The 144,179-nt window shown below is 34.5% G+C and overlaps 2 protein-coding genes across 9 annotated transcripts; both read left to right on the top strand.

Annotated features, from left to right (window-relative positions):
• The first annotated feature begins 3,438 nt into the window (after window positions 1-3,438).
• LOC128236504 (uncharacterized) lies at window positions 3,439-57,812 on the top strand. Of its 2 annotated transcripts, none has more exons than XM_052951391.1 (11): window positions 3,439-3,897; window positions 21,765-21,952; window positions 41,003-41,106; window positions 43,468-43,557; window positions 45,284-45,419; window positions 46,095-46,168; window positions 46,360-46,547; window positions 51,027-51,133; window positions 51,709-51,850; window positions 52,783-54,048; window positions 54,683-57,812. In XM_052951391.1, the coding sequence occupies exons 1-11, from the start codon at window positions 3,833-3,835 to the stop codon at window positions 54,870-54,872; spliced, it is 2,550 nt and encodes an 849-aa protein (XP_052807351.1). In that variant the 5' UTR covers window positions 3,439-3,832; the 3' UTR covers window positions 54,873-57,812. The 2 variants fall into 2 exon arrangements, with proteins under 2 accessions (XP_052807351.1, XP_052807350.1); XM_052951390.1 differs by having other exon boundaries at window positions 21,765-21,961.
• Window positions 57,813-73,763: 15,951 nt separating this feature from the next.
• On the top strand, window positions 73,764-143,350 carry LOC128238522 (uncharacterized). Of its 7 annotated transcripts, none has more exons than XM_052954519.1 (15): window positions 73,764-73,793; window positions 91,053-91,121; window positions 97,454-97,542; window positions 113,832-113,894; window positions 133,949-134,079; window positions 135,552-135,650; window positions 135,877-135,975; window positions 136,298-136,396; window positions 136,783-136,881; window positions 137,527-137,625; window positions 138,034-138,132; window positions 138,448-138,525; window positions 139,203-139,352; window positions 139,852-140,019; window positions 140,196-143,350. In XM_052954519.1, exons 5-15 carry the CDS (start codon window positions 133,957-133,959, stop codon window positions 142,848-142,850), a joined length of 3,768 nt encoding a protein of 1,255 aa, XP_052810479.1. In that variant the 5' UTR covers window positions 73,764-73,793; window positions 91,053-91,121; window positions 97,454-97,542; window positions 113,832-113,894; window positions 133,949-133,956; the 3' UTR covers window positions 142,851-143,350. The 7 variants fall into 7 exon arrangements, with proteins under 7 accessions (XP_052810479.1, XP_052810478.1, XP_052810477.1 ...); XM_052954518.1 differs by lacking the exon at window positions 73,764-73,793 and adding an exon at window positions 95,912-95,962 and having other exon boundaries at window positions 91,078-91,121; XM_052954517.1 differs by lacking the exons at window positions 73,764-73,793; window positions 91,053-91,121; window positions 97,454-97,542 and adding an exon at window positions 97,608-98,361.
• Window positions 143,351-144,179: the final 829 nt, after the last annotated feature.

Raw genomic sequence — 144,179 nt, 5'->3', positions numbered from 1 at the left:
GCTTGTGCCAAGGATTACCAGGTATGCAGCTTGTGTCATGGTCTACCAACTATGCAGTTTGTGTCAATGTTTACCAACTATGCAGCTTGCGCCAAGGTCTACCAACTATGCAGCTTGTGCCAAGGACTACCAGGTGTGCAGCTTGTGTCAAGGACTACCAGGTATACAGCTTGTGTCAAGGACTACCAGGTATACAGCTTGTGTCAAGGACTACCAGGTATACAGCTTGTGTCAAGGACTACCAGGTATACAGCTTGTGTCAAGGACTACCAGGTATACAGCTTGTGTCAAGGTCTACCAGGTGTGCAGCTTGTGTCAAGGTCTACCAGGTATACAGCTTCAAAGTATCAACCACTTTGCTGGTATAAGTGTTTCATCCTATGAGATTGATATATGTCTATTTATAAAAAGCATTTTAGCTTTAGGAAGAGTATCTTCCTTAAAAGATAAAATTATAAGAACAAAGTGTATTTCGATATAAAGGTTGTTCTAATTTTTTTTGTGTTTTATAAATTTACAATACGGTCGAAAATTCTATCTCGTACTTTATCCCTGAGGATGGCCATATTTTGGCACTTTGGGTGGGGGGGGGGCATTCTTATCATCTCATATGACAGCTCCATAAACTATATGTAATTTTGAATATGGATGGAAATCTGAACTGATTAGTCGTCTTAAAATGATACTGCGATCTAGATGTAAAAGAAAATAACTACTTGTATGCTGTCTTAGAACGCAATACAATGATTATTTTTAAAACATAATTGTACTAAAACAAAGTTGGCTATCTGCAGTCTCATTGATTTTTAAGACTTGATGAACACTTTTTCATACTTCTTTGATTTTTATTGCAAATCATTTTATTGCCAAAGCATATGTCCACATCAATTAAATTCACAGGGAACAGGGAGGTGGGGAGAAAAATCAATATCTGCGTCCCCGAGGTGAAGGTCAAAGTGCGAGGTGATAATGCTGGGTGGTGTCCATACAAGGCCAAGCTGCTACAGCTAAATTAAAGGCAAGGTCAACCTTAAAACATTGTTTGTTTGCAGTTGCCAACAAAAAAAACAGGGCTTTGGGCATTTATATTTTTGATGAGGTCATAATTAATTAATAGTTTCTTTGTTGTTTGCGGGTAGGGTTTTTATTTGTTTTTTACTTCTTAAGAAGAAAATTTCATTTATATAAAATATGAAAAAACAACCATCAAGTCGGCTTAAAAAGTATATTTCTTAATTGTTGCCTGTCTGATTAAACAAGACAACAACAATAGTTTTTTTATATCATTTTTTTCGCCAAAAATACAAAATAATTTTGAGTTGATGCATTTTAAGTGTGTTGGTCAGACATTTTTTTAAGTATGGTCATAAGTGTTAACCTTATTTGGCATCACCGTCTTGTGCAAATATACTTTTTTTCTGGATGTACACAATTTTATATAGCTCTTTCATTACCAAAAATCATGTCGGTGCAATTCTTTCTTTTTTTATTTATTGTAGTTGAAGCTTTTTCAAAGCTGGAAAAATAGTGTTCAATATATAGAATAACATTGACTCCAGTGTTCAACAGAGGAATTTTCAGACAAATATAGAAGAAAAAAAATCACTGGCGTTTTAAATGAACTTGTTTATATTTATAGTTTACTTGAAATGAGTGGTAAACAATTTAATGAAAAATAAGCATTTTCGTTTGATTTGAAACAAATAAATCATTCAATGCATTAAGGATGAAGCTATCGACAATTATTTCTAAATATTTCTATTTTCCTTTTTCATATCAGTAAGTGGTATCTAGGATGACTGGCCTGTGAAATTAAGTGAAACTCGAAAGTGTGTTACTTTTAAGTCAGGCACACGCCGGTGTCAGAATAAACAGACAAGATCGCTGATAAAAAGACAGCAACCATATTTCGCAAAGACGTTAAATGGAAATGGCGTAGGGCGATCCGTTGAAGCATCGCGTCATAACGGCAACCTATAATTATTAGTACATTAAATGACACTGACTATGGCAGATCTTATCTGTAAAAATCGTAGAGGTGATTTTTCTGCGAATCAATATTTGTCTTTCTGTCATTATCGGGGACGATCATGGTCAAATGTTTCAATTTAATGTTTGGATTGTCACAATATGATCTCCCGTCTTTGTTTGTTTACATGTTACAGGCTCAATGAGGCTTGTAAAAAGGGAAAGCAGTTTTTGTTTAAATAGAGCATTAAATGGACAAATAAAACAAATATTATGAATGTTCTAGGAATGTACGCCATCTTGTCAATATTTTTCACCTTCTTCTATCTCCTAGTATGGAAACTTTTAAAAGTAATTTCTGCCATGTATTCAGTGCTTGAATTTAAGGACATCCATACTGTTTCTTTAAGTCAGTGTAAAAGTTGAAAAAAAAGCAATTTTCTGATCTCCATTTAATAGGGAAGGATAAAATACCTTATCTGTAATTCTTTCTTTTATGTATTTTTCAGCTGAATGTTTTCAGGCTGTATTTGGAAAACTTCAAAACAGCATCAATAACATACAATTACAATTTAAATCAGCAAATGTCAACCATATGTTTGATTCGCAGAAACATATTTTTCTGTGATATCAGTACAGTGTAATTGTTCGTTGATTCAGCGATTGTGAGAGACGCGTGCTTTCTCTACCCCGGGGCTATGATTTTACTGACTTTCACGTCAACTTTTAGATGTGATCCTGATTAAACCATTTACAACATTATCATCAGAATTTTCATGTGAAAATATTGCCAATATTATCTTCATCCCAAATTAGCTTTTCATTCATGTTAGGTTATATTTTTAATACATTTTAAGAGAAATTGTAATTTAAGTTTTATTCTATTTTCATTTCAGTGTGACTTAATTCATTTGATTGACCTCAAATAATTTTTTTAGTCAAGTAAGTAGAATAAAATGTACTAAATAGAAATCTGTAAAATTAATATAATATAGTACATAAATATATTTTTGGCAATCAAGTGTATTTCATTTTATAAAAAATAATTTCAACATAAATAATTGATTTTGTACAATAATTTATTCACATAAAACCTTATTTCATAGATAAAAGCTGTTAATCCAGACAAATGTGTATATAACTATCACCACAACTCTTTAATCAAATTAGCAGATCTATTAAATGACCGCACACTGACAATTTAATTTTGAAAACATCCCAGCAAGAGGGAGGCAAAACTACGCCTTCAGGCGACTATTGTCATCAGAAGCTCTCCGCTGACTGTCATTTGCTATCTGGCTTCTTAAATATTCGATAATGATACACTTCCACTGTGGTATCAAATAGCTGAGGGGCGGAGCTTAGCAGAATTGGGGGCGGGTTAGCCATCTTTACGTCTGTATTTTGCCTGAATGACGGATATTGTCGTGTGACCGAAGTTTGTTCCATGCTAAGTATATGTCCCCACGATATAGTCAGTGTTACATTCGTGTCTAGCTCGGACCCGATACTTGGTTTGCGTGTTCCGAGTCTTTTTCGTGGCAAACAGTTACATTAATTGCCTAGAAGTGGGAAATTTTACGATTTTACAATACAACTATACACGACACATGTATGAAACACTATGAAACAGTTCTATTTGAATATTTTCTGTTCTTTTAATACAAATAAACTAATTTATACTCAGATTCATTAAACACATTCTTTTTCGTGCATGGATGATGTAGTGAAATTTTATTCAAGGAATTAACAAACAGTTTGATTAAAGAAAGTGTTTCTGAAGATTTGAACATCCTGAAAAATGTTCTGAGTATGTGAATTTGGATATTTTTCTCTACAACGTGACGACAGGAAAGCCTGGTTCATGGTGGATACAATTCTTAGCTCAAAAATGTATGCAACCAAGCGGAGACGCCGCACTGTCAAAAGGTATACTTTCCAGAAAAAACTGCTGTCTATGGGGCTTTTAAATGCCCTATGACAACTGCCATGACATTTCTTGTTGCTAAATATTTAAATAACTATTATTGAAAATTTAAAAAATGTTCTGCAAATATGGATATATAATGAATGCTCGTTTTTATAATGAATGCCTGTTGCAAAATTTTAGAATTTATGATGATTGTTTTTCGTAATGATAGCAATTATATGTGGAAATGCATGATGATTTGTTTTAATATTATTAAATTCAAGTTTGATTATAGATTCTATATTTTATCATAATTGGAGACCACTTTGTAAACAAGTCGCTGATGTACCTTAATGTATTATTATTATTATTATTATTATTATTATTATTATTATTATTATTATTATAAATAATATTACATTATACAATATACTATGTACAAATATTGCCTGAACAATTAAAGAAGGTAAAAAGATTGGCTCTTGTAAAAGGGATATAAAATACTCATGGTTCATGATTTACAAGACTTTCTGCCTTAACTCATTCATATTCCATGAATTGCTCTGTCAATTTCTATGTATCCAAATATTATTTCATACGTTCTTTAAATGTCAATCAATAATTTATGTTATATATGCAATATAGTTTCTATTTATTCAATAGGTGCTTTAAAACTGTTTGTCTCAAATATTTTTAAAAATATTGTTTTTAAATACAGATAGCAAATCCAATAAAAATGTTTTTTTCATCAACAAAAATAGCAAAAAATTATATTTGCAATAATTTGCCGGAACTTGAAATTGGAAATATTTGAATACAACTGTTACTTTGGTCAGATTAACTAAAAGATATTCATTACATGAATAACAATATAGTGTAACATCAAATGTGTTTTAGTAATAAGGAAGTAGAACAAAACGCCAAGAATTTCCCTCTAAAATTAGTTAAATAGGATGGAAGCACACGGCATTGTAATCTCATGTAGTATAAAGTCGATCAATTGAAAAAATATTACTAATACAGCATTTTAATTCCCCCATATATGGCTACATTGTTTCAATGTTAGATGTCTAGATCTGTGGTAATTATTAATTGATTTAAACATTCCCAATAAGCCAGAACAAAGCCTCTTCCGTTGATCAATAGTTATCAAAATATGATCATAATTATCCTTATACTGTTACAAGAGCATTCTTGAACTATTGTCTTCAGTTGTTTTATTTTGAAATTCAGATTTTTTTATTTTACAATTATGGAACTTTCCGTTTGTGCATTTTTCTGAATCACTCATTTATTGAATATGTATTTAATCATAATCATTATTATGACTTTGACGTAGTTACTTAAGTTAGTGTTTATTTTTGGTCATCTCAACGATTAAGTTGGGAGGTTGTGCACAGCCCGGCACCTTCATAATTTGTTTAAAAGTACAAAAATAAATGCCAGTTTTCTAATGGTGCCAGTGGTGAGCACTAAATGCATCTATACTAGACAGTGTATGCATGCAAGATAAATAACCCACTTAATAAAACTAGTGAATGACTACGGTAATGGAAATTTGGTTGTTGTTTTCGTCAGACCGGTAACCCCATCGGTGGAGGCATAATTCTGAACACTAAATAAATTTATCTTAATCATTGTTTAAGTTTTTTTCAATATCATTTACAGCAACGGAATATATTTGTGTGCTTTCTTTAAGAAAGGATATTAAATTTCTTCAGGAAATATTTGACTCTTTAAGCATACTACATTTTGCACTAGATAAATATTATTATATGATAAAAGTATTTTAATACATATATTTTAAAATTGATACACATGATTGTGATTAAATCCACAAAGCACTTAAATAAAATATTATTTACAAACAAAAATACAAAGCTATTATATTTTTAAATGATAACACTTGTTTTTTTTTTGGTTTCACTTGATTCTATTTAAACCTAGAAATAAATGACTATGTAATCATTTAAGTTCAAACAGAGGCAGTCATGCTCAGTCATTATAATGTATACGGGTATGTGTTGTAAAAGAATTATGGTAGCTCATTTTAACGTATTTGAAAAATACTGGTTTTAGCTTTACTATTTTGTCCAATTAACTCTCTTAACAGTTTTCCCTTCTTTCTATGCAATGAAATCGCTGTTTTGCGTTTGAAATTAGAAAATTATTTCTTATAAATGCCCAGACCCCTTTATATGGAGAAAATGAATTAGTTTCTTTTCCTGTACGGTATGTGGTCGACATGATCAGACTCAATAATGAGCCCATTACATAACCAACAAGATAGGTCAAACTGTTAATTTATTATCGTTCATATTAAGAATTTTATGGAACATATCACGCCGCTCTCTATATAAGCTTGTGATATATATTCCATTACATTAAAAAATATGATAACTAATACATATACCCCGGACCATGTTCATGGTAAATTGGTAAGATAAATCTTTTAATCTTTTCAATTTAATGTCAGTACTTAATTGATATGGAAAGTACATAAGAGCAGAATTTACACTCGACTTGTAGCCGTAAAGACAATTAATATTTAGGATGGCGATTGTTTTTTCAAAGAGCACCGATCATCATTCAGATATATCGCTAAGAGATAACCTCATGACAGGAGATGCCTATGTAATTGACACAAACTCTTGTAATTTGAATTTTTTTCAAAGCAAATCATAATATCTTCAACCTCATTAAACCTGAGCATTATATTCCCTCCCTAATTTGCATACTCGCTACTAAATGTTGATTTACTGTCCTCCAACTTTGAATATTTATTTAAATTTCCATTACAAATTTCATCCTGTTATTGGACTGATTCTAATGAAGCCTTCGTTAATGACACTGTCACCCGTCTTTTATTTACCCGTCATTCCTGATTTAGATATCTCCCTGGAGTGGGGAAAGTTAATACACGACTGGGATAGCGCCCGGCCCAAAGTCATCAGCCTTTTTCAGTCCGTCTTTTCAGAAACAAAAGAGCGGTGTCTTCATTTTCTAATAAAGAGAAATTTTCTCATTTTCTTAAGGAAGTCCAAAAAAACCTCTTTTCCATAAATAATAACTACTTTATTCCAGCCAATGTTTTTATACATGTAATTACATGAGCTTGTTTAAGCTTTATGTGTTGGTTTTAATGGTCCAGGAAATGAAAGCAACAGAACTTTGAATCATAGAGAAAAAAAGAGTTTTATTTGATGGTGTCATTGATTTTCAATACAGAGTGATACCTGATGAGCAATCTGCAATTTTCTTGAGGTTAAAGCATCTTTGAGTTTTTTGTATCTCCTTTATTTTTTAACTCTGGCATGCGTTCCATTTGAAACCTAAACTATTTATTTTGTTCTTTCAATTTAAGTTTGTGCTCATTTCCAAGACAGACGTCATTTTGAACATTAAAACATTTTTTGACAGTATCATATGAGAAAAAATAAGAAAATAAATGTACATTTGTAATTGGTTTCTGAAAATTTAACAGTTTTTGTCAAGTTAAAATTAATTTTAACAGATTAAAATGATATATATTTCAGAGTTTTTTAGCAAGGGAACACTAGAAACTAAACATTACAATGATTTACACAGCAGATATACAGAAACTAAATCGTATAATAATTGCATGGAGCCCATTTCAACTCGGTCCATTTATGATTTGGCTGTCTAATTTCAGTTATATTTTGATTTTGAGGTAACTGGATATCCTAAAAGATAGCAAATTGATCAGTTTAGTATGGAATCCTTTAATTTATTGAAAACATTTGTACTTTTGAAGTTCTGTAATAGGAATAGTAGGGACAAGTTAAGATGATTAAGCCTGTAATTAGGAAGTTTATTGACATGATTTTGCATTTTTCCAATTCAGACTTGAAATCTGTATCAAGACTAACCAGGTCTTAAAGGGACACACTCATGTTTTTGGACCATTTTTTTTCATGGTAATGAATTTATTTTACTCTTTGATACCGAAAATGTAGAGAAAAAATACAATTTAAGTATAAAAAAACACGGTTTAAGTGGGGAGTTAATCATGGCTTGTTCTGTCAAGTATAAAAAATAGACAAAAAACTGACAACAAAACCGCTAACCCATGAGGACTCTTACCTAAACTGAGGGATTTTGTTGAAAAGTGTAACTAACGCTATGCAAAATCGTGGTCTTCAAATATAATATTTGAGTTTATATCAACATTTATTGAAGAGTTCCAGCCTTCAGTATCTTAGTTTCAACAATCCTTATGATTTGTGCATTTTACAAAACATAAGCCAGTCCCTTTAATAGAAATTATACCAGGTGTGCTTTTTGGGCATTGAAAACATAAATTAAGTCATTTTGGTTGGTAACAATGAATTATGAAGTCATTATATTAAAATTTTGCTTTCAAAGTGTATACAAACAAAAAATGATGAATGTTTGATAGATCATCAGGACTTCTTACTAATTATGTGAATAATTTAAAAAAAAACTTTCAAGATGTTGACATGAAATTTGGTAGACATGTTACCCGTGACAATATAGCAGTGTAGAAGAAGGTCCATAACTCTGACTTTAATCATTGTAGAGTGATGCCCCTTGATCAAATGAGAAAAACACGGACAAGCGTTAATATTCTTGCAGTGCTTGCGTTCGTGCTTGCAGACATTAGTAATAATTCCCTAAAAAGAATAATCAGTCTGGAATTATGTAAAACTTGTCATAAATATTTTTGGGTCTTGTGGATAAACATAAATAATGTCAAAGAATCTAAATATTACACATAACTGCCTTATTAATTAATTTATTTGACAATTAAGTGAAGAACTATTGAGTAACACTTTAATTCAGGTAATTTGGCCGCTTGATTTCATAAAAACATAAAGCTAATAGCAAAAAACTCTTACATGTGAAACTTGACTCTAAGACTTTTCAGACAGATATATGGAGATGATCTACAACATAGGTAACAAAATATGTCGTAAATCCATCAAAAATGAAAGTTCTTTGTTTTTGTGTATGCAAAATCATAACCTGTGCAAAATTTACTCAGTTCCGTTGTGATTAAACAGAAAGAAAGAACTTTTACACCTTGTTATTTTATAATGAAATCTTGTCAGGTAAATGACCCTTTCTAAAATATTGTCTTAAAGGTTAAATAGTTATAATTTGATTACCATGCACTGGTTTATAATATAGATCAGTGTTTTAGATAAGGTACATTGTCTATTGATAGCAGTTTCGTTACAGTTCTACCCAAATCCAAATATAGCGTTGAAGTTTTTTTTACCTCAAGACAAGCATAACAGTTTTCTTAAACAATTTGTAGACTTGCTGAAAGGAATTGTTCTACAGATTACTTCAGTTTTATTTTTAATCTTACAAATTAAATGCCAATACGAACCAATTAATTAAATAATTAAATCAAATCCAATCACATCTGCCCATTTTGTCATAACGGCCATGTAATCAATTAGTTCAACTTTTGACCATTGTCCACCATGGTCAATCCCTTCTCCGGCCACTGTCCAGCTGATCCCCCGAGGATTGACCACTGCATTGTGGCGTAATTATGGTCATCAAGATCGGCATAATGTAATGAACACCTAGTTAGCGCTTCTCCATCCTCCTACCCTCGGGCTACTTTACCAACTGACTCCACCTAGGTTAAGACTGCATCATGTGTCCCTTCTCTATTTCTGTTTCTTAAATATTATTTTTATTTATACTGAACATAAGATATGACAGAGTAAAGAATCTTTTTTTTTCTTTTTTTCATGGGGGGGGGGGGGTCTTTATAAATGAACAAATAACGTAGAATTGGTGATTTTGCACAGCATCGTTATTATCAGCATTGCTGAATTAATTATCTTCTAATCAGCATGAATATTTTTTGAACAAGTCAAACATTTTTATATATATATATATATATTAGCTTTGGTTAACTAAGGCCCTTGATGATTTTGAAATATGCAGACTTTGGGGTAAATTGTTTGAACCAGGTGCAAACATTACCGGCACCCTGTATTCATTGGTCAAGGAACTTTGAGTATGTTCAGCCCTGTAATTACGGTCCTCAGGACTGGTAATACTGACCATTGGTCATCTGTAGTGACCATTGTTGACATTGTATGGCCAGGATGCAGTGACTTATCGCGGTAGTGCACCTTGTCCAGTGGATAATAGGTCACACAAGTTAACAGACCAGTGCTAAAAGTCAGTTAAAGCCATTCGATGATGATGAAGATGTGAATGTTTGTGGCCCTGGACAATTAGCGGTGTTGATAAATGGCCATCTATGGGCCATCTCAGGGTGTTCAAAGGGTCCCAACAGATGTTCACACCGGCTTGTTAACTGTCCAGTAGCAGCTAGCTGATCCTTGTTGTCCTATGATAGTTTTACCCTTGTCCTTAGGCCCAACTCTTTTTGTATCTGTGGGTTAAAATAATTTACTGAGAGGCGTTTGCAGCAAACAGATTGGGGGATTCTTATCAGAAGCATTGTTGTTATAGCGCATTAGCTTTAGAGTTATAAGGAAGGGTTCTGCATTCCGTCCTGTTTTGGTAGCACCCCTCTGCCCTCATGAGACCAGCATGTCCAACCTTCTGCATTCTTTGAATTAAATGCTTAATTAAGATAATAAAATATTCCCTTTGATTTAAGATTTATAATAATATTATGATTAAAAATACATACATAGCGGCAGTTGAAACCTAAGAATTATAACTTCAATAAACACATTTAAATCATATTTTGCCAAATCCATAGTTTAGAAGTACTTCAATCCCGATACAATGTTCCCTTTTCGTCATTAGCTCCCTGCCCTTTTCTTCTGAGCACCCTGCCCTTTTCTTCTGAGCACCCTGCCCTTTTCTTCTGAGCACCCTGCCCTTTTCTTCTGAGCACCCTGCCCTTTTTAAAAGACCAGGCTCAAACCCTACAGTATAAAGATTAAGAATTTCAGTTAAATGTATTTTTAGTGTCACAAAGCAATTGAGATTCTTATTTGCAAAAAACAATTAAATTCTTACTTTCGAAATAAATTTAATAATGTAACTCAGAAATATTAATTAAAAAAACACGTACGATACGTGTGTTGATAGATGGCCACAGTGGCGATATTGTTTCTCAATATTGTTAACTCTAATGCCCTTTTAATGCTGTACATTTTTTGATCTTATGGTAATGCATAATCTTTCTAGTCATTATAAGATATGATAGTAATAATTTCCAAAAAAGGTGAGAACAGACCTTATATAGAAAAAAAAACTCATCTGTTTTTAAACAGTGGTTTAGGGTTTATTATTATGTATAAAGTGAAATTGTGTTGATACACATGTTTGGATCTGTTTGGAAAAGAATAAAAATATGTCAGTCTACAAAAAGGTTACAATTATCATATACTGTTATGGCAGAATTGTGCTTATGAACAGTTTTCTTTTCTGGTAAAAATAGTTGTTAGTATACAAAAAAATGAAAAAAGCCAAGGTTATTCATGTTTGTCATTCTAATGGGGTATACATTTACATCTTTTTCTTTGGATTGTAAAATAGGAAAATGTTTGTTGTCATAAAGCAGAAAAATAAGAGCAGTATCAGTTTCAATATAAACAGAAATATTTGCAAACAAAGTTACAAATTATCTTCAAATATGTGTAACTTATTGAAAAAAGCACAGACAGAGAGACAAAGACATTTGGCTTTATCTTCTACCAACATTGTGTCGATCTGTAACCAGGCATGGATTTCGGCTTGACTTTTCAACCCCCAAAATGGAACATCTTTTTTGTGTGGCAATTCATTCAAGTTTCGTATTATGTCTGAAACCCTAGTTTTGTCATTTGATAGGAAAGTTTTCAAAAATATATTCATATATACATGATAACTATCCCTAAAAACAATTATCCCTAAAATAAGAGGCAGATACTTATTTATTTTTTTGCCAGTCTTAATTTTCTTATGTCAAAAATGCTCATGTTATTTAATAATTGTCATATGTGGTGTGGGCGTTATGTTATGCATTTAGGTTATTTTGACGAAGAATATCAAGCCTATCTCTTTCAACCTAAAAGTACATGCCTCGACAGCTTATCTTCATAAATATTGCTGAAGAAAAAAACTTCTTCATGTTACACAACTTTCATGTATTTATGGTGAACTATTTCCCCTTTTCACAAAACATATGTTGTTTGGATGTGCCTTCAAACCTGTTGGCAGTGCTTTTATTATAAGAAAATGTCATTTGGGAAACTATTATTCATTTTTGTATTTGATTGCAGACTTGAAAAAATTGTAATAGACTGTTGTCAGTATGATCAGACATTCTGTGTTAATTTTACTTGTTAAATCTTCAACTTGAATTATGTTGGACATGGTGGTGCTGGTGATGGCGATGGTAATGGTGATGATATTAAGGATGATATTGAGGATGATATTAAGGATGATGGTATTGAAGATGATGAAAATAACAAGGTTTTAGAAATTACCAAAATTCATTCCATTGCATGATTTCTTGTCATATATGCCCTTAGAATATATATAAAACCAAAATTCAGCCTAGTTTTGGTATGTCAGTGTGTACCAAATCTCTTCTCTACCAAAATTCGGCCTGACGGAGCTTTTTTTGTCCATGCCAAACATATTTGCTTTCTAGATTTCCATTTCACATTATTAATAAAAGAGGGTTGTATCCCAACAGGGTCTTTTAAACATGTTTAATTCTCAAACATTGATTTATTTGGAAGCGAAACCTACAATTATCTTGTGTGTAATTATGGAAGTTCAACCGCAAAGGGGCAGCTACATTGTTGTAACCTCGGGGAAGAATCGCTGCAATTATATAAGGGAACTCAGACAGTAAAAAATCTGGCCCTTCATAGGGTTGGTAACATTTGGAAATGCCGGAAACATTTGCTTCTAGTACATTTGGACCACATGTCCCTAACACATCTCGGTATATGCTGGTAGAATTATATTTCTAGTCAAACAAATACCCTTCATCATGAAAGTCTGGGCATGAAAAATGAGCTGGTAGTTTTGGAAAATTTGCTTGATTGTGTATTGAAAAAATTTGCATGTTCTGACTGTTCTTCGCACATATATGACAAATTTAAAGGTTTTTGTGATGGATGATTTATAATCGCAAGTCTGAGATTGACTGGTAGAGCAGTTTCATAGGATTGTAGAGCCATATGTTTTATTTTGAACTTGCTTTCGCTATTAGTTTTGTGTTATGCTAGATTTTCTTTGACATCTGGTTGTTTATTGATGTATTTCTTTCTGTCACTAAAATATTTCTGAGTGTAGCAATGGCAAATTTCATCACAAGGTAATAGGGCGGTCCAAGTTTTTAATATAGCTAAAGAGTATGTATGCAACAAAATAAAAGAAATTTTAGATTTTGGTCCAATTTTAAACGCCCACTGTCTTCTTTTGTGATAGGTCATTCAGCAATCACTTGAAAGTTTATCGTCGATATCTGGTTTTATAGACTTTCTTCTACGTAAAATGTCTTTTATTAAAATCATTGACCTTATGGTCTGACACGCGTGGCAGAGCCTTAATTGTGCACTTGGTTTGAATGCTATCTTAAATATCTCTTTTAATATCTATCAGAGAATTATATAATGTATCAATATGTACTGATTCACTATTATAAAACATTTAAAAAAGTTTTTTTATATAAAAAAAGTTGTACAAGGCAGATTGGCCTTTTTTCTTGAACCAATCGTAAAATAAATTGGCACACATTGAAATTTGTAGTTAGTAGTTTGTGTTTTATCCCTCATGCTGTGGGCAATATTTTTTGAAGCCCAGTAACAAAAAAACAACATACTCGCTTAAAATAATTATTTTGGCTTTGGTGAACACTATAATTATTTGCCACATGAAGGGATCTTAAGTTGTTGACTTCTTGCTTTAAAAGACTTAAGGAGTACTAGGAATGTTTGTGCCAAAAAAATGTGTACCATCATTCACAGGGTCATGCATATTGGGCAAGGTCAATATTTTCCAGCTTCACAAGATAACCCCAAATACCCCCAAATAATTCTCTGTGGCCTTATGGTGTTGGTGTCAAAAAACTTTGGAATAAATATTGTCAGGTTTTTTTTGCCACTCCAAGTTCATTTATTTATTTTACATCAATTAATTGTGAAACAAGTCAATACAACATTATATAAATCAATCTCATTTCGCAATGCTCTCCTTTGCACAATGTTACATGAGAGTATGATCTTGTGTTGTGGGATAAACTGGATTACCCAGAGAAAACCAACTCGTCCAGCTTGGTGTCACATACTAAATTCACATGCGCTCAGAATCCAGAATGAAACCAGGACACCCTGATGAGAATCGAGTGCTTTAGCCACTTCCTGGTCCAGAATGACTTATTCCGATATATAGTTTCGCTTGTTCTAGATGACTACTGATATAACCCTCGATGTTTCATGTTCAACATTCATGACTATGGGTACTTCCATTGTTTTAGTCAGCTGTTTTGTCTCATCGACAAGATCTTCAATACGGACACCTGTTTGCCCTTATTCGGTTCGACCATTCACAATTCTCAAGTCAATTACTCTAAAATTTGGATTGTTTTGTTATAGAAGCAGAGCTATGAGTGGTTTAATATTTTGACACATTCTTTGATAATTGCGTGCTCAGTAATTTTGGTGTGGATTTCAGTAATTTGAAATTGTATTAGACCAATTGATTGTATGGTTTGGGTAGAAATCACTTGTTTAAATGGTTCAACTTCATTTGGTGTAGGTTGTTGGAATGCAGATTAATTTAATGAGATGAATCATACATAAACTCTGTCGGACAAAGCTACAATAATTCCTGGTGGTCAGAAATGTGGCCAAATATGTTCAACCAGTATAATTAATAGAAGAGAAGAAAATACAGGTACCCATATAATATATATAAAGTAACAAAATGATGTCATAGAGTTTTCTTTCAAGCAGTGAGTGCCTTACTCTCATTTTTCATAGTGAAACGAGCAAAATGTCTGAAACAATGGAAAGATATTTTGATAACTTTTGAGTACCAATTATTAGTGTTGGTGATGATTGTGCATAACATACCTTAAAATAGCAAAAACTCAAAAATCTTGCAAAAAAATCACAGAGAACTTAATATATGTACACATGTTACTTAGGTAACCAGTAAACAGTTGTATTTGAGTAGCAAGGACATAACTCTGGTTTTAATAATTCTAGAATTATGCCCCTTGAATGAGGAAAACAACAGGCCCCAATTTCTAGAAACTTCTTAAGTCTCTTATAACAGGATTAAGCTAATCTCACTATTTTTGTTGTTCTATAAAAGGTGTTATATTAACTTCTTCAAGAAATTTTAGAAATTATGTAAGAATAATTTGTATGATTATCAGAATAAACCATTTTTCAAAATCCATTTTTAGTGTGTACTTTTGGCTAATTGATATAAGCGACTTAAGCCTGTTAAGCTTAAGAAGTTTCGAGAAATTGGAGCCAGAGCATTAACAACTGCCTGCTGTGCTCTTGTATGGTGATGATCTTTTACAAGAAAATGCATCAGAATGTGTATATTATTTAACAACATTGACTTACATGAATGACGTCCTGTGATATTTAAAAATGAAGGGAATACTGATATTTATCATAATGCCTCTTTCCCCATGACTTTGTGTGGCATGAAACCCGGACATGTGTGATACACTTGTTGACACCTGGGAATCTCTGTCTATGATATGTTTAAAAATTACTTTTTTATCATATTTCAATATTCTATCATCTCAATTTAAACTATATAAATATTATCATTTAAATTTTATAATTTTAATACTTATTATTATCATCCTTCCAACTATCACTGCTAGGGAATCAAGTTACAATGATCATTTTTCTCTTATTATTAAAGTTGGGCCTTGTATCATTAAGATGGCAGTCGAGAATCTTCTTTTTAATTGATGATGTTGATAGAAGTGTTCAGTCACGCCCCTGGGAAATATACATGCAATTTATCAGCACTAAACACATACCAGTTAAAAACATTAAAGCATGTTGATAAAATCATCAATTTGTGTAAATATTTCTGTGGGCTCAAACCCCCCTAGGGTGTCAGTGACAGTCAGTCTGTGACTGGAATTGTTTCACCTTTGATTTTAGCCAATCAGAATTAAAATCATGACTGGATAAAAGTGAACATTTTATTGTTTTAAGTTTTTATGCACTGTAAAAGTAACTGCAATTTTCTTTTAATTCTTCTCTCAAAAATAGCGATGCATAAGGTTGCACTGAGAAACAGTCAATCAAGAATAAAAAAAAATAAAAAAATAAAAAATGCAGGAAGATTCTGACTTAAACATCTTTTGGGATGTTTAAAAAATTATTATCTCAAGTCATAAAATCTTGTGTTCTTATTATGAACATATTTATCACTTTGATGGCAAAAAAAGTCAAAAAACCAATGTTGTTGTCGACGGAAGACATTTCTCTCTTTGAAAAAATATTTCCTGTAAGACAATGGAGGATCAGATTGTCATTATATTTCAGCTTTATCATTAAACAGTGACAGTATTTTGACAGTTAAAATTTGTCGGGTCTTTTTCTCCATGAGCAAGCCGTTATATCTCCACAGGAAGTGCCCGATGACAACGGGGCTCTCTTTCTGTTGGAGCCCAGTGGACTGTGAGCCCATTTTGTTACTTACGACACCCGAGCTCATGTGCTCACTGGGGGAGTCGACCCTTGCTCCAGGACCATTGTAGCATGAGATCGTAGAAGAAAAAGATACATTTATAACAGTCTGAATGCCCCCGCTCTCTCAATCTGTCATGTTTTCATTGAGTTGCGGTGGCAAAAATTTAAAGGACCTAATTGTTTGTTAATTGCCATTGAATGCAAAATCTAACTGCACAGTTTTCCTTATTTCGATGAGCTTGCAGATACTTTGTCCCCAAAATTTGCAGTAGTTTTTGCTTGCATTTTTTTTCGAAGCTCTGTGAAACACCAATTTTGTAATGACTACTGACATATGCAATAGTTACTCCATCCACAATGTCAACCCCAGGTATTGAAGTTATCGAGAGCTTGAAGTGTGAGTTATGTACATGAGCTTGAAGTTTGAGTTATAACCATGAGGTTGAAGTTTGAGTTATATACATGAGTGCTTGAAGTGTGAGTTATATACATGAGATTGAAATGTGAGTTATATTCATGAGCTTGAAATGCGAGTTATATACAAGAGCTTGAAGTGTGAGTTATATACATGAGCTTGAAGTGTGAGTTATGTACATGAACTTGAGTGTGAGTTATGTACATGAGCTTGAAGTGTGAGCTATATACATGAGCTTGAAGTGTGAGTTTTATACATGAGCTTGAAGTGGGATATATGTACATGAGCTTGAAGTGTGAGCAATGTACAGTTTCAATCACAATGGTAGTGGTGTGCAATAAGTAAGCTGGATGTATTAAAATAGCATTGTTATTTATTCCCATGGTACTTGATCATTTCGCGGTACTACTTGTTACCGGTCGGATATGAAAGCTAGCGCATAATCAAAAACAAAGAAAACACTCCCCAATGTGGTACAAGGTACAATTAATGCAATTACAAAGTTTGAATAAAATACCCATTTAAGCACATGGAAAATATCTGAGATTCTTGATCGTCTTTCAATGCCTTGTTTAATGAGCTAGAGTTGTAATTCTATGTAAATGAGACAAATGGAGGTGTTAACTCCTCAAACCAGCCCGGATGAATGACATCTCCCAAGAGAACAACATACTTCTACCAGCATCCAAAAAAACAACCACAATTGTTTTTCTGTGGTCGCTTTTCGGCCTTTTATGGTCCAACTCTTGTAATTTATTCTTTGCCAATTAATTGAAAATCTGCCCATCTGATTGGAGGGTTTTACAGAAGTATATAGTCCTCAAGGATAAGCTGTTATTGTGGAAGGTGCTTAGAAAATACTTCATATTGATATTTAATACACTTGTTGCTTGAATATAAATTGCACACTGTACTTGAACATTGTGCATATATTGTATGAGGCACAAATATACCAGAAAATTAAACTAGATGTTGTTCATTATGTTTGTTTTTCATTTTAATCTCTTTTTTAAATCAGTTTTTGCTTCGGTAATATTTTTGTGTGTGTGTTTATGGCTAAAACAGAAACATTAGAAAATAAAGAAAAATTCTATCTGTGCCCTAGAATGTAGCTATAACACAGTATTCCAGGCTGGTTATAGTAAATATTACTAGAAAGCAGCATATTCATCATTCCGGACTTCCATTCTCGCTCAGACGTAGAAGACATTCACTTTACATGATAGATGGCGCCATTGCATGTCTAAAGGCCATTCCTGGCCGGCGTTGCTACATGATGTAAAAGCAGGGGTATTTTCTAGCCAAGGTTTATTTCACTTTGTACTCTTGCTTCCATACATGACAACCTTAAAATATTCCGCCAGTTTCGTGTTTCTAGACCAATGTTATTTTTGTCTTAAACAGCGTTTACAGCGTTTCATGGACACCTTTTGTTTCTCTTTCTTGTCCTATTCCACTTTTGTATTTGTACATATGCTGCCAACTGTTAATACTGCATTCTCATTTTAGTTCAAAGAACAGAAAAAGCATAAACAAATTTTAACCTTTATAAGAAATTATGATAATGCATTATACTTAAAATAAAAACTAAAATGACAATGACAAAAGATAAAAAGGGACAACAGATCGAGAAGGATTGGATACATATACTTCCATATAGTCAAACCTACTGTAATCATAACCTGGCTAAATGAATTATTCGTTCATTGTTGTTATTTCATTTCCGAAAAACCAATGTTCTTTTTCTTCCTAATTATTCTTGATTTTATTCTTATTTTCAGTTTTTTTTATTAACCTCCAATTGTTAATAACAATAATTTTTGTAACTCCTATCTTTAAAATGTACAAGTAAACAAAGTGAAAAAATATCATCTTTTCAAATATTGTTATTTTGTTATATGTACATGGTGAGGTAATTCAATACTATACCAATATATCTATGTAAAAAAAAATATTTGAAAAACATGGCATTCTTGAAAAGGTTCAAGCGTTCTGTGTTATCATTCAGTTTCATCATGTAACCTTCATAAATTGTCATTCAACCAATGCGTTTGTTTTTTTCTTCTCATATTCCAACCAATGCTTTTGTTTGTTTCTTCGCGTATTCAAGTACAATTCATCTTGCATGTTTTTTAAAAAGGAATCTATTTTCTGCAGGGAAAAGCTGATATCTCTAAGTGCAGTTGATTTATTTTATTACAAATTTCTTTAAAAGATAATAATTCTACAAACAGAAAACTTGTCACAAAGGTACTGTAATTGTTGGGCTAGACTTCTTTTTTACGACCTCCGCAACCTGTTATAAAGTGAGTTTGCTGAAGGTCCCACGTGTCATGAAAACATGAGTATGCACCGAGCATATGACCTTTCCTATGTAACCCGACACAGCCCTTGTTTCATCAAACATCTTGTTTGAAATATGGTAGCGGTTGTATTTGTACCTTACAAGTCCAACATTTGGGTTGTTTTGACAGGCCTTGTCCCCTCCCCCTGTAGTTATCCAGGATTTTATTGTCAAATAATTACACAGCAAATCTGCGTTCATGTGGCTGCTCTGTGTCACTGAGGAGGAAGCAAGCACCTCCTGACCTAGACCAACCTTAAAGGAAATACTCCATTTTAGGTACCCTGAGTGTTGAAGTAACAGTAATGCACGTTAAGGGAATCTTTTTAACGTTTGGACATTCATTATGTTCATTATTCAATTGTCGACGCTTCTGAAGCAGCTCTATATATAGACTACCAGTGATGAAACAAACATTTTAATGAACTGTTCAGTGCCCAAGAGTATTGTATTTATAGTTATAAAGTAGGTAAAAATTCAAATTTGACACCATAGATAGATAAATATTTGAAAAGTTAAACAGTAGTAGGTGTTGTTTAATCTTCTAAAACTTGGGGCACTAAATTGTGGGACTGCATTTCTGTCTGCCAGAACTGTCGAGGCCCGCAATCATTTATATCCTTGGCATTGCTATGACACCTTTAAAATCAAGACTTTCTCAGAACTTTGGTTGTGAAGAATTTTGTATCGTCTGAAGGTGTTCTGTTCTACTTTCTTTATTGCTTGTACTAACACAAATTGACCAATATTTTATTATTGCCATCAAATAAAATGAAAGCTATGAATATTTAAATTAGTTAATATTTTAATATGGACAGCGTCCTTGCAGATGGCTGCTCCCCGTGTTATTTCCTGGATGGAAAATTTCAAAGGACCTTGGTGGTTGTAACAATTAACTAGCACAATTACCATGTGACAGTTACAGTAAATGATCGTCCTTTTAATTATTCACATTTCATTGAAGAAATAGTAAATTTTACTGAGAAATCAATGGGAATTGTAGCATTGATTTCAGATGTATTGAAATTGGAGGCTTGTGATGGCCGCTTTCAAAGATCTAGTTTCTTAGATAGCTGTAAAAGTACAGTGTTGAAATGCAAATGACAGGTTTTAAATTCACTTTCACTTTTTGTAAACCTTGCAAGGAAACATTTAATGCTACCTGACACTTTTCAATTCACTTTTATGTTACTGATCGATGTAACATAGTGAAAACTGAAGTGCATATTCAACTCTTTTAGCAACTCGAATAAATTCTTTAAAAAGTATAAAAAATAGAGAAATCAAAAGATTTATAGATCCCCTATAAAAAAATGATCTTGAGGAAGAGTTAACATAAAAAGATAGGAAAATCATATTCGTTTGAGGAATTTTCCTTGAAGTTTAAAGATAGGATACTTTTGTAATATGGCCCCTGAAACTTAGCTGAGTAGGAAGGAAACCCAAGTTAATATAACTTCATGGCAACAAGAACACAGTGATACATGATACCAGTGAAAAATACACAGTTTCATATTTCATAATTCCTGATTATATTGTGGATGGAATGATGGACAATGACTTCAAGCATGGTCACAACACATTTATTGTCAATGATAACATTTAATTTCCAAACTTCGAGCCACTGTGACCAAGAACAGCCCATCTGTCTCCCCATTGCCTGTCCCTTGCCTCACAAGGAGCCCCAGGAAAGGCCCAACCCTCAATAGGTGTGAAGAGCCCTTCAGGCAATCACTCACCATTGAGAGGCCCATCTTGAATTCCTAAGTGCCCATCTTGGATTCCTGAGTGCTCTTGTATGCTGTAACTTGAGAGCCCACTCTTGAATTCCTGAGTACTCTTGTATGCTGTAATGTCAAGTGCTCCTGATTTCATTTCTCTCTAATACACTTGTAATTTGAAGTGCTCATGTTTTCCTTTCTCTGCCAACTGTTATAATATTCCAGCAATTACAAGTTATGCTTCCAATAAAAGGGGTGTACCTAGCATACTCCAGTGCGCCCAGCTACAAATCAATTGTGTTACCTCAGAATGTATAAATCTCAAGATCAAGAATGAGAAATAGAAGGCTAAGGGGATATTTATACATGTAACTTTTAGTGGTTAGATTTAGTAATATTTTAATGAACGTTGGTGTTAAGAATGGTTCTTTCCTATCTATTTCAAGTTATATAGCTATCAGGCTAAGAAACCCATTTGAAATCATAATTGCAATGTTACAACTCAAATTATCAACATCCTCGAGAAGACCCTCCGAAGATCATGTAGAACAAATATTCGACATTGGAAACACCTCAATGTATTTATTATATACTTAAAAGAAGTGGTTAACAAACAGAACAATAATTTTGTTTTGTGTGAAACCTCCAACAAAAGACTGTCAGAAAAGCATATTATGAACAACATCAGGAACTTGAAACAAACTATTACAAAACTTGAATTAAATTAAGTTTCTTTCCCCCTTTTCAGTGTAAAAACTCCGACAAAGGACCCTCCCAAAAGCAACCCGAGCAAGCGTCATCGGGAACGCCTAAACGGGGAGCTGGATCATCTAGCATCACTCCTGCCGTTCGAACAGAGCGTCATCTCCAAGCTTGATAAGCTGTCCATATTGCGTCTTGGCGTTAGTTACCTACGAGCCAAAAGTTACTTTCAAGGTAATAAAAGTAAGTTGATCAATCAGAGTACAAAACATGTTTTACTTTTCCGTAACATATTAAAATTCATCTTTTACCTCTAGCCAACAAATAAAGAAAATTTTACTATGTAGAAAAAAAATAATTAAGATTTTAGCAAACAAGGGATTTTAGTGAAAACATTCATAGGTATCCGCTAATTTACTGTAAAAAAAACCCAAATGGTTGCATTATCCAATGGGTTAGCTGTAAAAGCCTCCTTAGTCAACCTCTACATCTGAATCCGAAACGGCTATTATTTTGTTTCAACAATTTAATTGAAGTTAAGAGTTACAAAATACCAAATTTTCATTAACAGTATTGAAAGAAAAAAATTGGCTCACAAAAATTGTCGCAAATTATCTGCAAAATTAAGAATAATTATGAATTGACGTTGTTGGGTAAGAAAAGTAATGCATCTTGTCCAAAGTCGTGTGCCCAATGAAATCCAACCTTTTATGTTGGGAAGAGCCATTCATTTTACGTAGAATTACAGAAATTAAAACATTTAACCCCTAAAACAGATGCTTCAATCCCATCGGAGGATGCAGAGAAAATTGCTTTGATGTCATAGTAATGTAAATATTTGATACTTTGTAATTATATTTAATTTTGATCTTCCCCATTTTATCTTTTGTCAGCGTATTGTATTTAAATAATTGCTCCGTATTTATTCTTAATCGGCTTATATCTGTATATTCAAAAAAAGAATTTCATTTGAAAAAAAAATTAGAATATAAATAAGACAATTTCTAACCTTTGAAAATAAAAGAAAAATATATGAAATATGTTCATGGGTCTGTTATATGCAAATCGAATAAACAAATAATTACTTTGAAGATAACTGAGGTGCTAAAGTTTTAACATAATGGACGTCAAACAATTAGATAGAACTCTAGGGAATTTCACTAATTTGTATAAATGTTTTTAATATCAATGTGAGAAATTAAAAACGGAATAAAGCAAATTACCTTTATTAGTAGAGTGATAGGGAGGCTATTGATGTGGGAGGCCAAGTTACAGATAACCTTTCACTGAAAGTGGATTATACGCCCTTATCTTATTTTGTAAATTGTATTGAACACCTTGGTTTCATTCAATAAAGTGTGATGGCGATTGTAAAAGTGTGCTGGCACATTGAGTTGCAAACATACAGGCATTTAACATACACATTAGCTTTGAGCCTGAACCCAGATCTTAATCACTCAAACTCCACACAGTGCTTACTTCCCTTGCATTATAAAACACCAAGGGAGATCACTGCATAGGCGTTCAATTGATTTAAGTTGATTTTACACCGGTAAAGCAGCCATCTTTGATTTGGTCAAAATGTTGGTTACAAAATTGTCATAAATTGACCATGTTAAAGGCAGGCTCTTGTAACAAACGAATGCATACTGATGCAAACAGATGTAAGATTATTATCGGCGCTCAACCCATATTTAGTACCATTACAACCCTTAACTGTAGTGCTGAAGAGGAAAAGTAATTCCATGTTTAGAAAGACGCTTTTTGTAATTTCTGAAACATATTTTTCACTGTATCGTATTTATATATCATTCTATGTATTAAGAATTAAAAAATTATAACATGCAAAATAGACAATGTTTTTATTTCTCTTTGCTTTAGGGCTGGGAAAAGATTCAAATGAATTTTCCCTTGGATATGGTTATTGCTACATGTATACTTCAGATTGAAACATGTGCTGTATACATATACCTATGTATTAGTGCGTTTTTAATTGTGAAACTGAAAGTAACAATTTAAAGGTTTGAAATTATTTAAACAAAAAATATTCATATTTCAAAATACCAAAATGAGAGAAATATACCACCATTAAATTTAGAAAAGAGATCTCAAAAATATTTTTCTAACTTCTATCTCAATCATATAATAATGGGGACAATCTTTGAAAAACATCTAATGGTAGCGGTTACAAATATTGCTGGTCCCTTATGTGACAGCTATTTTCTAATTCAACTATGATTTGTCACCTTGCGCATGGTGATAAAATAATTACAGGTCCAAAGGTCTTGTCTTGTAACAATGTGATTCCCTTCCCCGATTTTCTCCAACAAAAAGTGAACATTTTGTTTCATTATTCTTGTTTCAATAGCCGCCTTTATAGCCCTAGACTGTTAAACAAGATTTCCAAATTTGATCAAAGTTTATTTCTTTATTACCAAAAATCAATCCATAATTCATCATTTATGGAAAAAAGGTATTCTCCTGCTGATCGTAATTGCTTAATTAGCTGGGTGAATTTTGTTATCACTTCTGAAATAAACACAAGTATTGACAGTTATAAAGCTGCCTGGGATGCCAAAGACAACCAACTTAATATAGTTAAAGTAATTCTTGCTGATTTCGCCTCTGATGTTCGGTTGGAGTTTTGAGGAAGACTTCCAACATCTGCATATCCTTATTGCCATCTTGATGCCCTTTATGATGTGGGTTTATGGGGAATTTATAGGTGTGAGCGATTATGAATTAAATTATTATCAGTTATTTTAAAATTACATTGAGAGAAGAAAGCATAATGCAGATTCAATATTTGACTTTAAGTAATGCACATGTTTATCAACAAGTATACATTGAATGTTGACCAGTTCTACCACACTTGAAATAACCTACGAAACTAGCTCTTGACTGTGTCCTGAAGTGCATACAGTCCCCCGCTACAGCGCAAAAGGACTCCGGATCTATTACTCCCGCTGGCATAACATTTCGTGTAAAAAAAATAAATGTCATTATTTTTATAAAATTTATAACTTATCACATTGATATTTTCGTCAACATTTCTAGATATATTTACATTTGATTACATCAAAACTGCAGCTAATGGGTCATTATAATGAGCTTTAATTTTCCTGCAATAACCAATAAAACTATTTGTAGCAAAGCATATATCATTACCATCAAAAATAACAACACCAATACTCTTTTTGTTGAGATGCGGCCGAGAATCATTCAGAATATTAAAGTGAAATATTATATTCATTTATTGCACATCTTTGTGAAGAAATTGGTGCATTTATATTAATTGAAGAATAAAATTGTTTGTACTTCAAATTTATAAAGTAAAATAATTACACCACATGTGCACCACTTGTTAAATAAAATTGCACTACAATTCGCAGACACACGATCTATTTTCAGATTTCAAATAACTATAGGTAAACAGTTAAAAAATGACTGCTGAACAATTTTATCTTTTTGGAAGAATTAGTTAAAAGAAAAAAAATTATAATGAACTTTTTAATTAATTTTAAGTTAAGTAAATGGAAATACACAAAAAAGCAAATAAAATAAATTAAACAAAACGTTAACAAATTAATGAACAAACTAGTGAATTATTAAATGAAATGAATTAATTTTAGATTATATGCAATAAGATTGTCAACATGATGTATGGTATATTACCAATAATTCTTATTAAAAAAAAATCTTTGTTTCTTTTTAATTTTCTGGGGATTGGATGTGAAAAAATATCTTCATTAACATCACACATGATAATTAACTGTACCAATTTTGCTAATTATGGTCGAAGTGTGCGCTGTATAAACACAAACGACAGCCAAGTGTGATCGACTTTTACAATTCTTGTATTTGATTACCAATTTACAAAAGTCCCCTATCGGCAGACATGTGCCATCCCTGCTTAAAATGATCCTTTTGACAATAATAATGTTAGTCACAAATTTTGGTCTATTTTTTGCTACGTTTGTTGAAATTGATATTTTTAATGGTGATCGGTGCCTCTCTTTTGTAATTGTGTAAAATGTTTATTTGTTGTTAAAAATGTGAAATGTAATACATGTTTTTCGGATTTAATTGAGTGAAATTTGTTTTAATGGGGGAATTTAGTAATTTACATAATTGACGAAATGTGTGCTGTTTGCAATTCAATATTTTTTCAACTCATATTAATTGAAAAATAACAGACTTTCACTGAAAACAATAGCATCATTTTATGTAATTTTCTACTTTTGCACAATATCTTATTTAACGCAGATTGTAAATCAGATCATCTTCACAATCTTTCTTTTGTTAATCTGAAATGCTTTATGTCCAAAAAAATAAATAAAAAAATACTGTCACAAAATTTTAAATATGTAAACAGTGGTATTTAAAAATATATATTTATTGATAATTTTTTATGATCAGTCAACATTGTATAAACAGTGCAATGTGATTGCATTTAAAAATATATCAATTGTGGATAAATTTTTATGTTCAATACTCGTTCAGATACAAGCCTTTGATAATGATATTACTTTGCAAATAATTTTCTCAAAATTGATAAAATAAAAATCACCAGAATTTGTTACTATAGTTAGTTAATCAATGACCAGTGTTATAATTGACAATTTTGCATGTTAAGGTATCATTCCGTGTTCCAACTGTGAAAACTGGGTCAAAGTTATTCGCCATAGCATGTATCATGCAAGACTACAGTTAGCGAAACACAAAAACGAACACCCACAATCGTTCAAATAATACAACACAAAAATAACACGCCAGGAGTAAAGATGTTATATTTAGGTCACACAATGTTCGTGACAGTTATGTGTTTTACATGATTGGCTTTGCGTCAAAACAAACATTGCATGGAGCTGTCCCATTCGTGAGCAGATGAATTGTAAAAATTATTGTAGGCACGAAATCAATGAATTCCACAATAATGGACAAGATAGTAAAATCGTCATGCTACACCAGTACGAGAAAGAGACCACTTTACATTTAAAATTTTATCTTTTTTGGAGCCTTTACTTATATTTTCGTCTTTTTTCTTAATACATGAACATTAAAATTGGTATTGAAGGGTTGCAGATTACAACTTGTATGGGTATGCATACTTGTGGACATCCTTTTGTGCACGATGTCATCCAAGTATGCGTATATTATACAAATTAAGAACGGCATGTACAATAGCATGTTGAGACTAAAGACATATTCACAAGTTTTAAACTCAACTGGGAGTTTTACATGCATGTGTAGCTACAGTCAGATTAGTACACTTATGTGTTGTGATGCACAATCTCTCTATTTATAACTACCATAAGCAGCTCCAGTGTGTGTGTGTGTGTGTGCGTGTGTGTGTGTGTGTGTGTCTGTGGGGGGGGGAATAAAATATCTTGGGTAAAAAAACAAAAAAAAACAAAGCCTGTCATATTTTTATAAAAAATAAATCATAAATATGTTGTTGATTTTTTTGAAAAATAAAAACACAATAATTATTGCAGAAATACTTTAAAATATGTAAAAAAAAATATTTTTTTTTAAATAAAATCATTTTATCTTTTCTGTAGACACTATTCTGTAAGGTAATTGGGAAATAAGATTTTTTTTTTAAAAAGTCTTATTTTTTAAGAAAAAAGTTTTAATCTGGCCAAACAGGAAAATGGGGCTTCCATGAGACTACATATATATGCATTTCGTTTTATTTATTTATTTTATTTTCTACCATTATCGTTATTCTAAATTATACATAAGATTAATCTCAAAGTACTAATTAATCAGTACAGTAAGAAAATAATCAAATAATTATGTGAAATCATTTCCAATCACGATTATTGGGACTAGATGAAGATAACGGTAGAAATATATTGAACAATTACAATGAATAATTGATGAAATGTATCTAAAAATTTCACCACTTGTAAACTTCAAAGGTCCCAGACAATAAAGGCGCCAAGAATAATGGCGATTGGCCTTATCGAAATATTTTGATAGCTCCGAATATAGCACCAGTGGCTAATTAAAATTTAAAATTAAAAGTAATTAATTTTAGTTTTTGGTTTAGATTTTTTCATTTGGTTGATCCGATGCCAGTTTTTGTCTGATGGATGTTTATTGAAAGATACAGTTACTATGACACATTTTATTTATGTATATTCATTTAGCTATGCATTATTGAATGTGTGGATTTTAACATCTCAGTATCAAAAACAGACAATTGAATTCTCTCAAATTTTACAAACTGGTAGCATTTAGGAGCCCGAAAACCTGACCTTGTCATATAAAGTTTTGACAAGGACATATCAAATTTAAATCAAATTGTAAACAATACCCCTTCCTATAAAATCATATAAAACAATGACGCTGGATAGCTGCCCAAGCATTGTTCCGAAGTAATGGAGCCCATCCCTGTACAGTCTTTTTCCCCCGGTCTGCTGTTACATGGAACAATAGTGTCGACTTATGCTTGAGTTCAGCTCGTTCATTTTACCTTTTTTGCTGTGGATCTGCGGTATGCAAAAATTGGTCATCTACAATCCCATACTCCATGTTTGTACAATATATTTTCATTTTACCATCTAATTGTTGTGGCCATAGGTCCCACAACCACAGGTGTACATTACGCACTGAAATAAATCACTAGCTGATTATCCTTTAAATACTTATAAAATGTTTGTACAATCAAAATTGTAACTTTGAATCCACAATTTTCCTGAAATGCAGACCAAAATTGATTGAATTAATACATGACGATTCGGGAAGAAAATATCTTTACCTAAATCGGCCCAACTCTGGTACAATGATCAGTAAAATGGACAATAATATTGACTGAATGAAATTGACAATATCTCTTTGCCACCAACTGGGCAATCATTTAACTTAATATTCTGATTCATTTATACTCTGACACCTATTGTATAGTAGCAGGATTATTGTCAATTAATTGATCATGGATGCATCGCTCAATAGTACTGTAGTAGAGTGCCCTTGGTGTCAAAAACACCCCAAAAAGGGAAAAAATGCACAGAAAAGATTTTTGTGGTATCGTGTTAAAAACTTGTCCCTGAAATCTAGTTTGGCACACTTGAATCAGTCTAGATTATCTGCATGTCAAAAACAAATATAAGGTGACATGAATCCATAAAAAATTATTTATGTGCATTGCATATCCCCATATTTCTTTTCTCTTTTCTCTATTTTACAAGTCACACAAAACTCAGTGGCAAGAAAACCTTGCCTATAAAGTTTTTTTTTTTTTACCAATCCACAATAAAATTAATAATAGCGTTGTCAATATAAGACATTAACAATAATGTAGAAGGGCAATATTGAAGACATTATCAATATATTGATGAAATCAGAAAGCGCACATATTTATTGACAAATTGTCAATATAATCTAATAAGTATCCTACAGTCCTATTTATATGGAATGGTTATGGAGTAAAAATAAATTAAAAGTTTTTGGTAAAATGAAAGTTGGTGGCCAGAAAATATTTTTATTTTATAAATTTTATTGAGGTTATAATTTGGTGTCATTTTATTGATCCTAGATGAGGGACGTTATAAGAACATATGATCATAAAGGAAGACCACATTCAAACTGGGAGAATGACTTAATTTAAACTGGAAGTGCACACACACACGCACACTGGGGATCCAGGCTGGAGAAAGTGAAGCTGAACATCCTCTTATTGATATCAATAAGTGTTGGACAGTATATGTTTGATCAAGATGTTCAGCTTAATGCCAAGAGAGTGCCAAATGATGAATTGCAATTTCAGCTTGCAATTTCAAACAAATATGCTGTAGCTCTTTTATTCAAACTATCAGTTTTGAAATAATTATCTGAATGCAATGATGAAGTATATAAAGGTATTTCATGATATGTTTGTTAATAAATATGATGGAGCTGTAGTTATGAGTGTATGAACATCTATGGACTCTGAGGCCATAACCTTATTGGTTTACATTTCATTCTACTTAAATTTCCTCTTGTTTATCATCAACTGCTAGAATCTTACCACAGTTCTGCAAGTAATCCCATAATGCATCATTGAATGATTGACCCAGAGATTGGATTAGTAGTTAATCAAAAGTCAATTAGACCACAAAGGGCTGATATGGATGTCTTTGGCGGGGCAATTTGACAGGTGCCCCTGCTAATTAATTGGAAATACCTGTTAAGAAATTGAACTGTGTAGTGGGGTCTCTGAGGAATTGAAATGTATGAAAATGATAGATTTGTTGATTTGTGTTCATTCATTACAGTGGTATGGAGCATATTGGCCAGACTGGTCTTGTTTTCTTTCTTGCACTAGGGTTTTTGTTTGACATTTCATATTTGTAAGACTGGAAGTAATAGGGCTGATGAAATGAGTTTTATTATTATTAAGGAGATGGCAGCGTTATTTGGCTTGCAAACCTGATTGATACCTCTTTTTTTTTTAGCACTATAATGGGCTTAACTTGCAACACGATTGTGACCTTGAGACCCCCCCCCCCCTGCGCCCCCCACACACACAGGATTATAATAAGGGACAATCTAAAACCGTGCTTGATTAATAATTTTAAATTTCCCCATACTTGAGGTATTGGGGTCAAACATGCTGATTTTACTTGGTTTAAAATTGCTTTTATGATTTTTAGACTGATATTCATTGCTCTGAAAGTGCCCTTAGTTTACAGTTGCTTTTATGATTTTAAGACTGGTATTCATTGCTCTGAAAGTGCCCTTAGTTTACAGTTGCTCTTATGATTTTTAGACTGATATTCATTGCTCTGAAAGTGCCCTTAGTTTACAGTTGCTCTTATGAATTTTAGACTGATATTCATTGCTCTGAAAGTGCCCTTAGTTTACAGTTGCTCTTATGATTTTAAGACTGATATTCATTGCTCAGAAAGTGCCCTTGGTTTACAGTTGCTCTTATGATTTTAAGACTGATATTCATTGCCCAGAAAGTGCCCTTAGTTTACAGTTGCTCTTATGATTTTTAGACTGATATTCATTGCTCAGAAAGTGCCCTTAGTTTACAGTTGCTCTTATGATTTTTAGACTGATATTCATTGCTCAGAAAGTGCCCTTAGTTTACAGTTGCTCTTATGATTTTAAGACTGGTATTCATTGCTCTGAAAGTGCCCTTAGTTTACAGTTGCTCTTATGATTTTAAGACTGATATTCATTGCCCAGAAAGTGCCCTTAGTTTACAGTTGCTCTTATGATTTTAAGACTGATATTCATTGCTCAGAAAGTGCCCTTAGTTTACAGTTGCTCTTATGATTTTTAGACTGATATTCATTGCTCTGAAAGTGCCCTTAGTTTACAGTTGCTCTTATGATTTTAAGACTGGTATTCATTGCTCTGAAAGTGCCCTTAGTTTACAGTTGCTCTTATGATTTTAAGACTGATATTCATTGCACAGAAAGTGCCCTTAGTTTACAGTTGCTCTTATGCTTTTAAGACTGATATTCATTGCTCTGAAAGTGCCCTTAATTTACAGTTGCTCTTTTGATTTTAGACAGATATTCATTGCCCAGAAAGTGCTCTTAGATTACAGTTGCTCTTATGATTTTTAGACTGATATTCATTGCCCAGAAAGTGCCCTTAGTTTACAGTTGCTCTTATGATTTTTAGACTGATATTCATTACCCAGAAAGTGCTCTTAGATTACAGTTGCTCTTATGATTTTTAGACTGATATTCATTTCTCAGAAAGTGCCCTTAGTTTACAGTTGCTCTTATGATTTTAAGACTGATATTCATTGCTCAGAAAGTGCCCTTAGTTTACAGTTGCTCTTATGATTTTAAGACTGATATTCATTGCTAAGGAAATGCCCTTAGTTTACAGTTGCTCTTATGATTTTAAGACTGATATTCATTGCTCTGAAAGTGCTCTTAATTTACAGTTGCTCTGATGATTTTAAGACTGATATTCATTGCTCAGAAAGTGCCCTTAGTTTACAGGTGCTCTTATGATTTTTAGACTGATATTCATTGCTCAGAAAGTGCTCTTAGATTACAGTTGCTCTTATGATTTTTAGACTGATATTCATTGCCCAGAAAGTGCCCTTAGTTTACAGTTGCTCTGATGATTTTAAGACTGATATTCATTGCTCAGAAAGTGCCCTTAGTTTACAGTTGCTCTTATGATTTTTAGACTGATATTCATTGCCCAGAAAGTGCTCTTAGATTACAGTTGCTCTTATGATTTTTAGACTGATATTCATTGCCCAGAAAGTGCCCTTAGTTTACAGTTGCTCTTATGATTTTAAGACTGATATTCGTTGCTCTGAAAGTGCCCTTAAAAAGTACAGTTGCTCTTATGATTTTAAGACTGATATTCATTGCCCAGAAAGTGCTCTTAATTTACAGTTGCTCTGATGATTTTAAGACTGATATTCATTGCTCAGAAAGTGCCCTTAGTTTACAGTTGCTCTTATGATTTTAAGACTGATATTCATTGCTCAGAAAGTGCTCTTAGTTTACAGTTGCTCTTATGATTTTAAGACTGATATTCATTGCTCAGAAAGTGCCCTATTGTAATGAACTCCCCCTTTTCAGCCTTTTCCTTAATGCAAGCTTCAGACCTGGTACTCTGATGTTGATTGGGAACTATGGAAAGTAACTTGTTCCACTAATTCTATGCTGTCTCAGAATTCCATTAGGACTGCCGAAGCCAGACAGTAGTCAATGTCAAAAAATGGTGAATTCGGAGATCTTTCTTGATTGCTTTTTCTGGGAACATTCTTAATTCTTTCCCTGTTCAGTCTATGGAATGGCTTTTTTATGGGACAGGAATGAAATTGTTTTACAAAATGTGAAGATGTCTTCAATTAATGGTGTTATTTTGCTATGGAGTAAAATCAATTAAAGTTAATTTTATGTCTTGTTTAAAAAGGACAGCTTTAACATTAAAACTTTGACTTCATGTCAAATATATTTTGCTTTGAGCAAATAATTGTTAAAATTTGCGTTTGTATTTTCAATGTCATCAAATTACTGAAAGTCAATTTCCTTTTCATTAATGATTGAGTGCACACTACACAAAAAAGTATTGCCGCTACTGCAAATGTTTTCGCAACAGTGCAATAAGTGGGGCAAGAACCCCCCTCCAGAGAACAGGATTGTGACCTCCTCTCCTTTTGCTTACCAAGTTTATTTTCTACACAAATTCTGCTTAAAGCTTTAAACTACAATGTATTTTGCTAGTTTGCAAATCCAATAATAAAAAATATTTTTTGATTTTTTGCACACAGGGTATCACCCTCTCGAATCCTGAGTAATCCTGAGAAAAATCTGTAAAATTCAGGTGGGGGTAGGGAGCCTCAAGAATCAAAAGTCAAATGACAAAACAAACAAATAAACATGCATACTCGAAATGTGGCTTGCCATGGCATATTTAAACACTATTTCACAGTGATGCAACCAAATGTATCTCTTTCACGTAGATGCAATAGGGAATGTTCAATTTTTTCATACTGTACTAAGGCACCCATGATGTACACCGGAAACTCTGGTTCATGTTTTCACCACATGTACAGGGCCCACTCCCACACCAATGCAATATTCATACAGACCTTTGCTGCTATGAAGGATTATACCCATATATGGATATTGTCTGGAGTATCTCTTCAGTTTTGACATGCGGTTTGAGATAAACCTGAGATGTGTACTCCATGTCATAACAAAAATTCCCGTTTTTTTTACTGAAAAAATTGGAAATTCAGTCATTGCCTTTAAGGTGTCACCAACAGCGATGGCAGAGTCATGCTGTATCCTTTGGCTATGACTGGTGAAAATTCACATGATATTTATATGAAATTGAGTTCACAAAATAATATTGACATTATGCATGTGGAGCAAGGCCATGACTCTGACTTTGATAATTGATGACCAAATAGGAAAAACAGTTGAGAATTTGTATAATTTAAATGCACGAGTGTGTCTTGAGGGGTGAGAGAAACGTCTACCACAATTCTGGAACTGCTCCTTTCTCTTCCCAAACACCTTGACTCAGGCCCTGGCAACAGCTCCACCTGGTTTTACTGCCTGGCAACAGACTGGAGCTTAGTCTTCTTTAATTACTCTGCCATCTTTTTATTTGTTTTATATCCGCTCTCCTCATTTTATCACTTCATCATTCCAGGCTATTGATTCTGTCATTTTGCTGAAATTCCACACCAAACTGCACACTTTCTGGACCAAGTCATTTTTGATCCTCCATTTGGAGAGCTTTACATCTTTATCTCCACATTGAAGAGCTATTCATTATTATTAGCTCCCATTTTATGTTCAGTTTTTATGGCCTTTCAGTGCTGGAGATGGGCTGATACACTGCCTAACATGCTGTCTGTAGAATCAACTCTTCCCTCCGCTCCTTGGGCCATGCTCTCATGCTTGATTAAATAGCTAATTAATGACATTTTATAACTGTTAACTCATTTTGTAATGGATAATGCATAAACAAAATTAATATCCCATCAATCACCAACACATGAAGCAATGGAGGTTCACATTGAGTACAGTCAGATAATACTGGGTGTTCCTGTGTTAAAGATGAATTCAATATTGGGTGTTCAAATTCGATTTTTAAAGGAAAAAAATGTTGAGGTATTTTTTATAGCCTTTGTCTTCGTATTGACATTGTTGTTTTAAAACTTTAACCCTGGCCTTAACTCAAAATCCATTTAAGATCTTCACATGAAACTTAGTACATGTGACACCAGTATATTATGCGCATGTGTAGCAAAGCCCATAACATTGGTTGTAAAAACTTTTTTGAGTTATGCCCCTTTTTCAACTGTGAGGGGGAAAAAAACAGACAAGCCTTAGCACCGCTTGCAGATCTCATGTTCTGATTTGTAACAGATAAATATTCATTCTTTTGCTCATCAAATACAGTAGTTTTTATTAAGTTGAAAATGTTTTCTTTTCAATAATGGAGCTTAAAACAATAATACCAACACATGTACCGCTGTGATCAAAAGATTGCCTTTTTCAGCTGTTCTTTGACAAAAACATGATTGTGAAAACAAGACTTTTTCTTCCTCCTCATAATCAATAGAAAGTGATAGAAAAACACAGCATTGTCCTAGTTATGCAGTTCTTAAATTACAGCAAATTGTTCAAATATTGATATTCCTGGGAAGAAAATGAAAATATTTTGTCATGGAAAATGTATTCAAGTCCCCTGGTAGGGCATTAGGCAATTTAGGAAGTCCTGGGCATCATTATGGCTCGAATAGTTAGTGGCCGATGGTTGATGGATGGGTGGAGCGAAGTTGTTTGTGGTGCTCAAGCAAATGTTGTACTAGAAGGTGTTAGAGGCTTTAACATTGGTGTTGGTTGTGAGTACCTTTTACGAACAAAAACTATGATAGTGTAGGCTGAATTTTATTCCCAACCTATTCCCAACCTAAATGCAAGAACACACAGCAAAAAGCCTTGTCTGAAAATGTGACTGTGTTAGGGAAAGTAAGTAAATGCCTTGCGCAGTCAGTCAGGAATGCGCAACACCAATGCATTGCATTGCAAAAAGATGTGATAATTAACTTGAAAGAGATACTGCACTTGTGGCTATTTATGGTCTTTTAATCTGCAAATAAGTACCTTACTTTGAAAATGGCAGACTTTAATTAAAGTTCTTCCAAGTCAATAAGCAACATAGTTTTGCTGTGAACCAGCAAAGGCTGTCAATAGTGCTATGTTCTTGTCACTGGACAGCCATATGTTCTATTCGCTGGACAGCCATATCTTCTACTTGCTGGAAAACCTTTAGTTTGAGCTGATTGACAATCCTATGTTTTAGTCGCTGGACAACCATATGATCTAGTCCCTGGACAACCTTATGATCTAGTCACTGGACAACCTTATGTTCTAGTCACTGGACAACCATTTGTTCTAGTCGTTGGAAAACCTTATGATCTAGTCGCTGGACAACCTTATGTTCTAGTCACTGGACAGCCATATGTTCTAGTCGCTGGACAACCTTATGATCTAGTCGCTGGACAACCTTATGTTCTAGTCACTGGACAACCATATGATCTAGTCGCTGGACAACCTTATGTTCTAGTCACTGGACAGCCATATGTTCTAGTCGCTGGACAACCTTATGATCTAGTCGCTGGACAACCTTATGTTCTAGTCACTGGACAACCATATGATCTAGTCGCTGGACAACCTTATGTTCTAGTCACTGGACAGCCATATGTTCTAGTTGCTGGAAAACCTTTAGTTTGAGTCGACTGACAATCCTATGTTCTAGTCAATGAACAACCCCATGTTCTAGCTTTTGTTTATTTCAAATACAACAAAAACTAAAGGGACAAGCTCAGTAGTCAAAATTTCAAAAATAAAGCCTGTTTACAGGCACATGACAAGAACTAGAGCAACAATGAACTATAGCAACAATGAACTAGAGCAACAATGAACTAGAGCAACAATGAACTAGAGCAACAATGAACTAGAGCAACAATGAACTAGAGCAACAATGAACTAGAGCAACAATGAACTAGAGCAACAATGAACTAGAGCAACAATGAACTAGAGCAACAATGAACTAGAACAACAATGAACTAGAGCAACAATGAACTAGAATCTAGTTCTGAATCTAGAAATTGCAAACCATTGTAAGGCTTTTGTTTTATTTTTGAATTTAGAAACTGCAGTTGTAACCTTCCTTTTCAAAGTTGGAGTACAAATAGCTTCCCCTGTTCCTGTTTTATTTTGTATCTCAAAAGTGAACTTACAGTTGCTATATTTATGGATAATTTCATTTCTGTTGTCATCTTTTCTACAATATGTCTTCCCTCCATTAGTTTCGTATGATTTTAATAGAAATCCTGACTTTATCTTTCTTTTGTTTGTGAGAGTTTTGTAATGTGAAATGAAATGATGCATTGTTGATTTCATTCTTATTTCTGAGAAAAAATCACCTTGGTTGTCAATTATTTTAGGAAGGAAATTCACAGTAATGAAATGTCAGAACTGGGAAAAGTCATTTCTTGAAATGCCTTGACACTGAAAAGGATTATATGGGGCTTAGCTTTTGCTAGTGGATTAGGTCTGGAGGAAACGAAGACTGCTTGCAAATTAATTTCACAAAAGTCGTTGAATTTGTCAATAACTGTACCATTATGCATCCACAAGTATTAGCAGAGAAAAGTAGATTAGAAAATAATGAATTTAATATGCTTTATTCTTTATGCTAAATGACAAATTGAATCTAATTGGGAGACATTTAGTACCCTGTATGGGATTGGAGGGAGGTGGGGGGCTTTATTTGGCTTGGTGAGGTTAACCAGTTTGGTTTCTTAAAAAAATGGAAAACTTTGTAAACAGAAAAGCAGAATGGAGTTCTACAAATTTTACATAAATTGACTCCATTTTGTATTTTTGAAACATTTTGAAAAAAAAACACCTATCAATTTCCATGGTATTGTAATCGCAATTGATATTTAACATTGTTAATAACAATCATCAAAATTAAAACATTTTTCATCCACTTAGCTTTGAATACCAGTAAAATGATCATTTAAAGATGACTTTTATCTGATTTCAATTTCAAATTTATTTATGCTGATAATGTACGTTTTTTTTTATACTTTGCGATTATTTTATGCAAATGTTGCCCATTAATAACTAATACGATTCCAACTAACAATCATCAGTTAACAAGAGTACTCCCGAAGCAATTGTATCGCAGATCTGATTTTGATGCACTCTTGTATAATTACAAGTGTTGATTTGTTAATGAATTTATTAATTGACTTTTACATGAAATTAGAATCATAGCCCTTGGTAACAATTACTGAATCACATCAGATGTAGGGGGATATCGCGTCAAACTCGTTGTAACTCCGATCCCTTTCTGCTTGTTAGATACAGCTGCTTGCTAATAAATGCTATTAACAGTTTCGTTTACAAATACAACAAATATTTATTGGAGCTGTTTAATTAATTGATAAAATTAAAAGTAAAAACTGGGAGTTTTATCATTAGCTTTTAAAGCTTGTTACCATAACAGATATTAAATAAGACTTCCTGTCTGTTTAATTAGTCATGCAATCTTAAATATTGGGTAAATTATTTCTCGAACACATAAATTTCATTTTTATTAAATAATAAGATTTAAGTTTTGCCATATTTTATACCAGTAAATGAGTTCATTAATTTCATTGACATAGAAAAATTGTTTCATAATATTTTAAAAACAACTTTGCAAAATGTTTCCTTAATATAGGGCATCCCACTGTTTTATGGATGGTGTTTACCTGGCCAGGTAATTACCTGGCTAATGTGTGCTGGCTGTTTCTGGGGAGAGGGGAAATTGCTCTGCTAATGGCCACCGCAGCCTGCCCAGGAAATGTACGCCCTTTTTACCTGGTGGAGTCTCGCACACCGCACTTAGTTCACTTCCTGTTGCGTTCCCGCTCTGGTCTTGTTAACGTTCCTTCAGCGCCACTATAGGAGAAAAAGTTTGGTCTTAATTGTTCTCCATGCTCTCTCTCAGATGGATTGTCTTTCTATGCAAAGAGTGTTTGCTTGCAAAGAAATGGAAAATGGTGCTAATAATTTTGGTCACACAATCGTTTGATAAATGGTACTATTAAATCTTTTGTTAAGAGCTGAAAGAAGAATGAAAGTTAATAGTTCTATTTGTGTTGTTGGGTTTGTTTTAACGACTGTAGTCAGAAAAAAAAATGACGGAACTAGAAGGTGCATCACGATTTTATCTAGTTTGTTACTCATTTGGTTATGGAATGCTTGATTTGAATCAGGTCATGGTACCAGGCTTGACTTGAAGCAGATTATGTTACCAGGCTTGACTTGAAGTAGGCTATGGTACCAGGCTTGACTTGAAGCAGGCTATGGTACCAGGCTTGACTTGAAGCAGGCTATGGTACCAGGCTTGACTTGAAGTAGGCTATGGTACCAGGCTTGACTTGAAGCAGGCTATGGTACCAGGCTTGACTTGAAGCAGGCTATGGTACCAGGCTTGACTTGAAGCAGGCTATGGTACCAGGCTTGACTTGAAGCAGGCTATGGTACCAGGCTTGACTTGAAGCAGATTATGTTACCAGGCTTGACTTGAAGCAGATTATGTTACCAGGCTTGACTTGAAGCAGGCTATGGTACCAGGCTTGACTTGAAGCAGGCTATGGTACCAGGCTTGACTAGGAGCAGATTATGTTACCAGGCTTGACTTGAAGCAGGCTATGGTACCAGGCTTGACTTGAAGCAGGCTATGTTACCAGGCTTGACTTGAAGCAGATTATGTTACCAGGCTTGACTTGAAGCAGGCTATGGTACCAGGCTTGACTTGAAGCAGGCTATGGTACCAGGCTTGACTTGAAGCAGGCTATGGTACCAGGCTTGACTTGAAGCAGGCTATGGTACCAGGCTTGACTTGAAGCAGATTATGTTACCAGGCTTGACTTGAAGCAGGCTATGGTACCAGGCTTGACTTGAAGCAGGCTATGGTACCAGGTTTGACTTTCAGCTGGTTATGGTACCAGGCTTGACTTGAAACAGGTTATGGTACCAGGCTTGACTTGAAGCAGGCTATGGTACCAGGCTTGACTTGAAACAGGCTATGGTACCAGGCTTGACTTGAAACAGGTTATGGTACCAGGCTTGACTTGAAGCAGGCTATGGTACCAGGCTTGACTTGAAGCAGGCTATGTGGTACCAGGCTTGACTTGAAGCAGGCTATAGTACCAGGCTTGACTTGAAGCAGGCTATGGTACCAGGCTTGACTTGAAGCAGGTTATGGTACCAGGCTTGACTTGAAGCAGGCTATGGTACCAGGCTTGACTTGAAGCAGGTTATGGTACCAGGCTTGACTTGAAGCAGGCTATGGTACCAGGCTTGACTTGAAGCTGACTATGGTACCAGGCTTGACTAGGAGGAGGTTATGGTACCAGGCTTGACTAGGAGCAGGTTATGGTACCAGGCTTGACTAGGAGCAGGTTATGGTACCAGGCTTCATTTGAAGCAGGTTATGGTACCAGGCTTGACTTGAAACTAAATATGGTACCTGGCATGACTTGAAGCAGGTTATGGTACCTGGCATGACTTGTAGAAGGTTATGGTACCAGGCTCTACTTGAAGCTCAGGTTATGGTTCCAGTACTGATGTTTATGCATGATACAGAATAGAGCTGTTAACAATGTGTTTCAACCAGTTACTCAGAGGGCCACACATCAAGAGTCATAATGTAGATCTCAAGACTATAAAGCATCTAACAGGTGAAGATGAAAGTCATGGTGGTCCAGAGTCTTGCAATGCATTTATTGTCCAAGATCATGGTTGTCATTTTTTATCTCCACTTATGTAATACAATCCAGCCACCTGATCTCAACCTATTGAACAATTGAAGAAAGTCCGCTGTTTTCTTGGTCACTGAATTTGAACAGTCATCAGCCTCTTTTGCACGCAACCCTCTAAAACTTTTGCTGCAGTAACTGCTGTGCAAATTGGGTCAGTAAAATATTCATTTGCTGACTCATAAGATACTGTTTTATGTCCTCCAAATCTTGCCTTTGTAGGAGACTCGTTCTCTTTGAAGGGTTATCCTAATTTGGTCCACTTTTAACTATATCCAAATGTACATGTTTCAGCATTACCGTTTTGGAATAATGTCAGACTAAAGTTTTGGGAACAATCAAAATCTATTGGCTTTGGAACCACCCCTTGATATACCTTTACCTGTATTCTTAATTTCTTACAGACATTTAATTGATCTCTATTGGTGATAGGTGAAATCTACCACTTTGGAGATCCCCAACACCTACATGTATACCGCTCTGCTGACAAAATCTACCGCTTTATAAACAAAAAATAGCCTTAAAATTTCATTTTAAAACCCACAAATTCTTTCAACCATTCTAAAATACCACTTAATCTGTCACTTTAAAGAAAACAACATTTTACAAGACTCTGAACCATGATGTATTTTAAATGTACTTCTAATAATCTAAAAATAGTAACAACCATCATGTGTTTGTTTACACTGTATCCATCATTGTCTTTGAGTCAAAATTCAAGGGATTTAGAAATTCTACCACTTTTAAACCCAAAAGACCGCCTTGGAGACCCAAATCTACCTCTCTGACATTGCCAGAGGTTCATATGTCTGATTCTTATGCTTCAGCTGTGGTGCTGGGTTGTCAATAATGGCTGGAGTACAGACAGATGGTTACCGTTGGACACGTGGTGTAGCCCGGGAGGAATTTAGGAACTGTCTCCCTAAGTTGATGGTTAACTTAAAAGATTCTTTTCAATGTTTCAGCGGTGTTGCCGGGGAGCCGTTACAGCTTGGACGGTCACCACTTGCTGGGGAGGAGCCACCTGTTCTCAGATCCGGGGTTCTCAGAAGGCGACAGTATACTACAAGTAAATATACTAGGCTTCCTACTCACCTGCCTATGTTTGACCTCATGTGAGAAGGTGCAGATTGGGTAGGGGGGTATGAGGATGGGGGTGTGGGGGATATGGGGTGGAAGGCAGTAGTGGAAAAAGAGACCATATTATACTGCCATAAATTTTCATTGGTAGTTTTGCAGGGTTTTGATCTACTCCATGGAACACACACATATCAGAGCTGTTGAATTCGCTTTGCTTTGAAAACTGCAGTTTATCTTAATCTCCTGAGTATGCCCTGTTAGAGTTAAGACATCATTTTAGGTATCTACTGACATATGAACAGTTGAAATATCAGCATCAAGTTTCATGTGTAATTATTCATAACAAAATGCAATGTCAAGTACAAATTAAAGTCCAATTTATAGAAAAAGCATGGGTAAATTGATACATAGGCAAATGACTGGTCCCTGGACCACCTCAGTTTGAGGGAGGGGTTATTAGTCCCGCCACGCTGGGACACGACAATACTGTAGAAAGCTCTAACTTGACGGAGGATTTATTTTTGCAAATAATTGTGAATTTACCACATCTAACAGTGAAAACATTGCTCAATGAAAATCATATAGGAGAGCTTTATCTTCTATATGGCAACAATTTTTATCACCATGTCAATGTGAAAACTTAACGGTTTCATCAAAACACAAAAAAACATGAAAAACCTCAAGAATTCAGAACTACAGTAGTACAAACTTCAAACCATTGTCCGCACAGTAGTCTTGTTGGGCGCTGATTTATGTCTTCAAGGTCTACATTAAAGCCAGCGGTGACAATGTAAATGTTTGTTGCCCATTTTGTGTACTTGTACCTTTTGTAGAAGCTTGGGTTGGGAAGTTTTCAGCATGAGTTATTACTTAAACATCATTAAGAACTGAATACAATGGGCAACATGATACTGTGAACGTCATTTATATAAAGAGTTTTATTGGTTTATTCATTTCATTTTGTCAGAGAGAATTATCGCAAAATGTGGAAAATGTTTACCAAAATATTGAATTTCACAACATTTTCCTTACTCTTTTACTTTGAGAATATAATTATAGGGTACATTAGAAAAGAAAACAGCTACCACATGTATCAACATGTAGAGTTCTTTTTTTCAGCATGTCTTTGTTTTACATTTTGGTCAAGCATAGTCAAATTTAATTGAAGGTAACAATATATCAGGTTGGAGTCATGGTTTACAACTAAGCAAGCAGATGTACAAGTCTCATTGTCAACATCACACTGCGTAAAAGTAAAAACATACAAAGACGCAGTTGGAGCTTTAACTTCATGAGCTTCACTAATTGTATACATGTCATCATTAACCCAATGCAGTTGGAGTTTTAGCTTCACGGGCCTACAATGGTTTTAAACATGTCATTGTAAACCAGCAGTGACAAGGTTCTGCCCATCCCGAGCTGGTCTCGGTGTAACTGAGAGTATAATTGGGCAGGCTTGGGTCGGAACGGGGAGGGGGGATAATATGTCAATATTACAGTAGGGTTTATGTTTTGATGATTGACTGTAAAATCAGTTAAGGGACATCCACAGTGCAAAAAAAAATTTGAAGGATCAATACATAAAATATTTAAATATTTAATTTTTTATTTAGTTTTGAGGTTCAATATTTAGCAAGCATTATACATGCATCCATTGCAACATATGTATACATGTGTAATTGGGAAATGAGCAAATTTTACGAAAGAAGATATTTTATCATATTTCCAATCAAAAAGCATTTGCATTTTTTTCGGAAATGTTTTTTATACAAAATAGGTATGTTTTGTGTCAAATAAGACATCACTTGTGATCCAGTTAACAATGTCTTGTGGCTTTGTGGTGATTGCAGCTATTTTAACTTAAAAAAGAAAGATATTTGCATTTTTGTACTCAGGAAATGAACTTAATCCACTATTTTTCATGTTTATATCAGATTTCTTTCATATTTGAAAACAAGAAACCTCAAGACATTTTTGATTGGGTAGTCTCGGGCATTTTGACAGAAAAACATACTTATAATTATTGTCGACAGACTTTTCCGAAAAAAATGCAAATTCATTTTGATTTAAAATCTCATCAAATCTTCTTTCGTTAAATTTGGTAGACTCCTTATAACCCCATGACATGTTGCAAGAGATGTATATTTTACTCCTGAAATATATTTTTCTTCAAAATTTTATAAGACATGAACTTTTGAAATCATTTTAATTTTTGGCCTTTCTTTACCCACTTTGGGACTGTGGAAGGCCCTTAAAATTCATTCCTTAGTATTTTTGTAATTCCAAAACAATTCTGCTTTAAGTGTATGAAAATTTATATATAAAATGTACAATATTGTCTATTTTTCAGGCTTTATATGGGTTCCTGTTTGTTGTGACGTGTGATAGTGAGGTTTTCTACGCCTCCCGCACCGTTGAACAATACCTTGGCTTTCACCAGGTAAAACTGACTAACACACTATTCAAATATGCCCAGTAAGTAACCAACATGAATGAACATCTTGCATCTCGACCCGAGCCTGTTCCCGCTTGGGATCAAACCCTCGACCAATAACTATGAATTGAAATTAAATGTCTTTACTTCAAGGCATGGCTTTTGTTTCTAGTCTCAATATGTTTTGAATTACATTTTATTTTTATTTTTAGAATGGCAACTCTAATATAAAAAAAGTTTTGAAAATAATTGCAACATTTTAAACACCTCCCTCCAGTTGTATCAAAATTGAGAAAAAAATATAATTAGACTAGCTCATACTTAAATTTTATTTCTAAAGCCGTTTTTCTTCACATAATGATGGTGCAGCAAGCAGAACATTTAACCCCTGCCAGACTTCATGTTCCAAATTTCTATTAATCTTAAAAGCTATGGATTAGAGAAGATTGTATTTCATGTAAAAACTCCCGACTACTGTTATTATTTGACCAGCAACATTCAATTTTCCTTTTACTGTTGTCGTTTTACAGCGGTTTTATCCGCTTGAATTATCGGTTATAAGTTTTGGGAGACCCTTAAATGGTATTGGATATGGTAATGATATTTAGGGGAAGGCAAAAGATTGCTTTTATTCATTGAAAAGTTTGCTTTACGACAACCAAGATAATGGCTTTAAAATTTAGGCAAAATTTCTCTTTTATTGAATCAGTAGTTGGTGTGTGTGCTCCTTGTGACAACAACCATATTATTATAGTTTGAAATGTCTTAAGGTGAGACCTTGTTTGATGATGCTTAAAGAAACAGATTTATTTAAAACCTTTTAAATGAGTTTGAATTATGTATCCAGTTCCAATAAGCTCAGGCTTTACATTAAAAATTTACATTGTAATGTCTGTATTTCCAATATATCATGTTAAAAATGCACTAAGACACTTTTTATATTTCCGAATGAAAACGAAATTACCATGTCTTCGTTGATAATCAAATGCCAATTTTGTGTGCAAATGATTGTTCTAATGGAATTCGTATCAGTTTTAATGGAATTCATCTCAATAGAAAATACATTTGCATTGCATAAATGTGTAATTGTGTTCACCCAAGTAGGTACAAATAAAGCTTATATGGGTAAACTGCATCTAATGTTTCGGCAATGCATCTCATATGCATGCATAATTTCACAATCAGTCGGTTCAAATAGAGTAAATGTTTTTTTTTATGAAGAGTTTTGAAGTGAAAAAAGTATCTGGGATGTTTTCTGTGGAATAATGGTAAAAGATGTGACAGAACTGGTTTTGTAATTATTGAGGACAATAATGTCAGCTAGAGAAAAGCAAATGACTTTCCAGGAAAAAACTCAAGTATTAATATTTTTTGTCTCAAAGAAATGACAAGAGATGACCTTTAGAATTTGGAATTTTGAAAAAAAAAATATGGACAAGATGACAAATTTTATCCATATTTGTTCATCTTTGTTTATCTCAGAATAATTTCATTTATTCTGTAGCTTGAAATAAAATGTCAGATATGACTTAAGAAATAATTTCATTTCATTTGGACATAATCTACCACATGGGTTAGTTCTAGCTGATAAACCCATCTAAGTTATAGACTTTTGTGAGCACCAAAGTGTGATCCACTCAGAGGATAGGATGAGTCCAAGCACCAACTTACTTGGTATTCCATGCTTGCCATAGATAAAACCCAAGCTAAGACATGACTGTTTCTGTTCCAGTCTGACATTATCCACCAAAGTGTGATGGAGTTGATCCATTCGGAGGATAGAGATGAATTCAAGCGCCAACTCACCTGGAATGCCATGCTTCCTGCCGATAAAGCAAATCTCACTTTACATGAGGTTATGATGCCAGGTATGAAAAGAAGTTCACTTTTTTGTTTCACTTGTATCATATGGGCAGGTGGAAACGTATTCTCAATGTTTTGACATACTACAAAGTCTAGATTGAAAATCTTGTTTTGAATCAGATTTACCTCCTCTGCCTCGTCTATGTCCTCCTCATTTCTCCTTATTCTGTTTCTTATTTCTCCTCATTCTCTTTCTTTTTCTCCTCCTCTTCCTCCTCCTTCTCTTCCTCCGCTTCATCCTACACCACTTTCTATTCCTCCTCATTCTCTACTTTCAATTTCTCCACCTCTTCCACTTTGTTCTTCCTCTTTTCCCTCTTCCTCCTCCTCTTTCTTCCTCCTCAATCCCTTTTTCTTATATCTCATTTTCTCTGACCTTCCTAAACCTCTTCATCCTCCATCTTCTCTTCTTTCTTCATTATCCTCATTTTTCTCCATTCTTCCTCTTCCTTCTTCCCCTCCTTTTTCACATGCTACTCCTCAACATTCTTCCTCCTCCCCCTCCTCCTCATAATCAACATCATTATCATCATCAGCAGCAGCAGCATCATAATATTATAAAACATCATTCCATTCTTTTTTTGCTTCCTGATTGTTTCATTGTTCTTGATAATCAATGTCTTCATCATCATTGTGAAAAGAACAAGACCTTCACTAAATGTTACAATTTTATTTTTCAGAAAACTACCACTACCTTCACCGATCTTTCACTGTCAGGTTTCGCTGTCTCCTTGACAACACCTCAGGATTCATTGTAAGTATTATAAGAGGCTTGCTTCTGAAATAACATGTGTAAAAATCAGTTTTATAATGTTTGGGCTGTTTTTAATATAAACCAGAGTTCCTAGTCACATTGTTAATAATCTGTGAGATATGAACTTAAATAATGTTTAGCATACATCATAAAGTAATTACATATTGTACATTCTATTTACCTATTTTCAGACCCTGGAGATCAGTGGTTGGATCCGAGTGATGCATGGTCAACCTAACCGGAGTGAAGAGCCCCATCTAGCCCTGTTTGCCACCTGCTGCCCTTTTGGGCCCCTGTCCCTAATGGATCTGCCATCAAGGGAGCTAACATTCAAGTCAAAACACAAGATGGATTTCTCTCCCCTCTCAATGGACAACAGGTAATAATAGTCACTTAAGTCACATCTAACTCATGCATAATATAATTTCAGCAAAATTCAAATGACAGAAGCATCACTCAGGTGTAAGTCTGTTTCCTAGGTGTCTAGAACTAACTATCTAACAAGAGCATCTGATGACTAGATTTAGTGAGAAACTGACCACTAAAACTAGCTATTCACCAAGTGCCTGTCAGGGATTCCAGGAAGCTATTCACCATGGATATGTTTTGACTAGAACTAGCTATTCATCATGGATATGTTTTGACTAGAACTAGCTATTCACCATGGATATGTTTTGACTAGAACTAGCTATTCATCATGGATATGTTTTGACTAGAACTAGCTATTCACCATGGATATGTTTTGACTAGAACTAGCTATTCACCATGGATGTGTTTTGACTAGAAGTAGCTATTCACCATGGATATGTTTTGACTAGAACTAGCTATTCATCATGGATATGTTTTGACAAGAACTAGCTATTCGCCATGGATGTGTTTTGACTAGAAGTAGCTATTCACAATGGATATGTTTTGACTAGAACTAGCTATTCACCATGGATATGTTTTGGCTTGAACTAGCTATTCACCATGGATATGTTTTGACTGGAACTAGCTATTCACCATGGATATGTTTTGACTAGAACTAGCTATTCATCATGGATGTGTTTTGACAAGAACTAGCTATTCGCCATGGATGTGTTTTGACTAGAAGTAGCTATTCACAATGGATATGTTTTGACTAGAACTAGCTATTCACCATGGATATGTTTTGGCTTGAACTAGCTATTCACCATGGATATGTTTTGACTAGAACTAGCTATTCACCATGGATATGTTTTAAATAGAACTAGCTATTAACCATGGATATGTTTTAAATAGAACTAGCTATTCACCATGGAAATGTTTTGACTAGAACTAGCTTTTCACCATGGACATGTGTGTGACCTGTGTTCCCATTATGAATGAAAAACAGACCAGATGCAAATAGCTATTACAAAAAAAACACACTGAGTTTCTTTCTGGAACTGTCATGCATGGATCAGAAATGCTTTGATTGAATCATGTAAAAACATTTCTTAGATGCAGATGTACAAACGAGAAATTTATATGAAACTTGCATGACAGTGTACAATATCCTGGTGTTTGCCCATTTTGACTGAACATCGAGATGCATCAGGTCCGCTTGAAAATAATGGCATATTCAGACTCCTGACGTGACCAAACCTATTTCAGTCACCCTTCACTGTCCGATGTAACTGGATTTACTTCATATTTCTCAATAAATTGAGACCCCCGAGGTATCAAGCCAATTTTTTGAAATGGTGACAATTTGGCCATAATCTCTACAGACCAAATTTTGTTATATCATTTCTTGTATCGTCAGTGTCTCGGATCAACTTCTCGGATATATTTCTTGATGAGTTTTCAGTTTCTTTGTGAGTCGCACAAGTGAAATTGTTGGCTGGCACACAATCGTTAGTTTGGATATGTCAGAATACAAAAATAATGTTTTACATCATGCGATTTGATCTTACATTTGGACCACCTTGGATAAATCAAGTTGTAGGATAATACAACAAAAATATATTTGTGTCTCATGGTAATTGTTGAAATTTGACAAAAAAATAGTTCAGTTAATAATATTTTAATTCTAAATACAAACTAATCAACATAAAATTTCATAAGTTTTAATTAAAGTAATTGTTTTTTTCTTGAAACTATCATTACCTAAAAATCTGTGCACAGAGTATTGAATTTTCCATGTATTTTATTTTAGTCCTTGATTAAGTGGAAAAGAATGTCGGAAGACAGAAATTAAGAAAAAATAATTGCATATAACCTTTGATCATAATAAATATGTGCTGTGATAATATATCCATCACTTTTCCGACTCTTTGACCCAGATAGTCATTAAGCACACTTAAAACTCTGCCGTAATTTTCTGCACTATGACCCTCATTATGGTGCATTAGGAGAATTTCTTACTGCAACTTAATGGTTTGTCGTTTGATTAACAATGTCTCAATGCTGCACTATATGAAGAAAGTTGTGAAGCCCACATTCGGTGTCGGGTGACGTGAGGATTTTCGCTTCAAATACGCTTAATATGATTTTAATTTGACAAATTAGATTTTTTGAAGCAAAGGCCATAAGGGCTGTGGCACTGTGTGCTTTTAAATACAGCTTTAAGAAAATGGTGCAACAAGCTAAAAAGGAATGGTATATGTTACATAATGATCCTAGCATTGGGGATGTGGGCTTCATTGTTCAATTAATTGTTCTATTATTGGTTCCTCTGTACAAAATGGGCATCCTTCGTCATCTTGATAAACCTTGGCATAAACCTGGATTTTAAAACATGTTTGGGCTTAAGTCAAAGTTTTAATACATATTTTATCAGTTTCTCCATTTTTTCCTAAAATGCTCATATTTGGATAGCTCCTTTAATAAATTTTCTTTTCCATCTCATTTTTTGTCAAGATTTCAAATTCTTCAGTTCATATACTATTTCATATACTTATATTTTTTTTGTTTTAAGTAGAAGATACTTGTCCCTGGTTATCAATTATTTTGAAATTTAATATTTTCTAGCATCGTATTTCTATTTATGATCCTAGTCAGTTTGTAAGAGATCCTCTAGGGTAATAGTACCACTTAGAATCATTATACATTCAAATATTTGGTAAATATGTAACTTTATATTCCATAAATAAGTACAGTCAACTGCGGCTGTGATTATGTGGAGGAATTAAAGACAATATTTAACAGTTATAACAAAGATGAGATGGCATTCTGTATCATTAGAGCGGGAGTCATGCTAGGCATACAGCTTTTTTTGTGTCGCCTGCGAAGTATGGCAGGCACATAAGAATAAATTTGTCCGGCATCTGCGTCATTGTCTTGCATCATAAGCAGCTTCATATTTCTGTTTGTGAAAATAACTTTTGAACGATTTAATGTTAAGTCTTTAAACTTGTTATGCATTTTGATCATGATCTGTAGATGATCATATTGATTTTAGGGTCAATAGGTCAAGGTTATGGTGACCTTAAAAAATGATTGGTGCTCCAGACAGGCTAGATATCCAAGTCTTAAAACATTTTAAATTCTTCAATTTTTAATATACATCTTGGAATGCAGATATTGCGAAAATAAAAAAAGACAATCAGCCAATCTCCTGTCATTTCCTGTACTATTTTAAGGCAGCACTGTTTGAATTTTTTTATTTTTTTAAAAAAAAACAGTAAAAAAATTCAAATTGATGATGCTGAATTTTTTTTTCATGTTAGTATTACAGAAATATTTTGATATGTTAACATGTCGTTTCAAACCATGTCCCAGATGATTTGTTTTTTTAAATTATGTCTAAAAGCACATTAAGCATAATGGAGCATTACATAATGAAGCATTACAGAATGTACCGGCTGAGTGCCCCTTTAAAATCCAAGATGACAATGACACCACAACAAGACAGTGACACCATCACTTTGTGACCATACTGGCGCCACCAGGACATCCAATCCCCTGTTAGCCATTGTATAGTACCTCTCCTACGACATAAATATACCCTGTCATGGCTCAGTTTCCCCCTTGATCCGCTCGAGTTCTGTATCAGTATTTGCTACTTCCGCCCCAACTCCGTACATACGCCTTTTAGCTCATTTTACTCTTTATATAAGTAAGTAAGGTAACACTAAATTGATAGTAAAGGACCTATCAGGCTACTTGCTCGTAACTTTTAGCCAATGAAAAATTTCTGATTTGGTCATGTGATATGTTGATTATGATGCTGATGATGTTAGCTGATCCAAACACGTGTATCACCTATGACAATTGTCAACAAATGGTGATTTGATGGTTGATTTAATTGTCCATTCCCCCCAAATTTGGTAATAAAAATAATTATCTCGTTATATAACAATTTTTCATTTATATATATTTTGACCAGATTTATAAAGATTTGTAAGTTATATATCATTGTAATGGATAAAAAATACTGCTAGTTCTGAAAAGCTATTTTTATTTGGCCCTGTGCTAAATATTAATTACATTTCACAGTAATATATATTCATCACAATATAGTTATTTTGTATTACACAGTCAAAATACAGTTACTATATATAGATGTATTACACAGTCATGTCCAAAATAATTAGTCTGTCAAATAAAGCTGGATAAGTGCCACATAAGAGCCAACATTTGGCATTGATTCATTAACTTTGATTCATGAATTTAATTCTAATCTGATGTAATACTAGAAGTACAAACTTATCAACATGAAATAAATACTAAATAGCTATAGAATGATGGTGAATGTTCTTTTCATTCCATCTGGGGGCGGAATCAGACCTTCAGTTTTGAGGGACTGGGACCTTAACAGCAGTCTGGGCTATGATCACATCCAATCTCTGTATTGTATTTCATTTTTTGTTTTAAATAAAGAAATCAGGTTTATTGCAATAATTATTTCTTGCAGGGGTCGTATGATGTTTGGGTATGGTGACCGCGACCTTGCCACCAGATCAGGATATGATCTCATCCACCCTGACGATCTCAACTACTTCGCTGCAGCTCATGGAGAATGTACGTATTGGCCAAGTTACATGTATATAGACACGGAATTACTGAATTTCCTTAGTAATGCGGATAGATATTTTTTAAGGGATAAATTATAGATTTTTTCGAAATATTTCCTAAAAATGTTTTTTCGGAATATAACTTAAAAGGATCTTATTGTTTTTGCTTTATACCAAAGGAAATTATTTTAAGGGTAAAATATAATTTAAAATAAATATCAAGATGCTTCTGTTATACGACCCGTTGTATATATCCTAGAATAGAGATAAACAATTTGTGGTAAATACTTTCATAACTACATTGCCACAGTTGATTTTTTAAACAGTACAGCAAATAGATTGACAATTGTGAAGTAAATATGATTCACAACTTTTAAACATCATTTGATTGACATCACAATTGCCAAAAATGCAAGAAGGCTTTATTTAAAAAAAATGACTGGTAATCATGTTTATGATGTTATTTTTATTTATGGTCAGGTGATTTTTAGGGATCAATACATGAAGTGCTGGCCTGTTAGTGTATCATATATTGACCAAATATCTACGTAGAGTGAGCTGTACATTTAATTCCGCTTTTAGTGATCAAGACGGGCAGTGCCGGCCTTATAGCGTATCGTTGGTTGACCAAGGATCTTCAGTGGATCTGGCTGCAATCCAGTTGTAAAGTCATCTACAAGAATAGCAAGCCAGACTTTGTCATAGCAACGCATAGGCAACTCACGTATGTAAATTGGCAGGGCTTGATAATACATTGGTGGGGCTTGATAATACATTGGTGGGGCTTGATAATACATAGGTGGGGCTTGATAATACATTGGTGGGGCCAGATAATACATAGGTGGGGCTTGATAATACATTGGTGGGGCTTGATAATACATAGGTGGGGCTTGATAATACATTGGTGGGGCTTGATAATACATTGGTGGGGCCAGATAATACATTGGTGGGGCTTGATAATACATTGGTGGGGCTTGATAATACATTGGTGGGGCTAGATAATACATTGGTGGGGCTTGATGATACATTGGTGGGGCTAGATAATACATTGGTGGGGCTAGATAATACATTGGTGGGGCTAGATAATACATTGGTGGGGCTTGATAATACATTGGTGGGGCTAGATAATACATTGGTGGGGCTAGATAATACATTGGTGGGGCTTGATAATACATTGGTGGGGCTAGATAATACATTGGTGGGGCTTGATAATACATTGGTGGGGCTTGATAATACATTGGTGGGGCTAGATAATACATTGATGGGGCTTGATAATAAATTTGTTGAATTTCCAAAAAAAGGGTTATAGTTATGCAAGAGTTTATTGAAATGTGAAAGTAAATTGCACAATTGATTTTTTTTATATTTTATTGTCGGCTTTCATTTATAAAGCTGTTCTGTTTTTCACTTGCTTAATGTAATGGTCCTTTAAAACACTTTAATGTGTAATTAAAAAATGTACAGATTTAGCTGAAATGTTTAAATTTTGCATTTGTAGCTTTTGTGCAATCATTGAAGAAATATTTACTTTCCTTTGTACATGTATACATATCTCTTTCTGTTTTAACCAAAATAATGAAATAAACAAATTAAAAATATACTAGTGCTGATTAGATATGTCTGTATATTAAATAAAAATATATTGCCTTATAACAGGGAGGATGAGGGTCAGGACCTGTTTCACAAGCGAGGTAACGAGTTTAAGCTGCCCTACCCGCTGCTTGACCTCGACATGTGCACAGGCTTCGACTTCCCGAGTGACGACCTTGTCTCCAAAATGAAGGGCAACAGGAGCAAGAAACAGAAAACCCAGGTCCGCGATTTTCTACAGAATAACCGGAAACGGAAAAACGGCAAGGAGCCAGTGAATGGACTGTATGGGGCATATCCTGCGATAAATGGTTACGAAAACAGTGAATATAAACCCGAGTTCTTGTACCATTACCCAAGTAATAACATAGCGGGCTTAGAGTCTGATTTGTTGTATAATCGCACTCCAGGCTATGGGGCATTAGGGAGTTCAATGTACCCAGGAACTGACCCCTATAGGATTGATGTTGAGAAACATGGCTACACAAATGGATATTATCTTGACACACACAGACAGTACCAGCATACACTGTCATACCATGGCAACAGTTATGCAGATTTAGTGACGCAAGGATCTAAGTATGCAGGCTATGGCTTGGATACTTACAGTCTAGATTTAGCAAAAAAAGTGCACTACAATGAAGATTTTAGTCGACTTGACAATGACTACAAAAAGTATGGATATGACTATAGACAAGAATGGTTGTCTCAAAGATTAAATGGTGGAATGGAGCCGGTTGACCTTCGGTCTCCGGCCATGTATCCCGGGGGTCTAGATCCGAGTACTAGTTCCACATCTTCTCTTAACCCTTCAAACTTGTTTAAAACTGATTCTTGCCAGAGTTATCACCCTTCTAAAGACTCCAAGGGAATAAACTCCCCTGATGTGCTAAATACTGTGAACAGTGCTGGTTTACAATCAATGAACCATAGTTCAGTTATCAAAAACATGTCTAGTCCGCGGCCAGTGGTTCAAAACCGCTGTTCTAGTGTTGAGAACTTAAACAGTCCCAATACAAACAATTACCAACAACAACAGCAGCAGCAACAACAACAGCAACAACAACAACAGATGCGAGGCAATGTTATTCACAATGGATCTACATGGTCTCAGTGTGTTAAAACTGGACAGTCTCTAAACCCAAGCCCGATAAGCAACACTCACTCAGAGAGCGGGAGTAGCCCTAAACATGGGCTTGAAATGGGCATACGAGACATCAACCGGAACCATCTGGATAAAGGTGACATGGTGGGCACAGAGAGCCCAATGTCGGGCTCCACGCCCGCCTCCGTCATTCACTCCTCTATGTCTTACAAGAGCTTACATGACAGGTAGGTCATATTATAGATAGTGTTTGATAATTGGAAAAGAATTATAATCAATAATCACATTTAAATGGACAAACATGACCAATCATCAAATCAGTATAACTGAGAGTATTTAAACACAAATTATGGCTATTCAAATAACATTAATGTTTATTTTAACAACTTTTATGGCATATATTGATATTTTAAAAAAGAATTATTTATCGCACATATTTGGATATAGTATAATGTTGTGGTTCAACATATGATATTTTACACGTGTTTGTTAAATAAAGTAATAAAGTAAGATGAAAATCAAATTTTGATGAACATAATCAATCATCACTAATGTGAGGCAACCATTGAAATTATACTGGATCATTGCATAATCCCAATTTGTAGTGTCATACAATGGGAGATATTTTTTCTTATCTTATTCAATTAGTGCAAACTTTATGAATAAACAAATCTTAAATTCAGGATAATCATTGCTTATCAATATCAAAACTCAATAGTCTTGATCATAATAAATCAAAAGTTATTAAAGTATAATTTTACTATTTGATGAGTGATATGTAATCCATGATATATGTTATTTTTTTTATTTCGTGTTAGATTTTGGAGATTCACACCTATAATCATTGTCCACCTTTTGTAGATCCTGTGAGAAGCAGCCGCTGGTTGGGGGAATTCCCGTCCCGGTGGTGAAATCCCCTTGGATGACCCAGTTCCCCGCGTCACATAATGCATACCCTGAATACAAGGACCCATGGCCCGTCCCAACCAACGACATGTATGCATACCAGAGATCATCACTTACACATCCACCGAAGATCGCCATACCTTGACCACAGCTACAAGTGTCTAGTCATGACGTTTATATAAAAATGCAAACAATTTAAAGGGCTTACTTTAGCCAATGTGCAAGAATTACACCTTTGGTACACAAGCTTTGGTACACTTTAAATATTTTCATCATGTTCATGATACCAATGTGACAACGTACATGTGGACTGGCTTGAAGTGATATGTCATCTAGGTAGCGATACCTGAAGTTGTTATAATGTTGAATAAAAAAAATGTCTAAGCAATAAAAAAATTGTAAATATCATTTTTATTCAAGCCTTAGGAATTTTATGAGAGTCTGGAGGAAATGACTTAGATGTATAGGCAAATGCTTGGCTTTTTGCCAGTGTTTTGTTAAAATATCCATTGAAAAAACACAACGTTTTTACCTTAATATCAGCAAATAAACCAGAATAAACCGGAATTTAGTTGATAACATTTCTTTTTGAACGTCATGTACATGTAATCAAATAGCCAAACATTTAAAATTAATTCTTAGAAAAGTGCTGAATTGTGATCAAGGTTGAAATAACTCTGTAATAAGAAAACGGAATCATTGTATGGACACATATTCTGTATCAGTATGTATTGTTGTTCACAATTTTCACAACTGAACACTATGTTTGATATTGTTCTATCACACAAGGCCAAGGATAGGAGTTCAGTTATCAATGCCAAGGGATGAGAGTGGTCTAGTGGTATAGATGTCCGCCTCTCACCCAAGAGGTCATGGGTTCGGTTCCTTGTTTCTGTCAAGGAAACAGACTCGAGAGTGATTCTATCAGCTCAGCTTTCGTCACAAGCTAAAATAAATTAGTATATAACAACGCCAAAGACATTTCGTAAAGAACAAAACAGTTTTTGTTAGTTCTTGGCTTAGTTCTCTAACATTTTTTTTGAAAATTGTTAAACTTGCATGGTAAATTAATTTTATTTTTTTAATAAATGATAAGTGTTGAAGTTATTTTATAACCTTATCTTTGACAAGTTACTGTAATAAAAGCACTACACATGTATTGCCAAAATATGTTAAATTCTTGCCATGAAAACCATACGTACTTCCAACAGAGAACATATTTATATCAATATTGTTCCTTTGAATGTTTTATTGTGTTATTTTGTATAATAAACATTATAATTAATTATCTGTTTCACAGTAAATGCATTGCATGATTCGTCGAAAATCATTGCACGAAAAAGTAAATTAAAATAACAATTAAAGACATTTTGAACCGTTTGCCACCATGTTATCAACGAATGCATCATACTATCGCTATATTTATAATAAATAATAAACATTTGAACCGAAAGTTAATCAAGTTGTTAACATTCGTGTTGTTAACTTTCAATCTTTACTGCTCTGGAAGGTTCATGAATACACTTGATTTCTGCAGCATTTCTAACGAGACTTGATTCAAGTGTTTCAACTGTACGTATTTAATTTATTGTATGAGTGCATTATCAGATAGTTCATGTTTAAAAGTTAACAACTATTTCATTTATCATGTTGTTAACTTTAATAGAGGTCTGAACAATAGGCCCAATATCTATTTCGATAATATAAGTTTGATAAGTCAGTTAAGACAAAGTTTATTTGATATAGGCAGTAAAACAATGAATTAATTTGTAGTTTCAATTTAATAATTAGTGAAATTTATTAATCTTACAATATTTTGTTGTTCATTCAGTGGTAAAAGAGCCCCTTTGGGAGAATAAGGAGTAAGAAACAATATAAATGCGTTGTCTAACTGTATTTCATGCCCATGAGTTTTAAAAGTAGTTGTACATATACCCACAGACATATGTCGTTATAAATCATGAGTTCTTTACGTAGGGGCAGATTGAATGCTTAACTCTTGTGCAATATTGTCACATGTATATACCATTGCCAAAATATTTGTATAAATTGTCAAATATTGTATAATTTTGTTAATATGTGTATATCGCATTTGTTCATTTTTTGTGATAAATATTTTGTAAGCAATGTTTGTTTTTTCAACTACTAAATTATTTGCAATCATCATTTCATCACTTACAATTTAGCTCGTTTTTAAGAAAAAAGGTCTTGGAAAAAACTGCTTTTGTGATTGCCTTGGTGTCATTGCAAAAAATGTGGGGCATTTTTTAACCTAAGCCATAACTCAAAAACCATTCCATATATTCAAATCAAACTTGGTACACATGTTGCCAGAGACAATTTACCCATGTATTGCAAGATGCATAACTTTGGCTTTAACAATTATTAAGTTATGCCCCTTGTTCAACTGAAAAACTAGTAACAGAGGAGCACAAGCGGCTCTTGTTTCATGCTGCAATGAGGATGTTAGTTTTCTGATGTTTATTTGAGCATGTATGTTTTTCGAAAAAGAAGAAACAACCATTGTCTTCATTAATGTTTCCTTGGTAATGGCGATGTCAGGAATAATATTTTGGCCATTTCTTAAAAAATGTACGCAATATGCACATGAAACTAAGCAAGGCTTTCAATTGCATCATTAGTTAGTGCCCTACTGATATGGGTGTCAAGGCCCATAACTTAAGCTTTGATAATGGTTAAATTATTCCCCTTGGTCAAATAAGAAAAACGAACAAGTGCTGCATCCAGTTGTGGTGATGGTGATACTGATGGTGCAGTTCCTTTTCAAAGCTATCAAACACTAGGCAAAACTATGGCTGAAACATACCTTCAGACTACTGATAAGTTGCATTTCTTTGAGTCATTACTGCCATTTGCATATATACTATACCTAGCTTCGAGATTAATATAGTTTTGTAAATACTAGTTGGCTTAGGTTATGTGGTTGCACATGTATGCCATGTATGCGATGTTGATTCACGCATCTTTGTAAATGTCACATTCGACCATTGTTATTGTAAGAACATTATGTCCATAATCTAAACATCTGTTAAAATAAATTCAAATAAAATTCAATCAACAATGAGTTGCTTTGGTTTAAGTTTCATCCCCTTTGAACATTTTGTTGCCAGTGACTTTGTTCCTTGTCAAGTATACTGTCTGTAAAATACTGATAATAAGGAAACATGTAGCGTAATCTAGTGGTAAGTCTTCAAGGAGAGACGTTTAACTGGGCTCCCATGGGTCTAGTACTGGTGCACGTTAAACTAACCAGGGTAACATCATTATTATGTTTGTGTACTATATGGCACACAACCAAACAAAACTAACATTATCACTGGGTCCAACAATGTACTGCCAGAGAAAAAAGACCATCAAGGACAATGGTGAAACTGGATTTCAGCAACGCGCAAACCGGGCAAACACGTTTATTTTAAGTGGTGTATTTGTATGTATTATATACATATTCCTTTAACCATATTGTCACAAGTTAATGTGGAACATTTGAAAAAAAAATGTGTGAGGGATGTATTCTCTAGAAAATAATGTAAGACTGACACACAACATCGGAACTGTATGCCGTGTTCATGTTTGGTCGATTGGAAGAAGGCTCAATTGTACATTTAAAATTCATAAATACAGCTAAACGGAGTGTGATTGCTTCAGAATTATGGCATTCTGAACGTTTAGTGCACCATTTTGATATGAAACAGTTCAATCAGACATAAACATCGTATGAAGCACTTCAGCTTTCTCTAGTTTAAATATATATATATATATATATATATATATATATATATATATATATATATATATATATATATATATATATATATATATATATATATATATATATATATATATATATATATTACATCGATTGCGATGAAAGTTATGGTTACTTATACTAAGTCACTCTCGTTGGCACGATGTTGCGCGAGAGTTTGATCTTGTTGGAAAACCGGAGTACCCGTAGAAAACCCACCTGTCCGGCTTGGTGACCACTAACCAAACTTGCATGCGCCAAGGGGTCGCCTTGGTGAGAAGCGAATGCGCTAAACAGACAACCATTCAGTCTTCTGTAGTAACAGTTTGCCAGGAATTCGTCAACACAGTTTCATGTATCTTACATTTTGTATACAATCTATAACATTTTCCTTCCAATATTTTGTTTACTTGTGTCGAATATTTAATATTAACACACGTCAAAATGTGAATAGTTCCGGGAGCAAACCAGCTGTTGCGTTCAAATGACACTGGAATAAAGTAGTGAGATCAAAAGTTTGAGTAAATTTAGTCTGAATTGTGACATACAACAACGTCAAACTTTCGAGATACTAAGTCAGAATTTCGAGATACTAAGTCAGCATTTCGACATTCCTGCTTGCGTTTGACATGGAATTTGCCGACAACTCATACCTTTGTTCCGAAATTGTTTACCCAGATACTAATGAGCATTACACTTGTGAGCCGAAACACATGGTAATCACTGGAGGAGGGGCGCAGCCGGCGTGTGCCACAGGCGCCCCTTCCCCACCCCCACTAACATCGCCCAATTTTACTTTTATTCAGTCAATATAGAAGAAAAAGAGTATAAAGAAATACGCCCATTATGCACTATTTCGGACTAGAATTGTTAAAAATTTCTTGGAGGGCATCCTCATCCCCCTCCCCTCTCAACATTTTAAACCAGATTAATTTTGGTTCTGATGGAGAGGCGTAAGTCAAAAGGTTAGGCCTCTAAGTCACGCCCCCTCTAACATCGAATCCTGGATCCGCCCTGGTTATATCTGTCTTCCCTACCATGTCATTCTCTATGAATTTAAACTAACAAAAAAATAAACGAACAAAAAAAGAAACATGTTGGTTGTCATCATGTAATGCTATCCCGGGTTTTTAGACTTAAAAACAGAAATACGTCAATTGTACTGACGTCGTCTGTTTATATAATTGCCCAATGCTGATTTAATTTAAATAAAATTCCGTCTTTATTTCTTCTATAAGAATGATGAATATCTTATAAATATTCCACACGTGCATGCCATATTCGACTGCATTCAATGTTCCAAGTACCTTATAATTGAACATTAAAATAATATAAACACAGGGAATGCCAGGAAAACGTCAATCGATATTGACTTAATATAATAATAATAAAAGATGGAAATGTTGAGAAAAATTCACTAAAAAAAGTGCTTGACCTAATAGAAAGTCTGTTCAGGAGAGAGAGAGAGAGAGAGAGAGAGAGAGAGAGAGAGAGAGAGATATTAAAAATCATAAGCGTAACTTGTCTAACTAAACTTTTTGTATGATTTTGTTTGTTCGAACACGCCTTCTTCCCATTTTTCAGGTGAGCGATCCGGGGCCATCTGGGACCTCTTGTCCACGGTTCGAACACGCCTCCTTCCCATTTCTCAGGTGAGCGATCCGGGGCCATCTGTGACCTCTTGTCCACGGTTCGAACACGCCTCCTTCCCATTTCTCAGGTGAGCGATCCGTGGCCATCTGTGACCTCTTGTCCACTGTTCGAACACGCCTCCTTCCCGTTTCACAGGTGAGCGACCCGAGGCCATCTGGGACCTCTTGTCCACGGTTCGAACACACCTCCTTTTCTCAGTTGAGCGATCCTGGGTCCACTGGTATTTTTGTCTACGGTTCGTGCACGCTTCTTTCTCTTTTCTCAGTTGAGCGATTCATGACACTCTTAGTCTCTTGTCCGCGTTTCAAGGACACTTCCTCCGCATTTCTCAGGTGAGCGGTTCATGGCACTATTGGTCCTCTTGCCCGCGTGTCAAGGACACTTCCTCCGCATTTCTCAGGTGAGCGGTTCATGGCACTATTGGTCCTCTTGCCCGCGTTTCAAGGACACTTCCTCCGCATTTCTCAGGTGAGCGGTTCATGGCACTATTGGTCCTCTTGTCCGCGTTTCAAGGACACTTCCTCCGCATTTCTCAGGTGAGCGGTTCATGGCACTATTGGTCCTCTTGCCCGCGTTTCAAGGACACTTCCTCCGCATTTCTCAGGTGAGCGGTTCATGGCACTATTGGTCCTCTTGCCCGCGTTTCAAGGACACTTCCTCCGCATTTCTCAGGTGAGCGCTTCATGGTACTATTGGTCCTCTTGTCCGCGTTTCAAGGACACTTCCTCCGCATTTCTCAGGTGAGCGCTTCATGGTACTATTGGTCCTCTTGTCCGCGTTTCAAGGACACTTCCTCCGCATTTCTCAGGTGAGCGGCTCATGGCACTATTGGTCCTCTTGTCCGCGTTTCAAGGACACTTCATCCGCATTTCTCAGGTGAGCGGCTCATGGCACTATTGGTCCTCTTGTCCGCGTTTCAAGGACACTTCCTCCGCATTTCTCAGGTGAGCGATTCATGACACTATGGTCCTCTTGTCCGCGTTTCAAGGACACTTCCTCCGCATTTCTCAGGTGAGCGGCTCATGGCACTATTGGTCCTCTTGCCTGCGGCGGTTATACTCTTTTTAGTCACTTAACACAATTCTTTGTGACATTTGATAATGTACTCTTTTAGTGAATTGTGACTTCTTGCTTTGTCATCCAAGGGAAAAACAATATGCGTTAACATACATTTTCCCTTCAACATTGTCTAATTACTGCTTTTTGGTATCAATATAAATATGGTCTTTCATCCTGGTTGATTGCTAATTACAATTTATTAGTTTTCCTACCGATTCATTAATTATTCAAACTATTATTATATCCACTATACCGTACTTGTCCTAAGAAACTGAAAAAAATAATCATATAATTAAACTGAAGTAAGCCATAGAATGGTATAAATGCGTTGGAAGCAGACTATTGGATTGATCTGGGAATAAAATCAGTAGTATTGTAGTTCCAGGACTGATAGATGAATCAACACTTTTAATGAAATTACTTAAAACACGTGTATGAGAATATTATATACAATTTGTATGTGTTTATAGTTTTTAATTTGCAAAAATAATAATATTTTAAATAGGCAAATCTCCTTTGTTTATTTTACATAACCACTCATTATAACTACGTCACTGATTGTTTCTGCCTGTTCTGTGTATCTACGCCTCTGGTTGTAATGCTTGTTGTATCTACGCCACTGATTGTTTATGCTTGTTGTATCTACGCCACTGATTGATTCTCCTTGTTGTATCTATGCCACTGATTATTTCTACTTGTAATATATCTATATATACTGCGTGGTATGCTTGTTCTGTCTGTATACGCCACTGATTGTTTCTATTTGTTCTATTTAGGTCACGGGTTTTATTTCTGCTTGCTCTATCTAAGCCACTTATTATTTCTGCTTGATATATCTACGCCACTGATTGTTTCTGCTTATTCAATCTACGCCATTGATTGTTTCTGCTTGTTACATCTACGCCACTGATTGTTTCTGTTTGCTGTATCTACGGCATTGATTGTTTCTGCTTGATGTATCTACGCCACTGATTGTTGCTGCTTGCTATATCTTCGCCACTGATTGTTTCTGCTTGTTATATCCACGCCTCTGATTGTTTCTGCTTGTTGTATCTACGCCACTGCTTGTTTCTGCTTTTTATATATACACCACTGCTTGTTTTATCTAAGTAACTGATTGTTTCTGATTGTTATATCTACGCCACTGATTCTAATGCTTGTTATATATACGCCACTGATTGTTTCTGCTTGTTGTATATACGCCACTGCTTAATTCTGCTTGTTATATCTACTCCACTGCTTGCTGTATCTACGTCACTGATTGTTTCTGCTTGTTGTATCTACGCCTCTGGTTGTAATGCTTGTTATATCTACGCTACTGATTGTTTCTGTTTTTTGTATCTGCGTCACCGATTGTTCATGCTTGTTATATTTACGCCACTGATTGTAATGTTTGTCATATCTACGCCACTGGTTGTTTCTGCTTGTCATATGTACGCCACTGATTGTAATGCTTTTTATATGTACGCCACTGATTGTAATGCTTGTCATATCTACGCCACTGATTGTTTCAGATTGTTATATCTACGCCACTGATTGTTTCTGCTTGTCATATCTACGCCACTGTTTGTTTCTGCTTGTTTTATATTTGCCACTGATTGTAATGCTTGTTGTACCTACGTCACTGAGTGGTATGCTTGCTATATCTTCGCCACTGATTGTTTCTTCTTGTTTTATCTATGCCGCTGATTGTTTCTACTTGTAATATCTACGCCACTGATTGTTTCTACTTGTTCTATTTACGCCACTGATTGTAATGCTTGCTATATCTACGCCACTGATTTTTTCTGCTTGCTATATCTACGCCACTGATTGTTTCTACTAGTTATGGCTCATCACTAAGTGTTTCTTCTTGTTATATCTACGCCACTGATTGTTTCTACTTGTTGTTTCTACGCCACTGATTGTTATGCTTGTTGTATCTATGCCACTGATTGTTATGCTTGTTGTATCTACGCCACTGATTGTTATGCTTGTTGTTTCTACGCCACTGATTGCTATGCTTGTTATATCTACGCCACTGATTGTTTCTACTTGTTGTATCTACGCCACTGATTGTTATGCTTGTTGTATCTACGCCACTGATTGTTATGCTTGATGTATCTACGTCACTGATTGTTATGCTTGTTGTATCTACGCCACTGATTGCTATGCTTGTTGTTTCTACGCCACTGATTGTTTCTACGTGTTGTATCTACGCCACTGATTGTTATGCTTGTTGTATCTACGCCACTGATGGTTTCTACTTGTTGTATCCACGCCACTGATTGTTTCTACTTGTTATATCTACGCCACTGATTGTTATGCTTGTTGTATCTACGCCACTGATTGCTATGCTTGTTGTATCTACTTAACTGATTGTTTCTACTTGTTGTATCTACGACACTGATTGTTATGCTTGTTGTATCTACGCCACTGATTGTTATGCTTGTTGTATCTACGCCACTGATTGTTTCTACTTGTTGTATCTACGCCACTGATTGTTATGATTGTTGTATCTACGTGATTGATCGTTATGCTTGTTCTGTTCGTATACGTCACTGATTGTTTCTGCTTGTTTTATCTACGCCACTGAGTGTTTCTGCTTGTTTTATCTACGCCACTGATTGTTTCTGCTTGTTGTATCTACGCCACTGATTGTTTCTGCTTGTTATATCTACGCCACTGAGTGTTTCTACTTGTAATATCTACGCCACTGATTGCTATGCTTGTTCTATCTGTATACCCCACTGATTGTTTCTGGTTGTTATATCTACGTCACTGGTTGTTTTTTTCTGCTTGTTCTACGCCACTGATTGTTTCTGCTTGTTCTGTCTGTATACGCCACTGAATGTTATGCTTGTTCAATTTGCGTCACGTGTTGTTTTTCTGCTCCCTCTATCTACGTCACTGTTTCTATCTACGATCTGTTTCTTCTATCTACGACACGGATTGATCTCTGCTTGTTCTATCTTAGTTTGTTCTCGCTGCAGTTTCAATAGTTCATGTGCGTATGAGTATATGTATGGAGTGTCTTGTGACATTAGACATCCATCAGCTTCTGACGGAAATATGTTCGCTAAATGCCATCAACGAAAAGCTTTTAACAAGCTGAACCACCAGTGACGCCCACCACCACCATAATGGAAACTTTACTTGACTATGTACGGTACATGGGTCCATTTATCTCGGGTCTGGCAATTCCCAGGTAATTGTCTTGTCCCTAAATGAAGTGATCCATAGTTTGTAATTTCTCCATCACCACGTCACTGTTTGATCTACGCCTCTTTTATCTAGCGATCTGTACTCCATGTACCAAACCGGAAGTTGACGGCCATTTTGAAAACAGTGTGTTCATGTTTTCTGGTCCCCACAGGAAGGCGAAAGCTTGTTTCGATGTTCTGTTTATAATTTATAGGGTTTTATGTCTGCTAATTATGGAAAGTTTCCTAGTGCCTGTTCGCTCGTCTTTGATAAATATTGCCATGTTTCTTCTTTGTCGTTTGGTGCCAAGAAAATGACTTCCGGTTAAATATGTGTCTGCTCGTCGACCTAACATGGCCAATGTTGTATTCCCCGTTTGACATAATAATGTGAATGGTTTTAAACAATAAAGCAGCAAACTAATGGAGTACACTTGACAGGAACAACGTTTACTTGAAGTACCCTACACACACGCAATTCTAAGAACAATAAACAACTAATATAGATACGAATAATATAGATAACAACACAACGAAATATCGGGCCGTTAGTTGTGGCATTACTACACGACCCCCATCATACACTGAATGATCCTCGTAAGTTCAAATAAGCTAAGCTGACTTGTTTATAGATGAGCATAATTTGGTTTGCTTCTCCAATTTCGTTGTTTGTTGGTATTCCCCTTTTTCCCTACATTTATTGTAGAAATATCCTTATTTCTTCTTAAATATTTTTGATGCACACATACGTTTTCTAAAGTCATCCTGTCCTTGACGCACGTTCGGTGTCCGTTTTTTATTCGGATAATCTTCGCACAAAGCCTCCTTGTAAACAGATCGTGTCTCAGACAAGGCGGCACGGTTCGCCTGTCTAGGTGCCGTAAACCGGGCACGAGCCGTACTAAAACAAACATAAAAGGCAATATTAGTCATAAAATGATCAAAATCTTGATAATAAATGGTTCTGAGAGACAAGGGGACTTTGAATTCGACAAATAAAGCAACAGTTACACCTTTTGGTGGGACGATAGACGTCATTCTGCAAGCTAAAGACATTGTTATATCCAACTTTTAAGACAAACAATTTCACCTATATGTAATAGTTACGCGAACAGTTTTGTATCATGTTGCCATGGACAAGTGAATTACGTTTTAATTAATGCGCATGATATATATTGCACGGTTAAACTCCGCCTACTTGTTACCGTTAATGTATAGACGAAACCGTGGAAAACACTCTCCGACATGGTCGAACATGAGTGCACTAAGTCTTCTCTTCAAATACGTATACATGTACAATGTCATCAAAGCGAATGTATAACAGTTCCGACATATTATCTAAGAATGTACATGTGTACGGTACAGTAATAACGATTTTGTATTGCCATACTGTTTCATTTTGATGCCTCAGCCCCATATGGTAATAGGATCTAGCTGCTCAATATTAAATGTAACATGAATGTCAAAAATACATTGTAATGTAAATTGAATGGCCACAATATGTTTCAATTTAAACTGCATATTAAATTGAATTGTCAAAATACGTTGCAATGTAAAATGAATGGTCAGATAAACGTTGCAATGTAAAATGAATGGTCAGATAAACGTTGCAATGTTAAATGAATGGTCAGATAAACTTTGCAATGTAAAATGAATGGTCAGATAAACTTTGCAATGTAAAATGAATGGTCAGATAAACGTTGCAATGTAAAATGAATGGTCAGATATACGTTGCAATGTAAAATATAACGAATGGTAAAATATACTATGCAATGTCAAATGAATGGTTAACTATACGTTGCAGTGAAAATTTAATGGTCAGATAAACGTTACAAAAGGTATTTCGAAAGGTATATATCCTAGTTCTTCAATTCAATGGACTATCCGGTTTGTAAAATGTTCGCAGCTCAACAGCTAGAAGGTGACTTTTTCCGCGTCAAACTCAGTGATGGCCAATTTTTATTTAACCTTGTTTGCGTGAATGATTTGTGGTGGAAGGATTCCATCTCATTTGGGCGGCAATGAAGTTAGAAAGTCCGTGGAGTACAGAGGCTTGCAAGTTGGTCAAAGTCACGCAAACGTTTGGAGCGGCAGCAAAATTCCAACATCGTTGCACGCGAACGCTAATATGCTTATAATAATTTGTAATAAAGTATCATGACAGAGGCGGTCTCTCGAGCTTTCTTGGAGCGATCTTAAAATCGCACAAAATCACATCAGAATGGAGTCATTAGGATTTTACCCGGCACGCTAATAAGACCAACAATGCCGCCATTGTGAGCTTAAATGGCGGAGCAAGTCCCACGTACGCCCCAAGTTTGGGAAAGCTCAGCGGGACGTCTTTTTAGTCTGAATTGGTTTCATTCCACTCATAGAGCGAAGACAAATTATTTCATCAATTTTTGGTTAACTAAAGGGGAAAATATGGAAATAAATTCAGCGTTAAATTGACAAAATTGAGCGTTAAGATGTTCCTATGAAGTTTTGACAAATGCCATACAGTTTGCACAACCGTTATTGATGTCCATTTCCTTGGATTCTACCAAAGGTTCGTTCAACGGCGAATCCATGCAAGAATTGATTATTGAATACATTGCATTTCATGAGTTCTAATATGTTATGGGTATGTGTCCCGGCCATTTTGTATTTATCATTTTGTATATATTCGTTGTGGCCGCTGAACTATTACTTGGTAGACTGTGGCTATTGGGATTGTCTGATAAGCTCAGGTGTTTAAGAAACTGTACGTTTTTACGGCATTTCCTTGATAAACAGCAATTTGAGATGAGCGCCGGCAACATCTGATAATAAAATTATAATCTTACCGAAAACAGATAAATATTTGAAGCAAGTCAAACTGAAAACACTGGCGTCATATATGTACTTTAGGTAATAAGACCCTAATGGGCATCTTTTTGAACCAGTATTCTTAATGTGAATCATTTCCTGAATTTAAAAACAAAATAAAAACAACTGAAATTTTTACGGTCAAATTTATTTTTTATTTATACTTAATTTACCATATCCCATCCCCATTTCAGACTTATTTAATAAAACGGCATCACCCGAGAGGCAAGAAAATCCTTTATTTAATTTATTTTACAACGTCTTGGTAATAATTTGGTATGAGAGTAACACGGAATATATTTGCTTTCAGAAATGATACATTATTGAACACATCATCAACAAATATAATCAAACTGTTATGTTTGGGTTTTTTTTTTTTTTCAAACGAGTGTCCATGGACACGATATGTTGTGATCAAGGTTTGGGCATTTCGTTCATAGCATCTACGTATACATACAATGGAAGCTATGTCAGACAGTATGATGTCAGACGTGGTTTCCATGCCGACAGCCATCTAGATCCGAACTGTCCGCTTGCTCTAGCCATCCATTCCCGACGACACGCTACATGATAGAACGGTCCTGCCGCCGACATGGTAATTCCAAGAAACACGCGAATGTGGCCTCTATTGAGTCGCTCCGTAATGAATAGACTAGAAATGAGGGCTTGATTGTAAAATCAATTTATTCCTACTATTATTGTCAGACTCATTTTATTTGGCGAGATGAACGCAACTTGATACTTTTTTCTATTTCAAAAGAAAGTGGATTTCTTCAAAACTGATATAGCGGTTCAACCCCGGCATCATTTATAGATACGGGCTTTTATTAGAATAAAACAAACGTTAGAACTTAATGATTTTGCACTGACGTTAGAAATATAATACTTGTTACAGTATGTTAGTTCTTTCGAAGTTTTTTTTTTGTTATTTTCAAAGCCTCAGACCTCAATAAGAATCCGCTGGATGGAGGGAGTTCTGGGAGACCCCGATATATTCAGAATTTGCCTTTTCTGGAATACAATCCGTTCCTTTTACGTTCTTAAGTGGTGTTATAACCCAGTGGCAATCTTGTCAAAGCTGAGTGTCACACAGCCATTTATGTTGGGCCAAAATCCTCCAGTTTACTTCTTTAGGCAGTATAAGTTGACGTTTCTGTGTTCCAAAGTTCCGACGTTTGTCACTTCTCCGCTAGGTGGAGCTATTTATCACAGAAGCGGTTTTCAAGCGCCTGGTAACTCCATCTCTAAGGGTGCTGCACTCCTGACATTTACCGGAAATGGACTACAAAATGAAACAGAGACGCCAAGAAAAGCAGGGAATAATTCACAATTTTATGTCAAAATCATTTTCACAAAATTTGGGTATAACGAAGCACATTGTTTCATCATACGGAAGTATGTCGTTGCTCAAGAGATCGCCTCTCATGGGTTTCATGTTGGCGAGAATGTTTTAAAAAATATTCAAATGTAGATCTGTATCATTCACACAATGGCTGAATGGGCTGAAACATACACATTATTAGAGTAAGAAAAAAGAAGACTTTGGTAAGAAGGTTATATTAAGGCCGCGGTTAAAAATGTGTGCTCTCGGGCAGTGGGCCATTTCGGGGGCGTTACGTTTCGTGATGTCGTGAAGTCATAGATAGAGCCGAACCAGGCACGCACGATTGCATGTTACATAACCTTGAAACGGTGTTGCGTTTCCATAGACGTGCGTGCATCCAGGTCATCGAGGCGCTTGACCTCGAAACATGAAACGCTCTCAGCCGCCTGTGTAAGAAAGAGTTCCGGTTGCGTGCACGAAATGTGCGACCAGTCCATCAACACGCGATTCATTCATAGTTGTTTTATATTCTTCATTTCAAACGATTCTCTTAATTAAATACGTTTGCTAGCATTGACAAACGTGAGAAAATGGCGGCACGGTTGTTGGAAATAGGCACGGTCATGCAACAACTTTAACGTATACTATTATTGAATGGGAGAGTACTAGAAATTTTCCCGGAACGTTAACCATATTCAGATCCTCGCAGATAAGGTCTAAAAATAATAGTTATTATTGGGTGTTTATACCGCAAAGAACGAATGTAAATGAGAAGTAATATCAAGAGGTTTAAGTCATACCGATGTCCAATGCATGAATTGTCATAATATCTAACGTAGGAAAACGGATATACGTGTGTACAAACATTTAAGAACATTTAAACTTTTGTATGTATTATATTATAAATAAAGGTTAGGAAAATGCTGGAAATTTAAAAATAATCCCCGCCATATTGCTAGTACGGCAGCCCGTGTCCTCGGGAGGCGTGGAGGGGCGGCCTTGGCGTCTGAGCGGCTGCCTGCTGCCAAGCTAGCCCTCTGTGTGCCGCCGACCAATAACAGACGACCAATGGCAGAGCGCAGGAACTGCATGCGGTGTATCGGGATTTCATTCGTTTCACACAAATGGGCGCAAAGAAGATTCTAGCACTGTATGTTTAACTATGTCAGTGTTCAGCACAATCGCCGTACGGTTTAAGATTCAAAGGACGATTATGAAGGTAAATATTCGTTACTTTCCCTCAAAATAAGACCTCTTCGCCAGGGGGATCCCAGTGTCTTAGTTAGGTAATGCCTAAGGTATCGTTCTTGGACTTTGTTTTACCAAGGCAATTTTAAAGTAATTCAGTGGCGTAGCTACATATAGGCCTTGTAGGCCAGGGCCTACAACTTTTTTTGAAAAAATGACAAAATTTAATTAACTCAAAAATGCAATAAAAACTAATAGCTTCTCAAAAACGTCGACCCTCAAACATTTGTTTTATTTTAACCAAAGTTTGGTGTTTATTTAAACTACGCGCAGGGTCTATTGCTTGATTTTTGTTGTAATCATTGCAAATATGATTAAGTGTGTGTAATGCACATAACAAAGTCCCCAAGCACACATAGGACCATCGGGTCTACACGTTTTTTAGACCTAGCTACGCCCCTTAGTTACTTATAATAACATAATTTCATCTGTCCAGTATTTACGGTGGTTCGCACTCGGTGATGTGGGTTCAACCCTTGTGCTATATTTTACAAAATGGAATCACTGTAGATCGCTTGCATTATTTTCACCCAACACCAGACTCGCCCAAAATATGTTTTATCGATATAGGCTGCAATGGAGCCTCCAGTATGATTCTTAAATCATATTCGTATATCCTGGAGTGGAAACACTAGTACAAATGGTGTGTTACTGCTTATGGAAGTTGACTTTCAATATTATTCATAAGAAGTGACTTGGGTGTATGTTTTGATTAGAGAAACCACGACCTTTAGATATGTTTTGTTTTTAAAGTGACACTCTTCTTCAAACTATTTGCGTCACATGTATGGCAAAGACAAATTTTAAGTGGCAAACCTTTTTCTACTACCTGAATAATGCGTTTATGAAAAATATTAATTACTGATAACTAGATTGTATTTAATAGCTGAAAGCACAAACATATTAAATGACCATTGGTCAGTGCAAAAAGATTTTCTATGATCTACTATTGTCCCATAAGGTAGAAATACTGTGTTTTCTGCACCTGTCTTTCAACTTAAACTCGGTATCCTTCATAAGAACCATTGTTTTGACATCTGTCCATCCTTTTTAGTATATTAAAATAAGTGTATAAACTGTGGTAAATCGTATTTAGGAGTAAGAGTGCATCTTTAAGATGAATATTGTTTTATGCTCACAATGCAGATTTTATTGACTTGAAAATAATAAGGCTCCTGATGAATGACTGCACTCACTTATCCGAAACAAGACACTGCGGAGCATATTGATTGGTTATTAGCAGTCACGTGCGCCCCACCCCCGCGCACGGCCGACTAATAGAGGTCAGCTGGGACCGGGGAGTTTCCAGGGTGATTAATGTCCGAGTTCCATTCAATGTTCCATCCTACCACGCCCGGCCACGTTTAATGCTCAAACATGATGGACACAAAGGTGAGTCAGCGAGTTCGATAGAAAAAAAGACTCCCGACAGAACATTAGAACAGAACATTTTTATTTGCCAAACCATTGAGTTATATTACAGGAAACATATGTTGGAGTATTTCACCTTATAACGCTGCCATATACAGTTTACAATCTAAATTATCGGATCGAATTAAATCTTATAACGAAAAAAATTTCTTCACAGTCAAACAACGATTACATGTTCTATGCCTTCCTGAGACACTTGATTCTTAAGAAATAAACCCACACACATTTATGGATGGTAGTTTTATTACCAAGTTCTTCGACCATGGCACCAGCCAGCACGCGGAATAGTTCCCTAACCTAGCTCCGTTAGGTGTAATAATACCACCACAAAACGACAATAAACCATTTATGGAACCATTATCTGTGTAATTGCCAATTTGGGTCTCTCTGTTTGATTTATGTTACTGTCAAAAGAGTGCACCTCTCCCATACTTGATAATAAGGCGCGTCAACAGGGATCGCAAAAAAACGGCGAACTTTCCCCAAAGTTTCCGTCACTTGCAGATATTTGCATAATATACGATCGTTTCCTCTTCCAGAAGTGACGATCCTGTACTAATACGCTGGCTGGAGGGTCCCGGGTGAATGCACGTGATTGGTCCACGAGAAACGGGAGAATATTTCATTGACCACGTGGGATCAAAGTGTCAATAGATTGTCGCACAGTGTCAAGAATAGAGATGCTCGTATATTTAACCTTCATTTTCCTCAACGGGCCACGGCACAATTTACTTTCTTGGCCCAGAATTACTGAACTCTGTGATATTGTGTTCAATGTGCTATTTAAATTGTTTTTTTTTATGGCATAATATCTTCCCATTCAGTGTCGGAGACAACTTGACACCCAGAATAAGACAGAGAAAATGACCCACCTACGCCACCAGGCACAACCCCAGTTCGTGTGGCATGTTATTTCATTTCTGTTCGAGTTGAAAAAGTCTTATTTTTTGTTGACGATTTTTTGAAAAAGAATGCTGGCAGAGGCGTAGCTAGGGTCTAAAAGACTTGAAGGCCCGATGATTCTATGTGAGTTTGTGGACTTTTATATGCATATTACACACACTCAATTATACATTACAATTGCAATGATTACAATAAAACCAAGAAACACCCTGCACGTAGTTTAAAAATAAGAGCACCAAAATTGATTTCGTTAAACTAAAGCAGACTTTGTTCAAAATGTTTGAGTAGTTTTTGATGCATTTTTGAGTTATTCAAATTTTTCAAAAAAACGCTGTAGGCCCGGGCCTACAAGGCCTATATGTAGCTACGCAACTGACTGGCTATAAAAATATTGCACCTCGACGGTTTTGCGAATAAAAGTGATATGCTTATAACTTAGGAAGATCCTTCGTCGGATTACTCAACTACAGTTTACACAAGTCTTTATTTGGAAGCAAAATGCATTAAATCGTCCGGGTTGGCTCTTATCTCAACTGCTTGAAAGGGTCGTAGCAAATCGTAGCAGATCAACGACAGTTTCGAACAGTTCGAAGGTGTTGTGACTTTCCCTGATTCACCAGAATCACCGAAGACTCACCACGATTCATGCAGGCTTCTGTTATGAATGTATTCACGATCTAAATCGTCATCCAAATCATGACAGAGAGTTTATAATAATGTGTTTTATATAAAAATGAAACATATGACTGAACTAACATGGGTCAACTATTACAGCATAATAATTTATTTTATGTACATTTTTTTCTATTTCAATATAATTATTTTATGAACAAAATTTAAACAAATTTAATCTCTGACCCTACTTACTATTAACAAACTTAATCTTTATTGATATATCTTTTTAACACAAAACTCATTAAAATGTGTTAAGAAAGTTTAATGGACCAAGGGAGATAACAAATATAGCCTTAATGTGTAAATGAGTTCCATATTACCGATCTTATACCACAAATGCTCTTATAAAACAACGCTTGCACGATTTGTGGAGGGTGGGGTTCTTTTGTCACCAAGGAACAAGCGTACCAGTCTAACAAGAGCATGTTGCGTGGTGGAATTTTCATGTAATATGATATAAAAGTCCAAGTATCAAAGATCGAGAAATATTAAAAAGAGAACGGGACTTTTACCCATACTCGTAATCTTGAACATGTACACATCACGGACGTGAAAAGAACGTGAGCGTCAATTTATTTAATTGATGTTTGTGCAATTTATAATATGGAAAACCAACGTGATCGATTATAAACTGATTAAAAATACATGTAGTTAGAGTTTACTTCTTTGCAGCAAGAAATGGATGAACACAACAACATTCGCAGCAGACCGTTTTAATCCACAAATGACCTGTGTGCATTACAGAGTGGATTGACAAACAAACAGACAGACAAATTATCAGAAACACAAAACGCTATATCTTTCAGGATGGTGTATACATTATCTCCGCGGAAACTTTCAGGGGAGGTCACTGCGCAGGATATTAGTACTAATAGTAGTCTGTAACCTATTGTAAGCATGGACCAAGGTTTTCCGATTTTCTATTGCGGGAGAGTTAAACGTAATTGTTAGGAAATATCTTATAATAATTTTAAAAGGGTAAGGAAAAACAAAATACACTCATTCCATGTCAATATATGATAAGCAGATGTTTTTAAGTTAAAAATTATGATGGTTTCAATAGCATTTTCCGTGTTTTTTTTAAAGTTTGTTACAAAAACATGGCGGAGCAGACAACACTCAACAGTTTTCTGTTTTTGACATTTGATGAGATTTGACGTAAAATATGACCATTGGTAGGTTCTTGAAAATGTCATTTGCACACATCACATTTCAGTTTTTAACATCATGTCATAATTTACCCCAAACCTTCAATTGCCAGGCCATTAGTAAGGAGAACACATTAGTGGGCAGTGCTTCTTGCTTGTCAGATTTTATTTTCAGCCAATCAGCGTTAAATGACGATAAGGATTAATTGATGTACATGGAGAAGATTAATGTTTTAACAATTTAAAATATAAATTCTTGTAACAAACATATTGTCCCAGTGCTTCTTTATTTAATGGCCGTATCTTGTACAATGTGCTAACAATTTATGGGTAGATCCAATAAATAATTATGCAAATACCCATTAGCACAATCAAAGTTAAACAAGAACCTCATTTTAGTCCGAATACTTTTCATGAAAATGAAACATTTTTTTTGTTTTTCAAAATATTATATTTTATTTAAAAAACCCAGTTATTATTTTAAAAAACCCAGTTATTATATTTTGTTTTATGATAATGAAAAAGCACTCGGCAATACGAATGCAACTGTTATCTGCAAGTCTACATATCTCAGTGCTCCAGCCAGGATTTGAAAAGGGCAGGGTGGAGTTTTGAAAAGGGCAAGCTACATGAGTCGTGTAGAGGTTGGGGTGGTTGTGTGTGTGTGGGGGGGGGGGTCTCCCCCTAGAATTTGTTTTGTTTTTATACTCAATTTAAATCATTTTCCATGATTTTCAGACTTATACAAAATGGTGTTGTTGTTTTTTCTCAAAATTTAGAAGGGTGTGTTTTAATATCAAAATTAAAATTTGTCTTTTTGTCTGTGGTAGTATGATTGTACTTGTTTGGCATCTTCTTTAGTGCAATGTCACATATTTCTTTTAAAAGTTTGTAAGATGAAGACAAAAACAAACAGTTAAACATCAAATAAATAGATACACACAAAAAATAAATGTAGGGGACGAATCTTAGTTTGGTACGATCGGGTTTGGGTACGAATGTTACATTCAGCCTGTTTGTTATTTAATTGTCTTTGGTAAAATAATGTTTAATATGCTGATGTTTTAGAATAAAATGACAATAAAAATCACTACCCTGGTTTAAAAAATCACTTATTAAACATAGAACATTGATAAAATAACTCCGAAAATCGTTCTGATAAAATGGCGGTTTCGGCGAATTTTGACAAGATCGTGGACATGAGAAGTAAATACTAAATAAAGCATCAACATAATTTTGTGGATTACAAAGAAATTTTCATCATGAATATTTTATAAATAAACTTTCAAAACATTTACTGAAAAGGTGATGTATTTGATTGTATTAGCGCCACCTTTCTTATGTTTACATATCGGCAGTGCCGTCTGCTTCAAATCAACAATGTTGAAAATGGCAAGTCTCGTCTGTACAATACAATACACAATTATTTTAAAAGATTTAATTGTGCTTCACAACATTTTTCACCATCCCTTCGCATTTTCTATCGCATTTTACGAACTTTCATCATTGGTTGAACGAGTTCTCAATGTTTATTCTGATTGGCTGACATTCAATAGGCACGCCTCCTGTCGATGTTTCCCTATTTGGCTCTTCCTAATTATCGGATTAGTAGATGACCGATTATGAATACACAGGTCGTCTGCTCACTACACAAATACACAATTAGCTGTCATATGACTTGGTCAAGGCACATGGAAAGATGAAAGGGCAGTACGGCATATTTTAAGCAATCAATGGGGGCATGGTGACACCTAGCGGGAACACTATTATCATAAGTATTACGTAATTTGTCTGAAATTATGACAGCGGATTAAGGGCTGTCAATCTTTTATAATGATTTCAACAGTAAAAAGGGCACTAACGGGATAATTGGGGCTAATAGAGCATTTGTGAAAAGGGCACTACCCAAAAAGGGGGCAGGGCGGTAAGAAAAGGGGCACGGGCGCTGCGCCATTGAAAAACGGGCTAGCTGGAGCACTGTATCTGAAATACACAAATAAATGTACATGAGTCTATGACTGTTAATCTTAACCTATATAACTATATCAATGTTTACCATGTGATAAATTGCGTCATAAATGCTTTGTAAAAAGGCAATATTTTGCTTCGAAAGAAGACTTTAAACAAAGATTACTTTACTATTTCTTCAACATTTTAAATAAAACATAATGCAGTCTTCACCTCTTACAGGGCCCGCCTTTGTTCTTTTACCAGAGTTTGATTGAGAGTTTAGTTTCTTAAAATATATCGACAAACCTTTTCACAAAATGACTGCCTGATGGAGCACTGTCAAAACCTTATTTTGAAAACAGGTTTGTGAAAGAGTTTGAGGAAACTAGTCACGTAATCAAACGCCGGAAATAAAACAAAGATGGGATTCTTCAAAGGGCATAGACTATTGTTTGTTTCATTTAAATGGTAAAGAAAAACTTGTTTTTATTTTTTATTCGAAGCAAAATGTTGACTTCCAATGTAGCATTCATGTTGTAATTAATCACGTGTAGATGCACTAAAGAAAAGGTTACATAATTATTTTAAATATATGGACCAGACGGAAACACTACTAATGTCAGGTGAAAATTTAGTGGACATGACACTTTAATAGCAATTTTCACAACTGTTTTGAAGTATATTGGATATTTATTATGACATAATGTCAAGAATTTTTAAGAAAAAAGTATAAAAATAATAATTTTGATACTAGAGTAAAGATAACAGGTAAGGTATTCATAACAAACTATTAGTATTGAAAGGCATTACAACACATACACATTAAGAATTGAATATTGGTCCCTGCAAGTGCCCCATTAACACGGCCTCTAAACGCCAGCTCCACCACTTTACGGTGGTGCAAAGAAAAAGAGCTGTCGACACTTCCGTGGTGGAGCTGTGCCCTATGTTTACATGAACAAACGTGAGTATGATTGATATTTTATTTGATTATTTCATTTAACGGACATATTTTGAAAATCGGAGAATGTGGTACCATGTAAGAGCACTTCTACTGTGGCTGGTTACTATTTCGTTTCAATATTGTGCATGATAGATACTTATAGTTCTATGGTAAAATTAATAGCACCTAGCATTTTGTTTTCGAAATAGTTTTCAGTAAGGGTAAGGTAGTTCGCAGAGTTTTGTTTCCGCAAGTAGTATGCATAACCAGCATAACAATGAATAATGAACATAGCAACTTTTGTATTCATTCCAAAAGCTTTTTATATTACTTCAAGGGCAAAACATACCCGACAGCGCCACCACTACTCGACAGCGCCACCACTAGGGCAACAGCGCCACCACTTTTATAAATATGTGCATATTTCATTTTTAAGAAGTGCTTTTTAGTTTTGTTGTGTTCCGGCATAGGTACTATACATAACAGTTATATTTGCATGCCTCAAAATGTTTTTACGGGGCGTGTAAGCACCGAAGTGTACTTGCTATGCAATCAGATATCAAAATATGCACAAGTCCGATTCGGGAGAAAAGCTCCTGACACCACAGTTTGCACAATATTGAAACGAAATAGTAACCAGCCTGCAGTATAATTGTTCTTACACGGTACCACATTCTCCGATTTTCGAAATATGCTCGTTAAATGAAATTATCAAATAAAATATCAATCATACTCACGTGTGTTGATGTAAACATAGGGCACAGCTCCACCACGGAAGTGTCGACAGCTCTTTTTCTTTGCACCACCGTAAAGTGGTGGAGCTGGCGTTTAGAGGCCGTGATTAAGGCTAACAATGCAGTGGTGTAGAAATTAATTTAAGTAGCAGGGAATATCCCAAAAGTATCTGGGGGGCGGGGGGAACATCCCCTGTGGGGTGAATTTAAGCCTTTTTTCAACCAAAATTACTAGTCTTTTGGTGCATTTTTATTTTGTAACAGGGAACCTTAACATAAATGTACTTAAATATGATGTACTAACCCCCCCCCCCCCCCCCCCCTCCCCAGGTGAGGGCTCACTGATGAACCAAATAACGGTCAAATTCAGATTCAGGATAATATAATAACATTCCAGACCACATGCCTTGCCATTTGCTAGCAATTCCCTCCTTATAATATATGTAATTTCTTCTCTACCAATGATACTTTCAGCCACTGAACCTCTGAAAAATAAACATCTAGCTTCATTTTCTGTGGCTCTAGATATTTCACCTGCATCTAACTTATTCTGTTTTAACAACCAAAAGAAATATCTGGACACTTTTTGACGTTTTAAGCGTACTAAATTTCACCCAACGTACATGTAAAATTCATCAAAATAATGGATTATTTTTAACAGTGATATCACCACAAGCTTGTTTCAATTTGTTTACATCTGGGTAACACGCGTATACAAAAAGGAATGTTGCGTAAATGGTAATAGGACTAACAGAAGGCCAGTCACGCTCATGTTTCAAACTTACTACGCTATTTTGTGTCTGGAAAAAAATAAAATCTTTTTTTCACCCTCCATAGTTTCGCAAATCATTAACTTTAAAAAAACACATCCCCAGTGCCCAGTGGGGGATGCGACTAATGAGGTCATGTATCGAGCTAATGTTGTTTTGTATTGGGAACACTGGAAAACCCAAACCAAGAACTTGAAAACATCCCAGAGGGGATGCGACTAATGACGTCACGAATCGAGCTAATGCTGTATTGTAGTTGGAACGCGGGGAAACCAAAATAAACAATGCCAACAATCGGGTTTTTAAACAGATGTAAACATAACCCGCCCATTTCTTCACCCCTGTTCAATGCCCATCAAAAATTGTGCTCTTTCTGACCTAGCCCTTTTAAAATCCTGGCTTGAGCACCTGAAACTGATAAATAACGAAAACCAAATATATAAATTTTCAAAGATAATACAGAACAATGCTCACAGAATTCGGAAGAAACAAAAAGCAACTGTTTTTTCCGAGTCTCTCTCCTGGGTTTTTAAGCAGGCTCTGTTTCTTCTGGGACTGTGAAATTTGTATTTTCTAGATGTTCTCTTATACCATCATCACATGATGACCCCTTAGTTTAACCACTTTTCATCAGATTTCATCAATTTGATGGCAATGTTTATTACCATAATATCTTTATTCTTAAAAATATAAGTTTTCAGTAAATCTTGAGTAAAATAAATTTGATATCTATTTCCTTCTCTGGTCTGTAATCTATTCCAGTGTGCAGATAACTTCTTTGCTAGGTTATATTGCTCCGCCCTGCTGTGCTCTTGTTAATGCTATTTGAAAAAGATTGAAATTGTGCTTTAAGTAGTTTTAACATTCGAGTCGTCCTAGGCACCCCAGCGTATCATAACAGGGTCTCAAAAAGTTTCGGTTGAACCGTCTCAAATAGTAAAGTAAACGACCAGCTTCTACTTATTCTACTGAAAATTCATTTAGTTTTCCAAATTTGAACCGCCCCTATTGCCATTTGAAATGTCCATTTTGGCTGGCAGTCGGTTCTTATTGAGAACACTGATCATAATCTATAATTTTTATGATACCCTTCGTAAATATTCATAAGCATTTTCTGACCAATGAAATAGCCGATAACAAAAAGGAAAGAATCACCTTTGTGAAGAGCCATATTTAACAATATCCTGCCTAAAACGATTTGTAAGCCGTGATCTCATTGGATTATTTCGAACCAAGATTACATTCCTAACTTCTCGACCATTTTCGCACCGCATGAGGTGTGTCTCATGCGACCAATCAAGCAGCTGGATTTTACCTTATTAATTATGCATATGAGTACGAGATTTTTACAGCTGATTTGCCCAGGGTATCATATAGGTTATGGGTGCTTTTCAAAATAATGAGGCTTTTTCTTTTATCTCTCCTAACTTTTATTCCTTTCACTTTTGGAAAGTGTTTGCAAGCACATTATGGGCCAATCAATCTTGTCAAGAAAATTGTTGAGTTTCAAATGGATTGCTCAATCAGGAAAAAAGTTGTGTCAGAATATGTTGCTCAATTTGTCCCCTATGCACCCAAAAAAGTGTGACATTTTACATGAAGACCTTAATTCAAATGTGTTTTATTTTTTTAAACTGAATGAAATAGTATTTTGTTATTGTTTTTTATGTAACATAACCCTTTCTCATTTTAAAAAAACATACTTCAATTAAAAAATATGTATTATCTTAACCAAATTTTAATGTCATATGACGGACCCCAATTCATTTAAAAAAGAAGAAAGAATATTCAATTCACATTGAGAACACTACCATTCCATTTAAGCACTATTTATATTAAACTACTATGTTATTTCAATAACTTTAACCTGCCAGCTTTATATAAATAACATTGTTTTATTATATAATACATTATTTTGTCCGTAACTCAGATGCATACTTATTACCCCAAAATGTCCCTGTGCACCTTTTCGGTTGTTTGTTGTCAGATTTCTTTAATTTCTTCAATAAAATGATATTCTGCTGTATTTCCCAGAAAAGAAAGTTACAACAGATGCAAAAACAGTTTTCAGCCTCTCACATACAGAGATTTGAAGCATCTGCATGGTTTAAAGCAATGTCCCCTGTTTTAGCAGATTTCAATAAAATGTCATAAACTAACAGATAAGGTGCTATTTCCACATTCTGAGAAGTGTGTTTGTTATATTTAGGCATCACTTGATAGTTTAGCAACTTGATGGTAAGTGTGTTATAAATACTTTTAATTTATTATTTAATTATAAATCCATTAAATGTTTACTCTTAAAGGTTTATTGAATTAATTTAAATACAGTTTCAGTATTGAGGCACATAAGATAACATATTTTGTTTAAATATTCTATTTTGATTTTATCATGACAATTAAAAAAACATCAAATCAAATTGAAATTATTCATGTAATGCTTTTATATGTTCAAGGTATATGCTTCAATTAAGTGCACAGGGGACAATTTTTTTATATGGATAGCAAATATACCAGATTATAATTTTGTATGTAGGAAATAAGTACCCTAGTTGAAAAGCTTGTAGTTAAGCTTCCTTTTCCAAAGAGATCACATAGAAAATGTGAAAACAAATAAAGAAATGACTGTTGAAAATATTAACAAAAGAAGTCTAGGAAGCGCAAGAAAGAATGACTTAGGAAAGATCAAAAGTTACAGAAAATGTATGACAGAGATTGAGATACTGACAAAAAGAGCAGAATTTGTCAGGTATTGCTCAAACGCTAAGAAAGAGAACAAATAGATCCTAATATATGATTTACAAATAAAAGAAAAGGACAAACTTAAGAAGCAGAGGCAGAAGCGAAATGAGGAAACAACAAAAGTCTAGAAAATGACAGACAGAATAAAAGAAAAAAGGTTAAAATGAGAAGGTATGAACACACACAGTTAAGGTAGCATCAGTTCAGAAAAAGCACAACACGCATATTGTCGGGCTTTCCTGATTTGACCATTTTTGAAAGAGTTATTGCCCTTTGCTTATTTTACATTTAAAATTGGTTTCTTCGCAACTCCTTTTACGTTTTTCATGCGATTTCTACCAAACTTTCACAGATTGATGGTCATAAAGTGAAGCAGCGCATATTGTCGGGCTTTCCTAATTTGACCTTTTTTGAAAGAGTTATTGCCCTTTGCTTATTTTACATTTAAAATTGGTTTCTTCGCAACTCCTCTTACGTTTTTCATGCAATTTCTACCAAACTTTTACAGATTGATGATCATAAAGTGAAGCAGCACATATTGTCGGGCTTTTGTGATTTGACCATTTTTGAAAGAGTTATTGCCCTTTGCTTATTTTACATTTAAAATTGGTTTCTTCGCAACTCCTCTTACGTTTTTCATGCAATTTCTACCAAACTTTGACAGATTGATGATCATAAAGTGAAGCAGCACATATTGTCTGGCTTTTGTGATTTGACCATTTTTGAAAGAGTTATTGCCCTTTGCTTATTTTACTTTTAAAATTGGTTTCATCGCAAATCCTCTTACGTTTTTCATGTGATTTCTACCAAACTTTCACAGATTGATGACTATATAGTGATGCAGCGCATGTTGTCGGGCTTTCCTGATTCGGCCATTTTTGAAGGAGATATTGCCATTTTTTTTACATTTGCAATTGGTTTCTTCGCAACTCCTCATACATTTTTCATGCAATTTCTACCAAACTCTCACAGATTGATGACTATATAGTGACGCAGGGCATATTATCGGGCTTTCGCGATTCAAACATTTTTGAAAGTTATTGCCCTTTCTTTATTTTACGCATTTCTTATGTTCCTGAGAAACTACCCTTATCATTGATTGGCTTTTGTTACAAAAAATGTCCCCATGAGGCGGGGAATATAGCTGTCTGTGACCGCTCTTGTTTTATTTGTATTTCCTGATACTTTCTCAAAGCTATTTCTGTGCAATTTAAAGTGTTTCCTTTCATGTAAAATAGGTGACAATCATGAAAACTGGGTTTGAATTTTCAACCCCTATGTCACACTTTTGCCTCATTATTTTAAAGCACCCTTATGATACGCTGGGGTGCCTAGGATGCATTCCGGTAAGATTAGAATACTTATCAAAGCTCTTGTTAAGTTGTATACATGTATGTATAATCTTAACCAATCAACTTTTATCTTCAATGCAGCTAGATTTACATTTGTTGATATTATACCATATGTCATTTGCAGTCGGTTTGAAAGGCTTATTTGAGTTTGTTTTCTGTATATGTCTTGCTGACTTTTAATAAATCTTATCATACACATTTGTCATATATTTGTGACTTATATAAAATTACTTTTTATTGCAAAAAATTGTAGGTGGCTGTTTAGAACAGATATGTTAAACAGTGTTTCTTTCCAAAATCTGTGGCAGAAACTGCCAAATATGGAAAAAATGGGCTACATGTATTTTGTTGCTTTTGCAATAAGAAAGTGTTACAAGTATTAATAATGTGTGAGGCATATGTTAACATAAGAAATTTGAAATAAGGTAAAATTTTAACCACATAACCCCTCACTTATTTATTGATTGTTTGAGATAAAGAAAATTAAATAGGACAGAAAAATAGTTTTTAGAAAATACGGTATGTAGCATATGCCCAAGCCCCATTTTGTTTTGCGGTTTTTCTTAAAAAGGGAGACAAATATGTATTGTATATTTCTTATGTTGAATTGGGGTTAGCAATCATTAATTCTTTTTTAAAATAAAAGTAATAATAAATTCATAGCAATGATCAGATGTGTATATGTATGGCAATCATCATGCTTATTAGTTATTTCAATGTCAGGGCATAGTATAAATCAATTTGATCAATGAAATTATATTTTTCAGTTAAATAATATTGTGCCTCACGAATTTGACCAATTCAGTCAGAATCCAGTTGTAAAACTCAGTGTCATGGAGCTCATAGTTTTAATTTCGATGCCCATTCAAAGATGGAGAGGCTTAAAGTGTCAGACTCTATTAACTGGGCACAAAGTTAAAGAATAAGTGTCAAATACGCCAGTATGATTAGCATTGCTGGCAGATAGCGTGAAACCCTCACCTTTAATGCTCCTTAATGATTTTTGGCATGACATGTGTGGGTAATTGGTTTCTTAAATTTCGCTTGAAATTGCGCAAAATTGACGCTTGAAAATTCAAAATTGACTTTTATATTTTCAGCATGAAGGAAATTAATGTGTCTTAAATGTCATTATGTATGCCTTATCTTTCCTTTCAAGAGTTACACCTATGGCCTTGTGTTCTCAATTTAATTTTTGATACATCAGGTATAATTTTCCCCATCAGAAATTCAAAAAAAAATACTTTTTTTAAATCATCAATTTCATCTTTTTGATTTGATCATTGTTTCATTAATATATGATAAGATATGCCAACTTATTCAAAAATAAAATATTTTTGATAAAACACAATGTACACTCGATAACATCTAAAATTTACAACCATAATAAGCACACATGGTAAGATAATAAATGCACAAAGCAGGGGGTCAAATTGTATAGTGAAGTGGTCTTTAACCAAATCCATTCCCATCATTTCTTCACCTCCCTGTCAAATGATAGAAAATACTCCTTTGATTTTTCTAATTCTTTTAATAAATATCTTCAATGCGTATTTGACTCTTGAAGATGCTTTAAAGATTCAATAAATGGTATTACTTAATGCAAGACGATAGAACGGGGAAGAAAAATGTCATGTAAAAATTAATATGATTATTTCTCCCACAATAAGTATGCAGAAAAGTCTTTGTAACTAAGGCCTTTTGCTGAAGTTTGTCTTATTTCAGTTTCGTAAAGCGTAGGGTGTCTGGCTTAGATCCTATAAATAAGATTTACATTCATTTGGTCTGTTGGTTTTGTCTGGACGATAAATCATGAAAGGTTCGACAGATTTGTTTACCGTAATTATTGATACACATGTTAAACGTCATAAAATAAAGTTAATGTTGTACTCTGGCCACAAACTGCTACATGTAATTATTGACAGAGTTATGGCACCTTTTCATTTTTGACTTGCCGAAAATACAATAACTGGAGAATAACTCTTGAAAGATTTGACAAATTGAAATGATTTTTGTTACACAATTGTTAACACTATAAAATACAGGTCAGAATTGACTTCGGATTACTGGCAATTTTTTATTGACAGAGTTATATCCCCTTATCAACTTGGAACAATAACTTACGACAAGTACAATGGATTTAAATAAGTTTTGGTATACAGGTTTAATACTATTGTAAGTACAGGTTTAGTTCTACTTTGGTTAAAATGTACTTATGTTTGACAGAGTTATAGCCCCTTTTTAAATTATGTTTGGTGCATGGGTTTGGTACATGGGTTTAACACCATAAAGTACAGGTCGTATCATTCCTGTTCTTTGACAGCTCTAGTTATGGTATATGCAGACTTTCAAGCGGCCCTTCTTTTCCCTACTTTTATGTTAGGCTCCTACTTTTCCCTACTTTTTCTTGAAAAAAGCCCTACTATCCCTACTTTTTTGTAAAAATAGTTCGAGAAAATATAGAAAAGTTTTAATTAAATGCATTAATTGAAATAATCTATATCTTGATTTTGATAAGAAGCCATTTCTTGAATGTTTGAAAGATATGTTTGATGCAGTAGGTCTCCAGTGCTGTAAGAGAGGTTCTATGATGAAAATAAGTGTTGCATGTTGACAAGTCAGAGACACCAATTCCAGGTTCATCTCCTCATCCTGTGGCTGAATCCCTCTTGAATCACTGGTTTCTAAGCAAAGATAACTACATGTACATTACAATTGATGAATAGGTTTAGAAGTCGTTTATTTGGTTCCAAAGGTGTAAGCAAAGAGACCTACTATCCCTTCTTTTTGCTCTTAATGTCCCTATTTTTCCCTTCTTTTTCAAAAATATCCTACTTTTATCCCTACTTTTTTGTTATTAGTCACTTGAAAGCCTGTTTATGTCCTAATATAACAACATGTCTGTTTGTTTTTTTTTAAGAAATACAGTAGAGCTATTGTGATAGACTTCGTGTCATCGTCGTCAACACTGTTGACAGCATGCAAAAATTGCTCAAGATATTTATGAAACTTGGCACACATGTTACCAGTGATATTCGCAAGTTGACCAAGTCATTTAACTCCAGCCTTTATAATTGTTTGGACCTTTAAAAACACAACAGCATATGAGGCTTGGTTACTCTTTGGTCCCTCAGGTTCTTTGTAACACTGACTGCACTTGTTATTTTAAAAGAAGAAAATGTAGGATTTCTGACTATGTATTTGAAAAGTTCAACATTCTTGTAGATATTTCATTTCTCCTCAAATTGTATTGAGTGTTATGTCCTTGTCCAAATTCTGTTATGTCAAATTTGGTGCTTAATTATTCATACCCCCTTTGATAACATTGAAGATTTAAGGTAAGCGATATTGATATTAGTGGGAGATAGATTTCAGGAAAATTGGACCAAATTATGAACAATTTTGCTGTTCAAATATTATAAATGTCGATGAGCTAGTCTTTTAGTTAAGGGTATATGGCTCATTTTGCGCAAGGTCATACTACAGAGATAGACTGTTTGCATTACTCCCTAAATACAAATCTAAATACAAGTCTGATATTATTATACAGGTTAAAATATTTAAAAGTTTGCATAGGGTTTCTTAGTGAACTGGAAATGAATTTTTGAAAGTGTGCTTGAAAATTCAAATTGAACTTCAGAAGTCTAGTCGAGATATTTTCATACACATGTAGCTATAGTATTTTTTTGGTCATGTTATCAAAACATGTTTTGTAAGATCAAAATTTCAAATTGTTAATTTTGAGTAGTTAAAATATTGTTTTTGAAACTAATAGTTAATACAGTAAGTATGTTTAGGCAATATTTATTTGATATTTGAAAGTCCAACCTTCAATTTAGTTTCACAGTCCATTACCAGTTTACTCTTTGCAGAGTGATGCAATCACTGGAACTGTTCTGGTAAAGCTCTTTGTAATTAGTTGTATAAAAACATTTAGTCATGTTAACTATACCAATATAGCTTGATTACTTTTTATGCAAGTAGCTTATTGAATCACTTTTAAGGTATTAGCCGCGTAATACACACTTTTATAAAAGCTTTAACCGACAACATAGTTCTCATATAATCATGGTACATTATGGGACTTTTATCCAAATTTTGAAGATTTTTTACCGTGAATTAAAAAAGTCATTTATGTTTCATTACACCCACCCCCAAACTCCAAGGGCTACAAAGAGCGACAAGTAAATATTCTTTCTATTTTTTTTTTTTTCTCATTATCAGAGATTATGATATAAACACAACAGTTTCTGATTAAATAAACTTCAGTTAACAGAAAACTAAAGTTCAAACGAACACATTATTGATACACATGAAAAATAAATTATTTTGATTGATCTTGTGAGTCTTCGGAAAAGAGCAGTTTTTCGATGTTTGAAAATATATAGCAGTTTTATAAAATTCATAGAAAAAATGTTAATTATAAGGCAAGCTGCTGAAATCATTTTAAATATTATCTATGATGTCTATTGAACAATTTAAAAGACAATTTATGATAGTTTACCGTCCAGTTCTGAAGAAAATATACATAATGTCATGTAACCATACATTTTTATAGCTAATAAAATGCTTAAAAATCAACATTTTTCTTGTGAAAATGTATAAAGCTTAATTGGACTTATTCATAAAATGTACTCTCTCAAATAAATGAATTTTACTTATAATTCTAACTCAGAATACAGAGTTAAAAAGAATGCGTGTACTTTTAAACTAAAATATGTGAAGAAACAAGAATACTAAGCAGGCGGAAATGCCCATGCAAAATGTCAGAGTGAAAGTTCTCAACTAATGTTATTTTAATATTATAACATATAAACACTCTCTGTGGGTAAATCGATGTCTATCTGTTTTATTTTGTCATTGGTATTCTAACATTTAGATTTTTTCACAATAATTCTTCACTCTCCAACATTTGAAGTTTGGTCTGTTCCCATGCATTTGTACTTGTAGTGCGTGCACAGATGATAACTACTCAATGCTGAGTCAATGCTGATTTGGTTTTCATGCCCCTTCAGGTACTTTACCCATCTAGAATGTTAGGTGCTGTAAAGGAAAAAAGTTTAAAGCCTTTCTAACTAATTAGTATAGATAATTATACTGCCATACATATACAAAATAAAATATAAACAGTTTAATATTTCTCGACATTATTAAAAAACAACAACAACAAGCTGGTACATACATGTATATATAAAGAAAAATATTAAATTTATCAATCTTAGTCATCATCATCATCACCACCACCATCATCATCATCATCATCATCATCATCATCATCATCATCATCATCATCATCATCATCATCATCATCATCATCATCACAACCACCACCACCACCACCACTTGATTATTGAATACAGTGTGTTAATAAAAACAAAAACCAAGTCAAATATGTTTTATATGAAATACTCACATCATCTCTATCAGATGCAACTGCCTTGTGGATAGACATGGCTGTCAAATCCGCTCTCAATGATCCAACATAGTATTTAATGCAGCCTGGAATTCTTCATAACCCAGTGTTGTTGACTTAGTAATATTCAGTCATTTTCCTGTCTGAAAGAAATTATACTTCTGATTATCAACCAGCAGAAACTACAACAGTAAAATACAAATGCACATGTATTAATTTTATATTCTGCACTAATATCCGTTTTAGCCAAGAGTAAGGGTTGGTAGGAACAAATGTGTAGTTGTTGTGCATATGGTTAAAAATGATTCACGACTGTCTGGGGTTTTAACGAGACCTACACCAAGCAAATTAATGAATGTCGCTAGTGTCCAAGCAGTCGTGGCCTCAAGCCCCAAAACACGTACAAATTTTTCTCACAGGTTCATTTTGAAAATCTGCATTTTGTAAACAAATAACGGGTATGTACATGTATTAATTATGGTATGTTAAAATTGGGCACGTACCAAAACACATCATTTTTACACACAATTTTAAGTCTAATATTTTTCTAAGATAAAACAATCAAATTAAAGATAACATTCTCATATCATATACATAAATAATGTACATAAGTACATTTAAAAATATGTAACATGTACATAAGTACATGTAAATTTTATATTTTAAAAATATGTAACATGTACATAAGTACATGTAAAAATATGAACATGTTGTCTTAACATTTAGCTAATAAAAATGATTTAAGAATTCCAAAGATAAATTAAAAAACAAACGTTTTTGAACACATCAACGTACAAAACTGCTCAAGGATACTTACATTCATAGCCCTTTGATACGAATATCTGGATATCCCAGTTTCATGCTGATTGTTGACAGTTCGTTTTTTCGACAGAAAATCTTCTCTTACGCGTATAATTCACTTCTAATCCATGTTTTACTGTAATGACTCAAATTGTTAGATGTATTGTAATCAACTGTCAGCGTGCACTTTTAGTGTTTATTTATTTTAAACGTATATTCATGAGAAAACATCACCGAGTTTCCAAAAACTACAATGTAGAATTTCCATTATTGACCTATGAATAGCGGGGAAATACCTTCTGTTTCTAAAAATAGCAATATCTTGTACAGGCCGAATACGCCCGATGTTCGTCATGATCTGTTACGGCGAGTGGCGATATATGTCGATGTTACGCAATGTTTCCGGAGGTGTATTACATGGCTAATACTTTAAACCTATAATCACAGGCAGTACTGGTGTCCATAATGATAAGCCATGACTTCGTTTTGGGGCTAGAATCTGTGACCTATACCACTATGGAGTTTTCAGAGTTGTCCAAAACCGATCTGGCCCCCAAGTCCCACTGGCCCATCAGCTCTGTCTGTCTGTTCCACCAGCCAAGTCTAGTAAAATTGCCAATTTTACTGAAGACAAAGAAATTAAGAAAGGAAAGCAAGGCATATGAGTTTGTGGTCTGGTCAAAGCTGGATGGCTTTCTCACAATAACAACTTTTCTTTTTGATGCATTCCCTGTCCAGGTTCTGTACAGACAAAATGGGCACATGCACAGTACAATTATGTTTGATTTTTAGTGTTTAAACAAAACCTCTGCTGATAGTATTTTTTATTTTAATCCATAATTTATGACCGATTTTCTAAATTCAAGCAGCAAAACTTACAGGACAGAAGTCTGTATTAAACCATACCAATAATATAATATTTCTTATAGTTATTATTTTGTACTTGTTATATTTATTTTTTTCAAGCGAGACTGCATAATGCACCAGTTAATTTTAAACACGGCCCCACCGGGTCCAGGGGTATACTGGAGATAGCGGGGGCAATGGGCCGTGTTTTTACCATCCATGTGGCCCCACAGTTCGGATTAAATGCGGTGGTTTTGTTTTAAGGTATCCAGGGGTGCAGGGGCAGTTGGCCGGGAATTTTACCAGCAGTTTGTCTCCGCAGGACGGGAATTTTACCTGAGATTTGCTGGACCGAAAGTCAAAGTTCCCGCTATTCCCCGGACCTGGGCCAGCCGTGGTTACATTTGACTGGTGCATAATGCTAAAAAATAGCCATGTTTGGAGCATGTTTGAATGCATATCTTAAGAATGGGTAATACTAACCTCTTGAAATATTCCGAAAAGTGAGATAGGTAACTGCAAGTCTAGTTAATCTTTAAAATTAGTTCCTATTTTGCATATATTTTCTGTGCCATTGATATACGGGCAACATAAAAAAACCTGATCAGCACCAATACCATGTTTTAGCCGAATTCTTTAATATTTTGTGCTCATGACTGTATTGTATATATTTAATTAAGGAATTTATTGAATTGTCTCTAATCAAATCTGTTGCCTTTTATAATCGTACCTGCCTCTAACTGATACACCATTAGCAGAGCCTGGTGAAATTATTTTAATGAATAGTGAAATGTTATGCCATCCCATCATATATCCATTGACAAATATGTAAAACCGTTTGATTTTAATCATGACAGAAAACCGTGAAGTCGTGTGCTGGTATATTATTGGAACTACATTGTATGTATCCAGTTTAAACTTATTTATATTATGATAATTGAAAAGAGAGCTAACTGCAAATTGCCAGGTGCAAAAAAAAATCTGTTGACATCCATAATTGGAGACAATTTTATGAACAATATTTAATTCAAAAGTATTTGTATGGGAAAGCATACAAAAGATTAATTTATGGTGACATCTTTATAATATCACTGTGGTACCGTGTTCATCCCTAATCTTCATTGAATGACCTCTATTGTGTTGCATTTGAAAAAAACAACCAGAAATACATGGTATACCCCACCCACTCCCACCCAAAAGTAAACACCCTTGAGGAATGAACATTTCTTAAACAAAATGTTTTAATATTCTTATCTTCAAAACAGGGAAAGGAAGTCACTAAAAATTATCAAGTTAGGCGTAATATTTAAAAAGTTGTAGTCCAAATGTTGAATTGTGGCTGTGAAGTTTGCATAGATTTTAATGTTAACTTTTTACTTTCATATCAGGAGGGTAAGGGGATATTTCAGAATAGGTAGTTGAGTGGTGAGGAGTTGGACAGGGTTGTGTCTGCGGAGTATGGTAATGATAATATTCATTTAATGTTTGATGATGTTGATGTAGACATATAAATATATCAAATATTTTTTCTCTTTCAGACAATCACAGTTCCAGTATGAACCACTTGAAAATATGTAGATGGTGACCAATCTTGCAAACTTCATGAGGTAACATATTTTTAAGCTCATCTATTTATCAAATGAAAGAAAGTCAAGGTATTTGGATAGCTTTGGTGTTGCCTTAGTAGGTTTCATGCAAAATCATTAACATTGTCTGCAACTCAAACCATGCAGAATGTAGTGTCATAACATTGGTGTCATTGTGGGGGTCTTCAAGGCAACATACATTATAAGCCAACATATAAGCCAACATACATCATAAGCCAAAAAACATTATAAGCCAACATACATCATAAGCCAACATACATCATAAGTCAAAAACATGATAAGCCAACACACATAAGCCAACATACATCATAAGCCAATACGCATCAGCCAACATACATCATAAGCCAACACGCATAAGCCAACATACATCATAAGCCAATACGCATCAGCCAACATACATCATAAGCCAATACGCATCAGCCAACATACATCATAGGCCAATACGCATAAGCCAACATACATCATAAGCCAATACGCATCAGCCAACATACATCATAAGCCAACACACATAAGCCAATATACATCATAAGCCAATACGCATCAGCCAACATACATCATAAGCCAACACACATAAGCCAACATACATCATAAGCCAATATGCATCACCCAACATACATCATAAGCCAACACACATAAGCCAACATACATCATAAGCCAATACGCATAAGCCAACATACATCATAAGCCAATACACATCAGCCAACATACATCATAAGCCAACACGCATAAGCCAGCATACATCATAAGCCAACACACATAAGCCAACATACATGATAAGTCAAAAACATGATAAGCCAACACACATAAGCCAACATACATCATAGACGACACACATAAGCCAACATACATCATAAGCCAACATACATCATAAGCCATCATACAACATAAGGCAATGTTAATGATAAACCAACATGCATCATAAGCCAACGTACATAATATACCAACATGCATCATAAACCAAGGTACACCATTAATTAACCTACATTATAAGCCAATTTGCATCATAAGAGAACACACATCATAGATCAACATACATTATAAACCAACACAAACCATAAACCAACACACATCATAAGCCAACACACATCATAAACCAACACACATCATAAACCAACACACTTCATAAACCAACACTCATAAACCAACAAACATCATAAACCAACACACACCATAAACCAACAAACATCATAAACCAACACACACCATAAACCAACACACATCATAAACCAACACACTTCATAAACCAACACTCATAAACCAACAAACATCATAGACAACACACATCATAAACCAACACACATCATAAACCAACACACATCATAAACCAACACACACCATAAACCAACACACATCATAAACCAACACACATCATAAACCAACACACATCATAAACCAACACACATCATTAACCAACATACACCATAAGCCAACATACGTCATAAACCAACACACATCATAAACCAACACACATCATAAACCAACACACACCATAAACCAACACACATCATAAACCAACACACATCATAAACCAACACACATCATAAACCAACACACATCATTGACCAACATACACCATAAGCCAACATACGTCATAAACCAACACACATCATAAACCAACACAAACCATAAACCAACACACATCATAAACCAATACACATCATAAACCAACACAAACCATAAACCAACACACATCATAAACCAATACACATCATAAACCAACACAAACCATAAACCAACACACATCATAAACCAATACACATCATAAACCAACATACACCATAAACCAACACACATTATAAACCAACACACATCATAAACCAACACACATCATAAACCAACACACATCATAAACCAACACACACCATAAACCAACACACATCATAAACCAACACACATCATAAACCAACACACATCATTAACCAACATACACCATAAGCCAACATACGTCATAAACCAACACACATCATAAACCAACACAAACCATAAACCAACACACATCATAAACCAACACAAACCATAAACCAACACACATCATAAACCAACACACATCATAAACCAATACACATCATAAACCAACACAAACCATAAACCAACACACATCATAAACCAACACACATCATAAACCAACACACACCATAAACCAACACACATCATAAACCAACACACATCATAAACCAACACACATCATAAACCAACACAAACCATAAACCAACACACATCATAAACCAACACACACAATAAACCAACATACACCATAAACCAACACACATCATAAACCAACACACATAAGCCAACATACATCATAAGTCATAAACATGGTAAGCCAACACACGTAATCCAACATACATCATAAGTCAAAAACATGATAAGCCAACACACATTAGCCAACATACATCATAAAACCAACATACATCACAAGCCAACACACATAAGCAACATACATCATAAGCCAAAAACATGATAAGCCAACACACATCATAAGCCTACATACCTCATAAGCCAAAAACATGATAAGCCAACACACATAAACCAACACACATCATAAACCAACACACACAATAAGCCAACACACATCATAAACCAACACATACCATAAACCAACACACACCATACACCAACACACTTCATAAACCAACACTCATAAACCAACACACATAAGCCAACAAACATCATAGACAACAGACATCATAAACCAACACACATCATAAACCAACACACACCATAAACCAACACACATCATAAACCAACACACACCATAAACCAACACACATCATAAACCAACACACACCATAAACCAACACACATTATAAACCAACACACACAATAAACCAACACACATCATAAACCAACACACTTCATAAACCAACACACTTCATAAACCAACACACATCATAAACCAACACACACAATAAACCAACATACACCATAAACCAACACACATCATAAACCAACACACACCATAAACCAACACACATTATAAACCAACACACACAATAAACCAACATACATCATAAACCAACACACTTCATAAACCAACACACTTCATAAACCAACACACATCATAAACCAACACACACAATAAACCAACATACACCATAAACCAACACACATCATAAACCAACACACTTCATAAACCAACACACATCATAAACCAACACACATCATAAACCAACACACACAATAAACCAACACACACCATAAACCAACACACATCATAAACCAACACACACCATAAACCAACACACATCATAAACCAACACACACAATAAACCAACACACACCATAAACCAACACACATCATAAACCAACACACACAATAAACCAACACACATCATAAACCAACACACATTATAAACCAACACACATCATTAACCAACATACATTATAAACCAACATACACCATAAACCAACATACATTATAAACCAACACACATCATAAACCAACACACATCATAAACCAACACACATTATAAACCAACACACATTATAAGCCAACACACACCATAAACCAACACACATCATAAACCAACTCACATTATAAACCAACACACATCATAAACCAACATACACCATAAACCAACACACATTATAAACCAACACACTTCATAAACCAACACTCATAAACCAACACACACAATAAACCAACACACATTATAAACCAACACACTTCATAAACCAACACTCATAAACCAACACACATCATAAACCAACACACATTATAAACCAACACACATCATAAACCAACACACATCATAAACCAACACACATCACAAGCCAACACACATAATAAACCAACATACGTCATAAACCAGCACACATCATAAACCAACACACATAATAAACCAACACACATCATAAACCAACACACATCATAAACCAACACACACAATAAACCAACACACATTATAAACCAACACACACCATAAACCAACACACATCATAAACCAACACACACCATAAACCAACACACATCATAAACCAACACACACAATAAACCAACACACACCATAAACCAACACACATCATAAACCAACACACACAATAAACCAACACACATCATAAACCAACACACATTATAAACCAACACACATCATTAACCAACATACATTATAAACCAACATACACCATAAACCAACACACATCATAAACCAACACACATCATAAACCAACACACACCATAAACCAACACACATAATAAACCAACACACTTCATAAACCAACACTCATAAACCAACACACTTCATAAACCAACACACATCATAAACCAACACACATCATAAACCAACACACACAATAAACCAACACACATCATAAACCAACACACACCATAAACCAACACACACAATAAACCAACACACATTATAAACCAACACACTTCATAAACCAACACACATGATAAACCAACACATATGATGAACCAACATACATCATAAACAAACACCTCAAGCCATCATACATCATAAGCCAAATATATTATAAGGCACTGTACATCATAAGTAAAATGTACATCATAAGCCAATGTACATCATAAGCCAATGTATGTCATTAGCCCATGATTCTGACAATCACCACAAAGCAATTGTACTGGTGAATTTATGTCAGCTCTAGTATTTCAGGCATATATCTACGTCATATAAAGCATATAATGTTTGTAAAATTGAAAAGTCAAAAACATTTTTACATTAGAAGGCTGATCTATTTTAGTTCAAATAAGACCATTTCTCTTCTATCTACAAAATTAAATGTTGTATTAAGTTATTAAAACGGTTAAGATAGCGTTATTGTTTCAGAAGTCCTGGTGATCAGCTACCCAGCAAGTTCTTCTAGTTAGCAAAAAAGTGGTAATTCTTCTAAATGTATGAGTGGACAAATTAATTTTGTTTTTGTACTACTTACAGTGTGTGTATACCACATGATAAATTACATCATAAAAGCTATGTTGGAAGGCAACATTTTGCTTTAAATGAAGACTTAAAACAAAGATAACTTTTCTTTTACTACACCATTTAAAATGAAACAAAGGGCAGTCTATGCCGCTTAAAGAGCCCTGCCCTCTTTTATTACCGGAGTTTGATAAGGTGATTAGTTTCAACAAACACTTTGACAAACCTGTTTTCAAACTTATGTTTTGACAGTGCTCTGTCAGACAGAGGTTTTGTGAAAAGGTTTGTCGAAGTGTTTTAGGAAACTGAAAACTCAATCAAACTCTGGTTAAAGACCGAAGGCAGGGCTCCGTACGCGGCGTAGACTGCGCTATGTTTCATTTAAAATAGTGAAGAAATAGTGTAGTCATTTTTGTTTAAAGTGTTCATTCGAAGCAAAATGTTGCCTTCCGACATAGCATATATGACGCAATTTGTCGCATGGTAAACACACACTGACTAAAAAAAAACCAGAAGTGTGGAGGCCATGATGTTAAACCAACTTCCTTGGTGTGAAGACATATAAATTGATATTATTAAAAATGATTACTTAACCTTAAAATGGGCCGTATTATTTCTCTTTAAGAGTCTAATAAAGAATTGTACCAGTTAAGACCTTCTACTAATTTGTTGTGAATTCCTAAAGAGGTGAATAATGAACTTAAATTGATCTTTTTAAAAATTATAACAAAATCTCATTTTTCAAACTCACCTCTTTTCAATAAAGATATATTTTCCCCGCAAGTTGAAACTTTAATGACAATAATGTTTCCTACAATTAATTGAAAATGGTGCCATCAAATACCTTTAATTCAATTTACGCAATTCAATTTGAAAGCAACTTACAAACATTAAAATGGCAATTTTCAATTGTCCATTGAATAAATGTTAAGCTTTTTAGACGATAGCAATTTAGCCAAGTTGTAATGAGTGTTAGGACGATTGCTTTTAAACTACTGTGCTTCAATTTTTATGCTCTGTTGAAAAATAGTCATTTGGTGTTAAATATGGCTCTAACAATTTCTTAAATCAAGATTTTGAATTTACAAGGGCAAAACCGTAAAAGACTGCCAAATTTCTCTTCGGTCTTACAGGTTTTAGTAAAATAATTAAAATGTAAATTTAAAGTGATGCAAATTTACTATTGTATTCGCTGAAAATAAAGAACAGCCTGTTTGTTCTAATATTCAACATGTACCGAGTTTAATGCCACCTATCAAACTCAATTTTGATTATTCTAATGATAACATCATCCAGCAGTTCACTGTAAATTAAAGATGAATAGATCCAGAAATTGCAGTCATATGATAAATTCACAATTTTAAGAGGGGCTTATTATTAATATACCATATATCACTTACCATAAATGTTTTATCAGGTGTGTTAATATATTATAGCTAATAATTTCAGGTCCAATTTCAAGCATGGTGTCATCGTAAAGAGATTGAATGAGGAGGCGCAATGATAAAATTGCCAAGCAGACAATGATGTGAAATCAGGTAGTTCTATTTATTGCGTCTCTGTCATTATTGAACAGCCCGCGTCTGTGACATGCAGCGTCTATACAGAACGATCCATGCTGTGTCAATATAGAGCGGCCCTGTGGTGACAAAACTGTGGACTTTACAGTAGTTGTAAAATATCTGAAAACAGAAAATATTGGCTCATTCTCCGTATTAGCATTTGGGGTGCATATCACACGCTGGTTACTGGTTTACAGTGGGAGCTAGTTTTCACGTGGTATACCTGGGTTAATTTTTGATTTAATACATAAAAATATTGTGGTTTTGAAATTGAGAAGTTTAATAATGAACTGTGTATAATAGTTAACAAAAACTTTTCTTGAAAACAAACTTTTTGTGGATAATACTGAATTTGGAAGGCTTTGTTGGTATAAAGTGTATTTTGGATAAAATATCAAGATGGAATTAATTTTACATTTAATGTTTTGCGGTGCACTGTGAAAGACGTTTTATATGGCTTGGATTATAGAAATTGAAATTTCAAAAGGAAAATTTAATTCCTAGTGTAAACTGTGTAAATTGATTCAGTTACAATATTTAGTTAACATCTTCAAGTGTATCAATTGAAAATTATTTGAATTTCAAGTTTTATTTGCGATTATTAGAATACTGAAACACCTTCTCAAGCGAGCTTTGTGAAAGTGATACAAGTCTTTGTGACTTTGAGACAAGTGGCTGTTTCTATTTGTTCAAAATATTTGGATTAAATTCACTTTTGAGCTTACGACGAAGTTACGTTATAACAGTATATTTGCGTACAAGTTAAGGATATTTACGCATCAGCCATTGTAACATGTAAGTTATCTTCTTTTTACGTATTTGTGGATAATAATACTCTGAGGGGCGGGGCTGGAATAATTTAGGCATTATATCATTTAATAGGTTTATGTAAAAGATTTCATTAGTATTGAAGTTCACAGTTATATTTAGTCAAAATACATCAAAATACCATCAACAATGAACAAATTTAAAATGAAAATTATGATAATGTTGTACCACTGTTATAAAGGTTTCATGTATGAATAAATGTATTGATAATGATGGTATTACAAAGAATACGAAAAAAAGAAAGAAAAGCTTTCACCCTTAAGTTCTTGAAACACTTCATTCAGAATATGAATTATTAATTCTTAAGAGCCGTAAATGGAATCAGAGCTATATTTATCAGCGTAACCATACAAAAATGTCATACTGTCACTGTTTACCATAAACGTTCATTTCAGGCAAACATATTGAATTTTTTCACCATAAATCAACCCGAAGCCATGCCTTACATCTTGTCATAAGAGCGTTTGAACTGTCAGGATAATAGTTATGAAATTACTGGCACAGTCTAAGATAACTCCAGCAACCATTATTGTTAATTAATGCATATGTAATTTGATTATTAATTTTCAAGTCCCTACAGAAAATCTTTGGAGAATTTGTCTTATCTGCGATCATTTGACTCACAGTGTTCAGTTATGAAAATTATCTATAGGTAGGGAGATAATCATAAGTTATTATTAATATAAGAATAATATTTTGTAATGATTCAATACTCAGGAATTAATCACAGTAAATACAACTATTTTCAGACAATATTGAATGTTATATGATGGCATATCTGATATTGGTTAAAGGAATACCCGTAGTTTACAGGGCTTCCGTCAAAGTAAGATTGGAAGTATATTACTCCCTTAAAATGTTGAAAACTTCCAAAATTGAGTCCTTGGAAATACTACAACTTCCAAAAGTGAAGGCTTGGAAGTCTCAGGATATCAAAACCTTCTCAAGCGATCTTTGTGACTTTATGGCCATATTTTAAATAAGTCTTTAATTGGATTCTTGCACTTGACGGCCAAATTTGGTCGTAATGGAAGTAATGAAATTGTAAGACTTACCTTGTTTGGGAGGTATATTACTTGTTGGCAAATGTAAATTTATTGCTTCTAGATCTTGCCAGTGTGTACTTTTCTGCTAAACAACTTCTAAGTTCCTGGTACAATTATGTCACAAGCGTATGTATTCTACAAATATGTTACAAGTTCCTGGTACAATTATGTTACAAGTTTCTGGTACAATTATGTTACACCTTTCTAGTAGAATCATGTTACAATTTGCTGGTACAATTATGTCACAAGATTCTGGTAAAAATATGTCACAAGATTCTGGTACAACTATGTCACAATATTCTGGTACAATTATGTTACTAGATTCTGGTACAATCATGTTACTAGATTCTGGTACAATTATGTCACAAGATTCTGGTTCAATTATGTCACAAGTTTCTGGTTCAATTATGTCACAATATTCTGGTACAATTATGTCACAAGTTTCTGGTTCAATTATGTCACAAGTTTCTGGTACAATTATGTCACAAGATTCTGTTACATTATGTTACAAGTTTCTGTTACATTATGTTACAAGTTTCTGGTACATTATGTTACAAGTTTCTGGTACATTATGTTACAAGATTCTGGTACAAGTAGGTTACAAGTTTCTGGTTTTCTTTACAATTATATAGTCATCACCACATACAGTTATGGTGTTCCATCGTTATGTTGTACCATCATTATGTTGTGCCATCATTATGTTACCATTATTATGTTGTACCAGTGCTCCATCGTTATGTTGCTCCAACCATAATTTGTACCATTGTTATGTTGTACCATCGTTATGTTGTATCATCATTATGTTGTACCATCGTTACATATTACCATTGTTACATAGTACCAATGTTATGTTGTACCATTATACCATCAGTATGTTGTACCATCATTATGTTGTACCATCAGTATGTTGTACCATCATTATGTTGTACCATCAGTATTTTGTACCATCAGTATGTTGTACCATCATTATGTTGTACCATCATTATGTTGTACCATCATTATGTTGTACCATCAGTATGTTGTACCATCAGTATGTTGTACCATCATTATGTTGTTCCATTGTTATGTTGTACCATTATAATATTATACCATCAGTATGTTGTACCATCAGTATGTTGTACCATCAGTATGTTGTACCATCATTATGTTGTTCCATTGTTATGTTGTACCATTATAATATTATACCATCAGTATGTTGTACCATCATTATGTTGTACCATTGTTATATTGTACCATTGTTTGTATGAAATATTGTGGTCATGTTGCAAAGGCCATTTAGTGCATTTATTTTATTGCTACACTTTTTGTAAGTTTTTAAAGTTTTGAATTTGGAAGTTTTGCCTTAATTTATTCAAACATATGGATCCCCTTACAAACACTAACATCAAATTTATCAAGTGCATATTGTGAAAAAATGAAATACAAACCGTTTTCAGTGCAATTTTTATTCCACAAAAGCATTTTTTCTGTCAAATTTGATTGTATTAAAACTTAATTTTGAATGATAAATGGGCGATAAGTTTCTATGATTTTGTTCCTTTTATAAAGAGATCGTCTTTGAACAAGAACTTCATTTATAAATATTTTTTCCAAAGCGAGACAAGATCAGAATGTGAACACGTATCATTTGCGGTGATAATGGAAGTGTCAGACATGTAAATTTTATCATACACGGTGATTGTGTTGTAATTATTTTCCGCTCTCCGACTCTTGAATTTCACTTAAATGTATTGAAATCGTGAAGTTTCCCATAAATGGTGATAGTATTGTGGTATCTTTGCTCTTATTTATCTAAATTTACATGTTTCAAAGACGTAGCCCCTTTTTATAGCGAGATAATGCTAGATATTTTCACATGAAAAGAGTCAATTACTTCAAATCAAGTTGAATCTAAGATTCTATTATCAGCCCAAATTGGAAAATTGGAGAAAGACTATCTCTTATAGGCAAATTAAGGTGACAGATGCTGTATATTCAGGTTATTATATTGTTATTAAGAATTATGATTATTTGTGCGTGTAAATTGTTAAATTGAACAGATTTGATTCGTAATTACCAATCAAGATGTTGCATTTAATTATGTAAGAAGTTCTGAACTCTGTTTTCACCATGTTTTAAATGTTAATGTATAGAACAGGATCTAAGGTCAGATATTTGTAAGTTTCGATCCATTTTCAAATTCTTGTGTTGGGTACGTTAATGTTATTAAAACTTAAATGTACGGATATCTCCGCGGAGATAAGGCCTGAAAAAACTTATCTCATATATCTCTCTTTGCCTGTCAAATGATAACCCTGATGAAAAAAAGTTTAAAGAAACATGACCAAAATCGGTCCGTAATCCTCGTAAATTACAATCCAATAAATTTGCTTTCCTAATGAAGGAATATTTACATTGAACGTGTCCTCTGTTTAATGTCGGTTTATCTAGACATGTGTACTTTGGTATCATTCTCACTCCTTTTAAATATATAAAAGAATGTATAAACTTGTGAGAAATATGCCATCGGGGACATTAAGCAATTTAAAGACCATTGAAACTGCATTTGTTACCAATTGTTTACCAGTTTTTGACCTTAAGACATATTGATATACAGACTTGCCTTATAAATATCCTTTTAATTAATAGATTTTGTCATTTCAAAATGTTGAAATTTATATCTTGAAATTTTGTTATCAGGTCCTTTCAAGATGTTTTACAAAACTCGCACTCATGCACAAATGAAGAAAAAACACCAGCATTTGTTCTCAAGATACTTGATAGAGGTAGCCTAGACAGACTTCTGTTTTGCATGTAATTTCTTATCACTACCTTAAAGGCAAATATCCAGTTGTTTATATAATTTATATTAGGACAGTAACATGGATTAGGTGCGTTTCACGCATCAGTGATACCAATTTGTTGAGTTCCTCATTATGGTGTTATACACATATCTTTTTATTAATCCATGGACAGAGCTTATTGCCTGTGACTTTCAAACAAGTTATTATCTTCCATTGAAAACCAGGTAAACCCTGTTTTCATTATATATAAATTGGGTTGTTCAGTTGACACATTGGTTAGTGCCATCGCTTCTCACCTAGGCGACCTGGGTTCAATTCCCAGCCTGGGTGCATGTGAGTTTGGTTTGTGGTCACCAAGATGGACAAGTGGGTTTTCTCAGGGAACTCCGGTTTCCCCCACAACATAAGACCACACTCCTGCGTAACATTGTGCAATTTAGAGTGATAAATATAAGCTGCAACAACTTGTTTCACAATCCTTGTAAAAATAAATAAATTTAAACAAAAATGAACATCGATCTTTTGGATTTTGCCTTTCACAGCTAGAAAAGCATCATCAATGTTTCAAACTTGATTTTGAAAAGTTGTGGAAGTTCATACATGAACCCAGGTAGCATTGATTTTCTGCCCCTATTGTTTGGCCCTCTTGTTGCCATATCAATAATGCAACAGTCTCTGTTCTGCTCACATGCTTATTAAGTAGCTCGGGTTGGATGAGGTTTGTCATTAATTACATGGTGAAAATTTCATTAATGGATGTAGTTAATATTGACTAAACGTATTATGTACCCAGGATGACTTCACCTTTGCAATATTTCCCACAATTATAGGTATATATCTATAATTTTATTCTTCATGTACCTTAGTTCTGCTCTTGAAAGAGATCATTAGTTTAGGACCTACATCCTGTCGTGTCCTGAGTGGTTGCATCATAAGGAGTTTCCCAGATGGCCTCTCTTCAGTATAGGTCCACTACATACCAAGTGAAATTATGTACTGTTGTTATTTTGCCATTTGTTCATCCTTGAATCATGTCTTATTATTTTGTTATTTGTTCATCCTTAGATCATGTCTTGTTTTGCCATTCATTCATCTTTGAATCATGTCTTATTATTTTGTCATTTGTTCATCCTTGAATAAATGTCATATTGTTTTGCCATTTGTTCACCCTTGAATTATGTCTAATTGTTTTGCCATTTGTTCTTCCTCGAATTATGTCTAATTGTTTTGCCATTTGTTCATCCTTGAATTATGTCTAATTATTTTGCCATTTGTTCACCCTTGAATTATGTCTAATTGTTTTGCCATTTGTTCACCCTTGAATTATGTCTAATTGTTTTGCCATTTGTTCATCCTTGAATTTGTTCATTCTTGAATCATGTCTTACTGCTTTGCCATTTTTCAACTTCATCATTATTTATGTGTTGTTTGGAAAGTCTCAGGGAATCATTCATGAATATTTACAGGCTTTCATTGGCAAAGCCTTTGTGTTTCTTTGGTTTATCATTAAAGCCAAAGTCCCTGAGATTTGGTTTCCTTCCACATGTATATCTAATGTGGATGTTTGATGCACTGAAGTCCATGATCATAAGTGCAGCACACTTTTTTTTGCCCTGTGAGGGCCTCAAATATTTGGACCAGTGATGGATGAAACACAGCTAATTCATGAGACAGTCCTCATATCTTGTTACACCAGGGATATTTACCTTAAAGATGCACTCTTATTACTCCCAAATAAGATGTACCACAATTAATATAATAGTTTTAATTTACCAAAAGGATGAACAAATATTGAAAACAATGGTTCGTGTAAAGGATAATGTGTTTAATTTGAAAGAAAGGTGCAGAAAACGCGGTATTTCTACCTTATGAGACAATAGTTGATCACTGTAAATCTTTTAGGACCCACCAGTTATTTGATATTAGTGTGTTTTCAGCTAACATAGACAGTTACAATCTTGTTATCAGAAATTTATTTTTTCCATAAATGCATTATAAGTAAGTAGTTATAAAGGTTTAATACTCAAAATTTATGTTTGTTTTGTATCACATGTGTATGTAATGATTTTAAATTACGATTATCACTTTAAGCATTTAGGGCTGTATTTGAAATCATTACTTGCCATATTTCTTGGAATTCATACAAAACATTGTTTTATACCTGAACTGTATACATGATATTGTCAGATTGCCTTTGATTTGTTTTTCTTGCTTGAAGACTGTGTTTGTGCAGTCTTATTCCATACTTGAAGTGTTCTCTGTTTTATGCCAATCCCTTTGACACCCACCTGCTATTCCCACAATTTATCAAACTCAGGTTTGTTATTAGTTCTAATATCTATATTTTGTCACGGAGGCCATATCAGCGCACAGATGATTCCTTTATCTTGTTTCTTGCACTTGACGGCCAAATTCGGTTGTAATGGAAGTAATGAAATCGTTAGACTTACGTTGTATGGGAGGTATATTACTTGTTGACAAACATAAATTTATTGCTTCTAAATCTTGCCAGTGTGTACTTTTCTGCTAAACAACTGATAACATTGAATTTGACACAACTTTCTGAAATCCTGATACTATTGGATATAAAACAATCATGATGTCTGGTAATGTTATTTTTCTGGATTTATTTTTAAATTAGCTAAATATATGACTTTCGATTTTGCAACAGATGGATAATGGTTGCATTTTCTTTCAAACTTAAACGAAATGAGGTTTTAAATTTCTCTTTGTATGTGAAAGGTTGTCGGATTTATTACAATAACAAGGAATAAAATTTATATTATCACAGATTTAATGCTCAATATTCCTTATCAAGATTATTTTTTTTCGTTTTATTTTTGGAAAGAACTGCCAAGTGTTGTATATCATTGTAAGGGTAATTTATTGTGCTTATCAAAAATGCACACTCAATGCATTTCAGATCTCTATCTTTTTGAAATAGAAAACAGGGATCAAAGTAGCTAAACTGGATTTTGGGCCTGTCCGGATATTGGGTTTGTCCAAACCACTCCTTCGTCCATGGTACAGCTAGCTATTTTTGTCCCCGATTTATGGGGAGACAAATCTTTTTGCTCAGTCCATTCAGTCTGTCAGTTCCATCCTCACACTTCTGCTCAATAACTATTGAACACTTATGCCCAGGAACTTCATACTTGGTTTGCAGGTTGGTCATGACCAGTAGATGGCCCATATTGATTTTGAGATCAGTAGGTCAAAAGTCAAGCTAGTCGTGACTTTGAGGTGAAAAAAACATTTCCGATCAATAACATAAGAGCGTTTGGGCCGAGGAACTTCATCATACTTGGTATGCAAGTTGGTCATGATTAGTAGATGACCCCTATTGATTTTAAGGTAAGTAGGTAAAAGGTCATGGAATTAAAAAAAAACTGTACAACAGTTTTTGGGTTTCCACTCAATAACTGTAGATCCTTTGGGTCCAGGAACTTCAATTTTGGTATGCCAGTTGGTCATGACTAGTATATGACCTCTTTTGATTTTGTGATCAGTAGGTCAAGTTCAAGGCTTGATATTCATATATAAGGATCACTGATCTTAATGCAGTAGATGTTCACTATTGAATACAGGTGAACAGGTCAAACTTCAAGGTCTCACAAGGTTTGCCTCCAGTCCAAAAGTACAAATTTCATGGCCATCATTGATTATTTCTCAGGTAAAACCATACAATGGGGGAGACGAGCACTTTTTCAAAAAAGCAATCTCTTGTTACCAAATGTTATCCCAAATTGTATAAGTATTTGGTTCCAAGTGACTTTCGAAACATTATTTCTGACTGGACAATGAGACAAATTATTGTGGTAGTTATAGAAAAGCTTTAAGGGTGAATAAATGTTTTTATCACCAAATACTTCCAAGCAGAAGAAAATAATATCAAGCATAAAATACTGCTGAAAAATGACTTCACACTATTAAACAAAAAACAGTCTAAAGGTATACAAGAGAAATTGAGTGCTTCATCCAACAAAAGGTCACAGATTCCATGTTTCAGCTTAACTTACCAAAACCAGTACAAGTATAAAGCAATCTTTTCACCTCATCTTGATAGTTACAGAGATTAAACAAGCATTACATCAGCTAGACTTTCTGGTTACTAGTAAGAAAACAAAAAGGGGTCATTAGTAAGATGGTTTAAAGGTATTGTTTGATAAAGATCTGTCAATAAATGGCAAGCTCTATGACATTTTAATTCCTAAACTTATCTTTGGCCCCTGGGCCTTCAAGCTAACCCATGTTGATGGTCAGATGAGGAAATGTTTGGGTATTAAGATTGTGTTTGTTTTAATATTTGTATCTACATCAAAGGAGTTAGCCTATTTAAACCCTTGAAAATTTGATTGATTATTTTTTAATGAGGCTTCAAACTCGTGATATGGTCATTTGTTTTTATTTCATGATGAGGTCAAGCTAACATCGTCTTTAATCAATGTGACTGTTAGTTATTCCTTATAAAGAAAAGAAAAGGAAGTTCACATAATTGTGTTTGATTCTGGATTTTATGAAAGTGTTCCCGGATATTTTATGATAATTGATGGATGAAACATTAAAATGTCTTTGGAAAACTGCCACAAGGTGAGGACTGGTGTTTATAATGATAATGATAACTTTATTTATGATAGTGGTTCAAAATAGTTCCCGACTACTCTGCTGACAATGGTGCCCCTATAAACTGCAGAAAAATATGATGAATGAGCACATTGCCTTGGCTATTTTTTTTAACATATTTTAATGAAGATTCACAAGTGCCTGTTTAAGGTTGGAGGGTTTTAATAAGTATTCCCTTGTAGGGTTGTTAAATTTGTGCCTACCCTGTGTGCGCTACCCTACCCCGAATGCTGACCATCTTTTGTTATCATATCTATTCACACAAGTGTCTTTCTTCATTCAAATGTCATTCAAATCTCGAGTGTTTGAAATTTTGAGACCTTTATGACTTCTTCTTGTATCTCTTTAAACTTTGCTCGAGGTTTCTATTGTTTTAAACTTTTGAGTCTAGTGCAGTTGTTATCGAAATAAAGGTGTTTCCTTGTGAGTGATGATTTTTGCAAGTGTGGGTGACAGGTGGTTTTTACGTAGTAAGGAATGTGCCATCTGCTGGTTAAGTGTGAGTTTTGTATTTGCATATGAAAACCCTTGTACCATATAGTGTGGAGTGATTAAATAATGGAGGGAAAACATCAATAACGTGTAGTTTAGAATTTGTTATGTAAAATTGATTTGGAAATTGAGGATATTGTAAAGAATTATGATTTTATGGGAAATTATCTTAAATTTAAATTAAGTGAATTTCTCTCTCTTGAAAGAGTCTTAAGAATTTCTGTAGGAGTGGATGTTAACTTCCTTTCTTCTTTTTTTTTTTGGAGAAAAGTGTGAAACCGTATTTTGTAAGTTTTTTTACATCTTTTATATTGGAATATATACATTGATTAGTTGAGAGTAGAAGTGAGATTATTATATTGAGTAGACAAATTGAAATTAGTTACATGAATAAAATATATTTGAATATTTGGTTTGATCAGCATCATTGGTAATCACCAGGGGTTTCAGGCCCCCACCACCCCCCAACCCAGTTTTTTTTAAATATTTCTTTGGCCTAAGTGAACATTTATATATGGTATATAAAATAAAGCTTAAATTACATTTTTTACTAAAATTAGCCATTTTTATCTTGGTTAAATGGGGAGTGATTCATATCATCTTCCAACTGTGTGCACGCTTTAATAGCAAGCTTATATATGTAATGTATTGTATACTAAATCTATTTGAAAATTTCAAATTAATGAAATTAATTTATATGCTTTCAAAAGAGTTTAATATTACTGAACAGTGCAGTTATTCAATGGTCTAAATCATGCAAGTTACTTTGAATATAAGTACTAGGTTGCATCTATTTGACAGTTTTTCGAGCCATTTAACAAACTAACAACAGCTACAATGGCAATGACAGTAATATTATACGGATGGTGTGTTTGAGCCTCCTGGGTATGGATTTTGTCAAATTTATTGCGGAATGTTTTATTGTCAATTTTGAGATAAAGTCATTAAATTGTATGGTTTTTTTGTGGAAAATGTACATGTTATTCTGCACAACTTTTCGATATTTTAAGATGCACTCTTACTCCCAAATATTAAGATGAACCACAATGAATACATTTTTTTTTATTTGCTGAAAAGGATGAGTAAATATAAAAATCAATGGTTCTTTTGAATGATAGCGTGTTTAATTTGAAGGAAAGGTGCAGAAAGCATGGTATTCTAGCTTATGAGATGATAGTTGATCAATGTAAATCTTTTGGGACCAACAAGTCATTTAATATTAGTGAGTTTTCAGCTATTAAATACATGGTTGCAATCTTGTTATCAGTATTTATTTTTTTCCTTATTGTATATTATTTAATATTAAGTAGTTAAAGTCTTATCACTCAAAATTTATGTTTGTTATACATGTGTATGTATTGATTTTAAATACAAGTACCACATTAAGGTAAATGTAAATATACATGTAATACATTTCATCAGTTTAAGAAAGAACCAAATTTTTTTAAAAATCTAAGGTATCTTATTTCATTTACAGGGTTCCCTCTGGGTTTAAAAAGTTTTCACCATTTTTTATCGATTCAGAGGGTGAGAAGCTCCTGGGGTTTTAAGCATTTTAAGAGCCTAAGTTTACATTTAAACATACCTATGCATATGGAAGTTATAGACGGACAATTTGGAAATATAATGAACAAAAAGTAGGAATATATAACATTTTATTGTATTAGCACTTTAAATTAGCACATTGTCATGTAAGTACATACACAAATTGTATCAAAAGCACATATGTTATTAACACATTGTCATACAATTACATGCTAATTTCTTTATTGACAAAATATATAGGTATAAGTATATAAATACAGGAATCAAAAGTTCATGTTATTACATAAATGAAACATACAGTGTATTGTTGAATTCTGCCTAATGTATGCATACAATAGTGTTATATGTACACAATACATGTGCATTAGAGGTGATTAGGAATGAAACATACAGTGTATTGTTGAATTCTGCCTAATGCATGCATACAATAGTGTTATAATTGTACACAATACATGTGCAATAGAGGAGATTAGGAATGAAACATACAGTGTATTGTTGAATTCTGCCTCATGCATGCATACAATAGTGTTATATGTACACAATGCATGTGCAATAGAGGAGATTAAGAATGAAACTTTGCTAAATTCATTTATTTTTTATTAAATCAACATGTTAATTGATGACAAAATTAAATAATGAGATAAACTTAAAATAACCTCAAACACATATCTTGGGGCTTGGGGCATTGGACATGGTCAAAACACAAATCTAACCTAGGCTTCTATCATCCTACTATTCTAATCTAAAATCCATCTGCTCTTTACTCCATTCCAATTCTTGAAAGCCTTATCAAACAGAAAGTCTTGTACACTTCTGCTGTCTTAGGAAGTCCTCACCAACTGACATTATATTCCTAAGGGCATATATTGTCTTAACTATATTCTGCTTGCTAAAACCCCAGTCACAATCAACATTACTAACTATAACAACCAGGGCTTCTAAAAGTTTGGAACCTCAATCAGTCCGGACCCGGCGACAGCCCCCCCCCCCCCCCCCCCCCCCCTCCCAAATTAAATGAAAGACCTGTTCATAAGTCTGATTATATAGAAATGTCACACATTTTCGCGACGTCTTTTCTTTCAATATTTTTTCGCGATGTGGCAATTCGTAAGAGTGCTCTAGAGCCAGCATAGCCGATTCATATAATCATTGATACAAGCTTAATTCAAATGAGATTCTCATCGAGTTCTGCGGCGTTTCTAACAAGAACGACTGCGATCTTGATTAACTGTGGTCAGTGGGAAGCGGTCAAGCGACAAAAAGTGAAACAGTATTATGATTTATTTGCTTAAAGCTTCTACAGTGTGTCAACATTCAACTGATAACCTTGAATAATAAAATATATCTAGATTTATAATCGGGGCTTCAAGCTATACGTGTGTCAACGATTTTTTTCATTACTGCGAATTAAAATTACGTAAGCGGCGCACTTAGCTTTCAGACTTTGTAGTTAATCAAGCGTGTCGCTGTTGATATCCTATATATGACTAGGTTAATGAATTCGGATGTTTAATGCTTTGGTTCTTTATTACAATTTAAATTTAACAGTTTGGTAATCAACAAACGGATATATCATGTTATGATCGATGTAGATCTGTGTGACGACATAGCATATTGCCATGTCAAAATATGGACAGATTTTAACACTTAATCAGGATAGCTGTAAGCACATAATTACACATAGTTTGTTTAATTGTGTCTTCTGCAACCTACCAAAACACTTGATTGGACCGATTGCAAGCGTCTGCTAATTAACAGATAGGCTGTATAGAGTGTTCAGCGTAGCGGAAAAAGCAGCTGGTCGCATTGGTCGACGGTAACTAAGACACTTTTGTGACCTATTGGAGGTTGTTTTGAATGTGTGAATAACCCATAAATGTTGTGTATTACAATTTCTACAACTTTTACTGACTTCGTCGTTTTGGACCGAAAATTAAAAAAAGAAATTGATAAAATTTCGGACCGATTTTTATTTCACTTTTTGAACTGAAATCAGTTTGGCTTGGTCAAAATCGGCCCAGGCTGGCGAATTGCCAGTTTTAAGAAGCCCTGCTAACAACTAACTATCCCTCTGCTGCTGCTGCTGCTGCTGCTGCTAGATACAGGTCCTTCGTCTGGACTGGCTAAATTTGCTTTGTCCTTAAAGTTCTTAACAACTTTGATCCCACTATCTACGAGAGAATACAGTTGTAGGCCAGAAACAACTCAACATCCACTGTGAAATTTTAATACCCTAAACTACATAGATACACCAAAGCTACAACCCATCACTTGCCTTCTTTGTCTTCTATATATCAGGGTTTAGAATTTTGCTCAGTGGTGCGAGAACTGCAGCATCGTCCTTAACTGCAAATTGGTCATTGGTATTTCTACTCGCAATATTTACCGCTACTCGCAACAGGGGACTAAACTCTGCAAAACCCAAATCCTTGGTGGCCAAAAAAGGCAGTTGATGAAGGACATCTGCCCTGAACTGGCCAACTTACTACATTCAATTTTACAGAATAAAAAAAAATGGTTTATGGTGATAACTGTATCTTCAAGGAAAATGTCTTTTCCTGTTCTCAGGATGCTATAGAATGAGAATATAACACAAAACTGAGGTAAACCTCAACTCTTTGTTATCGTTGTGATGACACCCTGACTGGAGAGGAAAATACTCCTCTGTTTGATACTGTTCATCTCTTTATTTACTTGACAAAAAGATTTGAAAGCCAGTGATCGACTACACCCACTACACCCATCCACACTCACACATCTTTCACCTTGCCACTCTTCCTATTTCTTCTTCCTTTTTTCTCATACTATATCCTACTTTAATACATTTAATCAATTCTTTTATAAACATGTGATTTTGATATAGATTATTGCATTTGAGGTTTCACATTCCATCATCTGAATTTAATATGAGCTTGTATGATACTAATTTCATTAGTAAAAGCTGCCTTTTATTGTAATTTTATCATAACAGGGCAAGGAACTCTATTAAATATAGTTTATTTCTACCTGTTCTAATCCTGAAATTTGATTAAGTATTAAGTATTTATGTTGAAATGTTGTTTATTTTTGCTCAATAAAATATGTTTAAACCAATACCAAAACAAAAAATCTTGTTTAAAGAAACTTTAAGGGACTAGACACCAGATGACAACATTGCAAGAAAAAAACTTCCATAAAATTAATGTCATTGTGTAAAATGCATTGAATCTTACTTACTGATGTATCACATTGCTTACTTCACCTGTATCTTTCGCAGTTTTGCGGTTTTTTCACGTTCAAATTTAACCACGTAAATACCAGTCAATTTAAAAATAGTGTCGGCATATGTATCTGTACTTAAAGCACGTGACTTTCACATGCTAAATATACACACTATAAACTGGGAATTATGCACTGTAACTGAACGGTAAACTTAGCTGAAACAGGGACAAAATATTCTCTATTATGTGAAGAGATGTTTTATTGGCTTCATTCTAACTATTATAACAATTCTAGGCTTGTTTTAAAGTAAATAAAGTATTTGCCGAATTTGGGACCATCTGGTGTCTAGTCCCTTTAAGACTGTTCAGAAACATTTGGCCTGGTTGTTCATGAAATATGCAATTTAAATATTCCTTTTGATGTATTCTTGTAGAACACTTGTTGGACACTCAATTAACACTGTAAGGATGAAGTAGATTTGATCAATTGAAGGTTGCGATTTTGAAGATAGTGTTAGTTTTCAAATTAATTTTCAATGTTGAAAACCCCACATTACAGCACTTGTTCTACTTTGATGAAAGGCCTTGACCTTCAAATAATGGCAAGAAATTCATTTCACAGGTTTGTGATTTGATTTCAGATGACATTATTAGTCATACACTGGAGAACCACCATCAAAAATAGATATAATTGGTCCATGTTTGAAATGGGACCCGTGTAAATTTTATCCACAAATGGTTGGTGATACAGGCTCTTTGTTAACTGTGAAAGTTTTCGTAACTCTAATTGATTTTTCCAAGCTTTGTATTATAATTGTTATTGACTTAAAAGTATTCAAATAGACTTTTCCATGTAAGATCATTAGATGCTATGTCAGGGGTTTGTATGCATGTAATTGGTCAGTTTGATCTTTTAGTGGGGCAAGAAAAGTTTTAATTGGCAATATTCTGTGTTAGAGTATATTCAAAATAAAGGCAAATGTGAGTTTAATTGTTAAATTGTCACCAAGCTAGACCAGTGGGTTTTCTACTTTACTCAGGCTGGTAGAAACACCAGAGATTGTGAAATTAGTCTGACCCTCCAGGCTCCTGGGATTTTTTGTTTGTTTGCATGTTTGCCAGTTTTACAATAATTGTCAACAGTCGTCATTATGGATTTCTGATGTTTCCCACAACTGGAGACCTAGCAGTGTTGGGCATGAGCTACTCTCCAATCATTTAAATGCTTTAGTGTATGCATTTATTTGTTGACCAATGAGACTTCAGTATTATTCCCATTTCGCCGATTATATTTTGGACGCTAATGGTCGCTGACTTTAACTAATTAACTGACAAAGTTTAAATTTTATATATTTTAAGTTTATTAAAGATAAAAATTCAAAGTCAACCAAACATCGAATCTTTCTTGTGGTTGAGTACTCCTGTGCGCTCCCAGCTGCGCTACCGATGATTACACAATCTGCTACTGTAAAGTTTTCTTCAATGTTTTCTGACATTGGCGTGGAATCATGCTGCAACAGAGAAATTTAAATAAAACTGGATTTTCATTGGTCAACAAATAATTCCATCCACTTAACATGATCATAAATATTTAAAGTTCTTCAAGAGAAGGCCTAGTTTGGGTTGTGTCCTCGCTTCAGACTTTTCCAGTTTTGGTAGTATGATATTATATTATATTATGATAATGTTTCTCAATAATGGTTGTGGTTGAAAATTTGTAAATTCAGATTGTGAATTTTTAATTGCAGGTGAGAGAGCTGCCCACCCATGTATTATGTGAAGCCTGACACTCTCCTAACAACAATCTGCAGGTAAGACTAATAAGGTAAAAGTTGAGGTATAATGTGACAGGTGTTGGTGATGTCGTCATTGCCACTGTTACCTTGCAATTTGTGTGTTGAGTTTTAGCTCTTGGTTGATATGTAAGAAAATGATGCTAGTGATCTTCTCGATGTTTGTGTTGATTTCGTAGCATGACTAACAGATATGAATCACCTTTTTGGGAAAAAAATAAGTCTGACATTGGCAAAATATTTGTGCCTAAATGGTTGAATACTGGACTGTAGTTCTTTGCTTAGGTCAAACTTTAATGCAACCTTGACATCATGTACTTATACCTTCTGTGTCAGACTGAGTGTATCCACATTCCTCATATTGTTCCTTACTCAATGGTTGAGGTCAAACTTAAAAGGTCATTAGTTAAAGGTTATTGATTGTGTAAAGAAAACCCTGTCGGGCTAAGTAAAATATTGAGTGACCATGTTCTATGTAAGTTGTAAGGTCAAGGTCACACTAGCAAAAAAAGTACGCCTAATGATATGTTAAATTATTTTTGTTTTGTCTATATGCTGTAGACACTATTTATTCATTGTTTTAAGACTATTACGATGGCTATATTCAAGCATTCTTGTAAAAGTCAAATAACATTGTTTTTGTTGTAAGTGATTAACCAAAAATGGCAGAAGTATTTTACATAGTTTAAAGTGAAGTGGGGACAGTTTAATTTAAAACTTTGTATATTATTAATGGTCTATTGAGAGCACAATGTTGATGTTATGAATTAATGACACAGACATTTATTTCCTTTATTTGCGTCTTAAATAAAGTTTTTCCAATGTAAATATTTGCCTTTCACAAATGGAACATTTCGTCTTCATCATATTAGTTTGTGTAAGTTGGACAAGCCTTTAACAATCCTATACCGCACGGTATTTGCTTATCGAGGATGTGCATTATAATTTACCCGACAATTGCCAACCTTTGTCCAATTAGTTTTAAATTTACATTTGAATTTGAGTTGCATTGTGTGTGTTGAATTTGCTCATGTGTTTTTTTTGACAATCTACAGTAATTCCAGCCAGGTGTTATATTGACAGTAACTGAGTTAAATTAATGAAGAATTTGCCAATGCATTCAGTTTTTTTATGAAAATATGCAAAACTGTGGAATTCAATTCTGCATCAAATATCATAAATAAGACAGCTATTTGTATTATTATTGATTTATTTATATATATATATATATATATATATATATATATATATATATATATATATATATATATATATATATATATATATATATATATATGAGAATATTATTTTACATAATGTTAACATTTTAAAGAAGATATCTGATTTACTCATCCATCTAAAATCAAAGTAAAAACGTCTGTATCAGGGCCTCAATATGTTTGCTGCAATTATGATCTTGCTTGAAACTTGAGAATCCAACAAGGAAAACTATGTAAACATTGTTTTATTTAAAATATGGTAGAATGAGAAAGTCAGATAGATAGTTATAAAATATATTTTGTTGAATGACAGAGCACTGCTTCAGAAGCATTATCATTGCATGGGGGGGGGGGGGGGGGGGGGGGGCATATAGATTTGTAGACATGAAACCTTAGGGGCATGATGATGGGGTGATGAAATTGTGCACATGGGACATTGATTCCCACTGCTTCTAGTAAAACCAGAGTTATGGCCCATGAATTAGCAAAAATTGGCATTTCTGGAATTGTGTCGCTCAAAAACTCCAAAACTTGATTTTTAGATTCATAAAACCTAAGGGGAATGTTAATGGGGTGGTGAAGTTGTGCACCTGGTTTATGTTTGCCACTGCACTTAGTATATCCAGAGTTATGGCCCTTAAATATGCAAAAAATGGCATTTTTGGACTTGTTGAACTTATGTCGCGCACACCTTATTAATCATACACTTATGAGATCTTTCAGGAAGGTATTTGAAGCTATTAAGTTGTGGAATTCATTATTTTGATGCACATTCATAGAGAACAAGCAAAATAATGCCCCTTGCTTTTGTGACAAACGCGGCATATTGGGGCATCCTTGTCCTATGAACGCATTTTTCTTGGTCTTTCTCCTTTAATAAGCAGTACACCGACATACATTGTACAGTTATTACCCTCTTCAAATTCAAATCATCAAGTATTGTGTACGTTTAAAAGAATTTCTGTATGATGTAAAATCTCAATCATTTTAAATGCATGTGACCTAATGTTTTGTTAAAAATGTATAACGCATCATTGTTAAATTAAAAAGTAAAAATCACAGATTAATAGGCGTTATAAAAGTCAACAAGGTCTAATATGGTTTGAAAAGATTACAGCAATTCGGCAGCATAATGCAATTTGCTTTAACAGCTCAATATTGTGTGTACCATTTCTTTTGATAAGTTAAATGAGCAATCATTTTACTAATTAAAGGTTTAACGACCTATTATTATCATAATTACAGGGTAAGCCCTCAAGGGTCTTTGCAATGTCAGACTTTTCATAAAAAATGATTAAATACGTTGAGGCAACCGTTTGAGGAAAGGAATTTGATTTCTAACCGGATTTTTGACATTACATAGAACTTCAAAATGAATACGGAATTATCATAGATATGTATAAAAAGACAAAGATTATTTTACTTAGCATAAATATTGACTCAAATAAGATTGTTTTTCAGACTCACATGTGCATTTCAACATTGGGACTTTTGTAGAAGTTTTTACCATGACAGAATTTGGGACCTTTTGACCAAACATGGGTCATATTGACCAGAGGGCGTTTGAACATGGAAATGTTAAATCTATAAATACTTATGTGGAAATAACTAACTAACTTCTTCTTTTATTCAGTGAATAATTGTTTTTCCCTGTCCGTCAGTTAGTCCGTCCGTCTGTCAGTCCGAACGTCATACTTTGTTTCCGCTCAATAACTATAGAACCCTTAGACCCAGAAACATCATACTTGGTATGCAGGTTGGTCTTGGCCAGTTAATGACCCCTATTGATTTTAAGACAAGTTGGTGACCTTGAGGTGAATAAAAAAATGCTTGCGCTCAGGAATTTCATGCTTGGTTTGCTAGTTGGTCGTGATTAATGAATGACCCTTATTGATTTTTAGGTCAAGGTCACATTGACCTTCAGGTGAAAAAAGATTTGTTGGTCACCCGTCTGTCTGTCACTCTTCGTTTCTGCTCAGTAACTAAAGAACGCTTGGACCCAGGAACTTTATACTTAAATCAAGAAACTGCATACTTGGTATGCAGGTTGATCATGACCAGTAGATGACCCCTATCATCATCATTGTTTGCATCATGCAGAAACTCCAGTCTAAGTCATAACTGAAAATGCTGTTTAAGATATCAACATGAAACTTGGTTTATATATTAGTATTCACTAAGATTATGAGTACATGTTGTGGACTTATTTTGACACAGCCATTTTCTGTTTTTGAGACAAATGGCCTCATAGATTTTTAAATTAATGCTCAATACAGGACTTCGGGCTTATTGAACTCTGATTTACTCTCTAACCATCTGACAATTCCAACGGTACCAATATCTCCAGAAGTGTCTTATGGCCATGTGGAATTACGCTGACAAATTTGTTTTGTAAGTCCCATAACTTTGGCTGAAATATTTGTTAAACATGCACCTTGATCAACTGAGCGTCTCAAGAACAGAGGTCTCGAGCGTTGGAATGCGCTAGTGGTTCTCTTGTTTATCTATTACATGTGGTACCAGTAATTATTTTGTGCAGAATCAGAAAAGAACTTTTTATCCTCTTATAATTTTTTTTTATTCCTGATGCATTATTTATTTGTTGACTTATGTTTTTTGGTCAAGGATGTTTCAGAGACCAAGGAATTAATCTTGTTTGCAAATTCTAAAAGATGATTGTGATGTGTTCAGAAACTGATACTTGTTATGCATCCAAAGAGATGAATCATACATGGCTCCTTTTAAAAAATTGTCTGCCTGAGTAATTTGGTTGAGATCAACTTAAGCAAAGATTCTTTCATCTTTTAAACCATTTACATAATCATTCAATGACTGCTGTATTCATGTGTGCTTCCCATTCAAACCTTGAATATTATCACTGCTGAAATAGAATGCTCATTTCAGAAAGTCAAATTTGTTATAAAAATCTTAACAATGCTAGTACTTTACAAAATAATAAATATTTTAAGGTGTGTATGCCTAGAGTATTGAGGTGGCTGTGACCTTAGATATTTGTGTATGTTTGGCAGCATTGACAAGAGCAAGTATGACATCCATTCAGCTTGGATTTGAAACTGAAGTGCAAGGTTATGGTCTCTAACATCCATGGTGTCCCTCTAAAAACTGATAACAAAATAGTAGTTCGGCATCATTTAAATACCCCCACTCTAAAATCGGCAACATCAGCATTCTATTTTATATGATTCGGTTACTCTTCAGCATGTTCTGCAAAGTTACCATAAACCTTTCCGTGCGATCGGAAAACATTCGGGAGCCAATTCTGGAACTGCCGGATTTTACCGCTTAACATTCAGCTACTTTGGATAGGTTTCAGTGTTTATACCGCAACCGTATATATACCCTGCAGATACATGCCAAACAAGCCCGATGGCAAACTTTGCCTATTTTTGATTGATTAATGGATCTTGAAAGGTTCCCAAAACTACCAAAAATTTATTGACATCCTTCCGCAAAGCATCGCAGCTGTAGTGGACAGCTGCAGCCTTAATACTAAAAATACTTATTTTGAATAAATCAATAAACTCACCTCTATTATAAAACACCAACAATAATACTAAATATTGAAAATAAAAAAAAGATATTGCCCTAATACATTTAAGTATTCATGACCTTGACCTATCATGAATAGTTGGGAATTGCCCAACTTGGGGCAGATGTGAGTGCCTTAAATTAGCAAACCAAGAACAGATGTAAGTGCCTGAAATTTGCCAACCAAGAGCAGATGTGAGTGCCTGAAATTGGCCAACAAAGAGCAGATGTGAGTGCCTGAAATTGGCCAACTATTGGCCGACAAAGAGCAGATGTGAGTGCCTGAAAGTTAGCCAACTATTGGCCAACAAAGAGGAGATGTGAGTGCCTGAAAGTTTGGCCTACTATTGGCCAGCCAATAGCAGATGTGAGTGCTTGAAAGTTTGGCCAACTATTGGCCAGCCAATAGCAGATGTGAGTACCTTAGATAATTGGCAAACTAACAGTTGTCAGTCCATGACTTGTATCAACTAAGAGAACAGTTGAAAGTGCCTGACATTTGCCATGCGACAGTTGATATTTGCCTACTAACTTCAGTTTGAAAAGCCTTGAATTTGCCAACAAATAGCAATTGTGAACTTCTTAAATTGGAAAACTAACAGCTGTTTTGAATGTCTGAAATTGGATAACTCTCAGCAACTACAAGTATGAGTGTCTGAAATTGGTCAGCTGATATATTAGTTATGAGGTCTGTAAGTGCCCACTTTCAAGTCAGACTAGCCATTAATCAAAATGCCATGTGTTTTGATCTATGTACACATTAAATGATGCTGTGTCATAATCAAGTCATTTAAATTCTGTATGCAACTGCAAATGAAAAAGTGCTTCGTAATCATGACATGGAATTGATATCCAAAAAAAATAAAAAAGGAAAAAAAGCTTGACAACTTCCTTAATGGTCTTTTATTCATTAAATGTCATCATCGTTACATCAGTGTCTACAAAAGAACAAAAAGGACTTGAAGAAGTCATATTTCAGCATTTATTAATAAGAGTGTAACAGAGAACTTGTAATCATGATTGTACTTGCGTGTTTAAAAGTAGACATTTATTTGGCTGTGCACATTCTATATTCAAAATGGGTAAATTTATTGGAAGCAATGGTAAGAAAGACTTTTGAAATCATTATAAAATACATGTTTACCTATTTATAATACCATTTCATGTATGTCATGTTTCTGGAAGGTTTCTTCAGAAATTAAGCGTTTTGTCCTCATTCTGAGGATTTTCATCGATCAATGTTTATCGCTTCGGCGTGGGCTTTATTTTACCACATTTTTCTTCATGAAGAAGTATTTTGTTTATTCTTCTTTATAAATCACTTTCATTTTTATTTAAATGATAATATGAAGCACTTGCAGGTGAACAAAGTATTTTATAGTAAAATAAACAAAATAAATTATGGGAGCTTTAATTTACCTTCCTCCAAAGTCAATTTTTTTTTTTACTAACTATCAGAAATGATGACTAATAGGAAGAATGGAATAAATATCAATATTGCTCATTTCATTCATTTCCCAAATAGTCAAACCTGTTTGAATCTGAACCTGATAAGAAATTAAGAAATAAAATCATTTTTAGCTCTACTGGCCAAAAACCAGAGGGCTTATGCGATGGTAATGTGTACGTAGTACCGTAAATGACTGGTTATAAGACGATAGGGGTTATTAGACGCAGGGAAAAAATTCTGTGAAAAGTCGGAGAAAAAAACTTTTAATCTATGTTTTTGGTTAAAAGACGCATAGAAAATATGTCAAAAACGTCTGTCAATTTCAGCCACCATGTTTGTTGAGAGTGACGAAAAAAAATTTTTTCGTGAAAATGGCGATGGTTATCTTCAAAACCATACAATGATAATGCAAAATGTGTTTAATTTTAATTCGTTTTATGTTAGGAAAGGCACTTAAAAGAACTGATTGTGACCATTTGTTTCTGGCTAGCACTGAAAGGTGCCTTTTATGAAAATATGTAAGATTTCTTTTTGACAGTATATTGTAAACGATAACCTGTCGAAAATGAAGTTAAGTTATGCGTACTGTAAACCTTATATTGTGCGGGTTTGTTCTCAAATGTCAACACCTACAGAAAAGAATAAAGTTCGTGTAAATGTGTGAAAAAACAAGACCATTATCGCATCAATTTGTAGTATTGGTGTGTTAAACAGAACAAAAGGCAATGCGAGTTTTTTACACCTTATCATACAACTGACAAAAAATATTTTGACAGTGCCCAACTTTACTTTCTTATATGCAAGTTTAATTATTGTTCAATTCAATTTATTATTAAAAATAATATTGAATAACTTTAATCGAAAAATATTTTTGTTAAAATTATAAACGTCTTACGATATACCGTATACCGATCTGCCAACTGCTGTTTTAACCCGTATATAATCGATCAATATGACGCGAGTAACATCCTTTTCTACATAAATCTAAACAAACTCTCGGCTTGAAATCGACCTCAGAAAAAAGGTCAAAAAATTGTTACTGGTTATTATATGCAGGCATTTTTTTGCATCAGAAACTGAAGGGAAAAAAACCCGTCTAATACCCAGTCAGTTACGGTATGTGCTTCCGTGCGTATGTAAACAATTGCTTGTGAACACGATACAGTCTTCAGTTTTGATTGTATCTTGATGAAACTTGTACAGTATTTAGATATCCATTAGAGCTCAGTCCCTTTCGAACAATAACTGCTTGTGAACACGATACAGTATTCAGTTTTGATTGTGTCTCAATGAAACTTGTACAGTATCTAGATAACCACTAGAGCTCAGTTCCTTTCGAAAACCAGCCAGATCCGCCCATGCATGCCTACATTATGGGCCTTGATAGTATGAAAAGATGCTATTGTGTAAACAATTGCTTGAGAACACGATACAGCCTTCAGCTTTGATTCTATCTCGATTAAACTTGTACAGTATTTAGATATCCATTAGAGCTCGGTTCCTTTCGAAAAACGCCCATGCATGCCTAGATTATGGGTCTTGAAAGTATAAAAAAATGCTATTTGTAGCTAAGTCTATTTTTAGCCAAGTCTACCTGAGCGAAGTCTATTTTAGCCAAGTTTCCATGTACAGTCACAATTGCTTGTGAATGTTCGTTCAAATTATGCCCCTGGGGTCATTACTGCATGGCCATGCCCCCGGATTCACAGGTTTGGTATACTTAAATTGGGAAATGTTAAAAACCTTTTTGTCTGAAACAGCTAAGCAGATCCTTGCTATTTTGAACAAGGCTTATTTTAGTGGTCCAATACCATGGTTGTTCAAATTAAGTCCCTTGGGTCAAAACTAGCACTGCCCCGGGGATCACAAGCTTCCTAGGGACTAATTTAAGATTTTTTTCAAAATTTTCTTGATTCAAACCATACCCTTGATATTTGTTGTGGAGCATCATATGATGACCATCTAGCAAAACATTTGAAATTATGCCCCTTGGGCAAAAGCTGGCCCCATCCCCTTTGACTTACTTTTTAATTTTTAAAGCTACAGCAATGAAATTTTGACCATGTGTACAGTTTTGCAAACGAGCATCAATGTTGTCCTTGGATGTCCTTGACTTTGACCTTTTGACTAACTTTTTTATTTTTAGCTACAGAAATGAAATTTTGACCATGATAACAGGTTTGAAAGCAAATATTTTTTAACCCTCAGATTACCTTTACTTGGCACATATTAAAATAGTTCATGCAACTAATCTCCTTACAACACTTTCTGTCCTCAGATGCAGTGTTTTCGGCTAACCCAAACTCAAAAAGTGAACTATATATTTGTTGCCTTTTACTCATACGTACATGCTCTGGACTAAAAATGACCACAAGAGCCATGCCAGTAGAGTATAGGCCCTCTTGGGCCTCTTGTTTTGTAAAATTTGGTAAAGAAACATAAATTGCTTAATTCATATAATTCATATAGGCATTGATCATTAATATTTATATTATAGAGAGAAAGGGGGGGGGGGGGGTAAGTGTTTGTTTCAGTGTTTTAATTAACTATATTTAGCCACTGAGGAAATATTTACTTTTGGTGTTTAAGAGGTGAAATATATTCAGTCTTACACTCAAACTATTTTTCTGTTTGTTTTTTATAAGCTTAAAAAGGATGTAAAATGACAGTTAATTAAAGTTTTTCAGAAAAGTGTTCCAAATTATATGTAAACATAACATCATTTCAGATATGACATCATTCAAGTTAACTCCCAGACATGACTGTGCATGCTGATAATAGTTCAAATTGTTATTTCACTGTTAAAAAAAGAAGTTGAAAATTTGATGTTATTCGGTGTTATTCGACCAAAAGTTTTGTCGGGATATTTCAACCCTCCAAGGTTGTCATGGGTCAGATTTGTGAAATTCTACAGTGGTATCCAAAGTAGTTGTGACGATTATGTATCCAGGTAACATATTCATTTTAATACTTGTGTCTCCGATATGATGACCTATTGTGATAGTATGAAACATAATAAGACTGGTTTGAGCTCGGTGGCCTTCTGGTTCACAGGCTTAAGCCTTTTTCACTCCTGGGCACAGGGTACATAAGATTCAAAATTCAGCTCTCTTTATGCTAATCAAATATTGCTTTCCCTGAGCCTATTTCTGACCACTGTGTGCAAAAGTGTTTCCAGATTTTTGCATGGATGTAACAATGGACTGTCATGTAGTTGAATCTGTTATGATTAAAATTACTTAGTAATAATAAGATGACATGAAGTGAATTATTTATTATTAAGAATATCCGGAGTGAGTGTAGTGAATGAGTCCTTCTTAATTATTAAGAATTCACTTACTGTCAGCTAACTGACTAAGAATACAACCTTATTAGCAGTCATTCGCAGATACATTGTCAACGCAAAATCTGACGCAGGGAGTGTGTTTGGATGCTTGGCAGTAGGCTGAATTCTATCTGGGCGAAATGTCATAATGTCATTTAGGGTATATACCTTTTGCTTACATGCTATTAGTCGAAGTTTATTTCAGTAATATTTTGGCATTTCTTCACCATAGCAAACGTTATAGTATTATTTTGGGCAGCTTATCGGACCCAATTTTTAAAATGGAATTTGGATGATTCAGGGAATTCAAAGTCACATCAAAACCAGGCAGTGAGTTGCATTCTTGATAGCAAGAAAAAAAATTGAAGTAGTGGTAACCAAAAATTCTTCAAAATATTCGGTTATTTTATTCTTTTGCAAACAAAATGATTGGTTGAATTTGTGATGTATGTCACGAAATCTAGGAATCCGGGGCTTAAAGTCATTTGATAAATGTCATTTTGATATGAGTGCTCATTCCGTGCCCAATGGGGAACTCCACTGAAATGGATTTGAATACTCATTGATCATAACATTGGATCACTTCATGTCTTTTACTGGCTATATCATTGTTCAAATATTTAGTCAAGAAAAAGAAGTATTATTGAGAAAGAGTTGTACCTAATTTCTGCAGATTTTAAATGTCATAGTAGTGGTATTTACATAAGAAAATTAATTTACCCTTTTAATTGATTTGCAGGTAAAATGTAAGTTTTTAAAAAATCTATAAATAAATGTGCATGAATTTTGATGGTGGCCATAGTTCAGAAGTTGTTAAAGGGACTAGACACCGATGATATAATGGCATTGATATTTTTTTTTGTCAAAAACTTAAAAAATATATAATTGATATTGTTGTGAACTTGAACGCATTGAACCTTACTTACTGATGTATCACATCACTTACAACACATGCATCTTTTGCATTTTTTTGCGCATTTTTCCAATTAAAAAATTACTGGGGTTGCCTATCATGTAAAATCTAGTAAGTTTAAAAATAGCATTGGTATATTTAAGTGTACTCATCATGTGACTTTGACATGCCTGATTTTAACATGTCATGGCTTCCCAGAAGAAGAAACGGAAACCTGCCGTGAAACAATGTACCGGTAGACATAGATCCCAACACCAGTGATAAATTTGATCGATGGAAACTTTTGAAAGAGGTTAACGCTGCTGAAAATGACAGCAAACTGCTAAAACCCTTATTGACAGTTTAGTGTGTGAAAAAACATTCCACACTTTATCAAACTGGTTCACAGGCTTAAGCCTTTTTCACTCCTGGGCACAGGGTACATAAGATTCAAAATTCAGCTCTCTTTATGCTAATCAAATATTGCTTTCCCTGAGCCTATTTCTGACCACTGTGTGCAAAAGTGTTTCCAGATTTTTGCATGGATGTAACAATGGACTGTCATGTAGTTGAATCTGTTATGATTAAAATTACTTAGTAATAATAAGATGACATGAAGTGAATTATTTATTATTAAGAATATCCGGAGTGAGTGTAGTGAATGAGTCCTTCTTAATTATTAAGAATTCACTTACTGTCAGCTAACTGACTAAGAATACAACCTTATTAGCAGTCATTCGCAGATACATTGTCAACGCAAAATCTGACGCAGGGAGTGTGTTTGGATGCTTGGCAGTAGGCTGAATTCTATCTGGGCGAAATGTCATAATGTCATTTAGGGTATATACCTTTTGCTTACATGCTATTAGTCGAAGTTTATTTCAGTAATATTTTGGCATTTCTTCACCATAGCAAACGTTATAGTATTATTTTGGGCAGCTTATCGGACCCAATTTTTAAAATGGAATTTGGATGATTCAGGGAATTCAAAGTCACATCAAAACCAGGCAGTGAGTTGCATTCTTGATAGCAAGAAAAAAAATTGAAGTAGTGGTAACCAAAAATTCTTCAAAATATTCGGTTATTTTATTCTTTTGCAAACAAAATGATTGGTTGAATTTGTGATGTATGTCACGAAATCTAGGAATCCGGGGCTTAAAGTCATTTGATAAATGTCATTTTGATATGAGTGCTCATTCCGTGCCCAATGGGGAACTCCACTGAAATGGATTTGAATACTCATTGATCATAACATTGGATCACTTCATGTCTTTTACTGGCTATATCATTGTTCAAATATTTAGTCAAGAAAAAGAAGTATTATTGAGAAAGAGTTGTACCTAATTTCTGCAGATTTTAAATGTCATAGTAGTGGTATTTACATAAGAAAATTAATTTACCCTTTTAATTGATTTGCAGGTAAAATGTAAGTTTTTAAAAAATCTATAAATAAATGTGCATGAATTTTGATGGTGGCCATAGTTCAGAAGTTGTTAAAGGGACTAGACACCGATGATATAATGGCATTGATATTTTTTTTTGTCAAAAACTTAAAAAATATATAATTGATATTGTTGTGAACTTGAACGCATTGAACCTTACTTACTGATGTATCACATCACTTACAACACATGCATCTTTTGCATTTTTTTGCGCATTTTTCCAATTAAAAAATTACTGGGGTTGCCTATCATGTAAAATCTAGTAAGTTTAAAAATAGCATTGGTATATTTAAGTGTACTCATCATGTGACTTTGACATGCCTGATTTTAACATGTCATGGCTTCCCAGAAGAAGAAACGGAAACCTGCCGTGAAACAATGTACCGGTAGACATAGATCCCAACACCAGTGATAAATTTGATCGATGGAAACTTTTGAAAGAGGTTAACGCTGCTGAAAATGACAGCAAACTGCTAAAACCCTTATTGACAGTTTAGTGTGTGAAAAACCATTCCACACTTTATCAAACTGAAACAGTTGTTTATAAAACCCTGAGTTAATATGCAGACTGCAAACTGAATATACATATTTACCTGTCTGATTATGAAAATAGACCTATCTTCTATAAATTGTTATCAGTTATGTAATCTATTATGATGTTTTTGTTTGTGTTATTATGATTTCCAGAGGTTAAATATTTGAACCAAAATAAATGTGCAGGTGCAGGCCTCAGTTCTGCTGAAGTGGTCTGGGGGCATATCCCTTGACCACACCCCCACCCCCATCTCCCCACCCCCACAATCCTGTAGAAGCTGTATAATGGTTAATATAGTTTTCATGCCTAGCTTTCATGTTTTCAACTAATTCCATTTATGAAAACTTCGTTTATATTTCTACAATTGATTTATAAGCACTGCCTTTCATGTTAAAAGACCTTAAAAACACAACAACTGTCTTCTGGTTATCCGCCCGTTTGATCTTATTGTGTGGGCTTGTCACATTAATTGAAACAATGGAATTACTTTACCTAATTAGTCTTGAAATGTCCTCATAGCCTGTTTAACAGTTTATTTGTTTTAGCATGGCAGTAATGGTCTTTTGAATGGCTGGGCATTGTTTTTCATGGTTAATTGATCGTTATTTAGCTTTTACTGTTTAGGGAAAGTGACAGTACTTTATACATAGTGCGTTACTTGATGGACTAGTCTAATATTATGGATTGTGACTATTTTTATGTTGTTTTATATTATGCAAAGTGCCAGTTACTTATCTGAATGAAATGTAAGCTAAAAGGTTTGGTTATTATTAATCAATAAGGGTGTGTTCTAAAAAGTGTTGTCATGTCAAGGAAATTAGCAGCTAAATGTCCAGGTTTTACCATTTTCGGGGTCATAAAGGTCCAAGTTGACTTTATATTGGCTAATAATTGCTCTTATCGACAAATTAGAAAGTAAATATTAGATGTTCATGAAAATTAGGCGGGTGATTTTTGTTAACATGGCGTTCCAAATTTCTTAAAGAAATAGTAAACGAATATAAAAGGACATTTATTGACAATTATTGTTAGTAAGTGAGTGAAAATTTTAAAATAAACCTCTATTTCTCTTTTATCTTGTAGTTCAGAAGGTGTTTTAATTGACCGTTGATATTCATTTTGTCAATTTTGATATAAAATTATTGTAATTTTATGATACAAGGTCCACTATAAGAGACAAGTGTCACATGGGAAGTGGACGTAGATTGACCATAAATGCAATAAAAAATGTTTAATGAACAAGCTATGGTCATATTGGACAGGAATATCGCATGTATTTAGACAATGAACAGAAAGCATTTGTGACATTTATAGTTTATAAAAAAAATATAAAAAAATGCTGTTTATATTCACGAGAAGGATGCTTGGATTATGTAGCTGAAAGGGTATTTTCCATGACTTTCATTTCATTGAGCAATATAAAAAGAAATTATGATTTGTAGTGGACTTTTTTTAAATTGTATTGAATTAAAATGACTTGTGAAAAACAGGATTTTGAATGTAAAGGCAGTGTTCAGAAGGATGTTAGGCATTAAATTTAGTTTTAATTTCAATGTTAACATGTGAAGTAATGAGTTAGACATTGTGAACGAAGTTAACATGAAGTTTTTCACACTTACATACATTCCATGTAAAAAGATAAACATATTTTAAGGTGAACTGTCTTTATCGTATATTTATATCTGAAACAATCAAATGATTAAAGATATAATTTACTTGACTTTGAAACTTTTAGCTGCCTCAGCAAAATATTAAAGCTAGGATGTTTTGGGGGCAAAAAAACATGAAAAAAGAAGTAAATAGATTTCATTGGCGGATTTGTGTGTAGTTCTGGCATTCTCTTCTGTGGCATTCTCCAGGAAACAAAATTGAAGAAAAATGTTGAAGTGGATTCAATGTCCAAGTTTTAATAGGAGGAATTGTGGATATGAAAAGAAAACAAATAAAGGTAATAAAAAGTCATTTATACTATTATAGAAGTGAAGTTACGTTGATTTTTGATAAGGCTTAGTGTACTTTTAATGACAACAAGAATGCATTGTATACCTAAAAATACAAACCAACATGCATACAAATGTATTGCTATCTACACCCCAAGATCTATACATGTACATGTCTTGCAATATCTCTGCCCCTTGGGCTGACTCTGTGCCATCTAATTTACTACACCCTGTATTAGCTACACATATATGCCCCTTACATTAACTATGCCTCTTGCACTGTCAATGTCCCATGCCATTACTACACACCTGGAACTTTCTGTACCCCCTGGATATTACAACTCTTTCGATGTATCTACACCCATTGAGCTATCTGTTTCCCTGGAGCTGTCTGTTCCTCTGGAGCTACCTGTTCCCCTGGGTATATCCACACCCCTGGAGCTGTTCCCCTGTGTATATCCACGCCCCTGGAGCTATCTGTTCCCCTGGGTATATCAACGCCCCTGGAGCTATCTGTTCCCCTGGGTATATCAACGGTCCTGGAGCTATCTGTTCCCCTGGGTATATCCAAGCCCCTGGAGCTATCTGTTCCCCTGGGTATATCCAAGCCCCTGGAGCTATCTGTTCCCCTGGGTATATCCACACCCCTGGAGCTATCTGTTCCCCTGGGTATATCCAAGCCCCTGGAGCTATCTGTTTCCCTGCGTATATCAACTCCCCTTGAGCTATCTCTTCCCCTGGATATATCCAAGCCCCTGGAGCTATCTGTTCCCCTGGGTATATCAACGCCCCTGGAGCTATCTGTTACCCTGGGTATATCCAAGCCCACGCCCCTGGACTATCTGTTCCCCTGGGCATACCCACACCCCTGAACCTATGTGTTCCCTTGGGTATATAAATGTACGCCCCTGGAGCTATTTGTTCCCCTGGGTATATCCAAGCCCCTGGAGCTATCTGTGTTTATATGACCCTTACATTATCTACCCCCCAGAATGAATCTTCATCCTTTGATATATCTATGCCTCTCACATCAGATCCATCTCTGTCCCTTGCAGTGATTTTATTTTCGATGGGTCTAATAAAGTCTGTTATTACAGGAACACCCACATTAAGTGCATTGTTCCAGTCCTGAACATTATGAGGGTTAAATGATATATTTCAAAGTTTTGAAAGGTGGTCTCCGTTCTTATATCATATTTCTCCCATTATTCGTATCTTTCCAAGATGATATCATCTCTTTCTACTAAAGTAATTCAACGCTGCACTGAATGCAATATGAAGTATTTCATATTTACTACCATTTTTTTTCCCATCCTTTGTCGGTTATTTAGTTGTCTATATTCCGAACATTTGTTGTTTTTTAAAGACTGCTATTTGATTTTATTTTCAATGAAAGTAAGGGAAAATAACATTAATAAGACATTAATTTAGATCAGTTATGCTAAGCACTTGATCATTAAAATGATGCAGTCGCCGGTGCAGATATTAATCGAAGGATTTGCGCAAGACTGTTGTAAGGCACTCTATTTCTGTATCCAGATGCAACTGTCTTGCACTATATATAAGCATGTGCAAATATTGCAGTCGCCAGCTTTTTAAGCAGTTTTTTTTCCATACATTATGCAAATTTCATTGTTTATTTACCTGCAATAAAGGTGTAAATTTATAAATTCCAGCGAAATGATGTTCATTAACTTTTCAAGATATTATTAGTATGTGACGGGGGGGAGGGGGGGGGGGGTTAAAAGTCCAGGATCTATCCTGAAATCAGGATAGATATAGCTTTTATAAGTACATGAACATTTCAGAAACTGTGAACATTACAGGAATAACTAATTTTAACTATTAAAATTAGCTAGTAAGCTTATATATTTCCATTCCCATTATTATGCACAATATCACTTTAAAGGCAGGCACTTGAGGAAAGTTGAACTATAGTGTTCTTGTTATGTTTGAAAAACATATTGCACAAGGTTTCAATTGAAATCTTTAAATTAGGTTTGTTAATGACAATATGTCTTTATATAAACTTTTAATACAGTATGTCAATCAAAAGAAATTGTCAGCTTTTTTGCATGAGTTAAATCGTTAATTGGATTTAAAAGTGTAAAGAAGCTTAGTGATCGTGTAATCTCCACACTGCAAGTGATGAAGTTCTTGTTAAGTTTTATATTTATGGCACACACTATTGCATGTGAAAAAAATCCCATATCCAATTAAAATGGAATTTAACGAGATTGAATATCTTATTTTGGTAAGATAAGTTAGTAATTGTATTCAAGCCAGGGTGCACGTCGTCGCTGCGTAGATATGAAAAGTGGTTGTTTTGAGGATTAAGTTTATTGAAATTCAAAAAAACATTTGGAGGAAATTGCACCCCCTGCCGAACACAAGGATGTGTTGACTTGTCAATGAGTTGAAATGAGAACGTAAAAAGGTGTTTAAGGAAAATATTTGTTTAAACGCAGAAACTTGCTAATAACCTAATCATTACAGTTTGTTTTTATTTCAGGTTTGATTAATATTTGCTATGTCGTGATAGTATATTGGATATATATTTTTATAAGGAAATAAAATTGATTAGCATGTCTGTGGCAAATGAAAGAAATTGGTGCCAAACATAAGTAGCACTCTTTATGTTTGTGTTTCAAAATCAAATATTGTGACAATTAGTGTCGAAAAATACCATTTAATTGCAGTTAGTCTCCCATTAGAATGTGTCACTTCATGTTTCCATATATAAAATTGGGCATTATAGTTGTGGCGAAATATATCGTGTAGTTTCTGTTTTTGTTGTGTTCTCATGGGAAGATCAAAACAAAGATGGATTTTTAATTTTTCGAACATATTCAGTAAGGTATAATCATGTTATATAGGAGCTGCTTCACACAATTTTGGGCTTTAGATTTTAATTCAATCATACATGCTAATAGTTTTATAGTGAGTTTTGGTTAAGTGACATTTCAGGAAGCAATACTGAAAATACCATGATCATATATCTCTAATATTGTGAAAGATACGTGCTTACAAGTAAGACCATGTCATTGCACATTTTGTAAACTAAAGTTGATGTCACACACATGATGTCATAGCAGAAGTACATTATTGAATTAGATGCATAAATAACATATATAAACATATCAATATTCCAACCAGCTTATAATTTTAGTTTGACCCTAACTTAAAAGAGACGTTCAATGATTCATTTAAGTATTTTAAAACAATCAGACCATTTGAAACAGACATAATGGTTCCAGTTGAAAATAATTTTCAAACTAATTGTCATAAATTATCAAGATTGGAAGAAATTCAAAGGTATGAAAAAATAAATTATTTTTGACACTTTATTAAATGACAATCTTATTTGTTATAATAATGTCCAAAGCCCAAAATTGGTTGTTGCAGCACATAGTGTAATGGCATGGATGTGTTTCAATTTTGAGTAAAACTACACTGGATTCTGAGGTACTTGTTTTACTTTTTGAATATTTTGGAAATGCTTAAACCAGCGCAATTATAAGTATGACATATGTTTTTGCTCTGCGTTCATTTTGGCATTCTACAGAAAGAAGTGCAGCGAATAAAATTCAACGCAATTAATCCATGGAAATTTAAAAAAAACCACATGGCTGTCATTGGCTAAAAAGTAAGTGCAAACACCAAGTTGTAATGACGTTGTAAGGTAAAGGCTGTCAGTCAAAATTTAAATTTGGAATGAATCAATACTGTCGATAATCCCAAAAGATCGGTGTCACTGATGTTTGAAGAAGGCGTAAGATTGTATATGATATTAGCCTGCTTAGTTTGGAGATGATCAAAGTGTAAACATGCACCAATGGTGATAATCTTCCAATACTGGTCGATTGAAATAGAAACCGAATAGGAGAGCGCACTTTTGCTTCAAGTGGTTCATTCCTATGATTAACCCTTCGTTACTGTTGAGTTATAGTGCGTTGCAAAGGCTCGCACCGAAATCTGCAGACTCATCAAGTAGCGATATATCATTACTGCATATTTGAAAAACTGGACCAAAAGTTTTCAACTTTTGATTTGACGGTTTATTACAGGCTACTAAAGGGTGCAGGCTTTTGTCAGATTTCACTTGATGGAAGTCAGATGCGACATCTGTCATCCTTGATGTATACAGTATAATAACGGCCTCTGTAATAAATAGCTTGGTTTTGAAAGGAGATACATGTATGCATTGAAATCTGTCTAGATTCTTCATGTATACTTTCATAAATCCAGTTATTATGTTATGAAAGGAATATCTTTGATCAAAAGTTCGTAAGACTTATGACTTGTGATATTTTTCAATGTTTCATTTCTTTGGTCTTTGAGTGGGGATATTTCATTCTTGTGGTAATCTGATATCTATGACATCAATGCTGAAAGTTGATAGGAGTAGAAGTTTGGGATTTTCAAATTGTCTTTGATATATATTCTTCCATTGACAAATTAAAGATAGAAGAAGTAAACTCTAAGAGCAAAAACATGTATATTGTCTTATTATATAGACATCAAATGTAACAAATCAGGACGAGGAACTTCTGTAAATATTTCAGTGATCTGCATTTAGTAAATAACAAAGCAATAATTATACCCGCATTTATGTCCCGTCAATATCCTAATCTATTGTGGGATTTCAAAATAATTTCGCCTATGTGACCTCCATAAGATGATGATGTGTCGTGCCCATGACATGGGTCTCTAGCTTCAATGGTTATAGTTACATGGCACCTACAAGGTTCTCAACATCAAGGTCATGGTCACTCACATAGCTGGGTTAAGGTCTCCGAGTGTTATTGAATTATGTGCCCTTGAACATCATTTTGAAACTTTGGCGATATTGAAGATTTTAGTTTGATCTTGTAGCAGAGAATGTTTTCCTTCATATAATCTTTAAACCTATATTATAATATTTCAAACAATAACATCCCATATCCAGGCTGCTTCAATGCCCTACCTGTCCCATCCATGTCTATGCCAGTGTGGTCAAAAATGACCTTATAAGAAGACCTCTGTTGAAAAGTTCATTATAGATTTTCCCCACCCCTCCAGCCTTATGGAAGTCAAATGAGGTCATTTGGAAAACAAGTGGCCATTAATTACCCTGTTCTACCTTAATTTGCAAGTCTAATAAGAAAACTTTATCAGTATCCAAAGGCTTTGCAGGTCTTCAGTGCATGGGTTGACGTTATGAATTCAAAGATAGCCTGTATCAATAAATTCCTGCATGAAATTACAATTAACCTTCATCATTTGTAAATATTTGTTTGTTCCCATCTTCATGCCCTGTTTGGGGTAAGGGGATTGTTTGGACTTTTCTCCATGCTGTGTTTACATGTTTCACATATTTTAGATAAATTCAAAAATGTTTTGCAATTAATTTTAAAAGTTGTTTGAAAATATTGAAAACATTCTGTTTTAATCCAGATGTGATGAAATATCATAAAGATGGGTAAATGATATTGTGTCCGTACTTTTGGTGGTATAAAACTAAGAAGACAAGTAAAGAAAATTTGGAGAAAGGAGTTTAATTGATACTTTATACAGTTTAACTTAAATGTGTTGAAATAAACAACATGTTGCTTTCTTGTTTGGACAAATGATTATAAATTTTGTATTTTGATAGTAGTTTGTAGAAGAGTGATTTCAGTTTTATTCTACACTCTTCACTTAATACAAAGTATATGAAAGTATGTTTGTTTCTTTACAGAGAGTGACATGGACGAGGGTGGTACGGGCGGCCTGACAATCAATGATCGATTACGACAGGCTGCTGGTAAAGGACTTGGAGAGGAGGTAGCCCAGTGTCTTCAGGCCGGGGCTACTTTTGATGCCGACCAGGTATTGCTGTTTTTGTACAAATATCGGTCACATAAGTCAGCCACACTCTGGTGTTTAAAGGTCTTTCATACCAATAAGTGACTTTGAAATAGAAGTAGAGAAGAGCCATTAAGGGAAGATGAAAGGTATTCCAAAATTGACATTCTGTTCAAAACCTTACTAAAGTAAATCAAAGTTTTATGTTTTAGAATTATGTTACAATGTAGCTTGCAACGTACACCTTTGCATCCAAAAAAAAAATATTGTTAACTTCTCCTGTTTCTGTTTGTATTTATACTATGAATCAACAACCAGAAACTAATCCAGGTGTGCTGGTAATATATACCAGTTAATGTTTTAAATAAAGAATGTTTTACCTAAGTCCAGCAGATACCAACAATAAAAGTGACATATAAACATTTCGTAAGAACTTCAATATTTTGAACATCAATGTTTTCACATCAGATTTTGGCATATGGCACAATAATTGACTTCAAATAAAATAAAGTGTGGCTCTATGACACCTTTAACATGTTTGATAATCAACTACACAAACAAACAATCATCAATTATTCAAGTCAGACACCCATGCAATATCAATTAAACCCTAAAGGTGGGAGAGTTGTTCACACTTATATGGAATTCTTAAAACAACAAGCTTTAAGAGAAGCTGTAGGCCCTGCCCTGCCCCTGTTGTTGTTAGCACCTGAAAGCTTCTGCTCTCTGCTGGTTTACTTTAAGGACATACTCTGCTCTGTTAAATGACTCTGGGCTTCTATAATGGAGTTGAGTAAATACAAATGACATTTGCCAGATCTATATATTAATGAAGAATTTCTGGGATAATCAATCATTGTTTAATAATGCTTTTCAGTGCTAAGTGAATGAATCTAGAAAAATAACAATTCCAGATTTAAAGCTGGGGAGATATTGAAATTTCAATTAAATAGCAATTAGTGTACAGGGATGGCCTGTAAACAACTGTTCACTTGTAACACACAGAGCCTGGAGGATTGTAGATGCAAGGTGGGTATATGTGGAATTAAAATCATGGTTTAGGATTTCCTAGCTCAATATCAAATAGAGGAAGACTATATGGACATAGTTTTGTAGCAGATCTTCTTTATGATAAAGAATATATTCTCTAACCCTATTTAAAACGTAATTTTACAGTGACTGGGGATGTAATTATAAATGAACATGATTTTTTACTTTATTTAGCCTTTAAAGACAAAGCAAATGTGACCATCTGTAATGTTGATACTTGTTAATGGTCTTACATGTACATTAGTTTATGACTTCACCATATGTCACTATTTTCTTTTCTTTTGTCTTATTCAGCTATAAACTCTCACAACTGCATCTGTATTCTGCAGGGCAGTCTTGGAAGTTTTAAAGCTATTTCTTGTTCATTTTTGTGTAATTTTTGATAAAGAAAAACTGTTTGTATGGTTTTGAACTTCTCTTCATTGATGCGTATTTTTTTTTTGCAGGATGGAAGGACGGCTTTACACTATGCAGCGTTGAACGGTTACCCAGATGTGGCGAGGTTTCTTGTGGAGAAAGGATGTGACATTGACATACAGGATGATGTAAGGAACTTCCTGTTTACCACACCATATACCACCGCTTTTGATGAAAACAATTTTGTACTCCTACGGAGACAGTTAAATGAACAGTCGTTACAGTTGCTGCTTACATCATGAAAAAAAAAACATTCTACCTCATGAATTACAGCAAAAACAAGTTATTGTACATGTTTACAATGTGGATATTGATACATATAAAATAGAATAACCCGTATATATATGTTTACAGAGCGGTTACACTGCCCTACACCGGGCGGCGTCTCAAGGTCATCTGGAGGTGATCACCACCCTGTTGGAGGCCGGATGTGATCCCAACACCCAGGATGAGGTATGTGTTCATTAGATTTAGTCACAGCCACCATGATTCTGACTATGGCTGTTTTTTAATAGAATCATACACATGTCTCACCTGGTTATTTCCTGTGTCCATAAATTCCCTCAAGAGGATTGAACGTTTACAGAGATGGGCTCCAACATGACCAACATGAACCACAAGGTACTTCCAATGTCTTGGGTAATGTCTTTTTGCTAAACATGATGGTCATACCTGCTGTTGAAATCAAGTTTAACAAATGCATCCATTCAACATGATTGCATAGTCTGTACGCAGTGCGCAGACAAAGTGTAACACATTACTTGATATTTTCCAGCACGGGAATGCAGCTATCCACGAGGCTGCCTGGAATGGATACAGTAAAACCCTCGAACTTCTTGTTAAGTTTGATGCCAATGTTTCCATTGTTAACAAGGTATGTCATTTGTTAGCTAACTTTAGTTGTGGAAATAGCACTGCACTGGTAAAATGCCTTCTGGGCTTAATAAAATTCTGGATTCTATATAGCAGGGTTTGATTGAATTTCTAAATGCAAAGCAGTTCAGGCTTCATTCAATGATCTTATTTCGATGACTGTCACTTTTCAATTTTTGTTCAATGTTTGTTTTTGAACTCAGCAACATGTAAGAAGTATAACCTGTATGCTGTATGGAGTAAATTTTAGTTTACATGTACCCCCTGTATTACCAAGTTCTTTGGCCAGGCAATCACTTCTCTTTTTTGTTTGTTTCCCATTTAAACAACGTCAATCGGGTATTAATTCATGTGAGCCATTCTGATGTTGAATCTTTTGTTACACAGGCTGGGTTTACTGCTTTACACCTATCGGCACAGAACGGACACAACGAGAGTTCCCGGGTTCTGCTGTACGCAGGCTGTAACAGTGACTTGAAAAACAATGTGAGTAGATTCTGTTCATAATTGCACTGTGAAGATAGAAAGTATAAGAAATCTTACTGGAAGATCCAAAATAGATTGTTGTTTTTTAGTTTTTTAGAACTTTAAGCCTTAAAATCAAATGTAAATGTTTTTGAAAAACAGATTTCTTAACACTAGCAATAATAAATTCATTTCTCCTTGACTGAAATATTTTCAAGCTAGTTTTTGTGTCTATAAATTATTATTGTAATCCAAATCGTAACACCTTTGGTAAACAAATGCACTCAGCAGACAGAAATAAAGTATATTATAAAAAATGCTAGTATTTTATCACAGGTAACATAAGAATATCTGAAGAGATCTTAGTCATAAATAACACAGCATGGAACACATATCATGATATATTTATCATGATTTCAATGTGTAAACAGGAACTAATCTGTATTTCAAATCAACAGTCTATTTCTTTGTGATTTATATGAGAATAAACAAACAAAAGACATAGAATAAATGTTAGATTTGGTCTTATGAATGGAAAAACACACGTAGGCACATAACCCAAAGATATGGAATATGTATAGTATTGTATTACAAAGAAAGCTAAGCTAAGGTGAAGTAAGCTAAGATGAAGTAAGCTAAGCTAAGATAAATGTTTGCCTATTTCAGTATGGAGACACGACCATACACACGGGGGCGAGGTACGGTCATGCTGGCGTTACCCGGATACTCATCAGTGCCAGGGCAAAACTGAACGAACAAAACAAGGTAAGCTTGGTTCTTATTGCTATGGTATTTTATGGCAGATTTCAACTGGCAATTACAAAAAAGGGAGGAAAGATGGTTTGCATATCGGTGGTTGAAGGATGTTTCCTTGACCTTGTCTCTAAATTGGTACAAAAGCAAGGCTTAACATTAAAACCAGAAATTGCTTGCATAGTTTTCTAATTGAGTCATAAGCAATTTTCATCTGAAGTTCACGCAAACTTTAAATAGGCTTAATATATTTTGACAGAAGTATATAGAAAACTGCAGATGAAAAATTTATCTTCCTCTTCACAAATATATATGGCATGCATGTTTATCTAATCTTTAAACTTTTTTGGAAAGATTGTTAAAGCACTACATTTATGTGCAAGTACATTAATATATTTTAATGTTCACATGTACTTTCAGAATGGTGACACAGCCTTACACATAGCGGCAGCCCTCAAGCGTAGAAAGATCGCTAAGTTACTGGTGGATTCTGGGGTGGATGTCTTCATGAAGAACAAGGTATTTTTACATTAAAATGTTACACTTATGTTAGCATATATATCTGTTTTGACATTACAAGCCATTCTATTTGTCTTAACAAGTTAACAAATATTGAAATCTATTTTTATGTAATAATTTCTTTTTAATATGGCACCTCTTAAATAATTGATGATGATAATGAAATTGTATTCAAGTTCATAAAGTATTTAGTACAAACAACAGAAGCGAGATGACATAAGTACCGAGTCAGACAATTATGATAGTAATTCATGTATGGATTCCTTTTGTATATGGCTTGTTTATGCTAAAGTATTGTATTGTGAATGTTTTCAGCAAAATGAGACTGCCATAGATGTTGCAAGGCGGAAAGACCACGTGGAAATAATCTCCATTATCCAGGCCTATAGCAGGGTAAGAAGAGTTTAAACGTTCTCAAACTATCCAGAAAAGACCATGCTAAGAGACAAAATACTGGCTATCGATTAGATCTTGTGTTTGAATAGGATTGCAAAATCCATTAAACTTACGTAAATAGAGTGCATTGAATAATGTATTTACAAATGCACAGTTCTACGTTGTTTAATCAGGTATTTTATTATGTGACGATTGTTTCAATATCCAGACTGTTTATCGGGCCGATTGTTCAGAAGTTTGTTTTAGTAAAAAACATTAAAGACATCAATGCTACCCTTTAAGTCTGAAATACTCAATGTTATGCTCATATATTTAAATAAGTACAGCTGAAACAGATGACTCAAATCTTGCTAGAGACAAGCTTATCCATTTAATTCCCAGAACAGTAAAGATTTGCAAATAAACAACCATGATGTTAACAATGTTGTTAACATTAACAAAGCTCTATACCTATCACTATCAGACAATTGTTGGTTAAATGTACAAGAATAATGTTTGCTAGTACCACCTTTTGCTTATTGCAATGTTTCTGCACCCTGAATGGGTGTTTTACACTCACCTAAGAGGTCATGGGTTTCGGCCTTACCAGCCTCCCTTGCCCAGAAAACAGACTTCCAAAAATATATACTGCAGTCTTGCCTTTCATGCTGATTTTTTTTCTTTGATATTTTCAGCCAGTAAAACCTATTCCCAAGGAGGTCAACTTCAAGCTTGACCATCATGAACCAGAAGGGCCGATAGTTGTCCCTGACAACAGAAACATTCCTGAGAAACAGGAGAAGGGAAAGTCAAGGTTCCTGTTCTTCAAGAAAAAGAAGTCTAAGGTAAGTTAATAGGTAGACTATTAGCTGAGTTTGATGCAATATGAGGCTATCTTAATTCAATTGAGGGGAATGAAATTTAAACCAAATTATCACATTCATAAATGATATATTGTTACCAGAATTATTAAAGCATTAGAAACAAGGTCATGACTCTGATGAGCACAGCTTTGAACAAAGTCCATATACACAACTTCACATACTGGTTAACATTCTTCTCAAGTTTCATGACTCTTACTCATACACTTATTAAGTAAGGGGTGACCCAAAATTCAACGCTTTATATGCCATGTCTTACCAAGTCAAGGGCCATAACTCTAGTTTTACCAGAGGCAGCGACATGCTATACCCCAGGTGCACAACTTCATATGCTGTTTAACATTCCTGTAAATTATTTATCACATATGGAGATATACACAGATTAACAGAACTACATCGTAATTACTCATGTAATTTTTGAAAGGAGTCTCAACAGTATGAATAAAACATTCTTTTTCTCCAGGACAAAGACAAGACACCCCAAGGTCGGAGCGTGTCCCCCCAGGGTCGTGTGCCAGTGGGTGGGGACCTGAGGGCCGCTGGGCAGACGCCGGTCCAGGGGTTCTTCAGTAAATACGTGCCTCGGGAGGGTGTCCAGTACTACAGGGATCTGGCTGGGAATGTCAAACAGGTAAATAGAATATCATTTTAATTTCCAGTCAATGAAATGGCTTGTAATAATTTCAATAATTGGCCTTAATGAATTAAAAGAAATTAATTTTATTTTATAATACGCTGGTCAGTATCACACCTTTTAGATATAAATAAATCAATTTAGAGTGTTAATTTTAACCATCTGTTTTTCAGGGACCTGTAGGCTATTCCCCAACTTGCAACTGTCACCCTGCCATAAACCAGCTTCAGAAAGAGATACATGATACCCAGGACCATGTTTATGGACGGATACACAACAATAACCGTGTGTTGAATGATCGTATAGACCAGGTCGACCATCGCTCATCCATGCGGGTTCAGGCTTTGGAGAAATATACTCATGACCAATTTCATGAGGAAAAAAATAGGTGTCGACAGAGAATCGATCATCGACTGGATGAGTATGGTGATGCTGGGCAGGACCATATGAAATCACAAATTCAAAACTGGCTGGAACAGAAATTGGAAGGTTACGGACATTGTTTACATCATCACCATGACGATTCTGCATTGCCAAATGACAATATATTTACTGAAGTGCATGAGACTGCTAATGGTCGGTTGTTCAAATCTCGATCAGATGAGACGTTATCTCAGTCTGATAACCACAGTGGAAAGTTCAGAAAGCGCAACTTTTATGAATCTCGACAACAGGCGATGCAGCAGATTCGGGCTTGGCAGGTTCCAAGCTATAGCAAAGACAAGTATCGTGTAAAAATTAGTGCAAAACAGACTGCTAATGCCACTGGGAAAAGATCTCAAAGCCAACATAATGTGAATAACACTGACATTGAGCCAGCTAGGCAGTATCCCATAGAACCCAAAGTTGAGGTTCGGACTTATGCCAGTAAAAATCTTCCAAATACTATAGGACGTAATATGGCAAGGACGGAGGATCATGGTGACTATATGGCAATGACTGGTTCCCCACAACCAGTCCAGAGGGCCCCATCACGACCTCAACCGCAGGTGTACCAGTCTACCAGACAACAGGGAACCAGCTCTAGGGGCCCAGTGACACACAGTACACCAAAGTCCAGAGAGTCTAGTCCTTATACTACACATACCAACATTGTGCGTAGTCATACTGATGGCTACTTGGCTCAAGGATCTCCAAGGCAACTAACATTCCAGGATATATCACATTCCACACAGGAGTCTACCTTACACTCGAGCTCAGGAGGGCAGGGTGTTATGACTTACACTAAAGCTGAAAGCTTTGGTGACGTAAAAAGTGCAAGAAGTGATTTACAGCTCAGTAAAGCTAGTAGTGCAAGTCCAACAAAATCCACTACAAGTGCCACTTTGTTCAGCTCTGGATATAGGAACTCTACAAGCAGTGATAAGTTGATGCCTGAAAATCCAAAGCCGACGTTCACCACATTTGGCTATGACGAGACTATGAGAAGTTCAGCTCAACCTAACAATCAAGAAGACCAGATTGACATGTCTGGGCAGGGTGTAAGTGTTGGCACTCCTCGATCAGCTTCTAGTCATTCCAGTCGAGCTGAAGAACAGATGAATAAAACTCAAATATCTGGAAATAGCATGTATTCCCGACAGATTTCTCAGTCATCTCATGGTTTTTCTCCATCGCATCATGATGATATGTATGTGGAAATGAAGAACTTTACTCCAGCAAAACTTCACCAGAGGGCTAGATCCTCTGACGGTCTGCTAGAAACTGACGTTGATCATGTGCATTCCTCACAAAATATGGCACAGAGCTTCAATACCCATGATGCCACACAGCTCTCTGTGACAGCGCGATCATCATCGGAAACTCGTAATATCTTGAGAGCTATGTCACCTACACCTGCTCCTCAGCAACCATCTAGAAATATAACTCAAAGTCCTGCAAACACCTGTAATAAGACCATCTCCCATCCAAAGTTAAGCAGCACACCAACAGCAATTCCAAACAGTTTCACAAGACCTGCTGAGAGGTCTGTAGAGAGACCAATTCCTCCACCAAAGCCAAGTGTTCACACTGTCCCCAACAAGCTATTTGGTGCCAATACTGCTGATAGACATTACGCTGGGAATATCAACTTTAAATCCACTTTGCCTCGACCTGAGAACCCTTACACTACTGTTAAACAGGCTCAGTTTCAGAGGGACCTAAATCAGAACTATGCAGTAATGCCTGAGGTTCATCCAGTGCCAACAAATTACTACTCGCAAGGATTAACAAATGGGACTAACGGTGTTCCAGCTCAGAACCAACTTGAACCAAGGTCTAAGTTTGCTATCCAGACATATCTAACCGAGACTCCCCCATTTGACAGCCAGATACAGCGAGAAAACTCCCCCAACATCTGTAACAACAGCAAAGAGGATTCCAGCAGTAACCCAGACTCGGGCTACAGCAGCAAGATCTATGGAAACCGTGCTTCCTCCGTCCAGCCACCGAGTTGTGGAAGCACACCGTCATCATCGTTCAGTACTGATCGTGGGTTGACGAGTAACACTAACTCACCCCAAAGCCAGTATTCTAGTACAGACTATGAGTATTTGCCAAAGAGACAGTATGATAATGAAGTACATACCCCAATGAATAACTGGTACCACAGACAAATCCAGGAAACTACACAAAAAGTGTACGACAGTTGGAGAAATGATCGGTCTCCTAGAATTCCACCTCAGCAGCAGCAACAGCAGAGACTTCCTGCGAGTTATTATGGGAATGGAGATTATGTGTCTGCCAATCAGATTCAAGCATCCCGAGCCAACCAATCAGGATACACGCTTTCTGGCCAACAGAATCATTTGGTGTCAACATATGTAATGCATGGAAGTGATGTGTAAATTTCATGTTATATGTGGTCCTTTCCGTGGTTACTTTTTCGAAAGTGGTTAAGGTACATTGGACACGAATTCAGAGAACAATTCTAGTCAAAGATATTATTTGTATTCCTTCTCCAAATGTGCCCTCTTCAGTTTTTGTTTTCGATATTGAAGGGAAGCAACTCTCTTTGGATGGATAAAGGAAATTAATGATTTGTATAGAAATCAGTGAACAAATATTTCTGATTTTAATTATTTTTCTACGTACATGCATGTGTTCAATAATCAATTGATTCAAATTTTTGCAAATGAAATGTGCTATTCTATAGTTATTGTTTGTGTTTAATAATCTGTAAAATGAAAATAAAGTTTATAAATGTACATTCAAAATGTAAATGAGAAGTTGTAAAAATGGCAGTTTGTACATATATCTATTATTTATTTTTTGATACATGCCCTTTTCATTTTTATAGAATAATGTAAAATAGTATACAGTATAAAAAGATAATTAAAAAAATATAATATAATCAGAGTTTTCTTTATTTGCGCCTTTACCATATACAACATCGTATTGCTTTGGAGAAAATACTGACATTATAACAACAAAAAAAACGGTTTTACACATGGCTCACATATTGGATCTCTATTGGGCTGCACTGACCTCAAGGTATGATCTTGACCCAATTACACAAATGCTGTACAGTTCTGTTAAATTTGATTGAAATCCATTTGCATGTTGAGTTATGGCCGAGACAAGAAACAGTACTGTGAAACCCTATCGTGAAGCATTGAAATTGACCCTTGGCATACAGCACAAACTAGAAACGGTGCAATGCGACGAAAACCAGGTCTTTGAACAGTTGAGTGGTGAGGGATTGGGCAAATTAGATAAGTGATGGATAAGAATACAGATGAAGGAGGTAATTCTAAAAGGTTTAAATGCTTCCCAAATTAAAAAGCAGAGCATCCATTCTGACATATAATGTGCTACCTTGACTGATAATGTGCTACCTTGACCTATAATGTGCTACCTTGATCTACTGGTATGTGTTACCTTTACCTATAATGTGCTACCTTGACCTATAATGTGCTACTTTTACCTATGTGTTACCTTGACCTATAATGTGCTACCTTTACCTATGTGTTACCTTGACCTATAATGTTCTACCTTTACCTATAATGTGATACCTTGACCTATAATGTGTAACCTTTACCTATAATGTGCTACCTTGACTTATAATGTGCTACCTTTACCTATAATGTGTTACCTTGACCTATAATGTGCTACCTTTACCTATAATGTGATACCTTGACCTATAATGTGTAACCTTGACCTATAATGTGCTACCT

The sequence above is a fragment of the Mya arenaria genome, chromosome 6, assembly GCF_026914265.1.
Source record: "Mya arenaria isolate MELC-2E11 chromosome 6, ASM2691426v1".
NCBI classification, from domain to species: domain Eukaryota; kingdom Metazoa; phylum Mollusca; class Bivalvia; order Myida; family Myidae; genus Mya; species Mya arenaria.
This window is presented reverse-complemented; position numbering and strand designations above follow the sequence as displayed.

What these genes read in the sequence shown, in the direction of transcription:
- LOC128236504 (XM_052951390.1), top strand. Translation starts at nt 3,833, where the DNA reads ATGGTGGATACAATTCTTAGCTCAAAAATGTATGCAACCAAGCGGAGA. An exon ending in AGACGCCGCACTGTCAAAAG is followed by an intron (nt 3,898 to 21,764) that starts GTATACTTTCCA and finishes CCCCCTTTTCAG; the next exon opens with TGTAAAAACTCCGACAAAGG. An exon ending in AAGGCGACAGTATACTACAA is followed by an intron (nt 41,107 to 43,467) that starts GTAAATATACTA and finishes TCTATTTTTCAG; the next exon opens with GCTTTATATGGGTTCCTGTT.
- LOC128238522 (XM_052954516.1), top strand. Translation starts at nt 128,168, where the DNA reads ATGTTGAAGTGGATTCAATGTCCAAGTTTTAATAGGAGGAATTGTGGA. An exon ending in TGAAAAGAAAACAAATAAAG is followed by an intron (nt 128,238 to 133,948) that starts GTAATAAAAAGT and finishes GTTTCTTTACAG; the next exon opens with AGAGTGACATGGACGAGGGT. An exon ending in AACTGAACGAACAAAACAAG is followed by an intron (nt 137,626 to 138,033) that starts GTAAGCTTGGTT and finishes ATGTACTTTCAG; the next exon opens with AATGGTGACACAGCCTTACA.